This window comes from Arvicola amphibius, chromosome 15 (genome assembly GCF_903992535.2).
Source record: "Arvicola amphibius chromosome 15, mArvAmp1.2, whole genome shotgun sequence".
Lineage (NCBI taxonomy): Eukaryota > Metazoa > Chordata > Mammalia > Rodentia > Cricetidae > Arvicola > Arvicola amphibius.
The window spans coordinates 4,016,629-4,159,810 of record NC_052061.1 but is presented as its reverse complement, the minus strand read 5'-3'; the positions used below and the strand labels follow the sequence as shown (position 1 = coordinate 4,159,810).

The 143,182-nt window shown below is 44.2% G+C and overlaps 4 protein-coding genes and 2 non-coding genes across 24 annotated transcripts in view; 2 read left to right on the top strand and 4 right to left on the bottom strand.

Moving 5' to 3' along the window:
• The first annotated feature begins 4,227 nt into the window (after window positions 1-4,227).
• On the top strand, window positions 4,228-21,338 carry Ndrg4 (NDRG family member 4). 10 transcript variants are annotated; one of them, XM_038312519.1, is made up of 16 exons: window positions 4,228-4,317; window positions 7,251-7,295; window positions 13,895-14,000; window positions 14,211-14,331; window positions 14,420-14,482; window positions 14,654-14,714; window positions 16,386-16,472; window positions 16,556-16,612; window positions 16,889-16,992; window positions 17,675-17,731; window positions 17,813-17,864; window positions 18,600-18,647; window positions 18,809-18,844; window positions 18,967-19,018; window positions 20,298-20,336; window positions 21,104-21,338. In XM_038312519.1, exons 1-16 carry the CDS (start codon window positions 4,246-4,248, stop codon window positions 21,256-21,258), a joined length of 1,155 nt encoding a protein of 384 aa, XP_038168447.1. In that variant the 5' UTR covers window positions 4,228-4,245; the 3' UTR covers window positions 21,259-21,338. The 10 variants fall into 10 exon arrangements, with proteins under 10 accessions (XP_038168447.1, XP_038168448.1, XP_038168438.1 ...); XM_038312520.1 differs by lacking the exon at window positions 20,298-20,336; XM_038312514.1 differs by lacking the exons at window positions 4,228-4,317; window positions 7,251-7,295 and adding an exon at window positions 10,913-11,007 and having other exon boundaries at window positions 16,892-16,992.
• Window positions 21,339-23,864: 2,526 nt separating this feature from the next.
• On the top strand, window positions 23,865-26,945 carry Setd6 (SET domain containing 6, protein lysine methyltransferase). The gene is made up of 7 exons (XM_038312869.1): window positions 23,865-24,250; window positions 24,332-24,473; window positions 24,592-24,786; window positions 24,902-25,022; window positions 25,818-25,998; window positions 26,098-26,240; window positions 26,380-26,945. Exons 1-7 carry the CDS (start codon window positions 23,881-23,883, stop codon window positions 26,695-26,697), a joined length of 1,470 nt encoding a protein of 489 aa, XP_038168797.1. The 5' UTR covers window positions 23,865-23,880; the 3' UTR covers window positions 26,698-26,945.
• A 990-nt stretch (window positions 26,946-27,935) lies between these two features.
• Cnot1 (CCR4-NOT transcription complex subunit 1) lies at window positions 27,936-106,399 on the bottom strand. Of its 8 annotated transcripts, none has more exons than XM_038312263.2 (49): window positions 105,675-106,399; window positions 90,624-90,887; window positions 82,237-82,344; window positions 81,383-81,481; window positions 80,650-80,718; window positions 80,505-80,559; window positions 79,169-79,372; window positions 77,649-77,817; window positions 76,239-76,365; window positions 75,985-76,095; window positions 70,197-70,367; window positions 69,484-69,611; window positions 68,196-68,436; window positions 66,828-66,947; window positions 65,953-66,075; window positions 65,476-65,627; window positions 63,068-63,218; window positions 61,757-61,958; window positions 60,496-60,624; window positions 58,850-58,974; window positions 58,328-58,614; window positions 57,560-57,638; window positions 56,218-56,448; window positions 55,640-55,780; window positions 54,261-54,440; window positions 52,631-52,747; window positions 52,160-52,270; window positions 51,836-51,913; window positions 51,481-51,658; window positions 50,336-50,466; window positions 48,852-49,148; window positions 47,863-48,003; window positions 47,664-47,768; window positions 46,726-46,845; window positions 44,931-45,122; window positions 44,101-44,243; window positions 43,199-43,307; window positions 42,939-43,108; window positions 42,015-42,267; window positions 39,054-39,302; window positions 38,089-38,252; window positions 37,633-37,750; window positions 36,845-36,946; window positions 35,506-35,679; window positions 34,388-34,537; window positions 33,173-33,353; window positions 29,419-29,551; window positions 28,415-28,549; window positions 27,936-28,276 (listed from the first exon to the last, which is right to left on the bottom strand). In XM_038312263.2, exons 2-49 carry the CDS (start codon window positions 90,723-90,725, stop codon window positions 28,198-28,200), a joined length of 7,134 nt encoding a protein of 2,377 aa, XP_038168191.1. In that variant the 5' UTR covers window positions 90,726-90,887; window positions 105,675-106,399; the 3' UTR covers window positions 27,936-28,197. The 8 variants fall into 8 exon arrangements, with proteins under 8 accessions (XP_038168191.1, XP_038168188.1, XP_038168190.1 ...); XM_038312260.1 differs by having other exon boundaries at window positions 60,481-60,627; window positions 105,675-106,398; XM_038312262.1 differs by having other exon boundaries at window positions 60,496-60,627; window positions 105,675-106,398.
• LOC119802362 lies at window positions 53,105-53,241 on the bottom strand. The gene has a single exon (XR_005283381.1). It is a non-coding gene; the product is annotated as a small nucleolar RNA SNORA46 (small nucleolar RNA).
• Window positions 62,662-62,796, bottom strand: LOC119802363. The gene has a single exon (XR_005283382.1). It is a non-coding gene; the product is annotated as a small nucleolar RNA SNORA50 (small nucleolar RNA).
• Window positions 106,400-139,344: 32,945 nt separating the features above from the next.
• Window positions 139,345-143,182, bottom strand: part of Slc38a7 (solute carrier family 38 member 7) — a 16,537-nt gene continuing 12,699 nt past the window's right edge. For all 3 annotated transcript variants that reach the window (XM_038312977.1, XM_038312978.1, XM_038312976.2), the window contains one exon: window positions 139,345-141,041. In XM_038312977.1, coding sequence (XP_038168905.1) covers window positions 140,939-141,041 — 103 coding nt within the window. In that variant the 3' untranslated portion in view covers window positions 139,345-140,938. The remainder of the gene's footprint in view (window positions 141,042-143,182) is intronic.

The window sequence follows — 143,182 nt, the reverse complement described above, 5'->3', positions numbered from 1 at the left end:
TCTAGACAAAGAGGCAGGGTGATGGTGCACAGCTGGACAGGAGGCAAGGTGATGGTGCACAGCTGGACAGGAGGCCGGTTAGCTGATCTCTGTACAGGAGCACTTTCTGCAAGGAGCAGTCTCCAGGCCTTAAGTATCCTGGGGATTGGAGTGCATGTGGAGGTCAGAGGGCAATTTATAGTAGTCAGTTCTCTCCTATGGCATGGATCCTGGGGATTGAACTCGGCATCAGACTTGGCGGCTGATGCCTTTACCTGCTGAGCCACCTTGCTGGCCCTAATTTGCTGCGTTTTTAACCCCTCCTTAATCTGAGGGTTCCTTTGGCTCAGTCCCATCTTGGAGCCACATTTAAAGATGCTCACAAATGGAGCACAGTCTCGGCTTTGCCCTGAAACAGAGTCAGGAGGAAAACACGTGTCTGGATGGGCAGGGAGGACGCCCATGCTGAGCTCTGCATTAGGTTTTTTTGTGTTGGCCTCATTTTTAGGTATAGAACTTTAACACACCTAATCTCATCAGATCTCAGGGTCTAAGCAGGGTAGGGCCTGGTTAGCACTTGGATGGGAAGCAAAAGTCTCCATGACAGAGTTTTCCGTTCTTCTGTGTGGTGCTTGGGACAGCAAGTAGAGATGACCTCAGACTGGGTCCTGCACCAGAGAGCCACAGCCCAGCCCAGCATGGCCCTTATACAGCTGTTGTCTCTGCAGTCCCACCCCACCCTCTAAGTTTTCCAAGGTAAGCACAGGAGGCCCGCGACTCCTCCCCTGCGGTCTCCCTGTGAGCTGCCCACACAAAGATGGCAGACGTGGTCTTGCACTGTAGGGACCATGGCCGTGGACTAACCACTGTAAGGGCGGGGATTAGGGTGACCCCGGATCCACCAGCCTCTAGAGAATGAGCGGTCCAGAGGAAAAAGAACAGAGGGGAAAGATTTGGTGGCATCTTCAGGCCCCAGGGCTGCCTGTCACCCACCTGTGTCACTCAGGTCTCAACCAGGCGGCACCAGGAAGACAGGCAGCTGTCTCCCCCACCACCTAGCCACCGTGATGGGGGGGGAAAAATGTAGCTTTCTGATGAAGACTGTCCTCTGCTGCCCTCGGCGGGGGTAGGGGGGATGTCACTCTAGCATCTACCCGGAAGCCCCCCAGAGCAGGCCCAGCTGCCCGTTTCCTAGGGCGGAGGCAGGCCAAGTTCTCTCGTTGTCGCTCCCTACCTCTTCCCAGCTACTCCCTCATGGCAGACCATCTGTCCTTGCACTGCCCACCTCCACCCTTTTAATAGCCCTGTCCCTGGAGAGAAGGGCCTCCAGGTGGCTTCACAGCAGGTGGGGGAGGGCAGGACATCCCTGTGGCGCCCTGAATTGAATTGAGTGGGTGTTGGAGAGGCAGGTGGCTAGGAACGTCCTGATGAAGGAGGTTTCTCAAGGCGTGGGGGGGGGCTTGCCGAGCTCCCACTCGGGGGGGGGGGGGGGAATGGATGGATGAGTGTGCACACAGCTGAAAGGAAGGGAAGACAGGGCAGAGGGAGCCGAGGGGACGCCATTCTAAAAATACAGCCCATCTGCGTCTTCGTTCGCTAGTTTCCTGGGAAACCTCTGGGAACAGAAAGCTCAGCAGGGTGGCAGGGTGTGATCGTGTGTGCGTGCGTGCGTGCGGGCAGGCGGGCGGGCGAGCGGAGACCCAGGGCTTAGGGTGGCAGATCCTCCTCCTGCCTCCTGTGCTGAGGGTGAGGACGAAGGCTCAGAGCTGCCCTCTGGTCAGACATGGGTTCCATCCAGGCCTGGGACCTTTGAGTCCTGGGTCAGTCAGTCACTGGCCTTTCTGTAGGAGGAGCAAACAGGACAGGGTTCAGGAGGGGCAGCTTCTGCCCAAGCAGCTGCTAAGGACCCACTGCAGGGGGAGGCTGGAGAGAGTTCGTCCCTCCACCTCCTAGGTGACAGGGCATTAGAGGGAGAAGCGGACTAAGCACCCAGACAGGGCCTCAGTCTCCGCACCTCCCTTCCAGTCAGGGTGAAGTGTGTTAGCACAAGTAAACACTTTACGAACGGTGGAGGCCTAATAAGGGGAAAGAACTGGACTGGGTGGTGACAGTGCTCAGGAGGCAGAGGCTGACCGATCTCTGTGAGTTCAAGGCCAGCCTGGTCCACAAAGCGAGTTGCAGGACTGTTACACAGAGAAACCCCGTCTTGGAAAACAAAATAAAACTCTAAGCTAGCCTGGTCTACATAGTAGACTTGTAATGCTACAGGTCAGCCAAGGCTACATAGTGAGACTCTGTCTCAGAGATTAATTTAAGTATTTAAATTTAAATATAATTTAGATATTTTTAAAAATAGCTCCTTCCATACTTTAGAGTAGACATCCTTTTCTTCTTTTTCTTCTTGTCATATATTACATCCCTACTGCAGTTTCCCCTCTCCCCCATCTCTCCCTCCTACCTCACCTCCCCACCAGATCCACCCCCCCTGCCTCCCATCAGAAGAGAGCAGGCCTCACAGGGACATCAGCAAAAACGTGGCGTAGCAAGCTACAATAAGACCAGGCACATACCATCACATCAAGACTGGACCAGGCAACCTGGCAGAAAGAGAAGGGTTCCACAAGTTGGCAAAAGAGTCAGAGAGACAGCCCCCCCCCCTCACTGTTAGGAGTCCCACAAGAACACAAAGCTACTCAGCCATAACATATATGCAGAGGACCTAGGTCAGACTCCTGCAAGCTCCTTGGTCTCTGCAAGTCCCCATGAGTTCTGGTCAGTTAATTCTGTGGGCTATGTTCTCGTAGTGGACACCCTATCTTCAGTCCCAATCTACCCCTCCAGGAGCAATGCCTGATGAACTATTTGCTTATTATGAATATTTTGTCAGAGTTTTACTGTGTGTCTCAGCACCCCAACCCCCACCCCGCCATAGCTCACGCTCCACCATGCTCTGTCGTGGGATAATGCTTTAGTACACTGTAAAGATTTGGTAGCGGACCAGGCAGGACAGGAACTTCCCTCCCGGGGACTGTGTGACATGATGCACGGCCTTCCTGGGTCTTCTTGTGTGGGGCTGTTTGAATCTCTCCTGCATGGTAGGATTCCGAATGCTTCTGTAGCTGCTTTGTAAAAATCCCTACCTTTGTCATGCATGTGTGACGACATGCATGCAGAGACCAGAGGACACTGTGGGACTTGCTGCTGTCCTTTCACTGTGTGGGTTCTGGGAATTGAACTCAGTCGTCAAATCTGATGCCAGACACCGTTAGCTGCTGGGCCATCTCCCCAGCCCTGTTAGCTGCATTTCCCCATGATTTGAAATAATCTTAGTCAGATTACCAAAGCAACATGTGACCCTAGTGGCCCAATGATGGGCTTCTGGCTTCTTCCAGATTTTCTGTTGATGGTGACACTGGTGAGCCTAGGTACATTCTGGCTTCTGTCACTATACCCAAGTGAGAGATGGCACTGCCTCTCCTGCGAGCCCCTCGTCCTGGGTTCTCTGCATGCCTGATGTTTTTGCTGCACCCCTACACACACACACACAGAGGGCAAATGTGTACATGCTCCTTACGTGTGCCCCTCTCTTCCTCCAAAGCTCCAAAGTTTCTGTGCGGGGGCTGGAGAGAAATGGCTCAGAGGTAGGCGCACTGGCTGCTTACCCACTTGTTCTGAGTTCAATTCTCAGCATCCACATGATGGCTCACAACCATCTATAATAGAAATCTAGTGCCCTCTTCTGGCATACAGGTATACATGCAGGCAGAACATTGTATACAGAATAAATTAACCTTGGGGCGAGGGCAGTTTCTGCGTCTGTCCGAGTCACCCAGAAATCGGGGTCTGGGACTTTCTGGTGGTTGTAGGCTGAGATCTTCTGTCCTGACGCAAGTTCTATTCAAGTCCCAGGAAAGAGAGCTCTCACCTCCCTTCCTCTCCAGCTTCAGTCTACCAAAGCCTCTGCAAGGCACTTCTGACCGGTTCTTACCTCCCCACAGAACCCCTCTGCCTCACCGGAAATGCCGGGTTTAGTTTGAAACTTACAGGGATCCTCTTGTGTTGCTTAGTTTTGCAGAACACGTTTTTATTTGAAAAGAGCAAATACAATATAATATTCTTGACATAAAACAGGACTTGGGAGAGAGATCAGTTGTGATCGCCTGGGGGCAGTAGCCCTGGCCAGTGTTATCCTCACTGGGCAGCTTCAAGAACAAGGTCCAACCTCATGCCCCCTTCTTTCTAGGGCTTCTGCTCCACGACGTGACCATGGCCGGGCTGCAGGAGCTGCGATTCCCGGAAGAGAAGCCCCTACTCCGGGGCCAGGATGTGACAGAGCTGGTGAGTCGCCACTTCCAGGTCCTGGGGGCCGTGCGCCACCTTGTGGTGAAGAGGGAAATTGCGTGTTCTCCTGCAATCTTGTCTGTGGTACTAGGGAGAACTGCCCTGTGAACTCAGAGCTACCCAGCATTGACTGGTTCGTTTCTTGAGGAAGTTGCGGGCGGGATCAGCCTAAAGTGTCCATCCAGCGTTGCTGGGTATGCATCCTCCCATGTTTGCAGCTGGGAAAGGCAGGAGCCCGGTGCTTTCCACCTTCAGCTCCGTGTTTTATTTCCACCCACCTTCCAGCCTCCCGCCAGAAGGAGCAGCAAGGATTGGGATCAGGTGGCTTAGTGGGGTTCCCTGGGGGAGTCCAACCACATGAGGCCACAGCCCTGGCCCTGAACGGGGCGTCGTTGGTCATTCAACACATAACCTCCAGCCAAGCACCTACGCCTGGGTTATTTGAGGGTAGCCTGTAGGGCCGGCAGTGAGCTGCGCACTCGACAAACTCTTCATCCCAGCTTCCAGAGTATTGCCCGCCCCACCCCGCCCCCGCACCTCCTTCCTTCCCAGCCTCCTTGAACCTTGTGGGTATCTGCCGTATTTCCAGCCGCTTTCTCCGCTGGGAGACATCGGCCTGAGAACTTACAAGGCAGCCTTCCTATTTTATTCTGGCTCTGCTCAAGTGTTCCCAGGAAGCCTTTTGCTGGCCACTAGGCTGTTTCTGGCACCCCTCCACTCTGCTGTCACTCGCAGCGTGTCCCCAACCCCGAAGCACGGGTCTGTCTTGTGCCCAGGTCTCTCCAGCCTCCTGCAGCACCTCGCTGTCCCTTTCTCCTGACTCACGGTCCTCCCCACCCTGTTCCCGGCAGCCTTCCTCCTCCTTCCGCTGAACCCAGTCTCTCATTTCACGCCAGCGGCCAGAGTCTACCACTCTGGTATTTGAGATTTGTGCTTCAGACTCGTGCAGAGGCTCCAGTCCTTGAGTCAGCAAGAGGCTCTTGCTGGGTACCCGGTCACCTCTGCTTTTTCCAAAGGGGCATTTTTTAAAAAATGCCCAGTGTAGCCTCCTCGTGACTCCCAGCAGAATCCTTGAGGTGTCAGCTAGCTGTACCTTTGTCTTCAGAAGCTGCCCTTCCTCAGGCTGTGATGCTGGCAAGGTCTCTTAGCATCCTGAGTGCAGTGCCTCCCTGACATCTTCACTCTTCAAACGGTGTAGTTTGGCCTGGCGATGGTGGCGCACGCCTTTAATCCCAGCACTCAGGAGGCAGAGGCAGGCGGATCTCTGTGAGTTCTAGACCAGCCTGGTCTACCAGAGCTAGTTCCAGGACAGGCTCCAAAGCCACAGAGAAACCCTGTCTCGAAAAACAAAAAAACAAAAACCAAAAACAAAAAACAGTGTAGTTTGCCCGGTACAGACTTAGGTACAGGTATCTAGAGAGGGGTGAGTACGGCAGGCCCCCACATCCATGGTATCCACACCCAGGACCTCAGTTAGTCAGACAGAAGCAGCAAGAGAAAAATCGTCTGTACACACTTTTCTTGTCCTTGATCCCTTACCAGTGGAGTATAGCATCTACTTCCAGGACATATGCATATCTTCTAGAAGGTGTGTGTTATCGGCAGTCTAGAGCTGATTTAAATTGTATGAGAGGAGAATCATCGTTGCTGGGTAGATATAATGCCATCTTAGAGAAGCGAAGTTTGGTACCTACCGAAGGTTCTGGAACCAGTGCAGAGGCAGGGGGATGACTATATTCTTTGTGCCTTTCCACCTCTATAAGCCACTTTAGACTGGGCTTTCCATGATGTCTGCGGGGTCTGAGGAGTCCCAGGTTCCACGGGACACTGGCTGCCCCTTCTCTGGACCTCCCAGGTCTCCCCGCCCCTCGTGGACTTTCCGTTCTTCCAGACCCTCTCCTGCCCTTTGTTCTGACCTCAGACACCTCCTGTGGGTCCCAGGGGTTCATGTCGGCTCATTTTCCTGCTGTGTCTTGGTTTGTGGGCCCATCCCTCCCACGCGCCTATCTCCTGGGCCCCTGGCTTCCAGAGAGCGTATAGCACACCCTGCCATTATCTGCCTCATCCTTTCTATCAGATTTTGTTTTTAACAGAACTGCCTCCTTCTTCCCCGAGGTAATTACCTTCCCACACTTGCTTTGCAACCCTCTCACTGAGGTGCTTTGGTAACAGGCTCCATCAGTGACCAGCCCTGCCCCCTTCTGCCAGCAGCCCCCTTCCAGAGGGGTTCCAGAAGTGGCCGTCCTCCTCCCTTGATGGCTGTTGTTCCCCTAGGCTTTGGAAGAGTTAGCTGAGGCTGGCCGTGGGTTCCCAACCTCCTGTGTGTTGAATGGTTGGCCTGCGCTACTATACTCAGCTTTGGGTGTCTTCTGAGCCACATCCCCCTCATTTGTGACGTCAGATTGTTCATTTAGATTAGCCCGCGTCTGGGAACCCACCCTAGTCCAGGCTTTAGATGGCCAGATATGGTCCTTCCGTCATGACACCTGGAGTCCAGAGGCTCTATTGGAAGATGCCACTGCCAGTCTCACATAGACACAGGAAGGTTGAGAGAGTCAAGTGGGTAGTGCTGCCCGCCTTGAAAATACCTAGTGTGCACAGGCCAGGACACTGAACAGACCTCAGCTTCCCTCCCTGCCATGGAGGTGACAGTCAAGGTGCCTCTTTGCTCCTCCATGGTCCTCTACCCTTGTGTGCAGTGATCCAAAGTCAGCACCCAGAGATCCCAGTGCATTCTGCCTGTAGAGCATCCCTCAGTCTCCCCAATACCCTACGAGATAGAAATCCTTGCATTGCCCGTACCCCGACACCTTAGGTAAGCCCGTGAGCCCCTTTTGTCAGCATGAATATGGCTGGGGTCAGAAGGCCAGTCTGCTCTGGGCAGAGCCTGGGAGCTGGTCTAACTTGTCCTCCTTGTTTGCTTTCCTTAGGATAACCCTGACACCTTCCTCTCAGTTGTGGACACAGACTGGAAGGTAAGTTAAACTCAACCTCTCAAAATGCAGAGCCCATATCTGTGTGGACTCATTCCTGCTGGGCTGGATCCTAGAGGAGAGTCATAGCCTGTCTGCGTGTCCCCGTCTCTGGTGGGGAGGGAGGGCAGGCCATCTCATGGTCTAATGACTTCCCCCATTGTCCCGCAGCGCCTCCTCCACGGCTTCCCTACAGCTGCTCCCCCTACCAAGCGGCAGATCGGGAGGGGGGCGGACCCTCTGTGAACAGCACAGCTGGGAAGGAAGCAGAGGCTTCAGGCCGTGAGTGTGCAGAAGGGAGCGAGAGATGCTGTCACCTGAGTCAGCATTTTCCACCAGTGGAAGCTAGGTTGACAGTGAACTAACTCCGGTTTCCATAGCAGCTGTTGCCTGGACAACCGTGTCCTCTTTAGTTTGATGCCAAAGGTACCATGAAAATGGAACTTGCTCTTTGTTTGATTCCTTCACATGATTTTGCCCAATCGTTTCTCCCCTCTGAGACCCCGGGAACTGTGTGGTTCCAGGTCCCAGAACATGTCTAACAGCGGCTTAGGACAGAGAGGGACACAGGCTTACAGGACTCTCAGACGTGACTAGCCATCTGAGTGTAACAAACCAAGTCCCCGCCTCCTTGCTGTATGGAAGTCGCCCCCAGGCCACTTTCTTTTCTCCACCTGACTGACCTTTATTTCGGTCAGTCTGCTTGGAACAGTTTCCTGGATACAGGAGGTGGGACTCCCCGATGGCTCCTCCCCTTGAAGCAGTACAGGAGGTGGGGCTCCCCGATGGCTCCTCCCCCTGACGCATCTAGCCAGCAAGAACGAGGATCTGGGCCTGTGTTGGTCTTGGTCACGTGCCTCTTCAAGGAGGGAGGCGCTAGGCAGACCTTGCTCACGCCCACATCCCTTGAGGTCACAGGCCTCAGCTGAAAGTACAGCTCTCGGCAGCTGGGGCCAATCAGAATCCCCGAGAAGGAATGGGCTGTGGCTGCTAGTGGACCAGCCTCTTCAGAAGGGATAGCCAGAAAACAGCAGAACAGGCCCTGTCATGGAAGTCTCTGTCTGTGACAACTGAGGGTGGGGTGTGTGAGTGGACAAGCCTCGGGTAGCTGTGCACGGGGGGGGGGGGGGGGGGAAGGGACCCTGGTTCTCAACACCCTTTGCTCCGCGAAGGGCAGCGTGCTCTCCAGGACCCTTCCTATCTCCCTGGGAGTGCTTCATAGAGGCAGGTTTTGCTTGGTTTTCTTTTTTTTTAAAGAAAAACACTCACAAAGATGGCTGTTTTCTGGGCCACAGCTGGGGAGCCACCTTCATGCCCAGCTCCACGGTGGCAGGCATTGTCACTGTTTCTGGCTCTACAGGGTCAGCTGAGGGAGAAAGAAGCAAGACAGAGAAACCAGAAAGCATAAGATATCCCAGTCCTGGTCCATTCATGTTCACCCCACCGCCCAGGCTGCTCCCAACCTGCTCCAGTCTAGGTTCCCTCTAATCTCCCCCCTCCCCCTCCCCACGCTGCCCCAGCCGGCTCATTCATTCATTCACAGTGAAGCAAGTGGCTCAGAGTGCTTATAAGGGAATGGGCCAAGTGTTCGGACATCTCCCCCCACCTCCCCCACTCCCCGTGACCGTGACGAGGCACCGCCAACCATAGCACGCAGTCGCAGTAGACTGCCTGACATGACTTCTGGTGCTGTGGCTTCTAGCTGTGTGAGGCAGGGCAGCTTATCACATGTCTGAAAAGCGGGTACTGAGTGAGATAATGGAAAGCACTTAGGGTCCGGCATGGGGGGGGGGCATTCTAATGTAAGTGTCTGCTCCCCTCGATGGTCGTACCGTGGGCCTAGAATGCTGAGATGCAAAGAAGCCATGCTGCCCCTTACCTGAGTGAGAAAACAGACTCCTGGGTCTCAGGCACCCCGTCCTGTCTCTCAGGCTTCTGTGTCTCCTCAGAAGCAGAGAATTAAATACCTTGCCCCAGGATCCCGCAGACAGCTGGCTGAGCAGACCTGACTTTGGGTCTGTGGGTTTTCTAGCTAACAAGCTGAGCAGAGACAGGAAGCCCTGGAGGAGGCTGGTGTTAAGCAAGCATCTCCCTTGGGAGCGGGAGAGGGAAACCCCTCCATAGGTAGTCAGGGAGTGGGCGTGGGTCCGTCAGGGACTGCAGGGAGTGGGAGTTGGTGGCAGGACCTTTCTGCTCCCTCGAGAGGCTCATGGGTGGATTTGGGGGCCAGACCAGGACAGGAGAGCTGGGGCACTGTTCCATGTCTCTGTTTGGGAGTGGCCTGGTCAGAAGTGGCGCAGGCAAAGCTGTTGGTACCCAATACAGAGGCTGTTACTAGGAATAGTGCACGCAGCTGCTACAAAGGAGGTCACCAGGCACCTGGGCAGGGAGCGGGCCACCTTCCCCCGGGGACCCACCGGGATGCAGGGCCGTGGGCGCAGATAGGGACCGGAGGTGCTTTCCTCTACCAAGGAGACAGAATAGGGGCACCGGCACCCGCCCCCACCATGTTCCCTGTTACTTTGGTCCTCTCAGCCCCGGGGCTCCCTCCTCTGTCACCTCCCTGGCCTACTTCCTCTCCTTTACTCCCTTGTCTTCCTGCTCCTCCGTGTGCTGTGGGCCTTCAGTCAGCTTTTCTCTCTGAGCCTCGCTGTCCTGACGGATAAAACATGCACCCTGGGGTAGCTTGGATGTCCACTCCAGTGACCCTGGGGGGCTGGATTCATACCGACTGGCTTCAGAAGACAGGACTTGGCGTGAGTGCTTGTGTAGGACACAAGCATGTCAGCCTGTCCCGTCCCCCCTCCCCCCCTCCCGAGCCTTACCCTCTTGCAGGAGTGTGAGGTCGTGGAGGGCTAGGCCTACCCTATTGCTCCTCTGCTTCTTCCAGCACCCCCAGACCCCTAAACTCCACATTTGCAGGGCTGTGGGTCAGCCCTGGGCATCTGTGTTGGCAGGGTGGGAGGTGCCTAAAGGGGGGAGACACCCCAGTAGGTAGAGGAGTGGCAGACCCCAAAGCAGTGGATAAACCCAGGTGCTCCCCAAACCAGTGATGTCCTCCCCAACCAGTAACTGCTCTCAAGGTTATATCACCTAGGCTGTTGTCTTGCTGGGATGTCTGGGCCTGGGAGTCAGGTGCTCCAGACTCTGGGTCTCCCAGGACCCTTGTGCTCCCAGGGGATGGAGCCCAGAGCTGAGACGGGTCTGCAAATGCAGTTTCTCAGACCACCCCACACTGGGATGCATATCCGTCAGGCGCCTCCATGCGTGATACAGGGGCGCCTGTGTGGCCCTGGCTGCTGCTTCCCGGGAGCCACATAGAGCTGCACCTGATGGAAGGTGCCTGGGTGCTAAGCACCCTTGAGCTGCAGGGGCTGGGGACCGTCGGGGTGTTGTGTCACTAGGGCGGGAGGGGCTGAAGCAAGGCCGAGTGAGCGAGGATCTCAGAAGCCAATTGGAGCCAGGTTTGTCTCCTAACAGCCAATGTGGGAGCGAGGACTCGGAGTGAGCAAGTAGCTGCTCAGAAATCCTTCAGGGAGGAGGGACCAGCCTGGGCAGGGCCCGGGATCTGTGTATAAAATCACGGTGAGCTGTGTGCCCCGTCACAGAGCCGCAAGTCTCCCACCCAAGCTGTCCGAGTGACTCAGGCTTTTGTTTGCGTTTTCTGGTTCGGCAAATTCCCTTCCTCGGCAAGATGCCGGAGTGCTGGGATGGGGTGAGTGAGGGTCCAGGGGCGCTGCGGGATGGGCAGGGAGGATGGGGCATCCTTGTGACCTGCAGAGGATAAGGTGTCCTCCTGACCTGTCCGGTGACAGCTCTGCTCGTAAGCCTGTCTTCCTGGTCTATTCAGGCACTGGGTGGAGGGCTGGGTAAGAAGGATGGGTCCGTTGACTTCTGTTTGCTGGCTTGTGTTCTCAGCCTCATCAGTGAACTCTTGGGGTCACTTCAGCTTAGTGCGTCCCCTGTGAGCCTCTGCCATGTTCCTAGCTTCTGTCAGGGTTGTGCCTGCAGGGTCTAGCCTGGCTGCGGAGGGGAGGGGGGATCGCATGATGCTGGATAGCTGCCGCAGAACGTCACGTCTCCATGAGGAGTTGCTTGTATATCCCCAGTGCACTGCGGTGCCAGGCAGAGGAGGCAGCGGGGGTCTGGGTCTTCAGGCGCGAGTATCGCGGGAGGAGTCAAGGAGAGGCTGCCCTGCTTTATTTTACAAGGTGGGAAAGACAAGAGCATTAAGCTGTCAGGGCGTGGGGCCCCAGGACACCTCCTCTTGCTACGGGGGAGGAGCAACAGCTACCCAAGCCCAGTGCTCTTCCTCAAGGAGGGAGATGCAAGGGCAGCTTTGCCCTGCACACGTTCCATGCCCCTGCCACTCATTCTCCTTTCCGGCCTGATCCTAATCAGCCTCTACCCCGTGCAGACCTGAATTACCCAGGAAGCTGCTGAAACCAAATCCTACCACATCCCCCCCCACCACCGCCTTGGTGTGTCACAGCCCTGTTCTGACCCTCTTCCCCCCAGCCCTCAAGGTCACTGGTGTAGAGAGACAGAGCAAGAGATGTCAAAGCCCCCTCCCTTGCTGCCTGCCGCAGTGCATCCCTCTAGCTCCCACCTGGAGGTGGGGGGCTGGGCTCTGACGTCACTGAGAGCCAATGGGAGCACTCTACCCTGGGAATTGAGGGGCTGACAGTCTGCTGGGCTGTGGCCTTTGAGGCTGTTTCTCCCCCCCACTCTGGTCAGCAGCCTGAGGGGTGGGGAGGCTCAGCCTTCATCAGACCACCTGGGTCTGAATTCTCAGCCCAGGGTTGAGGAGGTAAAGAAGTTGCTGGGAGCATTCAGTCAAGGTCACTATTCCTCAAGACGAGAAATTTGGTTAGCATCAGTCCTGTGGGTCCCCATGACCTGGTCAAAGCCAGTGCTTCCCCTTCTGGGAAGTGAACCCTCCTTAGCAAGGCCTGTGCTGTGACTGATGGTATCTGCCTAGAGATAAGGACTTGCGCAGCCACATCAGGGTTGGGAAGGGCAGTGCAGACCACTTTGGTAACGAAGGCAAAAACCACTCACTATTTTGGAGAGTTCCGAGGCCCTGGGGTTCTTGCAGAGTGACATTGGACCCACCACAGCGGAGAAACAGCCCCTTTGCTGGCTGCGTGGTGCTTTTACACTGTGTCCCTCATGCCCCATCCCTTCCTTTAGAGCTGAGAGAACAGTGGAGTGACCGTCACAGGGACCCCAGAAGAGAAAAGCAGCTGGCTAGGGTGGGGGCACCCCTTGGTGGACCTCAGCCCCGCCCCTCAGAAAATGCTCTCCTTGGTGCAGAGCCACAGCCCTGAGCTGGCATCTTGTCAGCTCTGGGTTCGACCTTGAGCAAGTGGATTATCCTTTCTGGGCCCACATCTTCCTGTAGAGCAAACTGTAGAGGGTTAGGGTCCAGTGAGGAATAACTGTCACATGCCAGGCACCAGTGAGCAGGAAGCTTTTCCTGTCAAATGGATCGTGAGGGAGGACAGAGCTAGGAGGCTGTGTTGGGCTTGGGCCTAACTGAGGCCCACAGGATGATGCTCAGGCCTCCCTTCAGAGTATGAATCCCAGAGTGTAGCCAATGGCTGTGGGATTATCACCTCCTTCTGGAGACCCAGTCTGAACAGTGGGCCTCTGACGACACACCCCAAAAAGCCAGACTGCGGGAAGCTGGCTTTGTCATACACAGCTCCTTCTTCCGAAACCAGTATCCCTGTCATCAAAATGGAGTCTAGGTTCTTTCTGTCTTGAGTGTCGGTAGGAAACTTGGTACACAGTCGGAGCTCAGCCACTTGCTGTTTCTCTCCTGTTGGGGATCATAACGCCACCCCAGCTCTGGGCCACTAATGGTGGTATTGGGACCCCGGTGGTACAGGGTTAGGATGTATTCAACTCTGACCGGTGTGCTAGGAATTTCCTGATTGAGGAATCCCAGAAATGGCCTGTTTGTAAAGAGGTCAGTCGACAAGGTAGCCCCTCTAAGATTCAGGGGTGCCACCTGCAACAGCCCCCTTCTCTGGGCCATGTCTGCTTATTGCGGCTCCTGCAGAGGCTCTATGGGATGAGAGGCCACCTGCCCTGTTCAAAGTCACACAGAACCAGGTCCCCCTGAAGGACTAGTCCTGAGCAACAGAGCCAAGGGCACGGACTTGACCTGGGAGTAGGAACTGCAGAAGGTGTTGGGGGCAGACCTGGCCATGGAGATGGGTACCACAGGGCAGGGAATTTGAGGGAGCAAGAATAAGGACAGATGGGTGGATCGGGAGCAGGATATAGCTGACATAGAAAAGTTTGCTGTGGATTCTAGGTGGGGCGGCAGAGGCCATTCTGCAGGAAGGAGGCACACTGTGATTGGTAATGGGGAGGAGATTGGACTGGGTGAAGTGGAGAGAACGCTGACCTCCCAGGACCCTGTGGCAGGCTGGATGCAGAGCAGGGGCAGGGCAGGGGCAGGCTAATCTGTAGAGGGAATCAGGGAGGAGGAGGAGGTTCCACTTGTCCTCTGTGGGGTGACGCCTTGGCTAGGGGCCCTACCACCTCATTCCCCAAGAACCAGAGCTCCCAATGCCATCTGTCCCCTCTAGGAACATGACATCGAGACGCCTTATGGCCTTCTGCATGTGGTGATCCGGGGCTCTCCTAAAGGGAACCGCCCAGCCATCCTCACCTACCATGATGTGGGCCTCAATCGTAAGTGCAGCTGTGCCCTGGTCACCCTGCCTGGCCCCACCCTGAACTGCCAAACCAGTGAGGATTCCTCCCCTCCGTGCATGGTCCTGCAGATCTTGGCTCACCCTCCCCTCTGCTTGGCCTCTGGTCTGGGATTCCCCACTGGGCTCTGAAGCCCTCCCGGCCCCTGACATTATCTGTTCATGCCCACTGAGAGGTGTGTCTTTGCAGACAAGCTGTGCTTCAACACCCTCTTCAACTTTGAGGACATGCAGGAGATCACCAAACACTTTGTGGTGTGCCACGTGGATGCCCCTGGGCAGCAGGTGGGGGCGTCACAGTTCCCTCAGGGGTAGGTACCCCCCCCCACCGAGTCTCTTCCCTCTCTCCAGCCCTGTGCCCTCACTGTCCCAGGTCCTGAACTTCCACTCTGCCTGCAGGTACCAGTTCCCTTCCATGGAGCAGCTGGCCGCCATGCTGCCAAGTGTGGTACAGCACTTTGGGTGAGTCCCTCCTAGCTTCCGCCTCTGAGCTCGGGGATAGGTGTTGCCCACACTGCTGAAGATAGCCTGGCTTCAGTGAGGGGCTGAGGGTGGCAGGGGAGACCTGCTCTGACTGAGTCTCATGGGAAATGACATCCCAGCCATAGAGTGACCGGTTCTGCTCTACAACAGGTTCAAGTACGTGATTGGCATCGGAGTGGGAGCCGGAGCCTATGTGCTGGCCAAGTTCGCGGTGAGTTTCCCCACCCTCACAGAGAACCCCAGTCCAGGCCAAGAGGGTGATCCCTGGGCCCCACAGGGTTTCCCCTGCTCTTCCTCCTCCTCCTCTTCCTTCCCTTTTGCTGAAAAAAATAAAATAAAAAAATAAAAATCTTTCCCCTTTTTTCCCTCCAAGGAAATGGAAGGAAAGAAGGAAGGAGGGAGGGAGGAAGGGAGGGAAGATGGAGGGAAGGAAGGAAGGAAGGAAGGGAAGGAAGGAAAGAAGGAAGGCGGGCAGGAGGAAGGAGGGAGGGAAGAGAGAGGTGCTAGGCTTGTGGCTCCCCGATCGTGTTCGCCTTGCACGCATCAGGCTCTGGGTCCCGCCCCTAGCATTACACAACAGTAGAGGAGATGGACTGATAAGATAGCTCAGCAAATAAAGCACCTGCCCCACAAACCTGGAGACCTGAGTTCGATCCCTGGAGCCCACATAAGGGAGGAAGGAGAAAAGGGACTCCGCAGAGCTGTGACCTGCCACACATACACCAATCATAAATGAGTACTTAGAATAAATCAGGAAAAGGAGTCACCTTCCCCCCACTCACTGCTTGGGAAGACTGTCAGCCACTACTTAACCCTTCTCCAAAACCAAATTCCTTCTTAGCAACAAACCAACTTGTCACCTTGCCCACCAGCACAGGTTGTCCCCAGCGGATGAGGTACCGTGTGGACACAAATGGTCCTTTAACCCAACACTACGTTTACATTCGGGTTCTGAGGTTCAAAGAGAACTGCATTTCAGAAACAGCGGGTTGGGCGGGAAAGCCTTCATCTCTAAAGCCAGGAATTGTTTTAGGATTCAAACATTTATTGTTGAAACAGAAACAGAATTTTCACCTCTAGTTTCTGTTCCAACCCTGAGCCATTTTGCCAGCTGTAGACTAGTCCAGACCCTGCAGAGAGACCACAGGCTGTATATCTGTATGTCTGTCACCTGTTCTTCCTACACACGGGGCCAACCCTTGAATACCCCTGTCGCGGTCAGCACAGAGCTGGCTTTGGAAAGGACCATGTCTTCTCTTCTACCACAGGGTCTTCAGCCATAAAAAGCAAGGAAGGAAACATCCTGTTTTAAGATTTTAAGATGGGACCTGCAGGCTGGTTCAGCAGTTAGATGAGCTTGCCACCAAGCCTGACAGCCTGAATTTAATCTGCTGGACCCACATGATAGAAGAAGAGAACCAACTCCCACTAGGGTCTTGTTTCATATGAGAATGTGTACACACACACACACACACACACACACACCACACACAAATGAAGAAATGTAAAAAAATCTACAAGATTTAAAGATGTTTAATATTCAGTTTTGCAATACCTTCAAAAACATATTAAAAGCCCTTGCAGTATGGCTTTGTGATAGAGCATTTGCTGGGCACGTGAGGCAGAACTCTGGGTCCCATCCCCAGAACCACACGTACATACACAGTACATATACATGTTCTAGAAAGGGTAAGAAACAGCTGTAATGGATTCCGTCTAAATCAAAAGATTTTTAGGGCTGGGCAGAGAAGAGGAGCAGCGAGGCCCCCGGCATGGGAGCCCTGTGCAGACCCAGGTACCCAGCTGGCCCATCTGTGGTATCGTGAAGACTTCACCAAGCAAGAGCTTCACGACCTGCTTTCTCTTTCCCCTTTCCCTGCAGCTCATTTTCCCTGACTTGGTGGAGGGGCTGGTGCTGATGAACATTGACCCCAATGGCAAAGGCTGGATTGACTGGGCTGCCACCAAGGTGAGCACCCAAGGCCACATGGCCTGTCTGCTAGAGCAGTGAGCTGAGATGGGCCTCACCCTGGCTTTTCTCCCCTCCTGCAGCTCTCTGGCTTGACCAGCACTTTGCCAGATACGGTACTCTCTCATCTCTTCAGCCAGGTAAGGGGCGGGACAGACTGCATCTGGGGCGTCCTCCGAAGCAGGGACTATAGGCTGGGGCTCAGCCAGCTGGGACAAGTGCTGCAGGCTGAGCCAGGCTGGGTCACCCAGTACTGTGTCTGAGGTGGTCGGTGGGAAGTCTTTCCACGCCCGAGGCCCCTCCTCTGCCTTCCAGACCACTCCCACTAGGAGTGGGGCCAAGGCTGTTCTGTAGATGCCCTCTCAGAGCCCCGAGCCCCAGTCTGTATGTGCCCCCTCCCTTCCCCCCACACCCAGGAGGAGCTGGTGAACAACACAGAGCTGGTGCAGAGCTACCGGCAGCAGATCTCAAACGTGGTGAACCAGGCCAACCTGCAGCTCTTCTGGAACATGTACAACAGGTGTGGGTGTTCCCATCCCCCACGGGAGGGTGCAAGGCAGGCAGCACCATCCCCAGACTGGAGAGGAGCTGGAGTCTGGGAGCGAGGGTAGCTTCTTGCCCAGGGGCGGCCCCCTCTGAGTGGAGGGGGAGCAGAGCCGTGGACTCTTCCCCATTGCTGGCTGGAAAGGATATCAGTCACACCCTTTTGCAAAGTTTTAGTAAGGAAGCTCCTGCCGGAAGGAACCCCCACCCCACCCCGCAGTGAGGAAGAGACCATGATGCTAATATTCAGTCAAGAGTTGTCAGCCGGGCGGTGGTGGCGCACGCCTTTAATCCCAGCACTCGGGAGGCAGAGGCAGGCGGATCTCTGTGAGTTCGAGGCCAGCCTGGTCTACAAGTGCTAGGTCCAGGACAGGCTCTAAAAAAGCTGCAGAGAAACCCTGTCTTGAAAAAAAACAAAAAAAAAAAAAACAAAAAAAAGAAAAAAGAAAAAAAAAAGAGTTGTCTGTGTGGTCCTGCACGGACGCTGGAACACATACCTGGCTCACTTGGGGGTGCTGGAAAGGAGTCAGGACAAGGACAGACCAAAGGATAGGTCCCTTGTAGGCAGAGCAAGTCCGTGACTCCCAGGCTTACCAATTGGCAGTGTTAGGATCCACCTCTGGGGGATGCCTCCTTTACTTATGCCTCTCCCTCCACAGCCGCAGAGACCTTGACATTAACCGGCCTGGGACCGTGCCCAATGCCAAGACGCTCCGGTGAGTGGCTCCTGCCCTCCAGCCTGTCCCTGCCTTTGCCCCTAAGCCCAGGCCAGATGATTTTTATTCTCTGTCTCGTAGCTGCCCGGTGATGCTGGTCGTCGGGGATAATGCACCTGCTGAGGACGGGGTGGTGAGTGTGACTCCCCTGCGCAGGCGCTGGAGGTTAGAGTCTGGGGCAGATCCTAAATGATGGGGTTCTCAGGTACTCTTCTGCCACCTGGCCACACACTGGGGCCTGACTGCCGCTTTGTGCAGGTGGAGGGGCCTGGCAAGTCTAGGACCGTGCTGCCTGGTGGTCCCACCTCTCTGCTCCCCAGGGTAGCTTACCTCACTTCAGTTTAGAGCCCAAGGTCCACTTCTCCCAAAATTTGACCCATAAGTGACTCATAGACATCAATGTTCACCCTGGAGCCACCCAGGCACCCAAGATGGCGCTTGTACCTCTCCCATTGGAGCTCTGGCAACACGCTGTCTCAGGGTGGGCGTCTACGATGTTGCAAAGATACCAGACTTTCAGGGCTCATGAGGAAGGCACAAGGGCAGGGTGTGGGCTGCACTGGCCACCTTGACCCAGTGTCCCCTGCTGTCCCTTAACACTGCTCAGATCCTCTGATCCATCCTTCTAGAGTGACCCTGGCCTTCTGGTTCCAACCCTGGTCCCGTTCCTGTCCCACTTGCGGTTGTGAATGGAATTTCAGGCCCCTCAGACCAGCAGGCCTCCAGGGCGAAAGCCTGGGAAGGGAAGCCATTAGGCCTGTACCTTCCTCCCTCCCCTCCCATCCTCCTTTCCCTCCCTGCTCTGGGCACAGAACCTGCCTAAGCAGGTGGTACAGGGGCATTGCTGCAGCTGGCTCCTTGTCCCCAGGTTGAGTGCAACTCCAAACTGGACCCGACCACTACGACCTTCCTGAAGGTGAGACACCCTGCCACCACCCCAGCCCATCAGCCCTGTGGCCCAGCTGCAGGGAGGGGGCTGCTGGACAGGACAGACGGGAGCAGGATGGTGTTTGGACAGCACTGTCTATTCAGGTGTTGGGAGGGGTTCCTCAGTTCCTCCTGTTCTTTTCCTTTCAGATGGCAGATTCTGGTGGTCTTCCTCAGGTGACACAGGTAAGACCCCAGGCCCTCCTGCCACTGTATCACCCAGCCTGTCGGGGGTGGTGGTGATGGCATCCTCCCTGCTAACCCCAGGCAGCCAATCATCAGAGCCCTTTGTGTCCATCTTATTGCAGCCAGGGAAACTGACTGAGGCCTTCAAATACTTCCTGCAAGGCATGGGCTACAGTAAGTACACCTCCACCCACTCTGGGCAAGGGACTGGGACACAGTGCTGCCCATGTGCTTAGGAATCTGTGGTTGAGTGTACTCTGTCACCTGGACCCCAAAGGCTGGGCTACTCTTCCCAGACTCTGCATACATTATAAGGTGTGTGTCCCAGGCCCCCCTTCTATGCTCCGGGGGAGCCTTAGGCATTCTTCTGAGTTTGATGTCATGGCCCGTTTGGGAGAGGGCTCTTCTTCCAGCCCCTGAGAGTCCAGCACCTAGGCTAGGCTGGGTGCTGTTAGAAAAGCCTGTTTTAGATGAGTCACCCACACCCTATTGGGATTAAGACACCTCAAAAGGCTCTTTGTCACAGAAAGAGGGTTAGCGTCCTGGTGCATGGAGTCTGGGACCGGAGAACGGAAAGTAAGCCTGAGGATCCACTGGGATCAAGGGCTCTAAATCAGTTGTCTGGTCCCCATCTTTCCCAAAACATCCCCTCATATAACAGTGATAAGACCCAGGCTACACACATGTACACATGTACACACACACATACACACACACACACACACACACAGAGAGAGAGAGAGAGAGAGAGAGAGAGAGAGAGAGAGAGAGAGGAGAGAGAGAGAGAGAGAATATGAGTTTTGGCAGCTCCTGTGTGCCTCCGGGACCTCTGGTCCCCTCTTAACACACAGCTGCCGGGTGAACTGCTCTCCCTCAATCTGGTGCCCTCCACCAAAGACTTCAGCCTCTGGAGCCTGTACCTCCTTGGGACAGAAATAATAGGATAGCCCTCCACCTTGCCAGCCCCATGGGGGAAATTTCAAAAAAAGGGGGGGCACAGGTAGACAGGGAGGACTAGCCAGAATTCTAATCTAGGTTCCATGCACTCTTGGAGCTTGGCAGACATGTATAAGACCAAAAAGGAGCAACTCTTGCAGATACTAGAGTGTCTCTGGGCTTCCCAGGAGTCGGAGGGGCTTTGGAAGATTATACAACCTCCTCCCCTTTATGTACAAGACTGAGTTTTGGTAGGGTGAGGGCACCAGGTCTAGGGTGTGGCCTCCATGGGCCTTGAGTCGCAGCCTGGGCTAGAGAAGAAGGAGACCTGAGAATCCTGAGCCTGCTGTGTGGCTTCCACAAGCGGCTGTTTGAGTGGGCTCAGCCCTGCCCTGGCCCTTACTCATTTGTCTGTGTGTCTCATCTTGGCCCATCTTGATGCCTTTGGGCCGGCCCAATCTTCACCATGTTCTGTGTCTCCCCTACCCTTGCCCTCTCTGGCTGTCTTCTCTCTTAGTTGCACACTTGAAGGACCGAAGGCTGAGTGGAGGAGCAGGTAGCCCATGGCCCCTCTCCTGCTGCATGGACACCCTGCCTAGTCCCCCTCCCCCGCTCCACTGCGATGCTGCAGCCACACTGTGTCTTGCCGTGGTTTTGGAATCTTCTGTGTCCTGCTCAGTTCAAAGCCCCAGTGGATCAATCCCCTGCTCCTCTGCGGACCCTGGTCTGCAGAGAGCACCGTCCCGTATGGGAACCTGACGCTGGCTGTTCTCAAAGCAGTTGTCTTGTTTCTAGGTGGCCATGGGCTGTGGGGCTTCCAACGCTTTGGGAGTTAGAAACAGAAGCTCAGACACAGCACTAGGGTGGCCTTTGCAGGTGTCATGCCTGTCCCTGGCCCAGCCTCTAGGTGGACTGGCCTCACCTACAATAGCAGAAGCAAGATTCAGGGTAGCTTGTGGCTGTGTTCTTCACAGAAGCAGTCCTGCCTCCTACCCTGTCACTCTCTGGATAAAGGTCTAGTTGGCTGCACAGTGACTTCCTACCCAGCCCAGAGTGCCTTATCAACACCTGCTCTACTCTGGCCATAGCTCTGGGTAGCTGTTGGGACCTAGGACCCTGCTGGCTGCAGCCCCATCTGGCCTGCTCACTGTTGCTGGCCCTGCATGCCTCGGCCTGATGGAGCCAGTGCCAGCACCGTGGCTTGGGATGGGCCTCTGTGTTGTGGCAGGACTGGGTCTCACTGGCCGCTTTGCTTGCCTTGCCCTTTTCCTGCCACTGGTACCCACCCTGCCTGTCCTCAGGACCCTTTGTTTTTATCCACAGTGCCCTCAGCCAGCATGACCCGCCTTGCACGCTCACGCACCGCGTCCCTCACCAGCGCCAGCTCTGTGGATGGCAGCCGCCCACAGCCCTGCGCCCACTCAGAGAGCGGCGAGGGGATGGGCCAGGTCAACCACACCATGGAGGTATCCTGCTGAAGTCCTCGTCCTGCCCAAGACGCCTGCTTTCCTGCCCCCAGGTCCCACTGCCATCTCTGCACCGGCTCATCTTCCATTTAGTTTATTTTTGTGAGAGCGAAGGGGAGGAAATGGGGTTACTTCTCTTTTACTTAAAAAAAAAAAAGTGAGGGGATCCACCTTAGACAGTGCAGCAGGACAGTCTTGGACGGTGTGAGGGGCTTGCCGTATCCACTCCCATTTCTCTCACCATGTTCACTGGTTGTTGATATGGCTCCTGTCACCTACTTACCATGGCCCTGGGGTGGCGGCAGAATATGGGATACAGTATTGAAGAAAGAATATGGCCCATCCCCTGGGCCTGGCAGATGTGAAGACAGCGTGGGACTTGAAGATGGGTGGGTGATGAGCTCAGGCTCTGATGTGAGTGGGTGTCAGACCAATGGAGAACCCTAACCCTCAGGGGGTCCCTTTCCTAGAACCCTTGCAGCAAGCACACTTATTCTGATAGTGACAGTCATGAGGATGGAAGCCACAAGGGGGCGCTCTAAGCAGACAGCCATTTTCCTGGTGCTCTCTGGGCAGGTCAGCTATGGAGACAGAATATGGAGAACCCCCGTACTCTGTTACCCCAGGGCCAGGTCCCACCCTGAGGCAAAGGTCACTAGTCTTCTGCCCCTGGTGGCTGGTGGCAGAGGGCAAAGGTCAAGATTGCTTTGTGTGCTGTGTGTAGCCCCTGAGAACTTCATGGTGATCCTTGGGAGCCGGAAGGTACTTGAGTCTTGTAGAGATGGCTCTTGTCCTCAGATTCAACCAAGAGTGTTTGTAGCAATGCCCTGGTCAACTTGGGCCAGTGTGTCACAGACATCACTGGAGAAGTGAACTCATTAGATCTGGTCCAAGACAGAAAGATACCGCCACCTCTGCCTGCTGGAGGGGCTGGAGCGTACTTGGTCTTGGGGTGAGAGATGGGTGGGGCCCAGAGTCCACAGCTACGCTGTCTTCCTGTCCACTATCTTACCGGGTAGATTCACAGCCCAGAAAACAGAGCTTCAGCCTGGCCACTGGTTTCATCCACTGTCACCCCCAAACGGGGGAGAAAAAGAGGAGCTGTGTGTGTTGGGGGGGGGTTGTTGTGTGGGCGCTCTGAAGTAAGGACACCTACATCTGTGTATCTGTGGCACAGGCCACCCCCTTCTGTAACTGTAAGCCATTTCTAGACTGCTCTCAAGTCCAGTGGAGTGTGTTCTGTCCCCAGTTGTGTTCACTCCCGTGCTCCCTTGAGTGCTGAATGTGATTGTAAAGCTGGTAGAATTCAAATCCCTTACTGTAGACAGCACTTCAAGTATTGGACATCTCTCTGCTGTGTCCTCAAGGTATCTATAAATATCTATACATTATATATATAATATGTGTGTGTGCGTGTGTGTGCGTATCAGGCCCTCCTGTGTCTGGTTTCCCAATTGGTGATTGTCTCCTTTTTGGTCAAGATGAACTTTTAATGGAGTTCATTACTTTCCTCTCTGTAAAAAGTTAAGAGCCTAATTTTATGTATTCTGGTGGCTGATCAGCGATTTTGAGATGACAAAATGTAAAACAAACCCTTGATGATGTAGAAAATTAAGTGTGTAGAAAAAATAATAAATAAATTAAATCATATGAGTGTGGTGTTTCCTGTCATGTGGAAGGCTGGAACTGCTTGGCTGCCTAGCTGCCTTGGGCTCAAATGGGTGGAGGGTAGCTACAGTTTCTGTCTACCGTCAGTGCCTGTTAACACACATTTTGGGTGGAGTGGGAGTTGCACGGTCTCAGTCTGTTGCCCAGACTGGTCTTGAACCCGCAGAAGCCAGTCCTGCTTAAGCTTCCTAGGTGTTAGGCCACCCTGCCAAGCTTTTGTTTTCCCTTTCATGGTGATGGGAATTGAACCAGGGTGGTCACACATGGCAAGGTTCTATCTATCTATTGAGACACGATTTTACTGATCCTGACACTAGTTCTCAGGGTCACAGCTGAACAAAGAGTTTAGCCAGGAAGACCTCTTCAAAGCAAGGGCATGCCACTCTTTTGCTTGGTTTTTATTGCTTTGAGAAACAGTCTCTAGCCTAGGCTGGACAGGAACCCAGCTCAGCATCCTAAGTACTGGAATTACACTGCCAACTTCTCCATGTTCCATTGTTCATTCACCTGATTTTGACTCCTTCCAATGTATCAGTTGTTTTTAAAAAAGCAGGTAAAATTAAAGAGCCTATCATATCTATGCAGGAGATGAAAAACGAGTAAGTTAGCAACTGCTGATGTGTGTGTGTGTGTGTGTATTAGGTGTAGAAAATCTTCAGGCCACTTCAAACCCACGTGCAAACTGTCTAATCGAACACAAGTCAGAGAAATAGTTGGCTATAGCTAGCTAGTGGTCGGTCACTTCCGCGCAGCAGCCAAGACCCCAGAAAAAAAACGGATTTTGTTCCTGCACCCTGCTCTCGGGGACGCGCCCAGAACTAATGCGGAGGCAGCACAGAGCTCGCCCGTGTGCTCACGGACGCGCGGCGTTTAAGCCCGCAGCGCTGGCGCCTAGACCCGAGCCCCGCCCCGTCCGCTCGCGTCCAGCGTCGCCGGAAGCGCAGGGAAGACGCGGTGCCTCCCGGTATGGCGGCTCCGGCCAAGCGCGCGCGGGCGAGGTCGCCGGTCACCGCGGCCTCCGCAGTCCTGAGAGCCGTCCCCGCGCCCCTGCCACTCCCGAATCCCGAGCGCAGCCACGGCACTGGCTTCTCCCCGCTGGCGGCGGGACCCAGCGGGGGAGAGCCCGACGGCGATGCGGTGGCCGGCTTCCTGCGCTGGTGCGCGGGAGTGGGGCTGGAGCTGAGTCCCAAGGTGGCGGTGAGCCGGCAGGGCACGGTGGCCGGCTATGGCATGGTGGCGCGGGAGAGCGTGCAGCCGGGGGAGCTGCTGTTCGCAGTGCCGCGCTCGGTGCTTCTGTCTCCCCACACCTGTTCCATCAGCGGCCTGCTGGAGCGAGGTGGGTAAGGGGCAGAGGGTTGGTTCCGAGGCTGGCGGCCGTGTCGCGCCTGGGCGGGCGTTCACCAGGCGTCTTCTCTAGAGCGAGACACGCTGCAGAGCCTGTCGGGATGGGTGCCGCTGCTACTGGCGCTGCTCCACGAGCTGCAAGCCCCAGCCTCACCCTGGAGCCCCTACTTCGCGCTCTGGCCAGAGCTGGGGCGTTTGACGCATCCCATGTTTTGGTGAGAGTCAAGGGAAGGGCTGGGGAGAACCTGGTTCAACCATTTTGCTCAGGGCACTGGATACCTGCAGCATCAGAGGGGCAGGTTGTAAAGGGCCCTGGGTGGGTTGTCCCTACAGGCCAGAGGAGGAGCGGCTGCGCCTCCTAAAGGGTACAGGTGTCCCGGAGGCCGTGGAGAAGGACTTGGTGAACATCCGCAGCGAATACTATTCCATCGTCCTGCCCTTCATGGAGGCTCACTCCGATTTCTTCAGCCCCACTGTTCGCTCTCTGGATCTCTATCGCCAGCTTGTGGCCCTTGTAATGGCTTATAGGTTAGTGCTTAAAGCCTAGAGCCGACCCTCGTCTTTAGAACCATTACTGTTGGGGGGAAGGTGATCCAGGTCCTTCACCCAAGACCGTGCCTTAGCTGAGTTCTCTCTGCGGCAGCTTCCAAGAACCACTGGAGGAAGAGGATGATGAAAAGGAGCCCAACTCCCCCTTGATGGTGCCTGCTGCAGACATACTAAACCATATAGCCAACCACAATGCCAATCTAGAGTACTCTGCAGTGAGTGAACCCCCTTGGCCTGGTTATGTGCATTGAGTCAAATCACTGGGCTCCATTTTCCTACATTTTCACGATTGAAAATGAGTAGATGAGGTTAGCTACTCTTCTGTGTACTTTTGGCATCTAGTTACAGTAAGATGGTGTGGACACACCTTTATGGCCACCAAAAAACTGCCCACTCTGCCATGTCACCTCAGGCCCCATGGTGAGCATCGTGGAACAGCAGTAATTCAGTACTCTCAAGAGGTGGGATGTTCATGGCCAGAGGAAGCCCCCACTGTAGTGTTGATTCTGTTTGTAACATTTTAAGACACACGTGTATGTGACTAGCAATTAGCAAATGGTTTGGGCCTGGTGGCTTACACCCATAATCTTGTAAGGCTGAGGCAGGATTGAAGGCTCTGGGCCCTCATAACTTCCAGACATCTGGTGTCGGCATGTGACTTTCACTTATTCCTACTGTTCTGACATGAAGTTTAACTTCTTTTTCACTGTGTAGCCCTGGCTATCTGAAACTCAAGAGATTACTTGGTAAGCACTGGGTGTGCATCACAAGGCCTGACCTTACCATTTTTTTTTTTTTTTAAGGTAGCGAGTGACTTTTAGGTGTAGATAACTACTGAGATGCACCTGGTACGTGAAGCTGACCTGTGATATTGGTTTCACCTCCGTCTATAATGCAGGGTTTAACAGTAGACAATGGTACGCAGTCAAATAGGCTCTTCTAAGAGCGAAGTACTCTTCATAGGCTGTTGGGGGCTAAGGTGTGGCCTCAGCTTTTCCCTTTTATCCCAGGATTGTCTCCGGATGGTAGCTACTCAGCCCATTCCTAAAGGTCATGAGATTTTCAACACATATGGGCAGATGGCTAACTGGCAACTGATTCATATGTATGGCTTTGCTGAGCCCTATCCTGACAACACAGAGGACACGGCTGACATTCAGATGGTGACAGTCCGAGATGCTGCCCTGCAGGGTGCGTCTGCCCGCCCCGCCCCAGGTTCCACTGGTGCCTTTACTGACAGCATTTGGCTCACTGGAAAACGTCCTCCCGTTTTCATCCATTACTTCACAGGAACAAAGGATGAAGCTGAAAGGCAGCTCTTGTGTGAACGCTGGGATTTCCTGTGCAAACTGGAGATGGTAGGGGAAGAGGGAGCCTTTGTGATTGGTCGTGAGGAGGTGTTGACTGAAGAGGAACTAGCCACCACACTCAAGGTATAGGCTGACAGTTATGGGGTGCTGGTATTTAGAAGAGCCAAACTAAAGACCAAGGGACTCGATTTTCCTCCAGTGATGTATGTGTCGAAGCTCCCAGAGAGTAGCACATCCTAACTAAGGCCCACATTCCCTCCAGGTGCTGTGCATGCCTGCTGAGGAGTTCCAAGGCTATAAAGTCCAGGTTGGACGGGGAGAGCAAGAAAAGGAAGAGGACAGTCTGAAAATCACGAACATCCCCAAGCTCCACGTAGCATGGAGACGGCTTCTTCGAGACAGTGTTCTGTTGACCCTACAGACCTATGCCACAGACTTAAAAACTGATCAAGATTTACTTAGTAATAAGGAGGTCTATGCCAAGCTCAGCTGGCGGGAACAGCAAGCCTTACAAGTTCGCTATGGTCAAAAGATGATCTTACACCAGTTGTTGGAACTCACAAATGAGCAGCTTCCCTGAATGACCAGCAGCGAGAACCTTTTAAGCTTGTGTTTTGTTGCCTATAAAGGACAGAAATTTGGGTCTTTTGCTATTCGGACTGTAAAAGTAGCTAAAGGTAAACTAGGATTAATCCAAGGCAAGAGTTACATGTTGACATTTTAGGATTGAGATTAGCGCATTTGGGACTTGCTGCCAATTGTTAAGAATATTCTATTTTTGCTAATGTCTTCAGGTTTTTAATAAAATTTAGTATGAACTGAGCTCAACTTGGAGAAGTTCAACCTTTTGACGTCATTTCCTGTGGAGAACTGAAACATAGCAGGTGGCTCTGCTGCACTTTCAGTCTGGTTCTCGGTGTCACAAGAAGACATCCAAGCTTCACTTGGCAAGGTAAATTCTAAGTATTTGTTTCAAACACTACCTATTCATACCAAAAAGCCTCCACCTAAAGTGAATTCACTTAACTGCAGATTTTCTTGCTTCAATAATTTCTCCCTGTTGAAACAGAAAAGGCATACAAAAATTTCCTTGGGCATGGTTGTAGTAATCCCAGCCTCCAGGAAGCTGAGGCCAGAGATTGATAATTTGGTCTGCAAAGTAGTAGGGACCTTGACTCTAAAAAAAAAAATCTGTAAGTAGTAACGGGAAAATTTGATCATTCAGCAAGAAGTGATTATTTCCCGGGAGACTGGGCTATCCACTTTGTCCTCATGACTGCTATGCATGTCATGACTTCATGGTTAGGGTCTTCACACATACAAGAAAGCTGAGCTAGGGCCCAGGAACTACAAAGGCTACAAGCAGGACATGGACAACATGGACCTGTTCTTCTCAGACACTTAAAGATCCTTAAAAAACCAACTGTGTTAGTCCATCTGACCATTGTTATTAACTAAGCATGGTGACAGGGAGCCCGCCCGACGAGGGGTTGTTTCCTCTTCAGCTATGTTCTCTCTGAGGATCAAAAAGCAGGCTCAGCTTCCCTGCGAAAAGGCAAACAAATCCTGTGGACCTTCCTGTGTTCTCAGGCTGTTAAGAGTCTAGCATGCCTACACTTTTTTAACAACTTAAGTTGCTTTCCAAGCTTCACTACCTTTTATAAAGTGTTACATGAATGTAATGTTTTGCTGTTCTTTGGAATGCACAAATGTCAGAAGACTTTTGAGCTATGCTCAAGCCAAGAGCATGCCACCACAGCCTCTACTGCAAGGAACCAGTTTATGTACTTCCCGTAGACACACTTTGCACACACCCAAGAAGTTCAGACAAAAGTTTTCTCTTTCATATATTTACACAAGTTCAAAATGATATTCACAGCATCTTCTAAATTTTGGCCAAGAGTCAAAAAAAAAAAATGCATTTAAACTTTGGAACTTGCCCACCCCAGCAGTTGATGGGGCTGACACCCGAGAACCAAAGGGCTGGGAAAGTCAGGAGGAGCTGGAAGGATTCTTCAGTTTATGAACTTGGTTCACTGGAACCAAGGTCGATGCCTCTGGCAAGGAATATACAGTTCATCTAACTGGCACCAGTCCCTTCCATCACTTGCTGAGCCTGTTTCTGTCCCATGCAGCACTGTGCAACAGATTGGAATAACCTGGAAAGTGAAGACAAGTACAAATTTAGGCTATCTTACTGCACATCAGCTATAACTGCCTTTTAACTCACAGACCCAAATTAGAAGCTTTTTCCCCCTTCTGTTTCCTGCTAGGTACTTAAATAATTTAAAACTCACTTTTCAATTTCTGGGGCACAGTGTACAAACTCATGGTTCCAGAACTTAAATGCTGGGTTTTTAATCAGCTCAATGAAGGTGATAAGAAGACCCCAAGGATGCGGCCTATTTACAATCAACCGTTCCAAGAGAACCCTAAAAGGGGGATAGAAGGGTTAATACATAAACAAATTAACGACTAATACCTCCATTGCTTCTTTCTCTATTCACTTAGAATTTTTTAACAATACTATAGCATATGAGAATTTTTTAGACAATACTATAGCGTATGTAAATGGGTGGAATTCTTTCTATGTGCTGGCTTACACATTATTATACTGTGACCTGCTACTTGCAATGCTTGCTTTATTCTCACTTCATTGTTTCCTGGGGGCAAAGATTAAGGACTGAAGCCTTTGCTGCAGCTTTAGACATAATGACAAACAAAATGGTACGTTGTCATCCATGCAATAAACACAGTTTAGATGCACGAGAACTAGCATTTAGTCAGGTGAATTAAAGTTGGGTTTTGTTTTTTTTGAGACAGGGTTTCTTTGTGTAGCCCTGGCTGTTCTTTCTGAAACTTGCTCTGTAGACCAGACTGGCCTTGAACTCAGATCCACTGCCTCTGCCTCCAGAGTGCTGGGATTAAATTGTGCATCATCACACCCATCATAAATTAAGTCTTTAAGGTACCTCACTGTACTATGTACCAATTTCCAATGCTATACATATTTAAACAACAGAAAACTGAGTATGATCCTACTGCAGCTCTTCCTTAAAACCTTAAAAAAGGAAATACATACAAAGGAAGTCTGTATTATTCAAGAATCTGGATACAAATGCCACTGGATACATACTTGCCACCAAGTATGCTGCTGTCATTGTAAGCTAGTCCCTAGCACAGAAAGCAAACTGTCAATAGCAACTTATTTTGTAATCCTCCAGACATCTTTAGTGTAAGACAGCTGAACTGGGAATGTATAGAGCTCCATTCAGGGCCCTTTTAAGGCAATAAATCTCACCTTGTGATCTGTTCCTGAATTGCCTCGGTGTTCGCCTCGGCAAAAAGGTACAGCATGGTGCAGCTGAAGTAGTGAGTGTGGCTGTTTGGGTACCGCAGCTGGTTTGCGATTGCATTTAAGAAGAGATATCGGCCTAAAAAATTAAGGAATTTTGATTTAGGGTTCACTCCTGAAAGGCCAATACGGGAGACAACTGCTTCTGTTTCTGAAGGGAACTGACACATCAGGGAACTCCTCTTTAACAGCACAGATAAAAGAACTAGCATAGCCCTTGTGCAAGGATGACATCAAAATCTGTAAAGGATATTCTAATTTAGTGATTTCCTAGTGGTTCTCTGGATCCCACCATTTTTTGCTTCTGTAGGGTTTATCCAAAATACTTTCCATGTTATGAATTAGCAAAATTCTTACATACTTTTTAAAAAAATATTTACTTATTATCTATATAATATTCTGTCTGTATTTCTGCAGACCGGAAGAGGGCACCAGACCCCATTACAGATGGTTGTGAGCCACCATGTGGTTGCTGGGAATTGAACTCAGGACCTCTGGAAGAGCAGGCAGTGCTCTTAACCGCTGAGCCATCTCTCCAGCCCCATACTTGTTTTTGAAACCATCTCACTATCCAACCAGCTAAAACATTCTGTCTCATCTAGCACTTGGAAAACTGCTTTGTAGACTTGAAATAGGCACAATGAAGGAAATGTCTTCCTACAATAAAAACAGTCCTGACCTCAAAGCCTTTATCTTCAGAGTCTTGCCCCTAAAGATCCTTATACTGGTAAAATAACAGAGGATGGGGATATCAAATCCAGAATATTTCATCATGTCCAGAGAGCAATTGATCTCTTATCTGGATTTGATTATCTTGTTTGTATAGCTATCACAAGGACCCTTAAACACTTACCTAAAGAATGTAACAATATTCAATTGTTAAACTGTGCTTTTACATTCAAGTACCTTTTGAAAATAGGTAAGCAATACCAATCTATATATCAAATATAGTTATCCTTTCAAGATATGTAGCATAACAGTCCTAAAGTACATTGTAACAATGAGTGCTAATGTGGAGAATTCTCAAAAAGCTAAAAATACATCTGTCACATGGCACAAATACAAACATGACTCCTTCACATATGCCCAAACATATCCTATTCCACAGACACTGGCTCAGCCATGTCCAATGCTACTCTATTCATAACTAAGAAATGGAAACAACCTAAATGTCCTTCAACCAATGAACGAGTAATAAAAATGTACATTTACACTATGGGCTACTTTACTTATTCAGGCTGGTAATACTCCCAAGAGCCAAAGGGGGGTAAAAAAATGAACTCTGCAGGTAAATTGATGAACTAGAAATGATCTCACTGAGTTGAGCAATGACAAATCTCATGTTCTCCTCCCTTTTCCCCCTCCCTTTCTCTCCATGCTCTTAGCTCCACATCTCCAGAAGTAAGTACATATCCTGGAGCAACTGTAAAAAGCAGAAAAATAAAAAAGGACCCCTGCTGGGGATAGCATCAGTGGGGGGAGGGGGGAAGAGCGCAACAGGAGAAAAGTACAGTACAATACAAGGAAAATGAGAAAAGGGGGAAGAATAAAAGTAGGGATGTCTGGAAAAGTCATAAGGAATCACACTATTAACTATTTCTTTAAAAAAATAAACCCTATAATAGAGTCCTGACTCAGCCACAGAAGCAAGATGTGACTGCCTTGCTGAATAAGGAACCAAGCCACATGGCTAGCACAGACAAGAATAGTGGGCTAATATAAGTTATAAGAGTTAATAAGATGCCTGAGCTAATGGCCAATCATTAACTAATGTAGACTCTGTGTGATTTCTTTGGGACTTAATGATTGCGGGACCAAACAGGACAGAAAACTCAGTCAACAAATGACACCCTCATGGACAACTGCATCCACATAAAGCCTGTGAGCTTGGGAAGAATTCTAGATAAAAAAGAATAGAGTTAAGCACAGCTTATCGATAGCAGCATACTCTCAGGTAGGCTCTGTTTGCTAGAGGCAAAATGCGTCTCATTTAAGAGAGGCTTCCTGACTCAGCCTTAGCTGTAAAATCTTGCAGCTATTTTCAGAGGTCCTGACACCTAAATGGTGTTGATAAAAGCTGACTGCATGCTTTTTGGTTTTTAGCCATAACAGGAAAAAAGCCGTGTTGTTTTAAAATGCCGGCTTTCTGGGCCGTCCTGCCAGCACAAACTCTGACTTCTTTCAGGCAGGAGGTCCAGCTACAGAGCATCTGAATGTGGTCTGTAAGCAGACTGCTGCGCTTGCTTGGTGGCAGGGACCTTGAAACGCCATAGAGTTGTGGCAATAAACATGGCTACAGCCAGTACTTCCGCCATGAGGTTGGAATCTCAGAAAGGTAAGAAATAGGCTGCATCCAGTCGTCAGAGCCACAGCTTTAATCCTACCCACGCTGCTTAGCAAATTAAAGACTCGTGGTCAGAAAAAGAGATACACAGTAAAGATATATTCAAAGACAAAAAACCTTTCAATGGTTTACTGTGCGTTTAAAATATATGTAGGCCTGGGAGGAAAAAGAAAGAAAGGTTGGGTGTGGCGGCACACACCTCAATCCCAACACTTGGGAAGAGCCAGTTCCAGGACAGACTCCAAAATTACAGAGAAACCCTGCCTCGAAAACAAACAAACAAACACCTGTAATAGATACAAATCTGTGTATAAATACAGTTTAAATGAAAATTTCTCATCTGGGCTGACAAAGCTTTTAGCGCGCGCGCGCACAAACACACACACACACAACCTAAACAAAAAACTAACACCAGGCATGAGATGCCCTCGAATCACTGAGCTGAGTTATCCAAGAGACTTCCAAAACATAGGCTGCTGCTAGTGCCTTTGGATGTGTGCCCCCCCCCCCCACACACACTGCTGAAGACACCATGCATTTCAGACACGGTGCCCTGAGGTCTGAGCCTCGAACTGGCCTGGATGTCTTGTTCCTGAGGACTAGCTTTCAAAGTACTAGAAGGTACCGTGCAAGCTTCCAAATGAGGAAGGAAGCAGCAGTCCTAGCCAGCTGTGATGCCTCTGAACCACACCAGTGACCAGCATGACACAATATCTCTAAGGGTACACAGCAGGGGCATACATACCGTGGGGACAACAAACAGCTCTTCAATTGGACTTAAGAGCCACTCAACAAGGGTAACCATGCCTGGGATTAAAAAGCCAGACAAGTACCCAGGGCTAGTGAAGTCATGGGTTGTGGAGAAGAACCTACGCCACTGCCCTCAGCAGCCTAATCCCTAATTACACTCTAAATATTTGTGCTAGTTGTCCATATACCCACAGTAAATGTAGTTCTAACCCTTCATCAAGGAAACACTTTTAAAACTGCCAGAAGCAACCACAAGCAGAATGCTGAGTTGTGAAGCTCAGGTCTAATAGATATATACATCTTCAGAATACTCATACACCGCTGAGCTATCACTGCAGTCCCCGTCCTTAATTTAATCAAACAATGTAGTATGAGTCAGCATCTGCTGAAGGCTACCAAAAAGAACATATTTACTTTTACACATTTTTCCGCAATCAGGAATACCAACATATTTGCTGACATGACAAGATTTTGGGCAGTTTTTTTCACACTTTATGAAAAGAGCATTCTTTAGTGTGGCCTAAAGGAATTTTGTAGATTCTTGCAATTTTTATCTGTGGCAAAGTACAGAGAATTTGGCAACGCAAACTGGTCAGCTTCACTCACCCTCGGTGTCTAAGTCCACAGCCAGATTCTGGAAGATGTCCATGTGTGCTGAGTGGGTGATGGTGCTCATTGAAGGCGTGCTGCCCTTGTTGTGGATGTGTGCGATGGCCTGAGTCCCTACATAGAGCACCAGTGCATTGATAAGCTGAAGGTTGTAGCGATTGCCAGGCTCGTTAGATACCTAAATGGGCAAAAGAGAACAGTTTACCAAAGAACTAGAGACAGGATCTTATAAAGTAGCTCTGTCTGGGTTCCAACTAAGAGATCCACCTGCCTCTGGTTCCCAGTGCTGAGATTCAAGTGGGCACTCCTACGCCCCACAGCACTGTTTCTCAATCCATCTACGGGCTCTCTAGAAGGGATACACAGGTCTTGATATTCTTTGCGATTTAAATAAAAGAAATGTGCTCAGGATTGTGAGCTATACAAATACACAGCTGCCCTAAGAGTGATTCAACCAGGAGATGTCAGTTCCTTTAGGAAGCCAAATTACTATATCACTTTTCACATTAGAAAGCTATAAAATAGGGGCTGGAGATATGGCTCAGAGGTTAAGAGCACTGGCTGCTCTTCCAGAGGTCGAGTTCAATTCCCAGAGACCACATGGTGGCTCACAGCCATCTGTAATATCTGGTGCCCTCTTCTGGCATGTGGGTATACATAATAAACAAACAAATAAACAAATAAACAAATCTTTAAAAAAAAGAGAAAGCTATAAAATAAAACTTAACTATCCAAAACAAACACAACTTCTATTATATAACATTGGAGGAAGAAGTTGTTGCACAAGGTGCTAACACTGGAAAGTCAATTCCACTTCAAGTCACTCTATAAAGCAAATTTAACTGCAATCCCTTTATTTACGAATGTTAGCCAGGGCTTACAGGAAAGTAATGTCTTTTCCCAAGTGGTTTCATCTATAACTGGGTCAATGATAAAATATTAGTAAAGTATATAACCCCGTTAAGGTCACTCAATGAACAGGTATGACAATATTTTGGTGTGTATATGGGGATGGGTGTATTTTGGGGGGTGAAATCTTGCCACTGTAGTTCAGGCTGGCCACAAACTTGTGATCTGTCTGCCTTAGAGCCAAAGAAACAGGTGTGTATTGCCAAATTCAACAATGTTTCTAAATGAGACACACAATGTACAGTGCACACAAAGTGCCCTGTAGAGAAGACAGAGCAGAGAACTTAAGTCAAACCAATTAACCTGTAGGTTACTGCGCAGATCCGACAGAAAAGTGACAGGGGATCGAGTTTTGAGATAGGAATCCAGATCTTTTTTGAACTGAGGTGGCATCACTCCAGTGAAATTGGTGAGGATCCGAGGCGCAATGTTGATCTCACTCAGCATGTCCACCTGCCGCAAAGAGCAAGAACTGGAATCAACAAATCACCTAAGACAGAAGAGTCAGGACGGCTTTCTAAAACTGTCCATATTTGCACACAGACGGTGACTACTACACATTAGACATTTCGCATTATTAGGAAGGGGAATTAAAGAATATTTTTATGCTGTAACTTGCACTGTTCAGCACTGTCTTGACTTCAAATCAGTACAGACGGAGACTCCTCACTTACCACCAAGAACTCCAGCCACCAAAAGAAGCCCCAGTCAAATAAGAGAATGTTACATGCTTTTTAAGATGTACTTGAAAGGGGCTTAACATAGATCCAAGAGCAAATTTTAAAGGCTAGTATTTCTTTATGCAAATGGTGGTGTGATTTTTAAGTGTTCCCTTCCCTTAAACAATTTAAACACATACACAATGAAACTTGTGAGCTACAGACATTGCAAAGATTAGTTTCTTTTTCAATTATGCATTATGGGACTAGCTCAACATTTAGTCTGGGATTCAATAATTATGCCTAAATTTAATGTCAAAATTATGAGAAACAGTAACCAGAAAAATAGTATAAACCAATATTTAGGGACAATATCATGCCTATCACGATTAATAACAGAATTAGCTACCCGAACAGTATCATTACGTAAAGCACACATGCACATTGGAGAGGATTAAATAATGATTTTAAAAATAGGCTGCTTAAGAGACAAAGGGCTGAAATAGATAAAAAAAAATTTCCTTTTGGAGCTGTGAAAGATGGACCAGTGGTTAAGAGCACTGGCTGTTCGTGCAGAGGACCCGAGTTCAGTTCCCATCGCCCACATGCCAGCTCACTAGGGATCTACTACTACCTTACTCAGGCCTTTACAGACTCACACACGCACACGTTACACATAAACACACACACACACAGATCAGAACTAAAGTGGAAAGACAAAAGCAAAGCAAACCCGCCGCGTTCCATCCAGTTAAACCTTACCTTCAGGTTAGGAGTGAATGGGTCCGGGAGCCTCATATTTCTTGGGAAGGCACTCAGGATCAAATTTCTTAACTGGATACAATTAGGAGGGATCACATCACAGAACCCATAATGGTAATCACAAAGGAACTCTGGGAAATCATGCAAAAGAACTAGCAGCACTCTCAGAGTACCCTACATAAAAAGGAAAAAAAAGTTCCACACTAAGAAATCAGTATTTCTACCCATATCATGAATTTCTAACTCTGGTCAAAAATGTCAAAAGTATATGTTAGTAACATTAAAAAAAAATCTATAGGCTTTAATCAATAAATACTGTTGAGATTATAAGAATAATTACATGTAAAAGCCATGAAAAATTAGCTTTAAGACCTGGAGCCTTGAATAAAGGGCAATAACATATTCTGCACAAAAATAATACAACGATGCAGCATCTATCCCCAGAAGCTAGAAAGAGAACTGTAGAATGAACAACACCAAAGAAAGATTTTAAAAAAAAAAAAAAGAGGGGGGAGATACATCAACTGAAAAAAACTTACTGAAAAACACTTGCTGCTTAGATCAAAGCTAGCTAGTTCTTGACAAGTTTAGTAAATTTAACAATTCTGATAAATAGGTGGTAGGAACCCCTTAGAAACCCGAGATAGCCTAGCAAGTGTAAGGAGGTCCTAGGCTTGATCCCCAGTGCCATAGAAAAACAATTTTAAAAGGGTACACCGTACATGAAAATCTTATGAAATTATTAAAGACATCAGGTAGTACACGCCTTTAATTCCAGCAAAAGGGAGACAGAGTCAGGATGATCTGAGTTCTAGGCAAACCAGGGCCAAATAGTGAGGCTCGGCCTCAAGGAATAACATCTCCAGAGATATGGTTCAGCGGTTAAGAACACTTGCTGGTCTTGCAGAGGACCAAGGTTTCATTCCCAGCACCCACACGGCGGCTCATAACCACCTGTAACTCCTGTTCTAGGAGCTCCAACATCCTTTTCTGTATTCCCTGAGCACCAGACCCACAAGTGATGCATATATACATGCATGCATATCAAAGTCATATACATAAAAATGTTTAAAAGAAAAAAAGACCACTAAGGAAATAGGAGTTAAACCCCCAGTGAGATTGTACCAAATTGCTAAAATGGGGTTAGGGAGAAAAGCAGAGAAGATATATAAAAGATGGGGAACAAGCCAACTTTCCACTGAAAACCTAAACTGGTAGAGGCACTATTAATACTAGAGTACCCTTAAGTAGGGCCTCTGCATCTTGTGTTACTGTAAAAGCTTAGTTACAGCCCACATGTTTAAAAAAAAAATCCCAGTTATTTGTAAGTAAAAATTACCTTATAGAGGATTTGCATAGGTTTAGTAAGTTCCACATTTCTAAGGAAAGGCGCTAAATATTTGAATAAATCAATCAGCAGCTGTGCATACATAGGCCACCCCTAAAGAAAGAAATGTATATGAGTTGCAGTGACATTCAGAAGTTGTTCAGTTACCAAAAGGTTCCTCAGGTCATTACACTGTGGTTGGTCACCCACACTAATATCAGTAGAGAACACTGACATGACAGGACCTCTCAATTAAGTATTTAAGCTTAGTGTGGTAGGGAGCACATGTTTCATGAGCACATATTTCATCTTTTTGTGGGCATGCCATGCATGTGTCTACGTGCCATGGTTTGCATATGGAAATCATAAAACAAAAGCAAATTGATTATTTCACTTTCTGAGCCACTTTACTTTAAGACACGGTAGTTACACTTTCTTCTGGTCTGAAGAGTCAAATGAAGGTACTATAAGTAGTACTCTTTTGCCATTTAATTGCAAAATGAGAAAGTTCTCATATTAAATTATTGTTAATGCAAAGGATTAAGAGACTGACAGAGATGGTCCATAACAAAGCTAGAGAAGCAACTGGTGGTCACCAAGAAAGCCGTATGTACTCAAGTACTTGATAAGTCTCTTTACAGTCGGTGACCTGACATTTAATAATTACCAAGTAACATGCTTGAAAAACCAAAACAAACAACTACTACTACTAAGTAACTAATAGAAATCGACGTAAACAGTGCTAGTAAGCCCCCAGGTAGTTACAGGCTTCATCTGTGGGAGATAAACTGCAGCCACACCTTCTGCTGTGGCGTATGTGCCAGCATTCTTGCAATAAAGATCCGATGGGAGATCAATTCAAGCCAGGCATATACAAAGCCAGGAGCTTTGGTAGGCCTTAAGATGTGGAATGTATTGCTGAAAGAAAAATTTCAGAAGCTCAAACTTAAATATATCAAACAACATATGAATGTAGACAACATGCAAGTTACTTTACAAAAAAATAACTTGTACCTAAGCACCAAAAATTCTACCTGAGTTTGACTACTCTAAACCAAGTCCTTAAATCTTAGCAAGTGCAGCCCGTGGTGTGGGGTTCATGCCTTTAATTCCAGCTCTTGGAAGCTAGAATCAGGATAATTGGGAGTTCAAGACCACCAGCCTCAGCAGCACAGGAACTCTGGAGGACAATCTGAGCTATAAGGCCTGATGTCAAATGACAACAAATGTAAATCTCTACTAAGCCCAACACTCACCAGAAAGCTGTAAGAGTCTGGAAATTAATGGTTTCCAACACATGCTCAGGTGCATTGAGCTCCAACAGCAACATGATAAAAATCCTATGGTAGGGAAGCTGCTGAAATTCACTCTGCCGAACATCATGATCCTGCAGGAGAACTCCCACTACAATCCCGAGAACCTATACAGAACACAATTTACAACTCATTACTCACACGGATAAGCCACTTGCTGCTTTCAATTCATGATTTTTTAATTTTATCTGTTTATTATCTGTTTAGGTTGGTTTTACAAGACAGGGGTTTCTCTGTGTTACAGCCCTGGCTGTCTTGGAACATCACTGTGTAGACCAGGCTGGCCTTAAACTCAGAGACCTGTTTACCTCTGCCTCCCAAGTGATGGGATTAAAGGCGTAGGCCACCACTGCTCAACTAACTCATGATTCTTTCATCTTGTGTTCTTGGACTGAATGTAGGCCCTCACAAACTAGGTAAGTTACTTTATCACTTGAGTGCTATCTTGAGGCCGCTTTTTTTTTTTTTTTTTTTTTTAACTTTGAGACAAGGTCTAAGACACCTAAAAGCTGGCTTTGAACTTACAAGTCTCACTGTAATGCTCCTGCCTCACCCAGTCTTTCAAATACTTACAGGACTGCATCACCAGGACAGGCTTACCCTGCACTTTGAAGGAAAAAGACACATGCCATTTGAACGCAAATTTGTATTCTGGCAGAGATATTTGTTTAAATCTGTGTTTCCTCTGAATTTCATTATCATTGGACCAAAACTTCTATATTCTCCACAGATGGCACTGGTTTTTCTAAAGCTATAGAAACCAGGCCAGTAAGGGCTACACAGTGAGTACCTGTCTCAAACAACAAAGTGTGGTGGTGGTGGGAACCACACACAACGGAGCAGAAAACAAAACAAAACAAAACAAAACACCCCCACAAAACTCCAAGGATCAAGAAAGTACTCCAGACCTTATTCAGGAGATTGATCTTTGTGACAGTGTTGGTGGCCTCCCCAGAGTGCTTCACTAACAGTGCAATGAGGCGGACAAAGGCATCCAGGTTGTGATAGCACTTGGCTCGTATCATGGTGGGATTGGCAGCTGGATTGTGCTGCTGCTCTGCTTGAGCACGGTAACTGATTTCGACACACATTTCAGTACAAAGACGGAAAAACCTTGTTATGAGGTCATCAGTCTTAAGTATTCCTTGTTGGTGCATCTACAGTAGGAACAAACAACCAACACAGTGAGATCATACTCAACATCGAATTTATACATGTTAGCTTTCAAACAATCACATTATATTTATTTCCATCTCTACGTCTTACTCTGTGAAAGGATGCCATTAGAAAAATGACTCCTCTATTACTGAAGAGCCATGGCAGAGTTCCTCCCAATTTTAATGCACGGAGAAGATTGAAATTAACAAAGAGATATAATTAGCCTTGAACAATAGGGTATATACAAATAAACCAGAAAATTATATAAATAGCACTAACTTTTAAAAACTTTCAAGGTGTTAATATATTGTTCTCTCAGAAAGACTCAACTGCTTGTACATTTAACTTCCCATAAGTAACACTTCTTCTCATAGGTACCCTCCTCCTCTTATTTAACCACTGACAAAGCTTTTGAAACTCCGGCCAACTGCAGAAAAATTATTAATTTATTTAATAAATACTCAAGAATCAAGACTGTTATTTAAATGTAATGCTCTTTTATACTACTATAATTACTGGAAAAGGCCAGTTCCAGGTCAGGCAGGGCTACATAGCAACACTGTCTTTAAAAAAAGATAAAAAAAAAAAAAAAACCCAGTTTCAGCGGAAGTACATTAAAGCAGGTCATCTTGGAAAATTTAAAACTATTTAACTATCTTGATAAGCAATAAATAGGTTGAATTATGGAAACAATGTAACCAAGCCAAGATAGAAAGCCAGCAAAAATACCTTACTCCACTCTGAAATCATTTAAAATTTTGAAGGGGAAGATGATGTGCCGTGACAAAGCACGAGAAGTAGAAAAGAAAATCCCTGAAAGGTCTACTGCACTACCTGCCCGAGAGAGATGGGTAAAGCAAATAAGGCAGAGCTAGACAGAAGCCACACCCATACCAAGGAGACAAAAATGCCCATAAAATACCACACATTTGAATTTCCCCCAATGGAATAAGAAATCAAACTATAAACATAGATGACAGCCTTTCAATGGAGTTATGTTTTATAATATCCTGGATTCTTTTAGCAGAAGAAATTTACATGGCATACTTTACTAGTATCATTTATGTTGAAAGTATATCCATCCAATTCTTAACAAGTTCATCCACACTTAAATATACAGGTATTTTAAAAAGAGACCAATTAATCTTTCTTTGGCAAGACAACCAACCTTTGGTTTCAATTTGAGGAAATAGAAAAAATAGAATAGTCAAGTGTTATATCTTACTGAGCAAATATTATATCATTTTATTAAGGAAATTTTAAGATTGGTTCAAGAAAGTACTATTCCTGACAAGTTCTGTTACAGTCAGGACACTAACTCTTCCTCTTTGTTCCTCCCATCACTGAAAACAGTCATTAATGAACAAAAGCAGAATACAAATGAACCATGACTACTTTTCCCCCAGTTTATTCTGTAACTGCTTTTTAAAGATTTATTTTTACTTGTTTAATTGTGTGCCTATGGATGCTTGCTGGTGTGCACGTGTGTTCAATGGTGCAGATGTGTGCACGTGAATGCTGGTGTCTGCCAAGACCAGAGGTGTGGGTTGTCCCTGGAGCTGGATGTGTTACCCAATGTCAGCACAGGAAACTAAATCAGTCCTCTGTAAAAACAGTACAAGGTGTGTGCTCTTAGCTGCCTAGCCTTCTCTCTAGCCCACAACTACTTATTCTTGGTGTGGCGGTCTAACTAAGAATGGTCCCCATTCATTCGCTTAGTCACCAGGGAATGGCACTATTTGAGAAGGATTAAGAAGCCTGGCTTTGAAGTAGGTGTGGCCTTGTTGGAGAAAGTATATCACTGGAGGCAGGCTCTTTTTACTTACTTATTTATTTATTAGGGGCAGTGCTGCAAGACTGTGATGCTGCTCTACAGTTTCAAAAGTCTATGTCAGACCCAGTATGTCTCTTGTCTCTGTGCTTATGGATCAGGATGAAGCACTCAGCTATTGCTCCAGTGCCACATATGCCAGCATACTCCAAGTCTGAAAACTGCAAGTAAGCCCCCAATTAAATGCTTTCTTTGCTAAGAATTGCCTTGGTCATGGTGCTTCTTACGAAGACACTTGGTACACGTGATTTTTAGAAAGCAGCTCAATTTCCAACACTTTCAATTTGCATCAGATTCAATGAACATATAAACTAGAGAAAATATGATAAAAATACTCTACCACCAAATAGGGATTTATTGTATCTTGTTTTTAAAAATGTGGTAGCTAGGTGTGGTGGCACAAGCCTTTAATCCCACCCAGCACTTGGGAGGCAGAGGCAGGCAGGGCTTTATGAGTTCAAGGCCAGCCTGGTCTACAAAGAAAGTTCTGGGGCACACACCCAAAGCTATACAAAAACCCTGCCTCGAAAAAACTACACACATAGGATATTCTAAAATTTTAATGTATTGGCTCAAAATCCATCACTGGTGACTATTATATTAGTAAAATGATATTCTGTAGCTTCATTTTTCATTTTCTGACCCTCCCACCATACACTGTAGCTACGACAAATGGAATGGGATAAACAGACTAAAGAAGTAAGAATACTGAATTTACGATAGCCATCATCAGTAGTGAGGAGAAACACTCAGGCCATAACAGAGCATGGTGGTGATGTATTTGCTTGCATGAGTATAGAGGTAATTCTGACCACAGGTATACAATACTGAACTTTAATATTGGAATTATCACACCCTACTTATGTTGAATAAAAAGCACCTTTCTTTCCAAAAGCTCTACCTGTCCAACAAACGCAGAGAAAGCTTTGGTACTGTCACGGCCAGCTGCTGCTGAATGGTAGAGATTCACCCATTCCCTCAGAAGATACTCTGCCTTCTCCCTCAGGCCAGGAGGGTCATCATATTCTGAGGCTTGAGAGATCCCAGAATGCATCATAAAGTTAGGGCCTCCGTGAGCACGATCAATCATTGCTTCATAGTTGGATCGCACTACTTCCATCAGCTGGGGCAATCTAGTATGATAAATTCACAGTGAAAATCAGTTAACCCACCCTTTTTTTTATTTTATAGATACACAACTGGACCATTTATCAGAACTTGGGAAAATCAAGTAGGCTAGGTTGGCTGGTCAATGAGCCCTAAAATCTGCTTATCCCTGCCTCCACAGTGCTGAATTACCAGCGTGCACAACTGTACCCAGTCTTGTGTCATGCACATTCCTGTGTGTGTACATGAATCCATGTGCACATGCTTGTGGAGGCCAGAGGACAACCTTGGGTATTATTTCTACAAAATTTGTCCATGTTGTTTTGGTGATAAAGTTTCTCACTAGGACCTGGAGCTTCCTAAATCACCTGTCCCTAGTCCAGCACTGGTATTCCAAGTGTGCATCAATATACTTGGTTTTAAGAGTGGGAGCATCCAAGGACTGGACTTAGATCTTCCTACAAGCATTTCACTAAACAGAGCCAGTGCTCAAACCAGGTTTCTGGTGCCAACTCATCAGTCATTGTATGCACAGAAGGCAGTTGACTAAGCATTCACACTTTCAGGATAGCATTAGGCCTAACTAAAATTATGTTTTAGGCGAAACAGTCACAAAATAATGTAAGTGTGTACGTTAATTTCTAAAGCGCTTAGAGACTGCTGAGTGCACAAGGAAAGCAAAGCATTCCACCCTTACCCTTCTGGAGCATTGCCCCTGGAATGAGCGTTAATCCTCATTAGGGTTTCAATGGTATGGAACAGATCTGCCTCCGTAATATGGGCAACACTCCTTTCGTCCACCAGCAGAATTTTTACCAATTGCATAGCAAATGCCACGGCCATGTAGTTTAAGCCATTCTCCATTGACTGGCAACACAGCAAAAATGGGAGAGAGATAATTAAAATAAAAGCACCCCCTAAATCCTTTAGTTCACTCAAGTCAAATTCCTTCCATACCTGAGCTAGATGAAGATCATACTGCTGCATGTTAACCAAATGATTTCGAATTAACAACTCCACAGCCTCCACATTATATTTATATTCATCTCGACATTCAATTAGGCACCTAGAAAAAGACAGTCTGTTAGCCATATTAACCACATTAGCAATGTGTTCTACACAAAGGTATCTAAAGAGACAACTGCAAAAACCAAACAAAAAAGATCACAAAGCAGACAAACAAAAACCAACCAACTAACAACACAAAACAGTATCAAGCTTTAAAACAGTAAGCAGGCTAGGGATAATGAAGCATAATCTAGGCTTAGCATATACAAGGTTCTCAGCAAACTGTCCAGCCAGCAGAAAGATCATTGGAAATGTTAACAGTCCAGGCTTTGCTTTCACATTGAGAAGTAGGAGAGACTTCATTCAAGACATTAAAATATTTACCACGATTGCTACTGTGAAATCTTGAAAACAAATGAACTAAAATGTATTCCTGAAAAGCACCTGCTGGAACCACTCAACAGTTCTTACCCCTTAAGAATCAAAAATTCAAAGCCCCATTTATTGTGCAGGCAAAAGAAAGATATCTAGAAATAAATAGGCTATGTATATCAAAAGCTAGCCCATGGCGTTTTAGAGATTCAGTGGTTTAGAATACTTTTTGTTCTTGCAAAAGACCCAGGTTTAATTTTCAGCACCCACATGGTGGCTCAGAATCATTCTTCACGCCAATTTCAGGGACTTCAGTTGTCCTCTTCTGTCCCCTGCAGGCACCCAGCACACAGAGCACACATACAAGCATGTAATACATTATGTATGCAAGGAAAATATTCATGTACATTAAATAAAATTTAAAACCCAAAGTAATTATAAAACTAGCCAGTAATGACTAGTTTTCTAAGGTTACTCACCTTGTGATCTGTTTGTTGCACCATGGAGATCCATATGCCCTGCCATCCTGCAAAGCTTTTAGTACCAAGAGATGACATTCCCTGTATCGCAGCAGCAGGTCAGCATCAGCACCACTTGTGGCATCTAATAAACCCTCTACAGCCTATGAACAATAGAAAGTATTCACAACTATGGAAAATACAGGACTCAGACCAAGTATGCAAGCTGGAAATCAAACACAAGCAACTACGTAACTTCTGAAGCTTAAAACTCTTATCTTCACTCTCAACTTTCGTCTAGTTTAAACTTAACATTATTTGCTGTCTTAAGTCTCTATGCAGTCAAAAGGCAAGGGCCAGCCAGGCAGTGGTAATGCATGTCTTTAATCCCAGCATTTGGGAGGCAGAGGTAGGCAGATTTCAGTAAGTTTGAGGACAGCCTACTCTACAAAGCGAGTTCCAGGACAGCCAGGACTACACAGAGAAACACTATCTGAAGAAAGGGGTTGGGGTGGAGTGGGGGGGTGGAGTGGGTGTCAAGGGCTTCCCAATTTAATCTGCCCATTCCTCAGACACTTGCATCAATTTACTTACTAAATCAAAAGATATGTTCTTTATATAATTGTATCCATTCATCTTATTTCCAAAATATTACCATATGGAAAAGATGACCCATCTAGCTACTTCTAACTGCCATAACTACATTCTACAGCAAGGGGATAGGGTGGGGGAAGTGTCAACAAAACTTGGTTTGTATTAATTTTTAAAACTCAATTCCAAGTATATAGATTTAGATACAGGTCAGAGTCTATAAACCTAGTTCCTTCTATAAGCAATAGCTCAAAACCAACCTTCTGAAGTAATCCAAGAGCAGCTATCGCATCTCGAGAATTCCGAGACAACACTACAACCTCCAAAAGACTTCGTAGAGCTTGCGCTTGAGGATTCATGGCCAGAGTTGGTGGAATGGCATGTAGGTGCTGCTCCAGTTCTGTAATACACTTATCATAAATCTGAGCTACATCATCTGTTGCCCAAGCTTGCTGTTTTAGAAAAAGAAATAACCAGAGATAAGGAAAAAAAAAATAGGGTTGTTCATTCACTGGCATAATGTACTAATGAAATAGAAGTCTGTCCTTGGCATATTTCTCCAGCTTATTTTTTTATTCAAATTATAAGCTCTCTTCCATAGCCCCCAACATAATAAATGATCACAGAGTATAATATCAATAATGCAAAAGACTGAACACAGCACAGTACATGTGTCATCCAGGAAGCCTTCTGCAACTCAGAAGTCTTCCAAGTTATAGAGTATGATTGGACAGAGTAAAAGTCCAGCATCACTTCTGTGTTTTCCTTTTTTTCACCTTTCACAACAGTGTTTCTCTCTGTAGCCCTGGCACTCCTGGAACTAGCTCGGTAGACCAGACTGGCCTCTAACTTAAGAGATTCGCCTTCCTTTGCTTCCAGAGTGCTGAGATTTAAAGTGTGGGTCACCATGCCCAGCTATGTGTTCTTCCTATTAAAAACATACCACTGGCCTGAAAACGTAGTGTAACCATAAAGACCTGAGTGCAAATCTTCAGAACCCTGTCAAGATGGGTGTGATGCCTCTCCCCTACTTGACTCTAGGGAGAGGGAATAACTGTTCTTTAGGGGTGTAGCTGATATTAAATTGCCTGATCCAGTAAAAACCCTACCCTACCCATACCCATGCAAGCATGCAAGTTGCCCTACTTAAATTCACTGGGTTATTTATTTGTGAGTGTATGGAGGCCAGAGAATAATTTGTGGCAATCAGTTTCATCCTTCCTGGGGAAAATACAAGTTTTCAGGCTTGTCAGCAAATGCCCCATTACACCACTGAGTCATTTCTCTGGCCCATGGGAAGGCTTTTCAAGATAAGTAAATAGAAAGGGGTATAAAAGTGGGGAGAATGGGAGGATATTCGGGTCCAGAGAAACTAAAGGAGAATAAATGACGGCACAAGAAAGGTAAATATGCTCAAAATACACACATGTATGAAAAATGAATAAATCTTAAAATTGTTTAAAAAGACAGAGCCTTCACAAAATACATGCTCAGTAAAGGCACTTTATCATTCTTTCTAAAAAAGAAAACTACCAAAAGCAAAGAGGGCAACAGGTCACAACTTCTCAATCATGGAAGTTTTTCTTATATTCTCAACTTCTGTTAAATCTCTTGCACAATTTCAGAAACTCTACCTTCAAATAAAAGTAGGTATAAATTAAAGAAACAAACACATACTCTGAGCCGGGCGGTGGTGGCGTATGCCTTTAATCCCAGCACTCGGAGAGGCAGAGGCTGGCAGGTCTCTGTGAGTTCGAGGCCAGGACAGGCCCCAAAGCTAGAGAAACCCTGAATCGTAAAACAAAAACAAACAAACAAAAAAAAACAAAACAAAAATTAAAAAAAGAGAGCTACTCTGAGCTAAATAGTACAGTTAAGCTAATGCCAGCACATCATACAATGCCTACATACCATGCTGATTTAACAATCATCACCTATAACTCAATGGCTTCCATTCCCCTATACCCAATAACAAGCTCCCAAGCAGAAAATGATGCATTATTTAATTATATTTCATAACACAAACACTTAAATTAATCCAAGTGAGGTATTTACCTTCATGGGCTGAGCTAAAAATCCTGTAGGCTGACTTAAGTCGTTTGTCGGTAAGAAGCCAGGCACATTTCGTGCAAACTCTTCATAAACGGCTAGCTGCTTTGGGTCCACACCGCCAACCTTAAAAGAAGAAAGCCTTTTTTTTGGTGAAATTTCCTTTACAATCAAAAGAAACTTTTTTTTTTTTTTTTTAATTTTGAGGTGGAGAGGTTGAGAAAGGGCCTCTTTATGTAGTACCAGAACTCACTATGTAGACTAGGCTGGTCTCAAATGAAGAGATACTCCTCCTTCTGCTGGGATTAAAGGCATGAGCCACCAAGCCCAGCTGAAATTTACTTTTGGGAAATAGAAAGTTTGCATTAGGATTCTGATAGAATCCTTTAATATAGCATATGCCAGCATGCATGCCCATATGTTTTCTCATTTTCCTGGTAGTCACTGTTATTAAGAACTTTTTCACTAGAGCCTCAAGTGTTGGTACAGCTATAATCCCAGCACTCAAGAAGCAGAGATAGATGATTACAAGTCTGAGACAGTCTGGACTATATATGAAAGCCCTGCCTCACAAAAATCACTAAGAAATGCTTCAGAAAGAGAATGTTGTACATTCTCCCTTGATGTTGTTTGTATTAGACCCTCACCATCAAGTTGGGATCAACGTGGAGCTACCAATAAAAGTATATCAGAAAATATTAAAAAGCAAGTTGGCAAACAAGAGCTAACAAGTACATGAACTTTTGATACCAACAATAAGCAACTCTGGGGATGGGAAGAATTTCCATACCTGCTCTAGGACATTTTAAAATGAAATGGTACTAGAGATGCTTTCTTCAGAAGCAGTATTTAGACACACTCCCCTAGTCCTGACAAGGCACTCATGCAACAGTAACACACAGAAAGCAAAGGTGAAGCAAGGAGAAAAGAGCCTTAATTCTCACTTTCAGCCTGATTTGCTCCGGCATCCGTTCCGCTTGATACGTTAATACAACAGGATCACAGTATCTGCGTCCTTCTTGCCGAGCATGTTTTCTCAGCTCAAATTCCTACAAATAAAAAAAGTCACTGAGGTTCTTGTTATAAGACACTTCCTCAAATTGAAAGAAACCACAACTTTAAAGATGAATGCTAAACACTTACAGTTGCCAATCTCTTGTCCATCTCAGGGCCTGCTTTCTCCACTGCAGTTTTCTGAATAAAACAGCAAGCTAATTCACAATTGTCCTGAGCTAACTGAGCAGCAGCCTGGTCCATCATTTCCCTTTGTTGTGGGGATGCAGTCTATTGAGAACATAAAAGAAGAAGTTATCATACAATGCACAGTAAGAAATGCAGTACAGTCAACGGGTCATTCCAAGTATATACTACTTATATACCAGCCACTACTCACAAATATTTGTAATTTATTCACCTCTGAGATGAAAATACTTTTAAACATTTTATCAATTTGTGGTAAACATACTGAACAATGATTAACAGTAAAGAAACAAGAATTTCTAAATCTGATACCTGAGACTCAAAAGAGTGACCTGAAGACACAATGTGTGGTGACTACACATACAAAGTAATTTTAAATCACTTTATAATGCTCTAATCAAACTACTAGAATTAAATTCACCCGTGACAGAATTTAGATTGTTTACTGTTTGTTAAAAAATGTTCAGCCCAAGCATGGTGGTAATGCCTTTGATGCCCCCTCTGAGGAGGCAGAAGCAGATGGACCTCTATAAATTTGAGGCCAGCCTGGACTCTATACATAAACTTCAGGACAGCCAACGTTGTATATGATTATGACCCTGTTCAAACAAAGACTCTTCTCTTCTTTAGGAAAATTGAGTATCTACTAAACACTGCTGAGCACACAACTATGTACAAAAAAGTAAATGTGATCCTTTGCCTTAACACAACTTAAGAATCTAAAGACACCAGGAGCTGAAGTAGCCATCAGTGCTAAAGTGTGCCTTAACACAAAAAAAGGTTATGGATTCCAACAAGGAAAGAGGAAAAAAATTTATATTTAAAAAAAGAGAGAGGTTATTTTAGGATAAAGTAGTAACAGTGGGTGCACACAGGCAAAAACTCTGGTGAACAAGTAATGAATTTTATAGTACATAAATTGATCCACTTACACGAAGGGCTGAGGCAAAACTGTTTTTTAGGTTGGTAGATATGCTCATCAGTAAAGGCTCCCTGCAAGTAATCATAGCCATTCCAGCTGTCAAGTTCCGCATCATGTGATGAGCTGCTATTCGCATTCTGGATTCCTCAGAATCCAGGGCAAAATCCTTTCTGACTATCTGTTCACAAGTAGTCATGGCAATCTTAATTGACCGATCTACCACAGGATGAACAAGCTCCTGGACAGCCCGTTCAATTGCTTGCCGCACACACTGCTTCAACTGTGGATGAGCCTGAAACAAAGGTATCTGGAGGGAGAGAAAGAAAGGCACAAATCATGTCATCAGCGTATTTAAATAAGACAGCCAGATATTGAACTCTGGTATTCTCTCAATACTACAGAAACTACAGCGTTCACTTAAAACTAGCAAAACCTCAGGAAAAAATTATGTCTAAACTAATTGTTAAAAGGGCAATTCCTCATCAGTTTACGGTGGTGCACATCTTTAATCCCCACATTCAGGAGGCAGAGGCAGGTCTACAAAGCGAATTCCAGGACAACCACCACAATTTCAGAGAGAAACCCTGTCTCCAAAAACAACCAAACAACAAAAAGCAAATACTCAGGAGCCAGAGAAGATGGCTTATTGGTTAAGAGCACTTGCTTTTCTTGCAGATGCCCCAGGATTTGGTTCCCAGAACTCACATGGCAGCTTCATTGCTGTGAATGATCTCTAATTCCAGTTCCAGGGGATCTAGTGTCCCCTTCTTGCCTCCTCAGGCATACATGTGACTCATATAATACATGCAAGCAAAACACTGATACACATAAAATAAAAATAAACGTTGAAGACTTTGGCTTGGAAATTCTATATACAAACTGCAGTCTGCCAAAAGAAATGGCTTAATACCAGACCAAAGTGACATGATAATGAAAGCAAATAATAAAGAATACTAAAGCATAAATTAAGAATCCCCTGACCTAGGTGTAGATTATCCAAAATTTGATTTTATTGCTAGTATATTAAATCATTGTGGGGTAGGATAAGAGTAACAAATAGGAATGTCAATCAAAGACAATTTTTACATGCAAAGGGATCTTCCTTGTTATATACATTATAGAGCATGCACACATACACAGGGTTTCTTTGTGTAGCCCTGGCTGTCCTGGAACGTGCTCTATAAACAAGGCTGGCAGATTTGCCTGCCTGTGTCTGAAGTGCTGGAATTAAAGACATTTGACAGGGGAAAAAAAAGACCAAAAAACAAACAAACAAAACAACCAGTCGGTGAAGAGCAAAGGCCCAGTGGTTAAGCACGTGCTGTTCTTGTGGAGGACCAGAAATCGATTACAGAACCAATATAATAGCTCATATCTGTAACTCCAGTTTCAGATCTGATGCACACATACACATGCATGTAAAACAATCACACATATAATAAATCAATGTTTTAAACAAAGAAAAGAAGGAAGGAGAAATCAATTTTTACTTACTGTAGGGTTTAGAGTAATGTGTGGAGCCAGGCCTGCCAGAGAATAGACATTGATGTCGTGGTAGCTGTACTGTGGCTGTGGTGGAACTGTGGCTGTACAGGTAGTACTGGTAGCTGGTGTTGTAGAAGTTGCTAGATGTAAAGATAAGAATGCACATTTGTTGACCATACACAAAAATTAACTGGCCATTATGTGGATCTTGTATACTTCAACTAACTAGGGTAGACTCTTGAGAAGGGGGCACCTAAGGTCACATCTCCCCCATTCTGAAAAATTCTGTTACTACATGAACTATGAGCCAAGTATATAAATGTCCACCAGTGGCAATATTGCATAGCACAGAAACTTTTTTATCCCGTTCCCCCCCCCCCCCCAACTTTGTTTGAGACAGGGTTTCTCTGTGTAACAGCTCTAGCTGTCCTGGAACTCACAGGGCTCCACCTGCCTCTACCTCCCAAGTGGTGGGATTAAATGTGTTTTAAGGGTAAATCTATAAGAGCCATGGGTACCTGTCTTCAACCTAGCCTTTACCAGACTCACTTGGAATTTGTCAAACGCCAGGAGTTGGGGGTGGGAGTGCGGAATGCTACAGAGTGGTGGCTGGTATATTTTACCAATACCTCACTGTTGAACATAACTACATTCAACACAAACATGTTTACTTGACTGGGTCCCAGGCTGGGTGAGAACTAAGTATGTAGCTTAGGTTGGTATCGAACTTACAACCTCCTGGCTTTAGCTCCTCAAGGGCTAAGATTATAGGCCTGCATCCCTAAACCCAGTCCTGATTGTCTTGATAGAGGTAAAATAATGTTCTCCTAGCGGGTGTACATGATCTGACAAATCTTAGCCTTTAAGGAACAATACAGGCTATTGTGTTATTCAAGTATTTCTGATACTTAAAACAATGTAGAAGATAAACTAGTCTGGTTATGATACAAGGACAATTAATTGACTCATTTGCTTAAGAATATCTTAAGAGATGAGAGAAATCTGATTAGCTGTTACTCTCACTTGATAATTAGAAGATTCACCAAAAGGCAAACAAAATTTTATACAAGGTGGGATAGTTAATGGCTTGCTTATGTAGAAATGTACCATTTGAGAAGATTCTGATTGACAAAAGGCTAGACTTCTGTACTCACTTGTCGTCGTGATGGCAGGAAGCTCTTCCGGCTGTTTGACGTCTTTCTTTGGAGCAGAGAGTTGTTCATCTAAGTTTTTCAGGCGGTCTTTATCTTTCAGTAGGTTTCCAGGTTTGAGCTCATTGATGTCTAATGCAAGGTTCTTACACAGCACCTCAATCTCAAACTTCAAGTTTAACTGCGTAATTCCAGTATTTGATTAGAATTTTGGAGAGAAAATCTAAGTTTTATTCATAAAATATACCACCTTCAATCCAATGGTACAATACCCACTGCCCCCCTTCAACATGTCTTTACTGCAAAGTTTAATCATCTTAAGACAGAGAATTCTCCAAGATGAGGCAACAATTTTTACCTTTAAGTCATGCTCTTGGTGTAGCTCAGCCAATACATTCATAATTGCCATTGTCCAGGGGTTTGGTGGCCTAAAAACCTAAAGAAAAGTTAGAGTATTAAGCTAGCTCTAAATCAAACCATTATTTAGTATTATTTCAACATTTTCATGACCATGACAAAACACCTACAAAATATTCCAGAAAAAAACCAAAGGTTCTGTTTTAGAATTTCACCTAACTTTATAAATACCTAAGATCAGCTAAGACAGACTTATGAGCAAAAGAACAAACCTACAATCTCTTAGGAACTGTTAACGACCTCTCGGAATTCAGCATTTACTCACCAGACTGCGAATGCTGGACTCCAGAACCTTGGCAACGAAGGGCACCACATAAAGCAGCTCTTGCTGTCCTTTAACGTAAGCCTCGAGCAGCAAAGATTTCACATCCAAGTCCTAAAATTTTAAAAGAAAATTTCTGAGAATTTGAGAATCTGCCCAGAAACCCTCGGGGAAAATAATAATAAAATAAAAACCAACAACAACCAAACAAAAACAAAACAAAACAAAAAAGGCATCTCACTAAGCTCATCTCTCAAAATATAATCAATACGTTATCATTGCCTGAGAAAAAGAAGGGGGTGCAAGCACACCTCACTGGCTTTTCCATATCCTAAACAAGCCCAAGAGACCATGGACATAGAATTAAGAATTCTAACATGGTCAAAGTCAGAAAGGGGGAAAAAAAAAGCCCAGTGATAATTAAAACACTTCTTCCAGTCAACTTTTACACATATATATCCATCTTAAACTCACCGTGTGCAAAATGGGTTTATTTTTAGCTAATGTGATCATTCCTAGCCAATGCCCCAAGTTCTTCAGCAAAGAACGATCTGAGAAATTAGCCGCAGCTTTATCAGAGGTCAGCAGCACCTATAATAGTATAGGATTTATAAAAATAAGAATAAGCTTTATGAAAGAAATTCCGCATTTTGTATCTGAGAATTCCATTCTTTTCTAAAAGTCAGCTACCAATTCTGAGAATATACCCAAAGTATATCTATCATATTGATATTATCTTACTATCTTTATTACCAAACCTTTGAAAATGTTTTAAGGAGCTCAATAGGTGGAATACTAATCTAGCTTGTGCAAGACATTTAGGTTGGAATTCTGTCAACACAGAGTAAGTAAACAAATAAATAGTTATTATTAAAATTTGTCTCAAGAGTATATGAAAACTTCCAAGATAACAGTAATCCTTACTATAAGATAGTTAAAAACTGAACACAATGTTCCTTAACTCCATATAGCACCAGCAAAATGGCACAAGTCAGCTGTGCCAACAAGGAGTCAGGAATTACTTTTGCACTACAGCGTAACCAAGAATGGGGAAAATTCCCATCCATAGGTTTAAACATAGTGCTACTTCCTAAGCCAGACCCAAGTTACTCAGCAGTGGATGATCTCAGCTCTATCTTGTTTACACTGTTTCTTGAAAAAGTTTCGTATTCAAACATAAATGATGGCTTAGAAATGAAACAGTTGAATTTTATACAACAAGTATAGTAAGAGCTTGACCTTATGCTGCAAAGAATCCCAGAACCAAAGCTATTTCACAAATAGGTCTGGGATCTAGATAGCTAACACTTGGCCAGCAGAATGGTTTTCTTAAAGACTATTTCTAGTTCTTAAAAACCAAGATGGAAGCTGGGCGGTGGTGGCGCACGCCTTTAATCCCAGCACCCTGGGAGGCAGAGGCAGGTGGATCTCTGTGAGTTCGAGGCCAGCCGGGTCTACAAGAGCTAGTTCCAGGACAGGCTCCAAAACTACAGAGAAACCCTGTCTCGAAAAAACAAACAAACAAACAAAAAAAACAAAAACAAACAAACAAAAAACCCAAGATGGAGAACTCAGAACATGTTATACCCCATCTCCAAAGAAATGAGGGAGAGTGGCTGTGCACAACAACGTCACCCAGACGGTACGCCACAAATATACTGAATAGTTACATATATAACAGAAAGTAAAATACTGAAGCCATACGTGAAAAGAAAACCAATTCTAAGAGGTGATCACACTTAAGCAATATACAAGGTTAAAAGATTAAATTTTTGGACCAGCTAGATGACGCAAGTTAAAGTGTTAGCCACCAAATTAGATATTCTGGTATTTGATAGTCTATGTTTGAGCCCCAAGACCCACATTATAGAGAACCACCTCCTGAAAGCTGTCCTCTAAGCACACTTGTGCTTAAGTGCATGAACACATGTGCAAATGTAATTTTAAAAAAGTTTATACAACCCAGTAGTTAAACATCTTAAAATCTGTAGAACACTCCATGGGTACCTAACATATTTTAAAAAGACAAAAAGAACAAATTATCGAAGTTCTACCTGCTAAAATCAACTTAAAGCAAATTAAAGGATATATTAAAAACTCTTACTTTAATGTTTCTGTAGGTCTCATTCAGAACCATCTTGTTAAATTCTGGATTCTTCAATGTGTCAAGAAAGTTGGAATACAGGCTATGAAAGTTTGGCTCAATACTGACTCTTTTCATAACTAGATACTGGGAAACCCAAGGCATAAACTCTTCCTTCACTGTTTCTTTAAGCTCTTCAACCTAGCCAATCAACAAGAAACAGGCAATAAAGAATTAGTACAAATAGAAAAACAGATACAACAAAGCCTGGGTTCTATGAATCACACCATACAGCATCCAGCTCCATATAAACTCTAGCGCAATACTTGTCCACTAAACTCTTGTATGATACTGAACTACTAAGCTGGGTCTCTCCCCATTATTTTGACAAGTACACCTCTGATTCACAAGTGCAGGTACATACACCCTAGAGTATTAAACTTCCTTTTTTTTTCCCCTCAAGGCATGGTCTATGTAGCTTGAAACTCACAATGTAGGTCTCAAACTCACAGAAATCCCCCTGCCTCTCTTTGACTATGTTCTACCTAAAACCTTAAAGTCTTAAAGACTGCCATTTAAAATTACTATCTTAATTTTTGCTCTCAGAAAGCAAGCAATGCTCCTTATGCTTTTCAGAGCTCTACCTCACAGTACTTACTAGGTCCAGTTAAGACTTAAAACAGTTTCTGGAAGAAGATAAAACTTTCCATCAAGGTTGGGCATGGTGGTGCAGAGGAAGAAGACAGAATTTAGAGGTCATCATGGTTAACACAGTGAGCTCTAGTTGGCCAAGACTACTTAATGAAACCTAGTCTCAAACAAAAACCTGCCATCAAAAATAAAATAAATAATACTTTCCTTCTCAGGAAAGAATGACATTACTGCAAAACAAAATATCTGAAATGGATATATTGTTTAATTCCTAAAAAAAAAATACCCTTTTCCCCCTCTTTTTTAAAGACATGCGCCACCACACCCAGTTAAAATCATACCTTTTAAACTGAGTTTGTTCACTTTTGTTTTTAGACAGGCTCTCTATCACCATAATAGGAAAACCTAGTCTTAAACTCCTTGTGTTTATGTAATTGTCTCACTTCGCTTCCTCAGCTTGGACTGCAGACTCATACCACATATCTGACTTATTAAACTAATTAGGGTATTTTTTTAAAAATCCCTCTTAGGACATACATGATCAAATCTACATGGGAAGTAGAAAAAGTCAAGATCTCCTGAGTAAATTGGGAGCATGGGATCATGGGAGAGAGTAGAAGGGGAGGGAAGAGGAAGGAAGGGGAGCAGAGAAAAATGTACAGCTCAACAATCAATAAAATAGAAAAAAAATCCCTCTATCCATCAAGGAAAAGGAGAGGGCATTTCATAAGCTATTATCTCATGCTTACCTTCTGGGTCATATTTGACTGTGAGAGGTTGTTGAAGATAAAAGCAATTTTCTCTTGAATATTTTCTGGGGGCTCTACAATCCTCTCAGTTTGATCTGTAGCCACAAGCAATGTATCTATATTTGTTGTATTTATAGAAGGCTAGAAGTAATAAAATACATTAGATTAAAATAGTTGAGCTGTTTCATTGGGGAAAAAAAAATCACAGAAAATAGAAAGGCTGGCTGGCTAGATAGCTTAGAGGAGAAAAGCACTTGCCTCTAAGTCCAAAGGCCTGACCTTAATGCCTGGGACCCACATGCCAGAAGGGGAGAAATGACTCTAAGTCCTCTGACTTCCACATATACATCACAGCACCAAACACACAAAAAATAACAAACTATAAAAGTAATGAAACACTTTTTAAAAAAGATTATAGACTCCATTAGCATGAAAAACACATATGGTATAACTACATTGGTAAGACAGTTAAATCCATTATTAAAATATTACATAGTGATCTCTGGGGAATACAAGGAGAAATGCTGGTCTTTATGCTTACATAATGTACAGACCTGGAAAAGACAAGACCTACTTACTGGCACATCTTTCTTAAAGCTGACTCCCGTTGGCTTGGTGACTGTAACCGTTTTAGCAACAGTGGTTGTTGTTGAGGTGGTTACCATTGTGTTAACCTGACCCGCAAGAGGAGCTTTTGCTGGAACCTGGGCCTGAGCCTGGGCCTGAGCCAGTGCAATACTTCCAGGGGTCGTGATAGAGCCCTGCATCTTCACAGGAGGATCTCGAGACTGCTGTCCGTACTCGATATACTATGTGGGTACAGAGGGAAACATACAGAAGCTTTTTAATAGAAACGGGGGGGGGGGGGGGGTTGTTTCATTCATATCATCATCATCATCATCATCATCATCATCATCTGGAGACAAGAGTTTCTCTACATAACAACCCTGGCTGTCGGGAAATCACTCTGTAGACGAGGTTAGTTAGCATCGAACTCAAGAGATCCACCTGCCCCCAAGTGCTAGGATTAAAGAGGTATGCCACCTCCGCCCAGCTGATATGAATAATTTGTCTTATATGTCCTCGACTTATGAAAGGATAAGAATAATTTTAAAGTTCTCTTATAGTCTATGTCCCTTATTCCTTGCCCTATACTGACAACAATATACAAGTGGATACCGTGAACTCCTGTTAAGATAAAATATTAGTATGACAAAGTGCTTTAAAGTAAACTAGCAAAACAACTTATAAAATAGTCTCAGGGCACTGGAGAGATGTCTCAGTGGTTAAGAGTAATGGTTCTACTAGAGTACCCAGTAACCAGACATATATGCAGGCAAACAGCAATGCACACAAAAAATGGTAGTAGTAAAAATAAATGATTTAAAAAAGTAGTCTTCGGGGCTAGAGAGATGGCTCAGAGGTTGAGAGCATTGCCTGCTCTTCCAAGGTCCTGAATTCAATTCCCAGCAACCTCATGGTGGCTCACAACCATCTGTAATGAGGTCTGGTGCCCTCTTCTGGCCTGTAGGCATACATGCAGACAAAATATTGTATACATAATAAGTATTTTTTTAAAAAAGTAGTCTTCGATATCTGTAAATAAAATTCCTTAAAGCCTTAAAAATTCGAAATTTACATGAAGCTTCTTTCTTATTGAACACTGGCTTAAAACATACTACAGTGTGCTGTTTGTCACCAAGGACCTGCCTTTCACTTACAAAAGCATATATAAATAAGAAAGAGGAGAAACGAACAAGTTATCCTTCACCTCCATACAGGCATGAAAAGTGCATGTCCACACACACACACACAATAATAATGAAAAATTATTTTAAAAAACCCTTAATCTTAATAGCATTTCTCACACACCTCCAAACAGATCTGCCCAGCTGGCTGCAGTGCGGACGAAGCACTCACCTCCTGCAGATGGTGTGGAAACTGCATGAAGTGACTGATAGAAGCCAAGTGCTGACAGTACTGAGGATAGTCCTTCAATCTGGAGGGAGAACGTTCATTCAGCAGTTCATGTAAGAACAGAAAGAAATGGATTTTTACTTGTTTTTATCCTAGATATTACTATGTGAAATCATTTCCCCACTGTCAAGACTGTCAGGAAGCCCAACAGGCAGTAATAGTGCATGTATACAACCGCGGAACTTAGCAGTAGGAGGAAAAGTTTAAAGCCAACCTAGTTGTGTCTCAAAAAGGGAAACAACAAACAAATAGAACCATTAGTAACAAAGAGATGAACACCACAATAGAGGGAAGTGGAAGAAGGCAGTCATGACCATCACTCCACATCAGAAAATAGCACTGCCCAGGTGTGGTCACACAGGCCAGTAATTCTAGTACTTGGGGCAGTGAGGAAAGAGAATTGTGATTTCCAGGCCAGAATAATATACATAAGACAGATCCAAACAAATATTTTTTAAAGTGATGTAAAAAGTAATATAAGATAAATAGTCATTACTTTTATTTTTAAAGGATCATATTTTACTACCCCCTCAAAAAATAGACTGGGGGTACAGCTCAGTATACACTTAATGTAGAAAAGTATGTATGTAATACAGACTAGTTATTGCTCCACAGTGAAGATACTACCCAGAACTAGGAAAGTTGAAAATGGAAGATTCAAGTTTCAGATAAGGGTTGGGGAAGAAGAAAGAAGTCAAGCTATATACTCACCTATTTTTAAATCTATCTAGTGCAGCAATACCAAAATAATACATTTTTGATCCAAAAGGCTTCCGTAAGGCTTCAAGAACATATCGCAGGGCCAGACCCAATGCCATGTAAGTGACCAGTCCTTTTTCAATTATGCCACCAAACAGGCAGGCTGTAATGTGTAATTCTTTATCAGGGTACTGGGGGAAAAACCGATATTCTTCGAACAAGTTCCTTAGCATACAGTTAAATACTTCTCGCTCCCTTTTTATAGTAGAGTCTTTAAATCTCTGTAGCATTTCTAGTACCTAGAAAAGCAAGATAAACACAAAACAAACATTATCAAGAGTCTTCCCATTATATCTTAATGGCAGACTTGCTAAGTACTTACCAAGAAAAAAACAGAGTTTAAGACAAACATTAAAACTTCGTAAGTTAAACAGAAATACTACAACACTTTAAGTGAATTTCTAAAAATCTTGAAAGGGCACACTTACTTCCAGTTTATGAAAACACGAGTAATTACAAATCCCAGACACTCACCTCATCAACGGACATGGTTGGATGTGGTGGGTGATTATATATTCGCTGGAAATAGCTGTTTGCTTCATCATCTATCTCTTTACTGAAGTGCTGATTGGCCTCTGGCCACACCTGAGACAAGTCGGCTGTTGGGGGGAGGGGGGTGGGGAAAGGCTATCAGTATACATATGTAAGTCTTTCTTTAATTCCCCAAGAGAGCTAGAGACTAATACGGTCCTAACTTGGGGGGAGGAAGGGAGACTGAAGGAAGTTATCTACTGATTGATTTTACTAATAGACAAGAAAGACTTCTAAATAAATTACTTTACTCAGTTCTACTACAGTATTTTCTAAGTCAGACTGCAGTAAAAAGTTCATGAGACTACATACAACTCCTAACATATTTACCATTAACACAGCCCTGCCCACTCACAGTGAGCAAATCTTTACTAATTTAATAAAAACAGGATTTAACACAGAGCATGACATATAAACACAAAGCATGCCACGAAACAGTATCATTCAGACAAGCCTTTCACACTAACTCTCGGGTTGGTTTGTGCTATTAGTAAATTAATGTTATTTGAAGACAAAGTCTCAACTATGTGCCTCGGGCAGCCTTGGACCTTCATATGGATCTCTCTGGCTGGCCTTTCACTCAGAGATCCAACTGCCTCTGCTGGAATTAACGGCCTGCACCACCAACACCTGGTCCGTTTTCTTTTTCTTTCCGAAAACTTATTTTGTTTGTATGGATGTTTTGTCTGCAAGTATGCACAAAGATGCCTTGGAACTAGAGTTATATACACTTGGGAGCTGCCACATGGGTGCTGGGAATTGAACCTAGGTCCTCTGAGAATACCCAGTGCTCTTAACCACCTTTTTTTTTTTTTTTTTTTTTTTTTTTTTTTGAGAAAAAAAATTTAGAACTAATGTGAATACAGTAAGTAAGCCAGGGTAGCTAGAACTTCCTTCTGGTGCAGGAATTACATGTGTATACCACCATGCTAGCTCTACCAATTCTTCTATTACAAATATTTAGTTCCAGTAATAAGACAGACTTATGAGTTATTGAACTATGGTGATGGAAAATATTACTAAGGAAGTGGGCCTTAAAAATTGGTCTTAAATTTGATCGTATGTATTACACAGTGATATTTATGAGGTAAATAAAATTAAATATACTAAGAAGTTAATATGTAATTTACTTCATAACTTTGAGTAACTGAAATAGAAATCTGAAATTTCCTTGGCTGTTCCTCTATTCATTCTGCTCCTGACTTCTTTCCCCAACTTGAGAAAGGGTTTCTCTAAATAGCTCTGGGTGGCCTGGAATTCACTATGTAGACCAATGTGGCTCCAACTCAGCAAGCCACCTTCCTTAAATGCTGGGAATTAAAGGCAAGTGACACCACCTCTTATTAACTATCATTTTGTTTTGGCAATCCAGAGTACAGAGCGATAGCTCTAGTTTTTTATTTGATTAATTCAAATTTGTGTATTCCCACAGGTCTAAGGACACACCATCTGATCATGACTCTATTGTGAACATGAAAGTACATTTTTTTTCTACATAGTTCTAAGGACAACACACAGAAATGTTTTACATGTATCAGTCACACTCCACAATCACAGACAACACTACCACTTACAAGGTTTCATCTTACTCTGCTGGAATGTAGGCTGGTTGAGTCCAGAGGTGCCCAGTTTCCTCTGTACAAAAGGGTCGTTGTTCACTGCAGGAAGTCCAAGGGCCCCAGTTCCTATACCAGTCAGGCTTCCTGTGCCAAGACCACCTACTAGAGAGAAGGAAGGCAGCCAGAAGTTCAGTTAGTACTTTCTGTTCTTTGCTTCAGAGAAAAATTAACTTATTGTGTGCATACGACATGTGCACATCCATGTGTGCCACGACACAAGCACAGAGGTGAGAGGGCAAACTATAGAATTGTTTCTCTCCTTCCACCTGTACATGGGATCAAAGGATCAAACTCACATCTCCAGGCTCTCGGGGCCAAGAGCCTGTTCCACTGATCCATTTCACAGGCCACACCATTTACAATAATAATAAGTGTGTACGTTTAAAGCATTCTCTCTCAAAAAACATATACAAACTCAAGACTACAATGATTAAAATTAAAGAATTTCACAGAACCATTTCACAGCTAGCTAGATTTCTCTAATTATTGCCCTGAACTCTAATGCCAAAACTAAGCAAAGAACAAGTAAAACCACCAAGTTTAACAGTTACATCTTTGCTAGGACCAGTGGTTTTATTTTAAGTAAATGAATCATCAGGTCTAGAACCATCCAGCAGCAGTAATTACATCATTTATTCATGACACATCACTCCTTCAGTTTTGATGTCCTAACTTACAGCCTGCACAAGAGAAATAACTATGTATAAGGAGAAAAATAAAAACTTTACTTCAATGTAAAATTACAAATCAGTAATACTGAGAAGGAATTTAAAAGATACACCAGTATTTAAAAGATACACCAGTATTTTCTATGTAGATATAATACAAATATGGCAGAACAAAAGTCTGAATTTGTTATGTACAGTCTTTTCTACCTCTGTGATTCTTAAGGCTGAATTCAAACCATTACCATGTGACTGGTCCACTACTAAATCCCTAGCACCAATAAAATCACATTAAAATGTAACAAGTAACTAAGTGAGCACCATGGTACATGTACTATCATTTGGTAACAAAAAAGTCTTCTCATACTAGCTCAACAGAATTTACTACCGTAAAATTGTAACAGTATGTTTCCTTCTCCCCAACTCGAGATGTTGACATAAAGCGTTCACATTTTTGCTTAAAGTATACCCTTCTTTTCCCAGTCACTCCAAACCTTCTAGCACTCACTAACGAGGGCATAACTAAAACTGAACAAAGAATTCCACCATACCCAACTTTCCCTTACCTGGAAGTTGTGATGAAAGTCCTCCGATACCACTGAATGCTGTTGTTTGATTTGGGGTTGAAAGAGGTGGAAATGCTTTTGCTGGTGACTGAGGGGTACTGAACGCAGAACCCAAATTTGGAGGAAAACCTTGCATACTCTGCGTGTGAGGAGCAGCTGAACCACCTATACTAAGAGATGCCATTCCACCAAGAGGGTCAATCTAAAGAAAAAGATAACCATGTATTACAAATGTTTTGAGGAAAGGCAGAAATGGCACAAATGTAGTTAATTCTTAGTAATACCTCTTTATACTCTTAAGCATGGTAACACCCACACAATTATAATAAACCATACCAAGTCTGCTAGTCATTTTTCATACTAGATAAGTATGGGTTTAAAGAGTTAAGCCCTGCCATAAAGTACCAGAGCCACAGGAGGAGACTATAAAACTTACAAGGCAACTGTCCTCCCTATTGTTTGACTAATTTACTTTTATTAATAGCATTGGCCAGATATTACATTATTAAATCAAATCTAATTTCAACCTGTTGTTTCACTTACAACACAATAAAAGTATTAGAAATTATCTTTCCGTTTAAAAACATTATCAGAATTTATAATTTTTAAGGTCAAAAAACATCACCTCTGATTTTTAAAAGAAGCAACAAAACCAAGATGTAGGATTCAGAGACTGTTTTTTAAAAAATCTAGTAAGTACACTCCAAGTATCTTAGTTGTGGCACCACTTCACACGTTCATGAGTATGGGAAATGACAAGCAAGTATCTCTCTAAAGTAGACACTGAAGAGTCACTAAGTGCCTTTCCTTCCTTAAACCCCAATCTGTCACTCAGTGCATCTGAAACAGAAGTGGAATATGTTGCTCCCAAAGAGAATGGGGTGGACGATGTCAGGGAGTAACTTAAATGTACCTTGTTTTTAAAAGAGCAGTTCAGTTGAGAGCTGAAGAGCCCAGTTATAACAAGTCGTTATGCTCTAGTACTGTTGCTTGGCCCGTGAAGCTACAAACAAGACACATCAGATTCAAAGGCAGTGCTTATTTTCTCAAGAGTGTAATTCTAACTTTAAAAAGAAACCCTCTTCATTTACCTAAATAAATGGTTTTATATCTTTCCTCTCAGTTATGTTCTATTTGATTATTAAAGTCTACTCTCAGTTATAATGCCTATGGAAGAATCGCCTTTAAAATACACTACACATGCAGCTATCTAAAGTATAATAAATTCAAGTTGCTACTGAAGATGCAGAAGTTTGTGGTCTATTCTGAGCCTATGAACAAATAAAGACAAGAACTGTAGCATTTAGTTACCTGAACAGGAGAAATGGCATCTAAGCTGCTAGCACTAGGAGGTCGACCTTTTGACATGACTCCAGGTGGTGGCTGTCTGGCCTTATTCATTACATTACTGCAATTGGCTACCATGGTGAGGATGGTCTCTGATAACTCCTGAGAAACACTCCTACAAGGAGAAGAAAAATGTAATAGATGCTTGTCATTTCTAAAGATATCAATCTGATCATCAAATAAGATATTCTGGAATAATGGCTACAACTGTACCTCACCCCTTGCATCTGCTATTTACCACCAGAATTTTCTGAACCCTGAGTTATCTTTAAAACTTTTGGTAAACCGGGCGGTGGTGGCGCACGCCTTTAATCCCAGCACTCGGGAGGCAGAGGCAGACGGATCTCAGTGAGTTTGAGACCAGCCTGGTCTACAAGAGCTAGCTCCAGGACAGGCTCTAAAGCTGCAGAGAAACCCTGTCTCCAAAAAAACAAAAAACAAAAAACAAAAAAAAAAAAACAACTTTTGGTAAAAACTGTACTTGAACAAAGACATGTTTTATTAGTAGAATGAGAATTAGAGAATAGGAGCAGCACACAAAGTGGCACATGCCAATAATCTCAGCCATCAGGATGCGCAAACAGAAATACTGCTTAAATCTGGGAGTTTAGGACTAGCCCAGCTTGTTTCTTTAAAACGACAGCAATAATAAACACCAGTACTCAGAAAACTTAGGAAGCACTTATCAGTTCAATGAACTCAACAGTTCTAGACAAATACAGCAACAACTACAAAAAAAAAAACCCGACATAAAATTTCTGTTAAATACTAGTGAACATAACTCAACAGCATGCTGAACACACATACACACACACACACACAGAGAGAGAGAGAGAGAGAGAGAAAGAGAGAGAGAGAAAGAGAGAGAGAGAATTATTATGTGAGATTTTAATAGTAATAAGATACAAGGTCTGACCTCCAAAATCTAACATAAGATCACATACCAAAAGAATAAAAAGAAAAAAGAAAATTCACATGATAATCTTAGCAAATAGCACAAAGTACTTTGACAAAACCCTTTCACAATAACCACCCCACTCAAAACAGAACTGGAAGCTTGGCTAACAACTGTAATCACCAGACTCAGGAGGCTGAGGCAAGGTTACTTTAGTGGTTAAAGTCCAACCTTGTGAATGAGTTCAAGGCCAGTCTGTGCAACATAGTGAGACTTATCTCAAATGACAAAGAGAAGAAAAAAATCCAGGGAATTCAACTTGAAAAAGGAAACCTATGAAAACCCACAGGTGTCAACATGGTAAAGTACTTAACACTTTGCCCAAAATCGAAACGAGGCAATGCTCCATTCCCATTATATAAGACAAGAGTAGGAAGTAAAAAAATATCCAGATTAGAAAATCAGAAAGTCAGTCAGCTAGTGGTGGCAGGAGACAGAGACAGGCAGATGTTCTGTAAGTTCAAAGCCAGCCTGGTCTGTATAGTGAGCTCCAGAACAGCAGGGCTACATAAAGAAACCCTATTTCAAAAAATAAATAAATGAATGAATGAATACAAGAAAATCAGAAAGTCGCCTATATTTGTACTTATAGATAACACACTTTCATAAAATACCCAGCAATAAATTTAACAAGGGGGCTAAGTGAGATGGCACCTGCTACCAAGCCAAGCCCAATGGCTGAGTTTGATCCACAGAACTACACGGTGGGAGGAAAGGACTGACTCCATAAACTGTTCTCTGACCTCCACCCCTTTGCACACGGGTGCACTTACACAATGAGATGTACACACACAAGACAAACTTTTAATGAAATTGTTTTAATCAGCAAAAAAGGACAAGTTTTGTATACTGAAAATACCATAGAACAAAATAGTTAAAGAACTATAATACATAGACATCCCAGTTCCTAGAAGTCTGAATTTTATTAGGATGGCAATTTACCTATGAAACTATTTTCTACAAAATCTTATATCATTTGTTTTAAGAGGCCTACAAGGCCTGATTATGAGCTGAAGATGAAACACACTCATTGTGAACCCAGAGCTCCCTTGCAATCTGCAATATACAGAAATTCAAGAAAATTCAAAAAGAAAATTAGAAGGCTCTTAATTACTCAATTTCAACATATACTAAAAGGATGGTCTAAGGCAGTATGACATAGCAATAAGGAGTCATATATGTATTTCAAGACAGAATTAAGAATCCATTAAAACAAAACACAACTTTTTTTGAGAAGACAAGCTAAGAAATTATATTTTCATTCAGCAGTGTTGCTAACACATACTGTTAATTCTGTAGCAACTTGGGACTAAAAACCAACAGATTTCCTCTTCCTTTTATTCCTGACTGTTGGAATTATGGGCATGTACCACCCCAAGCCGGGCACAATAGTCATTTCCAACTATATTCTTCTTACCCTGCACAAGCCTGTAGACAAGCCAACATTGTTGCTAGAGTTTCAGCAGGAAGTTGAGCACTTTTCGGTTGATCTTTCTCTGGGGCAAGTCCACCCAAAATAGAAGGGCACCTTCTCTTTAAAAAAGTCATGCATGCCTGAATAAAAGGCTCCTAAAAAAAAAAAAGAAAAGAAAAAAGAAAATGCTTCAGTGTATTTTACATTTAGCTTAAATACTTTCAAACTGAAGAACTAAATAATGTAACTAAGATCTACAATAAATGACAGTAAAATAAGATTTTAGATGTATCTTAAAAGGGGCCTTCTTGGGAAAGGGATGTGGCTCAGAGGTAAAGCAATGGCCTAGCATGCACCAGGTCCTGTGTTAAACATCTTTTCCTTTTTTTTTTTTTTTGTTTGTTTGAAAAAAAATCTATTTCTTTAGACATTTTAGCCACCAAATTTTTAAAGAATGAGCAATTCCTGCTTACTGCTTACCCCATGTTCTCTTATTTTATCTGTTAGCCACTTGTCAAGTTTGAGGTATTCACGACGTGAAGCAAGTGCAGCAAGGTCAATAACAAAGGCAAATGGAGTGCCATTTAGCAGCATTGACAAGGCCTAAAGCAGAACATTTACAAAGTCAAGTAATAACCATTGCTTTGTACTATTTTCTACTTCCTGTTTTTAATACATGAATCTACTAAAAAAAAAAATCTATTTCCTTCATCAGTTTTTTTTTTTGGAAGGATGTACTCTATTTAGAATCAAGGCCCCTTTTTAAAGATCAACTCATGACCACTAACTACTTGGTTCTTTTTCAATTAACAATATCAAGAGCGAAGTAAGAAAGTAAATAATGACCCTTTCCCATTTTCTTATCATCTACATGCAAGTTTAACATAACCTAAGCACCAATTACATCACTTTTTATAATAACACAGGATAAAAGATGATTGGCAGAAGATTCTAACAAATTTGCTAGGACTGAAATAATTCTGCTTTCTACAAAATTTTAACTCACCGATTACTCATGACTGAAGCTCAATCATCACTTCCTTTAAAACAGTCTTGCAAGGCTGGTTACACAGCTTTATGGTAGTTTGCCTACCTATCTAATCCCTGATTAAGTCAATTCTGAACACCACGAAGATAAAGAAAGAAACCAGCCTTTATCTGAGTCACACCAACCAAAAATAAACACTGTGCTTATCTAAAACTATTCTTTTCGTTGCCTTTCAATGTACAAAGCAAAATTCTAAATCTTAATTCAAATATGCTAGTTACATGTATAATATTCCTAACACATGTACATTATATTAAAATATATTAATCATTAGTAAATAGCTGCTGTTGTATTCCTCTGAAGTCACCTTCAAGTCCTGGGCCACGTCAAGTATTCGAGACAATTTGGCCTGATCATATTGTTCCCCTCTCATGTACCATTCTGCCATTGCATGCATTATAAGTTGGCGAATTGATGGAGACTGTCCCTTAAAAAAAAAAAAGAGGGGAAAGTTAAATGGCAACCCTGCCAGCCATTTGATAAGGATTATTACAAATGCCTAGCTAATTTTCCATGTTCTACTTTAAAAATATCACTACAGAGGTTCAGCTCAGGCTTAAGCACTATGTAATTACAGTAACATTCTTTACACTTTCCCAAACCTAGTCAACTAGCGTGCATGTGTGCGTGGGGGGAGTGTAAGAGCATAAGGAGATAGTTACTTGGCAAGTATAGTCTATAAATTTTGGGGTTAAGGGATAGAGAAATAGGTAAAAGTGCTTGCTTTGTAAGCATGAGGACGCAAGTTCGGATCCCAGGAATTGCATGACTATAACCCTGCAATGTAAAGTAGAAACAGGAAGCTTGCTGGGCTTGCTAGCTACCAGCAGAGCTCTAGGTTGAAGGGAGAGAAAGACAAAGTAGGATAGGAGAGTCTAACTCTGAATGCATGCAAAAATACACACATACCACAATCACACCAAAAGCAGACAGATAAAAATAATACCATTAAAGCTATCTTTGGGGTGAAGAATACAGCTAAACTGCTAAAGTGCTTCCTTAGCACAATCAAAGCCCTGGGTTTAATTTCTAACACCACAGAAGCCAGGGATCCTAAGTTGAAAGTTATCTTGTTACATAGTGATTTCCAGTTGAACTGCCTGGGACACATTTAACTCTTGACTCAAAAAAAATAAATAAAAATAAAACAACCAAAAGACTCATTTGTGACTTTTCTAATTGATTGTTGACAGCAACATCAGGAGCTTTTGTTTTCATAGCAAGCATGTAAGTTCTTCACCGAGGAAATGTGAAATGTGTCACAGCATGTATCAAGTTTTATGGATGCTGAATTTGAAAATCTAATACCCTTGCTCTCTGGTACTTTTATAAAACTGACAATAGGATCCTAAAAAATAAAACCTGCTTGATGACAATAAATCTTTCTAACGGAACACAGAGATTTGTTATTCTCATGTGATGTTTAAATTTATTAATATATGAATTTTGCCTGCATGCCTGGTGGTATCAGAGGTCAGAAAAAGACTTTTGGCTTCCCCAGAACTGGAGTCACGGTCACAGATGGTTGTAAGCAGCCATGTGGATGCTGGGACCTGCATCTGCAAGAGCAGCACTCTTTATCTGCTAAGTCATCACTCCAGACTTGAAACACCGAGGTTTTTAAAGGATGGCAAAAAATGCAATGGAGAACTGATAAGCAAATTAGTTGTCTTACCTGCCCATGCCATGCATAGTGCAAAATAATGGCAGAGTTAGGATGGTTTCCAAGGAAAATTGGCATCAAAGTAGAGATGAGTTCATGGCGTAAGGTGTGCCAGGAGGTGTTGATCTGTAGTAAGGCCAATACCAGCATGTCCGGACAGTGTTTGATAGGGAAGCTGAAGAGTTGTTTCACTTGCTCATATTGCCCAACCTCTGCAAGCCTCAGCAGAGATTCAATCAAATCTAAGCTTTTCCTAATGAGAATGAAAGAAAAAAGATGCTTAGCAATCAATGAAAATATTTTTTTAAAAAAAAAATGCTTTTTTTCTTGGGTGCTAGGCACAGAAATCATGTCCTTATAAGCACTTTACCACCGAGTCATATCTCTAGCCTTCAAATTCACTCCAAATTAAGATATCAGCTATAGAATAAAACTACATTTATCACAGTCCTTCCATGCCTTGGTATTAGAGAATATTCTTAAGAGACTGCTATAGATTTTAAAAACTGCTCACATGCTGCTGGGGTTATAGAGAAGAAAGCACTTGCCCAGAATGTTTTAAAGCCCTTCATTTCATGAACATTGTATGTGCTGGAGGGAGGGGAACCTGCGGCTATGCCTACAGATTAATTAAAAAAGAAATGCACATCAACAATTCATGATTGATTTGCTTAATAATAAAACCTCATTACCAAGAATTTTATGACTGGGATGAAAAGGCAAATGTGATTTTATAATAGTTAAAGTGCATAAAACTAAGTAGAATATGGTTGGCTTTAATCTTATCTAAAAATCTAACTCTACATTTAGTCCTTGAAGAAAAGGATAAGGTTATAAATAACATGGAATGGCCTAAAATGAGTTTATACAGAATGCGGCTGGCATTCTGTCCCCAAAATGCTAAAAAGACACTTTTTGGGCCAATTATACCTAAATATAGAAAATTTATCAGATCTCACAAAAACAAAAATTTAACTAGGGACAATGTAATAAAGAAGAAGTTTTATTCATCGACATTCTCTTTTAAAAATTTTTATTAAATCACCTCATTAAAAATAAAAATTTTCAGGCTGGAGAGATGGCTCAGAGGTTTAAGAGGACTAGTTGCTCTTTCAGAGGTCAATCCCCAGTACCCACATGGTGGGTGACTCACAACCATCTATAGTGAGATTGAGGCCCTCCTATGGAATGCAGGCAGAATACGTAATAAATAAAAATAAAATTCCCTTTAAGTACATTAACAGTATTATATTGCTTGGTCATTAAGAGCTTTGTATTTCTAGAGTTCGGGAGTATTCACCATGTGGCAATTTCTCGATTGTCATCCTCTGGTGGCGCTTTCAAAATGTCAGTAGCAACAGTATGACAGGGGTAGTCAGCAAAGCAAAAGACCTCTGGGTTTATCAGGGAATGCTGGATGAAGGAGAGCTGCAACAAAACGACAAAGACCTTATTTTCATAAAAAATTAGGAATGCTACAAATATATGAGCCACTTATACGAGGCTAATCAAGGTTGTTAGATAATTAAAGTTAAAAAAAAAAAAAACCAAAAGAAACACTTGCCCTTCATGAACAAGATAAGTCAGAAGGGGGCAAGTCAAAAGATGGTCTAGAGATAAATACATTCAAACTGGAAGAGCTTGACTGCTGCACCTCAGAGAACTCTGATCAGTTATAAAACTGTGAAAACAGGGCCGGGCGGCGGTGGCGCACGCCTTTAATCCCAGCACTCGGGAGGCAGAGGCAGGCGGATCTCTGTGAGTTCGAGACCAGCCTGGTCTACAAGAGCTAGTTCCAGGACAGGCTCCAAAGCCACAGAGAAACCTTGTCTCGAAAAACCAAAAAAAAAAAAAAAAAAAAAAAAACTGTGAAAACAGAAATATAACCTGATGGCAAACAACAATTTCCTTAGCTAACCAAAATAAATTAACTAGAATATTACAACCAATGGATAAACTGGCCTAATAAAAGAAGTAATTATTATTTCTTCACTACCTAAGCATCATTCTTACCTGGCCTTCTGCATGTTTCCAAGGCCTATAAATGAAATCCACTGGAAACACTTCCATGCCCAGGCCCCTCTGAATACCATAAACCACGTTATGAAGCCCTTTGCTGTCACGAATTTGAAATCCAGGATGGTCCAGTTCATAAGTTACTTCCTTGAAATTCAAACTCGGGTTCTAAAAAGATGAAAACATTTCAAAATTAAAGACACAAATATGGGCAAAGACAAAAATATCTGAAAATCTAGGTATTCTATTTAACATATTCACAAATACCAAAGTTTTTTAGCAGTTTCAACAAGCATCTATCTTAACAAGGTTTTTTTCATTTTGTTTTAATTTTTTCCAGATTGGGTCTTACTTTGTAAAAGTTTCAACCCTGGCCAGCCTAGAATTTACTATACTTCAGGCTGGCCTTGAACTAAAGAGAAATCAGCCTGAAGTGTTGGAACTAAAGGTGGATACAACCACAGCCCGTTCCTTATAAGGTTTGAATGAATAGACATGAAAAAACCTAGGTATAACAGTTTAATATTAATGATGCAGTATCTGCATCTAAATTAAAATATAATGAAAAAGTAAACACCACAGACACATTTCTTGTAAGGCTGCTAATTTCTCAAGGATAGCCTTCCTGCATTATGGATACCACTGCATTATGCATGTATTTGAAATTCAGTGTTAAGCCGGGCGGTGGTGGCGCACGGCTTTAATCCCAGCAGAGGCAGAGGCAGGCGGATCTCTGTGAGTTCGAGACTAGCCTGGTCTACAAGAACTAGCTCCAGGACAGGCTCTAAAGCTGCAGAGAAACCCTGTCTCGAACCCCCCCCCAAAAAGAAATTCAGTGTTATTACAAGTCTACATGAATAAAAATAAACAAGATATTAAGAATGACCTGGGAAGCTGGGCATTGGTGGTGCAAGCCTTTAATTCCAGCACTCAAGTGAAATCTGTGAGTTCCAGGCCACCCTGGTCTACAAGAGCGAGTTCCAGGACAGGCTCCAAAGCTACAAAGAAACCCTGTCTTAAAAATAAAAAGAAAAACAAAACAAAAAGAAATGGGTATGGCCCGGGGGGGCGGGGGGTGGCTCATGCCTTTAATCCTAGCACTTGGGAGGCAGAGGCAGGCAGATCTCTATGAGTCTGAGGCCAGCCTGGTCTACAAGAGCTAGTTCTAAGGACAGGCTCTAGAAACTACAGGGAAACCCTGTCTCAAAAAAATCCCCGCCCCCCCAAAAGAGCTGGGTATGGCAGCACATGTTTACATTTACATTCTCAGTCTTCAGTAGGCTAACCCAAGAAGACCAGGAGTTTCTATTCAGCCTGTGCTACACAGTGAGACCAGACCCTGTCTCAAAAATAATACCCCTTAAAAAAGTCAACGCTATAATGCACTGAAATATATTTATTTGTGGAGCTGGAGGTTCAATCTAGGGCTTCCTTTATGTTAGGTATGTATTCTATCACTTATTTTTACCAATCCTATTAAAGTTCTTTTAAAAGTTTTAAGATTTTTGTTTTCTGTGTATTTCGTTTGGCTGTATGTGTATATACTTTGTTTATGTACATGTGTATATCCAGTTCCCATCAAGGTCAGAAGAGGGCATCAGATACTCTTGAACTGGAGTTACAGACAGTTGTGAGCCATTACATGAATGCTGAAAACCAAATGCAGGTCCTCCAAAAAAGCAGCAAGTGCTCTTAACCTCTAAGCCATCTCTCCTGCTCCCTTTTAAAATAAAACAGCCTCCATATATGCCCTTTATAATGTGGGATTTCCCCTCTCTATTCTGTGAATGTTTTATTACCATTGGTTAATAAAGAAGCTCCTCTGGCCTATCGCAGGGCAGAATGGAGTCAGGCAGTAAATCCAAGCAGAGATAGAGGAGGAAAGAAGGCAGAGGCCATGTAGCCGCCCAAGAAGCAAGAGGTAACAAACCACGAACCTCATGGTAAAATATAAAATAATACAAATGGGTTAATTTAAGATGTAAGAGTTAGTTAATAAGAAGTCTGAGCTAAAAAGCCAAACAGTGCTGTAATTAATATAGTTTCTGTGTGATTATTCAGGTCTGGGTAGCCAGGAAATAAGAGTCCTCTCCATTTACATCTTTAGGAAGTCTTAACAAGCCAGGTGAGCCTGGTGTGCTGGTGTTCATCTGTATAATCCCAACACTCTGGAGGCAAAAGCAAGCCACCACTCTCACTTCTTTATAGGACCAGCCTGGTCTTTATAAGAAGTTCCAGGCTAGCCAGTGCTACACATTGAGAAACCCTGTCTTTTCATTAAAAAGGAAACAACAAAAACATACTGTAATAATAAATAATACACTTATAACCTGGGCCTTTTCAGTTAAATTCCCAGTCCCTTGAGCTACACTGTTTTTTGCCTTTTCTTTGCAGTGCTAATGATCCAACCAGGTGCCTTGCTTCTCTTATACAAGTGCTCTACCACTAACCTATACCACAGGGATACTTTTTTTTCACACTGCAATTTTACTATGTTTAGGTAAACAAATACAGCTCATTGTATCACAGCTATCTACCACACTCAGGACAGTAACATACTGCACATTAGTTGGTGTAAGAGGACAAGTATTCAGTAGTGGACTACTCCTCCTAGATTAGTGTTAATATACACTATTCTGATTGCACAGTTACAAATTATTACAAAATTATTACAAAATATTCTCAGAATAGTCCTTGTTTAGCATCATAGCTGTACTGCTAAGAAATGTAACAAAGGTTCAGGTAGGAGGAATTCAAGTTTCAGGCCATTATGGGCAAAGTAAAAGTTTTAAAAAATAAAAAGCAACAACAAAATACCGTATAAGACACCATCTCAAAAACAAAGAAAGTAAGAAACAAGTAATAAAACCCAACAAGGAAGTAGAACAGTGGTTCTCACCAGTGGGTTGTGAGTCCTTGGGGAAAGGGGGTCAAGCGTCCCTTTCACAGGAGTTGCCTAAGACCATTGGTAAACAGGTATTTGCATTATGATACAATAACAAAATACAGTTATGAAGTAGCACTGAAGACAGTTTCACAGTTGAAAGTCACCACAACATGAAGAACTGTATTAAAGGATAGAATCATTAGGAAGGTTGAAAAAAAAAAAAAAATCACTGGACTAAAATATCTCAGTTGCAAATTAAAATTCTAAGTACGGGATGCTTCTGTACACTGTAAATATGTATTGTTCCCATTGGGTAATAATAAAAGCTGTTTGACCAATAGGTAGGACAGGGTTAGGCAAAACAATCAAAGAACTCAGAGAAATGGTGGAGTCTAGAGAGACTCAAGTAGCTAGCTGCACAACAAACAACAAGCCAGCAGACCAGTAAAAGCCAGTCAAGTGACAATACACAGGTTAATTTAAATGTAAGAGCTAGTTAGTAATAAGCTTGAACTATAGGCCAAACAGTCTGCAATTAAGTTTCTGTGTGACTATTTGGGACTATGCAGTGGGGTCACAAAAAAATCTTCCTCCACTTACAAGTTATGCCTAGAACTCGTATTTGAAAAAGAACAAAGCTGGGCATGACTTTAAACCCAGCACTTCAAAGGCAGGTGGACCCTGTCGGAAACAACACAAAGCATAACACATCTGTAATCTCAGTGCTGAGGAAACAGTCCCTAGAGTACAATGACCCGGTAACCTAGCCAACTTGATGAACTCCAGGTACAACTAGAGACCATCTCAAAAAAAAAAATATGGGGAAAGGCAAGGAAAATGGCTCAGGAGGTAAGCCATTTGGGACCTGAGTTTGAAACCCCAGAACCAATGATGTTACAATGTAGGCACTACTGTAATCCCACTGCTCCTCCAGCAAAAGGAAAAGCATAGTTAAAAGAATTCCTAGAAATACGAGCTAACCAGACTGGAATAGGCAATAGCAAAACACAAAATTCTGAGACTCTGCTTCAGACAAGATGAAAAGCAACATAGAATAGCAGGTTGTCTTTTGAATTTCATGTACAAATCACACACACACACACACACACACACAGGTGAAGAGTGATTTAGGAAGACAAACCCTGGCTACCAAACTGACACCCACATACCTATCAACATGCAAAACCCAAGACATTGGCTTTGATCCCTGAAGCTATTAGAAAATAAATAAAGCAAAACCCATTAATTCTGTTAATAGTGAAGTTATGAGAGAACACAAGGGTTCTCTGCAACTAGGTCTTGGTAGTAAGTTGTAAACATATGTCTAACATGCATTGAGGTCTTAGACTCAATTTCAAGGACCCACCGAAAAGTCTATTCAGATCTTGCCAGGGTTGGTGGTACATATCTGTGGTTCCACCACTCAGGAGGTAGAGGATTTGAGTTCAATGCCATCCTGTGCTACACAGCACCAAAATAGAGGATTTTGGTTTGTTTTTTCCTGCTGTGCTGAGACTGAACACAGCAGTCAACATGCTAGACAAGCATTTTACCATTGAGCCACATTTCCATTTCATGTAAGAAGCTATAAAAACTACTACTATCTGGTTCAGTTTTTTCAAGGTAGTCTTGACAAAAATGACATAGCTGGCTTGCCTGGAATTTGAAAAGTAGATGAGGTAGGCTTCCACCTATATAATAATATTCCTGCCTTTGTCTCACAGGCATGCATCACCACTCCAAGACTAAGTAGTTTTAAAATTACTTTTATTTTATGTGCATTGCTGTTTTGCCTGTATGTGTTTGTGGGAGGGGGTCAGATACCATGGAACTGGAGTCAAAACCTGGATCCTCTGCAAGAGCAGGCAGTAAGCACAACTGCTGAGCCTTCTCTCCAGACCTGTAATTCTTATATTTTTTCTTTGACATTTTATCAAGATATTACATTTGAATTTACTATTCTCCGGGTGTATAAATTTTATAAATTATCTTAAGTCATAACCAGCTTGGCCTTATGTTTTACTTAAGCACGCCATATTTCATCCAGGTGTTTTCTTTATATGGAGGGTCAATTTGTTTCTGAATAAACAAAAAATAAAGATCAATGTGTAATAAAGATATATTTTAGCTGTACATAGCAAAATCAGGTCTGTCTTCTCAACAACTCTTCAGTTATTACTTTGCAACTTGACCAAAGAATACACTTAACAATTCACCACTTTGCCAGGCAGTAGTGTGCAAGCCTTTAATCCCAGCATTTGGGAGGCAGAGGCAGGTGGATCTCTGTGAGTTTGAGGCCAGCATAGTCTACAAATCAAGTTCCAGGACAGCCAGAGCTGCTACACAGAGAAATCCTGTCTTGAAAAAAAAAAAAAAAAAAATCAAATCCAAATTCACCATTTTAGCTCAGAACTGTAAAACAGGAAAGACAAAAGATGATTTACTTGTTCAGTCTCAAGAACCCTGAGTTCAATATCTAGCCCCTCCAAATAAACTGGACATGATAGCATGCATCAGTAAACACAGGATGGGTTAGGGGTGGGCACAACACAACAATAGAGGGTCTATAGATTCAGTGAGCTACTCTTTCAAAGTAAGATGAAAGCTGACAGAGGAAGAAGGCACCCAAGGCCACCCTCTGCCCCCCACACACATGCACGTACACACAACGGGTAAGTGACAATTCCTAATGGAGGGGCAGAGGCTTGAATTTCATTATGAACTGTTTAATGTATAGATTTATCATGAATGCCTCATTCTGTTTTGAACCAATAAGTGGAGATATTACAAAACATTGCTGGTCTTATTCAGTTGGCCACAGAACTTATAAAACAAACAGCAAAAATCTTGAGTACATAATGTTAATATGAATACAATGCCTGGATCACATGTACTCACCAGTTCTTTAAGAACATCAATCAAAACCTCTACATTCCACGTGTGTGCCTGTGCGCCTTCACTTTTATCTTTCCCGTCACTCCAGATCCCACTGCCAGGAGCAGAGATGCTCTGCAAAAGTAAAACCACAATTAAGCAAATCCAACTAACAGATGTTTTCATCTCATGTTGAGATCAGTCAATCATACTGTAATTCAATAAACAGAATAGAACAAAATTTTAAATCTTTTGGTATAACAGTTAAGACAACAAACCTGTAATGGAATACCGTCTGTTAATCCTGAATGAGTTCGAGCCATCATTCCCAAAACCCTGGCAACCTGGGCAGCTGTGACCTCCCGAACACCAAACTGCATGATTATATTGCGACATTCTTCAATACTGAAACAAAAATAATACTTTAAAAAAAATGCTTACTTCCATCTCATACGCCAAAACTAAAAAATAAATGAGCTGTAGTATGAAATACTTAACTATAGGGAAATTAATGTTTTGTGTTACTTTTATGCAACTAGAAACAAAAATCACTAGCTTAAAAAAGTTATCCCTAGTAGGGCAGTAGTGGCACAACGCCTTTAATCCCAGGACCCAGGAGGTAGAGGTAGGTGATCTCTGAATTCAAGGCTAGTCTGGTCTAGAATGAGTTCCAGGACTACCAGCAATACACAGAGGAAACTGTCTTGAAAACTAAAAGTTTTTTAAATTAAAAAAAATATGATGTTGGATTCCCACTGTATGCTGTGAATGTTTTATTACCATTGGTTAATGAATGAAGCTGTTTTGGCCAATGGCTTAGCAGAGCAAACCCAGTTGGGAAATCCAAACTGAGATATAGAGAGAAAGTAGGCAGAGTCAAAGGGATGCCATGTAGCTGTAGAAGGAAATACATCAGCCAGAACCTTTCCTGGTAAGCCACAGCATCGTGGTGATACAGATTAATAAAAACGGGTTAATTCAAGATGTAAGAGGTAGCAAGAAATATGCCTGGCAGAACAGTTTTGTAATTAATATAATTTCTGTGAGATTATTCAGGTCTGGGTTGCCGGAAAACGAGCGAGCAATTTCCGCTTACAATAGTACTTTCAATTCTTAGTATAAATCAGCTTCATTTTTTAAATTATACTGTGTAAAATTAAACATGTGTATGAGTGTGTGTGTGTGTGTGTGCGCGCGCGTGTGTGTCATTTGTTCAGACACCAGAGGACAACTTGGATGGAATCTGTTCTCTCCTTCCATCAAATCCTTCCAGAGACTGAAATCAGGCCATCAAGCTCAGCAACACCAGCTGAGCTCTCTTACCAGTACCAAAAGCAAGCTAATCACACCCTCAAAGGTGAATCTGATTAATATTTAAACCTTGAAAATGTATCCTATCCTCTTCATGTTGCTTCTAGAAGTTTAATTCAAAATAGCAAAGTGAGTGCATATGCTAAAATATCACTTACTGAACTAAAAATTTGGTTCCTAAAGGAACTGGTAGGGATGATTAAGTCACAAGCTCAAGCCCTAGAATATTTATAGCTGAAAACAACACACCAGACTAGTGTGTATAAGATTAAAATTCAGAAGCAACAATCCTGACGCACATGGCAACAATTTTGTATACTTCTTTTCAATAATCATGCTTAATAACAACTACAATTTTGTCATGTCTTCCTACCAACCTTGCACAAAAGCCATAGCCTACTTCTTGCATGAAATCAGCCAGAGAGCTCTCCATCATGGTTTTAGCTACCCCTCCAGAGTCAGGCAAGATCCTGTCCATTAGAATGTCCCGTTTTTCAGGGTATAAAAGTGGTGCAAGCACCACAGGACAACGTTCTTGGGGAAAATCTGAAAAAAGAAATGGAGTAAGACAACAGTATAAACAACTTTCAACTTTCAGTATAAACAACTGAAAGACAACAACCTAGAGAGTAAAGATGCAGCACATTAAGAGTTGCCTAGCAGCCAGGCAATGGTGGCGCACGCCTTTAATCCCAGTACTTGGGGGCAAAGGCAGGCGGATGTCTGTGAGTTCAAGGCCAGTCTGGTCCACAGAAAGCTTCAGGACAACCAAGACTGTTTCACAGAAAAACCCTGTCTCGAAAAACAAAAGACAAAAAAGAGGAGTCTTATAGCATGCCTGAGGCCCTGGGTTCAATGCCCAGCAACATATAAAGGTACATCTCTCCTGTTATAGATCTAAAATCCCTTCAAACCCAATTCTTCTGCAAACTCATATTCAAAATCAAGTAGTTTTATGGCTGGGTGTGGTCATGCACATATTTAATCCCAGTTAAGTGTGCTGGAAGACAGCCAGGACAACATAAAATGACTGGTATAAAATAAAATTAAATTTTCCCAAGGTATGATCTCAATACAAGCCTAGATTTTGAATTCTTTGGGATCACAAAACAACTGTTCATGTGTATACTTTTTTTAACTTTTTATGTACAGATTCCAGCACATGTCTATCAATTCAGACTAAATGCTAAATTTTATAGCAAAATTCCCATATAAGGGGCAGAATTCATTACAGAAGAACAAAAAAGAATGCACTAGAAACAAAGTTTTTGTGACTGAAAGTTGATGCAGCTTAAACTACACAAACAACAAGAAGTAAAGAAGAGTCACATTTCTCTTTTATGAAGATAAGAGGATGGGGATTTATTTATTGACCTTGAAAGCAAATTATTAAGTAAATATAAGTATTATCAAAAATGGCCAACCTAGTTGGACGTAGGGTCAAATACTTCTGATCCCGGCACTCAAGAGGCAGAGGCAGGCAGATCTCTTGAGTTCCAAGCCAGCCTGGCCTACAAAGTGAGTTCCAGGACAGCCAGGGCTACACAAAAAAAGCCCGTGTTCGAAGGAAAAAAAAGGCCAACCTTTCAAATTAATGACAGCTAGATACCATAACGTACCCTAGTTTCCTTCCCTAGAGTGGGAAAAGGCTGCAGAGAAATATGCCTCATCTTAGCTGTGACCGAACTTATATTTAAAAAAAAAAAATCACAGATGAAATTAGGTTCACTTTATACTTACTCTTTCAAAAGTTCTATTACAATTTTTATACTTAAAAATGATATTATAGTCGTTTGTTATAAAAGACTAAAAATAAGAACAGGAAATCATCTTCACTTATATTCCAACATGCTTTTTTATTACAGTTTGTGACCACCTGTGATAGGCTATGACTTACCTCTGCGCAGTGTCTTAAGAAAAGCGTCTATTTGCTCCTGTCCAACTCCAAAGGCTCCCTTCTGCCCAAAGAGGAGATGGGAGAGTAGGAGATGTAGGACCTCTATTGCTATATCTTGGAAGCCACCTTCTTGATTTCCACTGACGTCTGCGTCTATGTAAGAACGCAGAAGATCTGGAAGCTTCTGTTTTATAAACTGGGCAGCTAAAAGTCAAATAAGCCAAGTTACTATTACACCATAATAGGAATAAATAAATAAATGAAGTGTTCGTGCGATCACCCCGTGTTCATCACCACACATTTTTCCTCTCGTGCTGTCACACAGCTCTGTCTGAGAGGTATACTCAGACAATGGCTGCTGAAAGGAAGAAAATGTTCACAAGATGAAGGTTCTGGTCAGGTGTGGTGGTGCACACCTCTAATCCCAGCAGGCAGGTGGAGCTCTGTAAGTTTGAGGCCAGCCTGGTCTATAGAGTGAGTTCTAGTACAGTCAGGGCTATTATACAGAGAAACCTTGTCTCAACCACGCCCCCCCCCCCCCCCCCCCCCCCCCCCCCGCCGAAAGATGAAAAGTTCTGAAATTAGTTTTACAATGATGTGAACGCAACTAATACTGCAGAATTCTATGTTAAAAAGCCAGGGGTGGTGCCAGGTATGGTGGTGCATGCCTTCAAACCCAACATTCATGAGGCAGAGACAGGTGATCAGCCTGGTCTACACCCAGGTAGTTACAGGACAGCAGAGCTCCAGGCATCATAGCACACGGCTGCAATCTCAGCACTTAGGAACTTTGTGAGTTTGAGGCCATCCTGGGCTATACAAGCACAAGTTTGTCTTAAAAACAAGGGGACTGAAAGATGGCTCAGTGGTTAAAAGCACTGGATATTCTTGTAGAGGACCCAGGTTCAATTCCCATGACCTCCATGGGCACCAGATATGCAGGCAAAGCATTGATGTAAACAAAACAAATAAAAATCTTATAGTTAAAAAAACAAAAACAAGAGCTGGAGAGAGAACAGTTGAAAGCACTTGTTACTCTTGCAGAGGACCCAGGTTTAGTCCCCACCATGCATGTTGCATCTCACAATGAGGTCTGACACTTTTTTCTGGCCTCCTCAAGCACCAGATATACATGATCCACTTACACACACGTAAAACACTCATACATGCATAAATATAAATTTAAAACAATAAAAAACTACTTAACACTGGGGGGAAGCTCAGAGGTAGCGATTTTGTCTACTATGTCCAAAACCTGGATTTGATCCTAATATCAAATTAGTATGAATTTAAAAAGCACCCAAGAAAACCTTATACTCAGTATAAAATAACTTACCAAAACCCCTGAGATCTGAACTAGAAGAATTCAAAAGGGCAAGACCAAAGATTACCTGAAACAAGAAGGAGTGTATTATTAACAAGAGTCAAATGGCTTTTAACTTTCATTTCTGCCTACATCTCTTTCCTCAAAAAACACTTACCTCTTGTACTTTACTTAACTTGAGAACTTTACTCAGCTGGGCAAATAAATGGGGTGCAGGCTTTAGACTCTGAAACATAAAATTTTTTTAAGATTTAACTTTTTAAAAGAAGGATGTAATTTAACCAAGTTTTAAAAGTATTAATTCATCCAATCATGGTGCAATATACACATGACATAATAAGCAACACACTATATTCTAGAGCTGTAGCCCGACAAACTTAAACCTTTGAGTCATCTGGTTTAGTAAGATTCCATTTGCTACCAAGCATCTATCTTGATTCTCTCAGAAAAGTTACAAAAGTCAATCCTTCAAATTTTAAGATATGGCACTGTTTGTTTTTGTTTGTTTGTTTTTAAGTGCAGATGTGGTAGCTCACACCTTTAATCCCAATACTCCTAAACCACAGTAGGTGGCTCAATGTGAGTTCAAAGCAGCCTAGTCTACACAGTGACTTCCAGGACAGCTAAGGCTACACAGAGACCAGGTCTTGAAAGGACAAAGCAAAATGAACACCAAAACCCCGGAAGTAAAGATATGGAGTCATTTTAAATAACTCAGTATTGTTGCATATTCAAACTGGTGTGGTGCTTCATGTCTACAACAGCCCAGCGCGCTAAAAGATTGAGACAGAAGAATGACCAGAAGAATTACACATACACAGAAAGACCCTGCCACAAAAATGAAGGGAGAGATATATATTATCACAATATTGAGATAAAATTATACTAACCTTCTGGTAGTGCAATGGATTATCAATGGCATATGACAATGTCGAGATAAAATTTGGCTTTGTAATCAGCGAGGCACACTCCTGAATCAGAAACTGTGTCTTCAAAAAGATAAAAATAAAAATAAACTTCTATTAGCTTCTATTAGCATTAACCATCATCTCACATAAAGAAAGGAAAAGAGAACCTACGAACATTAGATGCTGAATAGTTTTTACTATCAAAATTAGCTCTTTATTCCTGGGTGGTGGTGGCGCACACCTTTGATCCCAGCACTCGAGAACAGAGGCAGCACAGAGGCAGGTAGATCTCTGAGAGTTCGAAGTTAGCCTGCTGTACAGAGTGAGTTTTTGGGTCACTCACGACTATTACACAAAGAAGTCCTGCCTTGAAGAAAAAATAAAACAAAACAAAAGAAATCTGCTGTTTAAAAATCCACTTAACTATATAAAATGTACCAGCAACAAGTATTAAACCAAAATGTACACATTAGAGTCCATTAGTAAGTCACAACACTATCATAATTAACTCTGACAAGACTGAAAACCAAGCCAAAGACATCTCATTCAGAACATGAGATATTCTATCTGCCTTGTCAAGTAGGTCCTCCCCAATTCCTGCTTCCTTCATCAGGCAGATCCAGCAGCAGCTCCATAACCCTAAAGTAGACTGTCTTCAGTATGTAGCCAGGCAGAAAAGAGAAGTATAGGAAAGAATCCCCAATACCTCTTAGCTACCTTTGTAAGATTATGTTCTGGACATTATCCTGTACATAGTGTTCATAAATTATGCCCAAAACTGCAAATTTACAAAGTGATTGGGGATAATAAACATAAACTCTTAAATCCCCAAATACCTGATGGAAATCTTTGCCACTGCTTTTACCATCGCCACTGAAATCCACATGTGAAAATAGACAGCGTAATAAATGCCTGTCTGCCTCAGGACCGTGCCGATTCACAATCTGAAACACAAAAATATAAGTTTAAAGGAAGATTTGGAAAAAAAATAAGGACTAGGGATATAGTTCAATGCTAGCACTTGTCTAGCACGCATGAACACTTTGGATCTCATAAATAGAAACAGTTCTAGGAAAATAAGTCCCTGGGTAAATTCACCTTATAGCAGCAACAGTTACAGGAAATACTGTTGAGCATGGTGGCAAAGGCCTAATAAATCCTAGCTCTTGGGATTCAAAGAATGGAAGGTCAGGACTTCAAGGCCAGCCTCAAGCTACAGAGAGAAAGTTTAACCAGTTTGGGTGGCAGAAGACCCTGTTCACAAAAACAAAAGCAAATTATTGGAGCCACTCAAGTAGAAGTACCTGTATGCAATGATTACTTTTAAATTTATTCATTTTGAATTGGCTAAAAGAACGCAAACCTACGAACAATTAACACACGTAACTTGGCATGGTGGTCCACATTCACACCAAAAATATGTAAAGTTTATTTACTAAATGACATTAACTTGGGGTTTTCTATTTAGCAGTTTTATAGCAAACACTTCACAACTCAAATTTCCTTTAGCAACCAATTCTTGACAAACCTTACACTCACAACAGCCAGATCTAAATGAATCTGCAGACAACTTGATAGCTCTATCAAACTTCAGTGCTTTAAATGCTGACCTTGAACTTTCCCAGATTCTTGTTTCTTTAATTTCCAATGGCTGTACCTGCTACCTCTAACTGGAAGAGTTCAGGCAAGCCTGTTCTCTTCTAACTACCTTGTCTAAAAGAGCGGCCTCCCTACCTCCATTACCTCTTATTTGTCTTTGCTTTTCTCCACAGCATTTACTCTCACTTAACAATTCCCCAAGTAGCAGGAGATCAGGGAATTTGTATAGCCTAGAAAGGAGCCTAGCAAACATTGTGGGTAAATAGTTACATTTGTTAAATGCTGATATTAAGATATCAAAAATACTCCAGGAAGGAACTACTGGCAGTTGATGGCTAAGAGATGAATAGTTACTCTCCATTGGGGAGTGGCCACTCACGCCCTAGTGCCGTGGTTCTCAACCTTCCTAATGCTGCGGCCTTTTATTTCAGTTCATGTTGTGGTGAACCCCAACCATAAAATTTTCATTGCTACTTCATAACTGGAATTTTGCTAATGTTAAGAATCATGATATATTTTTTTTTTTTTTTGGAAATGAGGGCTACCAAAAGGGTCACAACACAAAAGCTGAGGACTATTGCCCTAGTAGATAGCCACACTAATTGGACTCTGAAAGTTATTAATAACAACTACTACAAACAAACCAAATGTTTATGATTCTGGGAAGAAGATGGGGTAGGGAGACTAAGGGCAGTTAGACAGAGGTAGTGGTGGGTGGAAATGATCGATATACATTATATACGTGAAATTAAAAGAATAAAAAATACTATTTAAGTGCTGGAGAGACAGCTTAGCAGTTAAGAGCACACACTGCTTTTAGAGGACCAAGTTCTCTTACCAGCACCCACACCGAGTAAGCTCACACTGCATGTAACTCCAGCTTGAGGGATCTGACATTTTCATCTGGCCCCATAGGTCCATATACACAAACATGTAAATATAAATCTTTAATATATGGTGTATATATTAAAGACATTAAAAATAAATCAAACATAGTGGCATATGTCTTTAATTCCAGTAACTAGAAAGGCAGATGCAGAAAAGGTGAAAATTTAAAACCATTCGCAGGGACATAGCAAGATTAAGGCCAATGAAGACTACATAAGACTCTGCCTAAAACAATAAAAGAGCACACCAATTTATAAACCAATATCAAAGGGTCAGACATGAAAATACATGCAAGTATATACAGATTGAGCAGCTGTATTTCAGAAATGTTATGTATACACATATACGTACATATATGTATGTTTCAATTAACGCGAGAAAGAGAACATGAATTTGAAAGAGAGCAAGGAATGGTATTTTTGGGAGGGTTTGGAAGGGGAAATATTAGGGGAAAATTATATTAAAAAATAATAAAATTAATAATAAAATTAACTTCAAAAAAGGCATTTCAGCTAGGCAGTGGTGGCGCAGGCCTTTAATCCCGGCACACCTTTAATCCCAGGAGAGGCTGGCAGATCTCTGTGAGTTCAAGGCCAGCCTGGTCTACAAGAGCTAGTTCCAGGACAGGCTCCAAAGCCACAGAGAAACCCTGTCTCAAAAAAAAAAAAAAAAAAAAAAAAGAATAAAAAAAAAAGAATACTCAAAAAGGCATTACAAACATCTGGGTATGGTGTATATGCTTGTATTGTAATGCCAGCACCAGGAAGCTGAAGCAGGAGGACTTCAAGTTCTGGGCACCATGGGCTACAAAATTTATTATAAAATTTAAAAACAAGCTGGCTGTGGTTGCACACATCTTAAATCCCAGCACTCAGCAGGCAGAAGCAGGTGAATCCAAGGCCAGCTTGATCTAGAGTAAGTTGCAGGACAGACAGAGCTACTGAGAGAAATCCAGTATCAAAATAACAATAGACACAATATTGGTACTTGTTTACATTACCACAAATAGATGAAATTATGTATGAAATCTGCTCTAAATAGGGCAAACAGGCTGACTGAAAACAGATTATGTCTTGAAATAAAGTTAGAGGATTGATAAGTGTAGGTTTCTTGTGTTATACTTTATCCTTCAAATTAGATGAAGTTGGAAGAGTGTTGAGTTCAAAACCACTCTGTCACAAAATACCCCCAGACCTAAATAAATGGAGACAGATGGATGGATGGATGAATGAATAACGCTAATATTTTTAAAATGACCATAAATCAGCATTTTTAAAAGAGAAACCAAGCAATTTCAGTGTGAGGCTTGCAGGGGTGGTGGCTATGGAGGCCATACTGAATGAGCTGTGATGGCTCTAAAGAATTTTGAAAGAAAACTTCAGTTCAGTTTCCAAGAGCACACAGTTTCACTATGCCTGGTGCCTGGTGTGAAGCAAATACACTGACATACACAAAGGCATCATGCTGCATGTCTTCTACTTTGGTGGTGGGCAACTACCAGCACAATGCTAACCACAACCTTTGAGCAGCGTCTCCCTTGGGGTCACATATCAAATATCCTGCGTATCAGACATTTACATTAAGATTTATAACTACAGCAAAATTATAGCTATGAAGTAGCAACAAAATAATTTTATGGTTGGGGAGGTCACCACAACATAAGGAACTGTATAATAAAGGGTTGCAACATTAGGAAGGTTGAGAATCACTGCTCTAAAGTATGTGTGCAAGGACTACTGCAGACTGAGCCCCAGAACACTGGGAATAGAGCACGAAGGTCATTGCATCCACAAATCTCAGAGAAACCAGGAATGTTTCTCTAATACAGACTTATCTTTCCAATGAAAAAAACGAAAAATCTGTTCTTCCATTCAGAAAGCTGAGAACTGGACAAGATTAACAGCCTAGTGATCTGTGGTTATCTGTTTGGGCCAGGCCAACAATCTCTTACAATCAAGACCTGAGGTGGCTAGCAATCTATCTAAAAGATCCTGGTAGCCAAAGGCTCCCCGAAGCTTCCACAACCAGGACCAGAATTGGCTAATAATCCAAATAACCTCTAGTGCTATGTGTATGACAGAGACCAGGCCAGACCTTTAGGCTTTTTAGGCTAGTACATGCAGTGTGTCTCTAAACTCATCTTCTTGAAGGAAATGACGTGTACTGAGTTCAGTTTCAGTGTAATTATGCTTCTTTGTGCAATGGGGATTGTATTACACCAGAAGACATTTTCCAAATTATACTGGATTTAAATACATGGGGAATAAATCGCCTGTTATTAGACTCCCAGAAGTCTGATCCAGGATGACTAGTCAATCTGCACTGTTTTCTTATCTCTTCAACGCGTTTGCTTCCCTGTATGACAGCTGCAGGGCTTGCCCACCTCAGAACAGGCAGAGAAGGGAAATATCTCACTGACAAGGCCTTGAAGACGGATTAGTAGTCAAGGCCATTCTAGCTGAAGTGGCCCTGGGTGTGGCGGGGATGGCCGGTCCCATCAAACTAGCTGTCTTCAAGTACAAATCCTGAAGGCAGTCTCATCTGTTCTCCGTGCCAGCACCTGAGGTGGAGGCGGAAAGAGATGGGGGATGGGACAACACAATACTGGAACAGGGCTGTCTGTCCATCTTTACCTTTACTTTCCTTCATTTGATGTCTGCCTCTGCCTGAGAGCTGGGATTAAAGGCATGTGCCACCACCTCCCAGCATCAAATGAAGTAATTTCTACATTTTATCTTCAAGTTTAATTACTAGACCTAGACATGGTGACATACGCCAGTAATCCAAGTTAAATGCCTACACAGAAAAGCTTCATCTAAAAAACACAAAATTATTAAATAATTTACTCATGCAGAGCTGAGGAAATGGATCAGCAGTTAAGAGTACATACTGCTCTTACAGAGGACTTGGGTTCAGTTCCCAGCACCCACATCACAGTTCACAACCATTTGTAACTCCAGTTCCAGGGGATTTGATTTCCTCTTCTGGCCTCAATGGGCTTCTGCACGCACATGGTACACATAAAACTCAATAATTTATTCTTTCTTGCATCATAGATCTAACCACATAACTAAATGTCAGGCATTGGAGGAAGATATTCTTAGACCTCAAGAACTTATAAGGAAAAATGAGTAAGCAAATTCTAGTACAACCAGATCATGTAGGGCAGCGCTGGTGTCACAGGTTCTCACTTCTAATGTCTAGTAGCCAACAACTGGCTTCTCCAGGATTTGCCTGAGTTGTAGAATTTCAATACCTAAGAACATACCATGCTGGGGCAGCCTTCATCCACAGCAGGGATATACAACATGGTCTAGCCCTTTTGAGCCCAGAGTGGTACTCTTCTGATATGACTTTGAAGTTAACATACAATGTTAACCTCATTGTTAACATTACATGTATGTATTAATTTATCTGGTTTCTCAGAGAGTTTCTTTGTGTATCTTTAGCTGTCCTCGAACTCATCTGTCTGCCTGTAGATGTACTTATTTGGTTTTTCAAGTCAAGATTTTCTTTGTGTATCCTTGGCTGTCCTGGAACTCAATCTGTAGAACAGGCTGTCCTCAAACACACAGAGATCCACCTGCCTCTGCCTCCTGAGTTCTGGAATTAAAGGTGCGCACCACCAATGCCTAGCATTAACGCAGGTTTTACTGGAGCTGAACCACAGTTCCTCAGCCAGACTGTAGGTTCTCAGTCTCACCCCATCCTAACCTGCAGAGCTGACACATTAGTACCTGCTTCCAGGAAATACAACCTCAACCTGTATCACAGGCCCAGTTTAAGAAGGCGAGAATAAGAGATCCATACAAGGTTTGTAGAGTAGGCACCATGGGTACACATGCATAACCAATTTGAGGCTACAATGAGTCTGTCTCAAGAAACAAAACAGTCGCGTGATGGTGGCGCACACCATTAATCCCAGCACTCAGGAGGCAGAGACAGGCGGATCTTTGTGAGTTTGAGGCCAGCCTGGTCTACAAGAGCTAGTTCTAGGACAGGCCCCAAAGCTACAGAGAAAAACCAAACCCAACTAAACCAAACAAAAACCAAGCAGGGACTGGAGAAATGACTCAGCAACTGAAAGCATTGTATATTCTAGCAGAGGATCCAGGTTCAATTCCCAGCACCCACAGTAGCTAACATCCATCTATAACTCAAGTTCCAAGATTTTCTATGACCTTTTTTAGCCTCCATATGCCCCAGGAATGCACACAGTACAGAAATACAAGCAGGAAAAATTCTCACATAAATAAAATATTTTACAAATTAAAAGTGTGCCAGATGTGGTGGTGCACACCTTTAATCCCAGCACGCAAGAGACAGAGACAGACAGATCTGTGTGAGTTTGAAGCCAGTCTGGTCTACAAAGTGAGTTCCAGGACAACCAGGGCTGTTACACAGAAAAAACCCTGTCTCGAAACAAACAAAACTTTTTTAAAGAGGCAAGATGGTTCAGTGCACACCTTTAGTCTCAGCACTTAGGAGGTAGATATGAATTCAAGGCCAGCCTGCAGAGTGGGTTCCAGAGCAGCCAGAACTACACAGAGAAACTCTACCTTGAAAAACAAACAAAAAAAGGATGGCTCAGTGGGTAAGGATGGTCCCTTAACACCAGTTCTGGGGTGGGGGGTGATGCTCTTCTCTGGCCTCCCAAGGCACTAGGTAAGAACAAGGCATACATATATGCTATAGGCAAAACAATCATAAATAAAATTTTGCTTGACATGGTGGCACACACCTTAAATGCCACAGAGGTGGCAGTTCAAGGCCAGCCTGATCTGTGAAGGAGTTCAGGCCAGCCAGAGTTACATGGTGAAACCCTGTCCCAAAAATGGAGAAAAAGGAGAAGAAAGGGTATCATTTAAAAAGGCTAACATATTCCTCTCCATCTCCTATATATGCAGATATACTGTCTTTTAAAAGATAGTTAAGAAAGATAACAACTTAATACCCACTGCCCGTGGGTAGAATAGGCAAGCTAACCAATCAGTTCATGTATTACACATTTTTTAAGAATTAAGCAAACCTACAATTGTTGCACACATACCCCAAAATAAAAGACCAAAACTAAATACCAATACGTAAATCCTTTCTTAGATTTGGCTAAGAAAATCAGGTATATATTTCACTTATGTTAGCTACCTATGAATCAAAATCAACTACAATTAGAGAAAGGAGAGAATTAAATGTGGTTTAATTTGGTTTGGTTTGAGACAAGGTTACAGGATGCTCAGGCTGGCTTCAAGTTCATAGTAATCTTTTTGCTTCAATATTTAGCAATTCTGCTTCAATCTCCAAATGGGACTATACCACACTCAGCTACTTTTCATAGATTGAATGACATACTAACACATGTAAAATATACACTATAGAAAGCAAGGATTTAAGATTTGGTTATCTTTTTCTTTTTTTAATGTCCGTGTCTGTGAACAATAGAAGGACACTGGATCGTCTGGAACTGGAGTCATGGGAAGTTGTAAGCCACCCAAGGCAGATGCAGGAAGCCAAATTCCAGTCCTCTGAAAGAGCAACAGCAGGTGCTCCTAACTACAAAGCCATCTCTCCAGTAGTGTGGGGGGATGATGATGATTTAACAGGTAATTGTCCAAAGATGTAAAAGTCAATACATGGAACACAAATGTTCAGCATCTTTACTTGTGGATCAAAAATATTTCATACCCAACAAGATGGTTAAATGCTAAAAGACAACAGTTACTGAACTTGTGACCTCATTCATGCTAAGCAAGAACTCGACCAGAGCACCTTATACTTTCAGGGCAATTTCAACTTTTTTTTTTTTTTTTTTTTTTTTTTTTTTTTTTTTTGGAGACAGGGTTTCCCTGTAGTTTCTAGAGCCTGTCCTGGAACTAGCTCTTGTAGACCAGGCTGGCCTCGAACTCAGAGATCCACCTGCCTCTGCCTCCAGAGTGCTGGGATTAAAGGCGTGCGCCACCACAATTTCAACCTTTTATGTGTGCTGTGTGCATGTATGTGTTAGCATGTGGGAACATGTACCATTACAGATACATGAGCGTAAGAGTGCCTACGAAGTCCCAAGGCTGACATCAGATGTCTTCCTTCATCACACTCCACTTTACAGACTGAGGGAGGACCTGTGGTTAAACAGAGTTCATCACTTATGGCTAATATGGCTAGTCTTCATTGCCCTGGGATTCTGTCTCTCCTTCCAGTGTGCTGAGGTTATAAGTAGGCTGCCAAACTTTCTCAACTTTTATGTGGGTTTAAGGAATCCTACTGCCCATCCTCACATTCAATACACAGTAAACACTTTTCTCTAAGCCATTCATCTTAAAGCTGAAGTGGAAAAAAAAGATAGAATTAGACCAAATCAAGTCAGATCATGTTTCTTTTATGCTATTGTTGTTTGTTTTTTGAGACAGGGTCTCTTTATGTAGCTATATCAGGCCAAGAACTTGGTAGGTAGACCAGATTGGCCTTAAGCACAGAGATCTATCCACCCCGCCTGCTTCTCAAGTGCTGGGCTAACGGCATGTCACTACCCCTGGCTTCATGTTCATTTACAAGTAGAAAAATAAAGGATAAAGAAAATACTCATAGACTGGTATAAGGTCTGTTACGTACTATTATTAGTAAAGCAAAATAAAATGAAGGAGCAAAGTAACCTCTCACACAACATCGTCACATAAATTGCCAATCAACTGGCTATTTGTTTTTGCTTCAATGGTATTTACATACTGAATAAAATACTTACATGCTGTATTTCCTGCTGGCTGGCTCGGTAGTTTTTCTTGGTTAAATTGTCCACCAGGTAGCTGATTTGAGACAAGGCCAGCGAGAGCGAGTCAAGATTCATTGCTGGTTGGGGCGGAAGCAGGCGGCCGAGCCCGGCGCAAAATCACCATTATTCCCCTTTAGTCACCTCAGAGGCAGGTTAATGCTTTCTTTGTAATTAGGCTATCTCTGTTATCTGTATAATATCTTCAGTTCTTCTTTACTCTGTTCTGAAACATGGCACCTGTTTAAAAATAAAATTTCAGAATTCAGTTGGTGGGGAAGGCCAAGTAATTTTCAACTTTCATCTCTCATTATTTAAAATGCTATTAAAGACACTTTAAAAAATATTATGTCTCCTCTACCACTGCAGATTTTATTTAAAATGCCAAGCTTTTAAATTAAAGACTCTTCCAAGAGTTTAAATTTAATAACACAACCTGAAGCTTTAGAGATGTCCATTTTATCAATTTCAATTAACGTCAGAACCAACAGGAGCAGACTTGGTTAAAATTTGGGTTTGACACTAGGCCTCACTGAGCCTATTGGCTGAGATCAGGTGTAAATTAGGGTCTAGGTAAACTCACCGCCACTTTCAGCTCCTCTCTCCAGAGTATCCCTGGTTCCTAAGGCTCCATTTATTCACTATTTCCACACTACTGCTTCAGAATCAGATAGTTTGATGTTAAAGTTGTACTTCAGGGTGTATACTGTAGGTATTTAAATGGTTAACTGAAAGTCAAGTAAGAACTCCAGAAGCCAAAGCTGAAAGTGATCACAAGATAATTTAGACTGGAGAGATGACTCAGTGGTTAAGAGAACTGACTGCTCTTTCAGAGGTCCCGAGTTCAATTCCCAGCAACCACATGGCGGCTCACAACAACCTGTAATGAGATCTGGTGCCATCTTTTGGCCTGCAAGGACACATGCAGACAGAACACTGTATATATAATAAATAAATCTTTTAAAAAAAAATAATTTAGACCCTCAGGAGGCAGAAGGATCTCTGTGATTTCAAGGCCAGCCTGGTCTATATATTGAGTTCCAGGCCAGCATAGGCTATTCTACATAGTGAGTGAATCTGTATCCAAAAAAATAAATAAATAAAAATAATAGTTTAGAAAAGAAAACCCAAAACTGTAGTAAAGCTAAAATGACAAGCTGTTCATTAGTTTATTCCCAACCATTCTAGTCAGCTAACAGAAACAAATACCAAAGCACACCCTTTTCTCCATTAGAAATTTAAAACTTTTGTCATTTAAAGCATAAATTAAGGTAATTTTGCTTTTTACAAGATTTATTTACACGCATGCCTGTGGAGGCCAGAAAAAGCAACAGGAACTCTTAAACTGGAATTATGTAGCCTCATTTGGTAATTGGAGACAAAACTCAACTCTTCTACAAGAGCAGTAAGTGCTTTTAACCATGGAGCCATCTTTCCAGACCCAACTTCATGAACATTAAACCTTTATCTTTTAATTTCTTCATGGTAATCAAGTGTTTATCGCACCAATAATCTTGAACCTTGATGAAGACTATATTCCTACTAAGTGGTACATATGCCTCTAAATCCTAAAGCAGGAAAATCAGTTCAAGATTATCCTTGGCTATGAGCTCAAGGCCAACGTGGCTGGCCTACATTTGAGACCTTGTCTCAAAAAAAGCAAGACTATTTTCATTGCCCCAAAGTTTAAAAAAAATATATAGATTTTATCAGTAGAAATAATTTTCTTTTTGGGGGGGTCTTTAAGATAGGGTTTCTTTGTAGCTTTGATGCCTGTCCTGGAACTCCCCCTGTAGACCAGGCTGACTTTGAATTCACAAGTGATGGGATTGTAAGGGCTTGTGCCACCACTGACCAGCAGCAGAAATAACTTTTTTTAAAAAAAAAAATATTTTATTTATTTATTTATTTATTATGTATACAACATTCCTTCCATGTATGCTTGCATGCCAGAAGAGGGCACCAGATCTCATTATAGATGGCTGTGAGCCACCATGTGGTTGCTGGGAATTGAACTCAGGACCTCTGGAAGAACAGTCAGTGCTCTTAACCTCTGAGCCATCTCTCCAGCCCCCAGAAATAACTTTTAAGAACAGAAAATGGCTTAGTGTCTATAACTTAGTGTCTATAACTACAACTTCAGGATTCTGTTGCTAGCCCTCTTCTAGCTTCTGCAGGGGCTGCCATGTGTTAAGAGTTAGTTCTCTCTCTCTCTCTCTCTCTCTCTCCCTCCCTCCCTCCCTCCCTCCCTCCCTCTCCCTCTCCACACACACACAAACACACACACACAAATCTTTTTAAAAATCAGCAGATATGAAGTACGAATATCTCTGTGAGCTCTATACCTGGTCTACAGACCATGTAGACACCATGTGGGTGTCTGAAATTGAACCCAGGTCTTGTGGAAGAGCAGCCCAGTGCTCTTAAGCACTGAACCATCTCTCCAGACACCACATAATTTTTCAAATCAGTTTTTAAATTATTTCTGCAAAATATCATCAGCCAAAATGATATTAAAAGCATATTTTACATTAATAGTATTGACAGAAAATTACAAATATCTGGGTTGTGTGTTTAGGTATTTACCACTGATAGAATACTTGTCAGCATGTATGTGGCCCTGGAGTCTAGCCCTAGCTCCATAAAACACTACCAACCACAACTCTCACGTATCCCTCACCTCCCACGTCCTAGAGTGAATCAATGTGATCCATGTCCCCTAAAACAAAACTAACCACTCCTCCCTCCAAGATGATGGTTTACTTTTTATTCTGATGATCCCACATAATTTTTCTTTGAGCTCCTTACTAGCTTTTGGTCTAACATAAGAGACCTCAGCCTTCTCTATTTTTTTAGTCTACTTCAGTCTATGATTTTAAAAACCGTCTACAACATTAACTCTCCAATTCCACCTCCAGCTCAAGCCTCTCTTATGGTGTCCAGATTTTTATTACATTTCCTGATAGCCAACATACAGTATGTTTTTAAAAAGCAAAAACTGCGTTCGCGCTCTCCCCTGTTAAAAGAAAAAAAAAAGGAAAAAAAAAGCAAAAACAAAAACAAAACTGGTCTTCCCACTCACTTTTGTTTACATGCTTGCAAAGTCTTCCCAATCTCAACAGATACTATTGTCTTTTATTCATACCAATATCTTAAACTCCCCACTCCCTACACCATGTGCTCCTCCTACCATACTTAAATCTGATAATCTAAAGATCATTTTGTCTCTTACCGGAATTACTATGATAGATTTCTAACCTCTCAGATCCTATCTACTTGTCTTCTCTGTAGTCTATTATCAATATAAACAGAGAGAAAAGTTTTGTGTGGGTGTGTGTGGAAGTCAGGGGTGAAGTCAAGATGTCTTGCTCTATCTTCTGGGGTGGGGGATGCTTGGGAGTCTCTCACAGAACCTGGAATCTCTGCAAAATCTGCTGGCCAGCAAGCCTCTCTCTCAGGCCTATCTGTTTCCACTCAACTATGGGGGTAGATCAGATGTCTAGCTTGGGAATCCACTCGGGACACCATGCTTATACAGGAGCACCCTGCCCACTAAGTCATCTTCTAAGCCCTAAAAACTTGAAAAAATAAGAACATGAAAAACTTTAAATGTTACCCTGTGCCAAGTGTGGTGGCACATACCTCAAACCCAAAAAAATCAGAGGCTTTTTCTTTGCCTTGTAATTTTTTTAATTTATCTTTATTTTATGCTTGAATGTTTTGCCTACTTGTATGCCTGGGTACCACATGTGAGCAATGCCCCTGGAGGCTAAAAGTGTCAGATCCCCTGAACTGGAGTTACAGGGAGCTGGGAACTGAAGCCAGGCACTTAGGAATCTTAATCACTGAGCCACCTTTCCATCACTACTGTAAAGAAAAAATTAGGTGAACAGAGCTCCCTACTCTCATTCCACTATAGTTTTTCCCTTTTCAGCTGATTTTTCTTTTTATTGAACTATATATATTTTTCTCCACTCCCCTCCCTTTCTCCCTCCTCCCATAATCCCCACTCTCTCAATTTACTCAGGAGATCTTGTCTTTTTCTACTTCTCATGTAGATTAGATTCATGTGTGTCTCTCTGAGGGTCCTCTTTGTTGTCTAGGTTCTCTGGGATTGTGAATTGTAGGCTGGTTTTTCTTTGCTTTATGTCTAAAAGTCACTTATGAGTGAGTATATATATTTGTCTTTCTGGGCTGGGTTACCTCACTCAATATGATGTTTTCTAGATCCATCCATTTGCCTTCAGCTGATTTTTCTTGAAAAAAATATTTTGATCATATTCTTTATCTTCCCATCTCCTTCAAACTCCTTCCCACTTAGTACTCAACCTCTCAAAAAAAAACTAACAAAAATATTAGTTAATACAAAACAAGAAGTACATAAGAAAATATGGAATGGATTTTGTGTTGGCCAACAGTATATGCCCAAGAATGTGGTTGATATAGTGACATTCCCTGTAGAAAACCTATTTCCCCTTTCCAAGTAGTTATTGACTGCAAACAACTTGTTTAGGGGTGGGACTGTGTGTGGACTTCCCATTCTCCCTGATGAGATTTTGTTTGATTTGAACCTGTATGTATTTGTATGTATGCCTTATCCCTGCGGTCATTCCATGTGTGTTATTTTTGAGACAGAATCTCCCAATGTTGTAGCCCTATCTGTCCTTGAATTCTCTAGTGCGCCTACCACTGAGCCTCAAGTGCTAGGACCTCAGATGGATACCACTACTTTGCCTAAATTATCTCAAGATTACTAAATTTCTAGCCCAGTATAATGGCACATGCCTATGACCCATCTCTCAGGAGTTTGAGGCTAGATTAAAATTTCAAAGTCAGTCTAGACCCTAGCAAATAACAAAAATCAAGACTGCCAAATAATTTTCTAGTATAGTAACTTCATGTAACTGGTAGAACAGGATCATTCTGTTTTTATACCCAGCATCTGATTACTTACTTACACAGATGACTGAAATGTTTTAACAATTTCATTTGAAAACCAAGCCTTGGGAGGCTCAGCAGGTAAAACACCTCCTGCTGACAACCCGAGTTCACTCCCTGGAACAGAGAGGAGAAGAAAAAAAAAACAACTCCTGAAGGCTGTCCTCCCACAAACACAGAGATGTTTAAAAAATAAACAAAACAAAGTCTTAAGAATATGCGCCTCCCGGAGAACCTAACTTCAATTCCCAGCACTGCCATCAGACAGCTCACAGCTCTCTGTAATTTCAGCCCTAGGGGGAATCTGACACCTCTGACCTCTACAGGCACCTGCACAGAAGCCAGTGCCCCACACACCTTACTCCACAAAATCCAGTTCCAGAGGGCCCTACATCTTCTGACTTGAAGGTGCCAGGCACATACATGCAAGCAAAACATTCATACAAATAAGAAATACATCTTTAAAAAGGAAAACAATGTATTTATACAACACAATAAAAATGATAAAATCCATTTTTTTAAAAAGGTCAGAAAACAACTACTTCTTAAACAAGTCTCAACTCTTCCTTAAAACAAATGTATGAATCCTTCCAAACCCCACAGAAGTTGTTGAGTGTACCACCAGAATAGTTACGGTGGAAATACCTACCCACAGGAAACCAAGAATGGAAATATTCTGACACTAACATTAAAACCATCCCAGTCACACTATACTCGTTCTCCTTCACCTCTCAATGTGACAATGCTCCACAGGGCAAAATGAAAGCACTGACAACTTGTCATGACCACACTTCTAGAGCAGGGGCTCTCAACCTGGGGGTCACAACCCCTTTGCGAAATATTTACATCACAATTCTCAACAGTAGCAAAATTAGTTATGAAGTAGTAATGAAATAATTTTATGACTGGGGTCACCACATGAGGAACTGTATTAGGAAAGTTAAGAACCACTGTTCTAGAGGCTAAGCATTAAGTATGAGGGTACATAGGCAGACTCTCAAAATAAATATACCGTCAAAAAGAAAGGGCACTAACATGTCACAGCAATATACCACAAATTTATTTAAAAGTAATACATTTAAATATATTTATTTAAATGTGACTCATTTGAATATATTTATAAATTTACAAATATATTTAAGTATATTTATACTTGTAAATATATCTAATTAAATATTAAAGATAAGGCTATTTGTGGTGGGTTGGAAATACAGCTCAGTGGTAGAGTGCTTGTCTAGCCCACACAAGGCCCTAGGTTTGGTTCCCAGTAATACACACACACACACACACACACACACACCTGACCCCCCCCCCAAAAAAAAACAAGTATGTTATAAAAAGCAAAATAGTAACCACAGGGGCCAAAATTCATATAAACACATTTGGGGTATTTCTCCAATAACAGAACAAATAAAAGAAATTTCCATTGGTGTAAAGATTATCTGCAGTCCACAGAACTTTCTCAAAAAGGCAAATAACCACTTAATGTCATTTTCTCATCAACACCCGCTTTATGTCCTGTAGAAGGAAAAAGCTTAGGAAAGAACACTGACATTTTCACTGGAGAACACCAGCCAATAGAAGATGTGAGCCGGCGGTGGTGGTGCACACCTTTAATCCCAGCAGTTGGAAGGTAGAGGCAGACAGACCTGAGTTCAAGGCCAGCCTGGTCTACAAGACCTAGTTCCAGGACAGCTAAAGATATACAGGAAATTTTGTCTTGAAAAACAGGGTAGGGTGCTGGCAAGATGGCTCAGCAGTTAAGAAATGCCTGCTCTGCCAAAGGTCCTGAGTTCAATTCCCAGCAACCACATGGTGGCTCACAACCATCTGCAATGAGGTCTGGGTGGCCTCTTCTGGCCTGCAGGCATACAGGCAAACAGAACACTGTACACATATAAATAATCTTTTTAAAAAAAGGCACTGGGGGCTGGAGAGATGGCTCAAAGGTTAAAAGCATTGCCTGCTCTTCCAAAGGTCCTGAATTCTATTCCCAGCAACCGCATGGTGGCTCACAACCATCTGTAATGGGGTCTAGTGCCCTCTTCTGGCCCGCAGGTATACACACAGACAGAATATTGTATACATAATAAATAAATAAATATTTTTTAAAAGTCACTGGAAGATGCATTACTATTAAGAAAAGAAAAAAATCGGTATACTCAGACATATCTAGAGCATAACAATGGGTTCATGCACTTTATCTGTACCTCTCCTATCCCAGCTAAAAAGCAAAATTAGTAACTGAAAAGGCATAAACCACATGCACCACAGAAACATTGGCCTTTAAAGATAGTAGATCCAGCACTGCTCCTGAACTCACATATCCTAGGCTCATTTACAACGTATAATCCACGCACAGCTCATCGCCTCAAGTAGTTGGGATTAAAGCCATATATCATATTCAGTTCCAAAAAATTAATAATCTAGTCAGATAAAATGCCTCAGCAGGCAAAAGCACTTGCCACGTAGCCTAACTACCTGAGTTCGATCCATGTGCAATGAGAGAATAGACTTTCTTAGGTGGTCCTCTGACCTCCATGGTGCATGCACAAGCGCGCGCACCCACACACCCACCCACACACACAATCTCATGCACATGCACGCGTGCGTGCATACACACACACACACACACACACACACACACACACACAAGCAATCTTTAATTATGTTTTCGAGCCTGTAACATGGCTCAGTAAGTACTTGCCACCAAGCATGAAGACCTAAATTAAACTGAGACCCACATGGTAAAGAGACCCAATTCCCATGTGCTATCTCTGATCACAAGGACACTAGGGCTGGCAGAGGGCCCCCCCCTTAAATAAGTTAAAAATTGTTTTGAATGTTTAAAAATTCTATTCTTGGTCTTAGAAACGCCCAATGTCCGAAATGCCTTTAGAAAGGCTGGGAAGACAGCTCAGCGTTCAAATGTACTTGCTTCTCTCAAAAGGATCAAAGTTCAGTCCCCATGTTAAGTGCCTCAAAACCACCTTCAAGTCCAGCTCTAGGAATCCTACACCTCTGGCCTCTGTGGGCCAGCACACACGCACGCATACACGCACACCCCTCTTAAAAGGGGTAGGCTGGAAAGATGGCTCAGCGGCTGAGAGCACTGAATGCTCTTCCAGAGGACCCAAGTTCAATTCCCAGTACCCACAAGACAGCTAACAACTTTGTAACTCAAACATCTGACACCCTCACACAAATGTACACATAGGAAAAACACCAATGCACACAAAATAAAACAGCAAATAAATTATATTTTTTTAAAAAAACAGGGCTGGCAGCACTCGGGAGGCAGAGGCAGGCGGATCTCTGAGTTCGAGGCCAGCCTGGTCTACAAGAGCTAGTTCCAGGACAGGCTCTAGAAACTATAGGGAAACCCTGTCTCAAAAAACCAAAAAGAAAAAAAAAAAAAAAAAACCAGGGCTGGAAAAATGACTATGTGGGTAAACTTGCTGGGTAAGCATTAGGACCTAAGTTTAAAATCCTAGAACGCACGTAAAGCTGGACATGGTAGTAGGTGTCTATAATCCCACTGATCCTACAGCAAAATGGGAGGCAGAAGCCAGGAAAATCCCCTGCAGCCCCAAGACCAGCTAGGCTGGCATAGCGTAACAATGAACAAAGAGACCCTGTCTCAAAGTGAAAGGAAGGACTGACACCCACTGTTCTTCCCTGACCTACATTACCTTCAAGTGCACACACACACATACGTAGACAGACATACATTCTCTGTCTCTCCCTCCCTCCCAGACCCAGGATGCCACACTTCTCTCGGGCTGTTGGGAAGATAGCAGACATTCGGAACAAGTGTGCTTACCAAAAGCAGCTCGTGTTCTTTCAAAACAAAAGGGCCTTGCTAGGAGAAACTGGCTCCTTCAGTACAACAAAAATACTGGTCTAAGCTTCAAGATGCCCTTTCACTGGAACTGAGGGACCAGCCTGTGGGGTGTGGCAATCAATACGAAGATGCAGAGAACCACTGTCATCCACCAGGACTACATCAACTACATCTGAAACTACAATTCAAAAAGTGCCACAAGAACATGTCTGTGCACCTGTCTCTATGCTTCAAGAATATGCAGACAGGAGGCTGGAGGGAGCTCAGTGGGTAAGCACACTGGCTGCTCTTCCAGAGGACCTTGAGTTTTATTCCCAGCACCCACATGGCAGCTCTCAACTGATTAACTCCAGTTGTGGCGATCTGATGCCTCCAAAGACACCAGACCCACGTGGTGCACAAACATACATATAGGCAAAACACCCACACACAGATATAAATACCACATCGCTTTTTGTTTAAGAGCATGTAGGTAGGTGGTGTCATCACTATGGGCAAATGCGGACCCGAGTAACGTAATGCATTTCAATCTGTTCAAGGCTGCTGGCATTAAGAAGCAATTCTAAACAGCTAGGTGTGAGGGCACACACCTTTAATTCCAAAAGGGTGGCAAAGGTAGAGGGATTTCTCTGAACTCAAGGCCAGCCTGATCTGTAAAGTTCCAGGAGAAAGCCAGAGCTACAAAGAGAAGAAACCCTGTCTCAAAAAAACAGGAAGCGGGGAGGGGGAAGCAGCAACAGCAACAATCCTGTAAAATCCTGTAAATTCTTAAGACTAAGATTAACTCCCCAAAATTACCTCCCTCCCTCCCTCCCTCAAAAGCAATGATCCAAGGGCATTCTTCCTTTGGAACCCCTCCCACCCTCAAGAGTTCTTAACACCTTAGAAGTGAACTAGGCACAGTGAAATATGCCTTTAATCAAAGCACTCAAAAGGCAAAGGCACGTGGATATCTACCTGGTCTACATAAACTTCAAGCCAGGCAGAGATATATGATGAATATCTAAACACTCCCCACCCCCAAATGGGGAGAGGGGTGCGATGGGACGTGGTAGTGCAGACCCGCACCCATATGCCCAGGCAGCCTAAGGCAGTAAGGTCCCAGAGTCCCCAAGTCCCAGTCCAGGAGAGGAAAAAATCACAGGACTACTCCAACAATGAAAAGGAAGGGGGCAGAAGGAAAGCTGAGACTGGCTGGAGATGGCAGTGGTTAAGGTTAAGAGTACGTACTGCTCCAACAGAGGTCGCCTGCTGGGTTCCCAACACCACCCACACCTAGCAACTCACCTACTCCAGCTCCATGGGATCTAATCCTTCTAGTCATACACATACATACATGCAGGCAAAACCACTTAAAATTATAATATTAAAAACAAAAAATAAGACAGTGTTGTGTTAAATACTTGGAAGGCAGAGGCAGAAAAGTCATTGCAATTTAGATCAGCATGGTTCACATCACAAATTTCAAGTTAGCCATAGCTAAGTTCTGTCTCAACACAGAAAATGCACATAGTAGGCTGGGTATGATAGTTCAATTGTTAAAAGGTGTTTCCCACCTACACATGATGACTTTGAGTTTGAATCTCCAGACCCTTCATTAAAACACAGGAATTGTGGCGCTGGTCATTGGTGGAGATAGGAGAATCCCAAAAGTTCCTGGGCCACCTAGCCTGGCATATGCAGTGGGAAACCAACAAAGACTGTCAAACAAGGTGGAAAATAAGGCCCCACACGAGGTTTCCCGCTGACATCACTCATGCCAAGCCTGCATTCATTCACGCACACAATGTATGCAGTGCCTTTCATGGTACACGGCCATTCCTCAGCATTTCATGTAATAGGTGATCACGCCCCCCCCCCCAAAAGTTTCACACCTGTGTTTGAGATAGTCCCTCAGGTTGGACTACAACTCAAGATATATTACTGTCTCAGCCTCCCTGGTGACTGGATTACAGACATATACCATCACAAACAACTTTCTACTACAGTTTATTATTTCATTCATGCAAAGTTTAGGAACTGTATTTTAACAAGTATAACAAAATTAAGCCACATCATCAAAGTTGGGTTTCCCAAAATGAAAGACTGAAACGCTGTTTTGTTTTCGTTTTTCCAAGACAGGACCTTACTATGAACACCAGGCTGGCCTTGAACTCATGATTCTCCTACCTTGGCTTGAAATGGAATTATTGTTATTGTATCTGTGTATAACTCAAGCAAACATATGAAGATCAATGGACAACACTGTGGAGTTTTCTCCTTTCAGGGTCCTGAAAGACATTTCTTAATTAAATCTGTCCTGTTCTACTCTTCCAGAGGCAGCTTTTACATTTGTAAATCTTAACACAGGAAGGGTTTCAGATTAATGACTACCTTCTCAAAGAACACTTTTCAAAAGAATGACTCTTTATTTGCTTTACTGTAGTCCCCCAAATCTATAAAAATTAACATGAAAAACATGATGCACAGTGCAGGAGCTCATTTTGGTCCAGAGTGATGACCAGCACCTTTATCTCAGCTCCTGAGAGTCGGTTCACTGTGGTTCACTATGTAGAGGCAGGTGTGGTCTACATAGCGAGTTCCAAGTCAGCCAGTGCTGGACATAGGCTGTCTCAAGAAAAAAAAAAAAAAAAAAAAAAAAAAAAAACTGTGAGCCAAAAAACATGGGCCAGTAAGAAGGCTCAAGGGGAAAGTCTTTTCACCATCCCTGATAACCTGAGTTCAAGCTTCAGGACCCGCCAAGTGACAAAAACTGACTCCTACAAGTCAGTCATCTTCTGGCTTTCAAACCTGCATGTACATACATACACATAAATATAATAAAAACTATGAGCCAACAAAAAAGCACTATTGGGCTTTCTCCACACAAAATCTTAACAATATTCATTCTAGTACCATGCCCCAGACCATAAAACAAAAACAACCTCATTCGGATGTCACTTTGAAACAGAAAATTTATTCAGGGTCATTTAAAATATGCTTCAACTAATTTCGTTCCCTTTCAGACAGGATCACATGCACCAAAGCTAACTTGAGTTTAAGTTGGCCTTGACCTGATCCTCCTGCTTGAGCCTCAGGTAGGAGCCTGAGTCACTAGGTCCAGCTTTCCAGCTAATTCTTTCCTGTAAGTGCAAAGTTTTGTTCTTGGGTCTCAGTGGTTAAGCGCATATACTGCTCTTGCAGAGAACCCAGGTTCAATTCCCAGCACCTATGTGGGACCACTCATAACTGCTCCTAGTAACTCCAGTTCCAGGGACTCCAACGCCCTTTTCTAGCCTCATCAGGAACCCGAATGTACATGGTGCACAGACAAGAAGGCACATTTACACATAAAATTTTAAAATTTTGTTTTGCTTTTATTAAAAATATTATCCAAAGAGAAGTGATGGCACACACACATCCCAAAAGGGCAAGTGGTATATCTCAGGGGTAGAGCATTTGCCTAGTATGCTAATGTCTTGTGTACAAGCCCCAACACCACATACACAGTGAGTGACACCAAAGCTTTTCAAAAAGGCAGATACTATTTTGTATTAACTTAAGAAGTGTCATATGGGGGCAAATGCAATGCATCAATGGGTAAAGCACTTGCCACCAAGTCTGACAACCTGCATTCTGTCCTTGGTACCCAAATAGTAAAAAGAGACAACTCTTGAAAGTTGTCCAACCTATACATACACACATAAATACATATATACACACACGCATACACACACACAAATATATATACACGAGTACTGTGGCATGCACTCAATCATACAAATATGAACACACACTACAATTATTTTTTAAAGAAACCTAACTTTAGATAATATGGTGATGAATCTGTGATTATCTATAATCCTATGGTGCTGTAATCCTGTCAGTAAACTGAGGCAGGAGGATTCTGACCTGAACTACAACAGCAATACTGTCTCAAAACAAACAAGATGCTGGAGAGACAGCTCAACAAACCAAGGAAACACTTGCTGCCCTTGCAGAGGTCCTAATTACCAGGACCAACATGGTGGCTAAACCCACACATAACCCAGTTCCAAAGGATGCAATGCCCTCTTCTGACACCAGGCACACATGGTGCACATACATACGAGCAAAACATACATAAAAGTCTGAACTTTCAAAACTGACAGAAAATAAATAAAGCCAACTTCTAAGATTACAATCTTTAAGGGCTTCAAAATGGTTCAGCGGGTAAAGCATTTGCCACACCAGCCTGAAGACCTCACCCTTGATATTCACGCAAGAATGAGAATACTGACTCTTCCTACAGGGTTTCTCTGTGGAACCCTAGCTGCTCTGGAAATCGCTCTGTGGACAACACTGGCCTCTGCCTGGTCTGGGAGTAAAATACATCTATTTTTTTCCTCTGACCTCAACACCTGAGCTGTGGCACAAGAATTTGAAATTCACCCACGTACACACATACAACAAATAAAATTTTTTAAAAATTTTAATATTGGGCTTTAAAAAAATACTTCCAGGTATTCATTAGGGGTTCCTAAGCCCCACCCCTTGATTATCCTCCCTGGTTTTTGTTGTTCTTTGAGAAAGGTTTTGAGATTCAGCCTTGGCTGTTGACAAAAGAAACTGCTGAGGTCTTCATCCCTGCCTCTGTAGCACGGGGATTACAAGCAAGCCAGTACCACCACACCCGGCTAAAGGTCAGTATGGTTTTGGGCCTCACTTCTAGACTTGTTTCCACCATATAGGTGAAAAAGGAACAAATTCCTAAGTCCCTCTCCCTGCAGAAGACCCTTCACTAACTAGCACACTACCATTCAAGTGCAGGCATTGCTTGCTACTCTCAAGTCCAGCTACCATCACATCAGTCTGTTTTCCTGCAGACAAGATAATAATGTGGTGTCCTCCGCATCACTCAAAAGGATACCATTTACACTTCCGCCATTTTCACACATGTATCCCTACTCCTTTTCAGAGAAGTCATGAGGAAAATGTATGGCATTTTTTTTATAAAAAGCGGTATTTTTTTTTTACTTAATGAGTGTTTGAAAAAATTTCCATTGTAATCACAGAGGATCGAGCTGCAACGAAACATGTAAGGAAAACACAACATGTAGGGGAACTCACGTACTATTACTCAAGTTTTGAAGAGGGGGGGAAATAGGCTCTTTACTAAAACCCCAAAGACAGGCGACATCTGGGACTAGAGCTCACTGGTTCAAGGCTTGCCTGGATTAAATGCCCACGGAAGGAGGGAGTGTGACATTTGATGGGATGACTTCAGAGGGTCGTTTACCTCTCATGAAGTCTTATTTTACTAACAACACCTTCAAAGGCACTTTTTAAACCTACGAAGCACACGCCTGCAAGTAATGTCTGTGAGCACAGGTGGGTGAACTCTCAGAGCCGGTAGCATGGCCAAAAGGTACTTGTGTTCAGCCTTAGGTTTTAAAAGCTCTCCGAGCCCTGCACCAACTTCAAGACCTACGAGAGCTCGGCTCACTAGTGGGCACTTGCCAGGGGGGAGGCTGGGGGTGGAGGGCCGGGCAAGCAGGAATGCCACGACTACCGACCCCACGGGTAGCGAGGAGACCAAGTGGGGGACCAGCTTGGTTACAAAAGTGCAAGCGTCGGGGCGCGCGAGTGCAACAAAAAAAACCTGTGGCGAGAAGTAACACGGAAGTGCTCGCTCCCGCCCGCCCCTCCCACCGCCGGGCAGCCGAAAGCGGGGGGCTTGACAACGTGTTGGGGGCGGCGGAGGGGAGGGAGTCCCCGGAAAGCGCTCGAGTCGGCAACAACTCCGAAGCCGTCCCCGCCCGCCGGGGACCTAGGCCGCGGGGGCGCCTGCGCCCACCGCCCCCCCCCCATCCGGGAGCCCCGGAGAAAGGGGCAGTTGAGGAGCTCGAGCGCTCCGACCAGGACGCAGCCTGCACGCGCTGAGCTGAGCCGAGGGCCTGGGACCCGAACTGCCGCCCCCGCCGCCATCCTCGAAGCCTCCAGGCCCCGGGCCGAGCCGCTCCGGGGCTCGCCCGCGCCCGGCGCTCCGCTTCCAAGAACCTTGGCGCCGGGCTTCCCCGCGGGGAACGAAGGCTCCGCGAGCGGGGCCGGGTCCGTCCTCTCCCGTCTCGCCCCCCGCCGCTCCCTCCCGGCTGCCCCCTCGGTCCCGACGCTCCGGGAAACGCTTCCAATGGTCCGGGTCCACCCCCGGCACCGCTCCCGCCCGCACCCGCGTCCCGAGGTTGACACTGCCAGCCCCCGCCACTCGCAACTCCACCCCGCCTCACCTCAGACGGCTCCGGCAGCGCTGGACACAGGAAACTCCTGGGTCCTCGACTCCGGCTCTCCTCGACCCCCCTCTTCGGTTAACTCCGCTTGTTTCTCGACAAAATGGCGCCCGAGGTCGCGCGCTCACGTCGCGGCCTTTCCCCTCCCCGTTCCCATTTCTTCATTCGCTGCCCGCCGGTGGAGGGATGGCCCAGGCGCCAGCCAATGGCCGCACGCCGTCCGCGAGGCCTGCCCAATCAATGCCAGGTACCCGCGGATTTAAACCAATCACAACACTATCACTCGCAGAAGTCAAGGAAGAAACCAGGGCTCCTGCTAGCAACTACCAATCCAGACTCCTATTTCGCGGGCTTAGGCCAATGGCTGCTCGCTGGCCTTAAGGGACCGGGTCCGAGTCCGGGCGCCTGCGCACCAGGTGCGAGCCAATGAGTAGACGTTGGGAACTTCGATTTGGAGCTCCGGACATCTGCCTGCGAGCTGCTCGGCCTATGGGAACTGGCTGCTCACTGCATCCGACAAACAATAAACACGGAAGCAAGCCCGCAACGCATTGCCACCCTGAGCACAAACTAACTTAAAAAGAGAGGGTGATGCACCCCTCGTCCACTTTCCTTCGTCCTTCGAAAGGCCACGGTCCGAGAGGGTGCGCGGGTTCTCAGCGGAAACACTGTCCACCCCCGGAATCTCTTTAGCAAGGAGCACCAGCCATCGGAGAGCACCAGACTCGGGCCCAAGTGAAGGAGCTATGCATTCTGGGTTATGTAGTTGCACGCCCCGCCCATTCCTGTCGCAAAAGTAACGTGATTGTGTCCATCACTGGCTGCGCCCTAGAGGAGCAATGCATGCTGGAGAATGTAGTCTTCCCGGATGCCCACCTAGTCTTCGCTAGTTTAAAGTTTCTTTTCCTGTTCTGTCTGTGGAAGCAGGGTCGTTGTGCAGAGATGTAGAAACTGAAATTTCTCTCCGGTTCCTGGATGTGTTCGAGGATGCTTTTGCTTCTTGGGCAAAAGACTGTTATGCATAGTGCCCTCCTGTCTTGTAGGATTTTTTTTTTTTTGGTTTGGGTTTTGAGAAAAGGTCTCTTTCAGTTAGCCCAGCTGTAGTCCAGACTGGCCTGGAACACACTGTATAGCATAAGTTGACCTTGAGCTCCAAGCGTATCCTCGGAGGTCAGAAGATGGTGTCAGATCCTCTGGAAGGGGATTTACAGACGGTTGTGAGCCACGTTGTGGGTGCTGAGAATCAAACCTGGGTCCTCTGGAAGAGTAGCCAGTGCTTGTAATCTCAGCCATCTTTCCTGCTTGTAGATTTTAAGAAAAGTGAGTGTTCGGCTGCATATATGTATATATGTTCCCCCTGTGAGTGTGTGCCTGGTACCCAGGAAGGCGTTGGATCCCCGGGGACTGGGATGAGAGCTATAGCGATAAGGTTGAAAGATGTCCCGTGAGTGCTAGGAGCCCACCCCTGCTCCTCTGCAGAAACAGCAAGTGCTCGAACATTGAGCCGTCTCTCCAACCTCCGTTTTGAACTTTTTATCCTTGTTTTATTTGTGTGATCTAGCAATTTGGCCGTTGTTTTGTTTTGTGGATTTCATTTTCTTTTGTTGTTTGTTAAAGGGGAAAGACTGACAATGACGAACATAATGGTATATGCCTGTTGTTACAGCACTCAAGAGGCTGAAGATCAAGAGTTCGGTGGGGGGGGGGCATCCTGAATTATATAATGAAAGGCTTGTGGGGTGTACGGTGGGGAAGAGCCATACAATTTAATTACCTAAGGCCAACTTGGTAATTCTACAGCCAGTTGTCGCTTATAGCATAGATTCAGCCCATACTGAAGGTAAGTTGAAAAAAATTTGAATTGCTTTTCCCTGTTTCAGCCCATCTTTACCAAGATGATGGGTTGATGATTTAAAACAAGGCTCCTACGGGAGATGCTTCAGCCCACTACCCATCTCTCTGCTGTACCAATGTCACTACTAGAATCTGACAGCCATGGAGACTGAGCCAAGATTTTTCACAATACCCTGGAGATCAAAGTCCCTTGACTGTGTGTCTAGGCTGGGTGGCTGCTATCTTTACTAGAAAACCGGGAAGACCTTCATAAAGGATCTACTAAGTGTCGCCTTCTAACTCAGCAATTCCGAAAGCTTGCTTTCAAATGTATTTTAGAACAGGATGTCTTAGCCAGCAGATAAACTCACCTGCTCCCTTCTCAGCCTTCTTCCTATTCTTCCGGCTCCAGTTATTATGCATCCCAGGTTCTGGAGGAATCTTACAAAACTTTCACAAAATATCCTGAAGATAAAGTAAAATAGAACAAAAATTTTGTGTTAAAAGTAAAGTTTTATTTTTTTAATTCCAGCACTCATGAGGCAGAGGCAGGCAGATTTCAGTGAGTTCAAGGCCAGCCTGGTCTACAGAGTGAGTTCCAGAACAGCCAGGGCTACACAGTAAGACCCTGTAGGGGAGAGGGCCATAAAGTTAGGAGAAAGGCTAGGAAGTGGGATGAATATAATCAAAATTCATTAAATACATGTACAAAAAATTCTCAAGTAATTGCAATATTGTGTTTCAAAAACAAAAACAAAACCTCTGAAACATTCAGAAACCCACTTCCTACTGGGCTATAGCACTAACTTCCTGTGTTATGTTTCCCTCCCCAGACAGGATTCAACACAGAGCCTCACGTGTGCCAGTCAAGTGCTCTGGCCCATGTTTTGTTTTGTCTGCTTCATACAGAGCTGCAGTATGTTGCCCAGGATGAACTCAGTGTCTTATTTCTGCCTCAGCTCCCCAAGCGCTGGGAATCCAGGCACAAGGCACCACACTGCAACTGGGTGGTATACTTGCCAACCTAGATCTGTACCACTAAGCTCAACCACCAGCCCTGGTTTTGTTTTTAATCGGCCAACTTCTCCTAAAGGGTTCAGTGCAAGCTCATCCACTCCTTGGGTCCCAGTGAGGTAGGGGCTGAGTTATTCACCGCACTTTCTGGGTCACAAAACACGCTTGAACTAGAGCTCCTGCCTGTACGCAAGCAGTGGCAAACTGAAGCTTGATTTTTGTTTCCTGATTTCTAAAAAAACCAAAAAAAAAAAAAAAACCAGGTTGTTTCAGAGCTGAGGACTGAACCCATGGGCCTTGCTTCCTAGTCATGCACTCTACCCCTCAGCGAAATCCTCAACCTCTTTAAATAATGTTTTAAAGACTTTTCTTGTGTTCGTGAGTGTTGTACCTGCATGTGTGGATGTGTAGCATCCCATGCCTGGTGCCCACAGATGAAGAAGAGGGCTCTTGGGAGCACAAGAAGAAGGTGTGAAGTACCACCACCCAGAACTGGATGGTGCAGGGAACTGTGAGGGTGCGGGGAACCCAGGTCTCTCCAAAAGCAGCAAGTCTCTTACCTGCTCAGTCATCTCTCCAAGCCGTTTGTTTGTTTGTTTCGTTTTGTTTTAATATAGTCTCTCATTCTTGCTGGCAAGTCTACTCCCTCACTGGCATTAAAGCCTACTTCTTTGGCATTCCAGCGCATGTTTGTATGTATGGCCGTGTGTGTGTGTGTGTGTGTGTGTGTGTGTGTGTGTGTGTATCACCTATCAGTCTGTTCCTCTAGAGAACTCTGACTAACAGAGATAGTAAGTTCTAGTTGGCAGTGGAAGGTAACAGGTTCACCCAGGTAAAGATGTCCAGTGGTTCACATTGAGCTGAAGCTCCAAGAGATTTTAGAAACCGGGGACAGCATTACTGATGGCTAAGGGAGCTGCTGCCTTAGAGGAGGTGGCAACGAGCTGAAACCAGAACCAGGAAAAAGATTCCCCTGAACTCTTGGCTAGAGCTGGAAGAGGAGCAACTCAACTTTAGGGGAAAGGCTAGGAGCATTTGGAGGGTTGCAGTCTTTGTGAGCAGTCAAGCAAGGAAGAAATGGGCAAGGTCTTCGGGCTGTCACAGTGGCCTTGGAGAAAGCTGTTTCCATGGTAAAAAGGGCCAACAGCCAGGGCTAAGTGAGTCCATGAAAATGGACAATAGCAACTGATAGAGGAAGGAGGCAGGAGGCATTCCAGAGAGACCTACATGTGTGTAAATGCTGTCGAGTTCCTTTGGAAAGAACTCATTTTTGCATGAGGTCTTGGGTTCGGTTCCCCTCGCGCGTTTGTAGGCGCTGGGAGGAACTCAGCTTTAGATAACTGGAGGATCCTCCTCTTGACGTTTCTTCGCTGGTGTAGAATGCTTTGGGAGTGGGTATCCATTCGGAGCACACCAAATTCCAGCTGTAAGACCACTGTCAGAATAAAAGGCTGTGGCATTTCACCCTATTAACATTAACTGTCAACTTGACACAGCCTAGAGTCCCCTGAGAAGGGAGTCTCAACTGAGGGATTGCCCACATCAGATTGAAGGGATGTCTGTGGGAGGGTCACCTGATTGTTAACGAAGAGTCCGCTGCACCACACCATTCCCTGGGCAGGTGGTCCTGGGCTCTATGAGAGAACTACTTAAGCATGAGCTTGTGAGCCAGCTTATTAAGCAGCATCCCCCACAGTTCCTGCTGTAATCCTTTGACTGTGAGTTCCTTGGTTACAGATAAACCTATGTGGAATAGCAAGCAGGCCTACCTGCAAGTTCCTGCTTGAATTCTTGCCCTAACTGTCCTCGGTATTAACTGTGATCTAGAAGTACCAGTCACATAAATCTTTCCTAAGTTGCTTTTGGTCAGAGCATTTTATCACAGCAACAGAAAGGAAACTAGAACACATCCTTATCCTGGTTCCCTAGCAAGACTTCCCCAGAACTTATACTCCCCCTCCTCTGGGAGCACAGGGCCTCTAAACACCTGTCTCCTCCAAGAAATTGCAAGCCTGGTCGGCATCTTCCTGCAAACAAGAGCCCAGAGGTCATGCTGCAGCACTCCTGGCAAAAGGGGCCTCTTGTACTGCCAGCCCAAGGCAAGGAAAGAGACCCATCTGAGGATGGCATTGCCTACTGTGAACACAGGAAAACTGGTAATCCTGGGATCGCTTTTTCAATCCTGCCTTCCAATTAGTCAAAAGCACCTCCTTGATTGAGCCTACCCCCACTCCCATGGTCACAACTGCCCAGCCCTCTCTGTGGATCTGAAGACCCTCACTTCCATCTTCTCTCCAACTGAGCATGTGTCTCTCTCTCCTTAAACTTCTTTTTTTTTTTTTTTTGGTTTTTCGAGACAGGGTTTCCCTGCAGTTTCTAGAGCCTGTCCTGGAACTAGCTCTTGTAGACCAGGCTGGCCTCGAACTCAGAGATCCACCTGCCTCTGCCTCCCGAGTGCTGGGATTAAAGGCGTGCGCCACCACCGCCCGGCTCTCTCTCCTTAAACTTCTTAAACCTTGTGCCATAGTGCCTGACTCATCTTCAAATTCAAAGTCATTTTAAAACTCTATTTGGTGTGTGGGTGTGTACGTCCAAGTCTGAGGACAACTTTCTGTCATTGGACCTCTCCTTCCACCTTGTTGAGGAGGAAACTCTCGTGTTTCTGCCACTCTGCATACCCAGAGCTATAATTCCAGGCCCAGGAGTTCCCACGTGATCCTCCCGCCTTTGCTGTCTCTCATTCCAGATGTGAGTCACTTCAGCAGCGTTCTGTGTGTTCCGAGGATTAAACTCATGTTGTCTTGCTTGCCTGGCAAGAACTTTTACACACTGAGCTGCCATGAACTGCTCCCCCAACACATACTTTTTCTTCTTCTGAGACCCGGCCTCATCAAGTTTTCCCTGGCTCATCTTGAACTCACATTTTAGTCCAGCCAGCCCGGCTTTATACTTGGACTGCCTTACCTCAGCTCCTGGAGTAGGTGGGACAAGACTGTATCACAGGCCTGGCTTCCATTTCTTGCTTCAGCAAACGTTTGAGTGTTTACTCTCTGTCTAGACACTGTTCAGTTGCTGGAATTATGGCCAGGAACAAGCTTCCTTGCCTTATTCTGTATCTCACTCCCTGCTGTGTCTGCCCTACATCTCTTCCATGACAATTCCTTGGTCCCGTAGAAACACAAAGAGGCAACCCGGCTGCCATACCTTTATCAGTGGCTACTCAGAACTTAAACTCACACCTTCAGTTCCCAGGCAGAGGGATATTCTGATATACAGAGGGCCTTCCTCCACGTTCTTTATCTGAACCATATGTGCCTAGCAGTGACACAGCTGTATTCAAGAATCTCAGGGATGGGACCATAAGGAGCCTCTAAGTAGAAAGTGTACTAAGAGGTTGAGAGGTTCAAAGCTACGAACATTCCTTCCCTACATCCAAATATTCTATGTCCGGCCCCCATTCCTAACTTGGGGACTCCCATAGAGATGCTTCTGTTGAACCTCATATTCCCTTTCCATGCCATATGTCCCAAATCTGTGATCTCCTCATGAAGACCGACTCCTTGCTCCTTACTAATATGCAACATCTCCTCTGTAAGAGAGAATTGGCCCAGGTTCTAGCACCCAAGGACTCTTGCTCTGATTCCCTTGGAAACAAGTTGGTACCAGCTATGAACTATATTCTAGGAGTTTGTATGTATGTGTGTGTGGTTTATTTTTGCAGTGCTGGGTGTAAGCATTGCAGCTCGGATGGAAAGGTATCCTGGCAGTTGGGAGTCAAGGAAAACCATGTAACAGCTTACAGCTCTGCTCCAGGAAAAGGTTTCCCCAACTCTGCCCCAGCAAGGAAGGGTTTTCCCCAACAAGATTGTTACAGTTTTTCTCCACGGACTTTGACTGATGCAAAGGTATCTTTATAGGCATTTTCTAGTATTCTTATGATTTTCTCTGGGTACCTGTAGAACCTCATTGTTTCCCAAAGTCCTTTCCTCCAAATGCTATCCAATGCCTTCCTGAAGTCGATGTAACAGACATATAAGTCTTTTCCAAATTCTTCATGTTTTTCTGCCAGTTGCCTCAAGGTGATGATCTGATCAATTGTGCTCCTGTTAGCTCTGAATCCACACTTGGCCTCTGCTAGGATTTTTTTCTGTTCTGCCCTTGATCCTTTGCAGTATAATGGAAGAGATCTTGCTACTATGACAAACTAATACCCCTGTAATTTGAGCAGTCCAGCTTGTCCTTATTCTGTATAGGAATTATGACTGAGTGCTTCCATTCCATGGGAATTACTTCATGTTCCCATATCTCTCTGAAGAGTCTGAGTAGCACCTCGGCCCCTGAGCCTATTGTAGCCTCCTCCAGCTCCTCCACCGTGATGTCATCCACTCCCAGGCCCTTCCTGCATTTTGCTCTCTCGATAGCTTACTCTGTTAATATTTCCTCATTGTCCCTGGTGTTTGAGGGGCAGCCGAATGGTTTCTCATTGTAGTCTTATGTTGACAGCATTAGGGTCATTGTAAAGGGTATATACTATATAAACAAGGTATATGCAAAGAGATCAAAGAGGCTAGACTCCATAATAAAACACGTCTTTTCTACGAAGCTATCAGATGGATAACTGCCAGATATGCTCCTCAGAGTAAAGCGATTAAAGATGGGCAAAGTCATTTACTAATAGAACCAGGGAAGTAAAGCAAAGATGGAGACAGTACTTTGACACACACACACCTTCCCATAGCCCTATTTATTTATTTGGATGTGTGTAAAATATGGGTATGTGTGTTTGTGCATATGTGCAGGTGTCCTCTCTACTTTCATGCTGCACACACTCACTCACGTGCAAACCTAGTTTTGACATATGAAGGACAGCATGCAATGCATCTCTCTGAGTTTGCCTTATTTCATCTAACATAATGATCTCCACCCAGAGTCAGTCATTGTCTTCTGGATGTCACAATTTAATTCTTCTTTACAGGTGAATAAAGTTCCTTTATACACGAACAAAAATCTCGCTCTGTGTATGAATCCTTTACTGGCTCATCTGTTGATGGATACCTGGGCTGACATTATCTTGACCACTGTGTAAAATGCAGCAATAAACACAGATGTGCAAGTCTCTCTGGTATTCTGACATAGACTCCTTGGGCTGGCATGGTACCACATGCCTTTAATCCCAGCTCTCAAGAGGCAGGAGCAGGTGGATCTCTGCTAGTTTGAGGCCAACCTGATCTACATGGTGAATTCTAGGACAACCAGGACTATATAGGAAGACCCTGTCTCCAATAAACAAACATTTATTGGCCATCTGTATTTCTTCCTTTAAGAATTGTCTCTTCATTGGTCCTTTTATTGACTGTACAGTTTCTTTTTTGATAGACTTATGTATATGTATTTTATGTATATGAGTGCCCTATTTGCATGTATCCTGTGTGACAGAAGAGGACATCAGGTAGAAAATCAGATCCATTATAGATGGTTGGGAGCCATCATGCGGTTGCCAGGAATAGAACTCAGAACCTCTGAAAGAGCTCTTAACCGCCAAGTCATCTCTCCAGCTCCCCGGAAGTTTTAATTCTAGTATTTAATTTCTGGAGTTCTTTATAAGTTCTAGATATTAATCTCCTTTCAGATATATAGTTGGCAAAGAGTTTTTTCCCTTTCGGTCTGTTCATTCTGCTGACTGTTTCCTGTGCTGAAAAAAAAAGCTTTAATTTCATGCAATCCAGTTCAGCAATTCCTAGGCTTATTCCATGAGATTTGGAGTCTTTTTCAGAAAGTTCTTGCATATGCCTGTATCTTTTGGTGATGTGGTTGACCAGTGAGTTTAATTAGAATTACTTGGAAGGGCATTTGAATGGCATCGGTAAAGTTATTTACAGACACCTGAGCAACTTATCAGGATCAGTCAGGACTATACCACTGAAATATAATGTGTGTGTGTGATAATATATATGTAATACATGACATAATATAATTATATATGTAATATAATATCACTGAAGAAAATGAGAAAATGTCTTTTCCTCCCCCAGCAACTATTAGCTGCTTATGGATCCTCAGGAAAGGGGTAAGGCCTTGTTAGTCCCTCACCCTTAGCAACTGTGGCACTAATTAAAAGGATGAGAAGGAAGTGTGTCACTGAGGGTGAACTTTGAAGTAAAGCCCATGCCAGCCCCAGGTGCTCTTCCCTGCCTGTGGATCAGGATGTAGCACTTGGCTACAGCTCCAGTGCCATGCTCCCTGCGGTGATGATAATGGACTAAACCTCTGAAACTGTAAGCCAGGCCCCAGTTAAATGCTTTCTTTTAAAGAATTGCCAGCTAGGCAATAGTGACACATGCCTTTAACCTTAGCACTTTGGAGGCAGAAGCAGGCGGATCTCTGTGAGTTCAAGGCCAGCAGAGTGAGTTTCAGGACAACCAGAGCTGTTGCACAGAAAAACACTGTCTTGAAAAAAAAAACAAAAACAAAAACAAAACAAAAAATACAGACAGTGGTAGCTCATGCCTTTAATCCTAGCACTCAGGAGGCAGAGGCAGGCAGATCTCTATGAGTCTGAGGCTAGCCTGGTCTACAAGAGCTAGTAGATCAGGCTCCAAAGCTACAGAGAAGCCTGTCTCGAAAAACAAAACAAAAACAAAAGCAAAAAAAAATCAATTCACCCTACTCATTCTAAAAATAGAATCAGCTGGACTACAAAACAAACTCCAGGACAGCCACAGGAAAACTGTTATCATGCCCAGATCCACAAAGTCCCCCCAAAACCAAGAAGGAAACCAAGTCCCGTATGTAAAAGCAAAGAGCCTTTATTTTATACAAGTTTGCAAACTCAGTCTCTCCAGTGTATTGGAATAAACGGAGAGCTCAGTTAGAGTTGAGTTTTTATAATAGCAAAGGTGGGGTGAGGAATTTCTAAGGTTCAGGACCCCTGATTGGCTGACTTTTGTCTAGGGGTGTCCTGGTGAGTGTGTGTAGATCCTATCTACAATGGTTGGAACTTTAGGCATTTCCTTTGGAAGGTCTGTTCTTGGGTGCTCTGGTAATCTCAGTTTGAGGTCCTTCCTGCAACCAGGTATTGCCTCAGGGTAAACTAGTGAGACTCAGGCCTCCATTAAGTTTATCAAGATCCTACATTGGCAGGTGATGATGGTTGGGAGTTAAGAACTTCCTTTGGGGGATGGAGAGATGGCTCAGCGGTTAAGAGCATTGTCTGCTCTTCCAAAGGTCCTGAGTTCAATTCCCAGCAACCACATGGTGGCTCACAATCATCTGAAGTGAGATCTGATACAAACAGAATATTGTATACATAATAAAATATAAAAAAAGAACTTCCTTTGGGTGGTCTGATCCTATTAAGCTTATCACAGCTGGTTTCTATAGAAACCTTGTCTCAAAACACCAAAAATAAGTAAGTAGTGCATATCTGTAATCTTAACATTTGGGAACCTAAGACAAGACAGAGGCCAGCCTGGGCTGCTAGAACTAAGTCCAGAGTCAGAAGGAGGAGGCCACCACTTAGCTGAAGGCTGAAGATGAAACTGTACTCTTAGTCAAGAGGGTGTGTAGCTCACAAAAGCAAAGGAGCAAGCACTCCTGGCAGGAAGTGCTTTTTATTCCAGTGCGGCAGGTCACTGTGTCTTTTCCCGATTCCCTCCCCTCCCCCCCCCAGCTTCACAATCATTTGTGATCGGCAGGTTTTTAAAAAGAAACGAAGGAAAGCAGGAGGGAATCAGCCGCTTCATTCACCAAAGTCAGGAAAATGCAGCAGGGCTTATGTGGAAGCAAAAATTTTTACCTGGTGGGGTGCAGTAAGAGGGTTGCATTGAAGTCTTTTTTTGTTGTTTTTTTGTTTGTTTGTTTGTTTGTTTGTTTTTCGAGACAGGGTTTCCCTGTAGTTTCTAGAGCCTGTCCTGGAACTAGCTCTTGTAGACCAGACTGGCCTTGAACACCACCGCCCGGCAGCGCATTGAAGTCTTGTATGACGGCGAGGGAGATAAAAAACAACTTTATTTGTTGTAAACACAAATTTTACAGTGTTTGATAGAAAAGACTAATATTTAATATTTCTTACAGGTCCACATCAAAACATGCTACTTTATAACAAGAGAAAAACAAAACAAACACAATGGGACTGGAGAGGAAGCTTGGTGGCACTGGCTTCTTCTCTAGAGGTCCCAGGTTCCCTTCCCAGTACCCATATAGTGGGTTACAACTGTATGTAACTCCAGTTCCAGAGATCCTCACCCTCTTCTAGCTCCTATAGGCACCAGGTATGAAGGTCATGCAGAGACATACATAAGGTAAAGCACCCATATACATAAAATAAAATCTGAAAATTACCTTATATAACAAAACACTCATCCCAACCACATACACACACATAAAAACTACCTAATTGCTATCTGAGAATAGCGGTGAATACCTTTAATCTCAGCACTCAGGAGGCAGAGGCAGGCAGATCTCTGTGAGTCCAAGACCAACAAGCTCCAGAACAGCCAGAGCTACGCAGAGAAACCCTCTCAATACAAACAAACAAAACCCATAACAACAAAACAACAACCAAAAATACTAAACTAAGCTAATCACATAATGCTGAATTTTGCAGGAATCTCCTCTCTCTCTCCCTCTCTCTCTCTCTCTCTCCCTCCCTCCCTCCCTCCCTCCCTCCCTCCCTCCCTCCCTCCCCCCCCCTCTCTCTCTCCATCTTTCTTCCCCCTCTCCTTCTCCTGCCCTTTCCTAAAACAGGATCTTATAATCTAGGCTAACCTCAACTTTGCTAGGTAGCTGAAGATGACCTTGAATGTTTGATGCTCCTGTGTCAACCTTAAGTGCAGGAATACAGGGACATGGAAACACAGCCACACCTGGTTTATGCTATGCTGGGTACAGAGCCCAGGGCATCCAGCATGATAGGCTCTACCAACTGAGCCTCACTGTCAGCCCGGAATCCCTTTTGTAATGAAACCAATGTCAGTTCAAGGAGCTTCTAGACAGATTCCTGGTCATTAGGATTCAGACGTGCACAGTATGGGGGTGGGAGAGAGGAGGTCCATGACAGATAGAGGAGTTGGGGACATCCTATCTCTCTTGGCAGAGCCAATGTTCTCTCTGACAAGGAACAAAGACTGTAACCCTCCCTCCCTCCCTGTTGGACCCAGGCTTTTGACTGAAGCATAGTGGGAGTGCCTAGGGCTGGGGAGGCTACTTCTCCTCTGTGCTTCCCTTTCTCAGTATATCACTGAGATTAGTGCCCCCCTACTTCCCCTAGACATTCTTCCTCTCCTTCCCATCCCTTCTCTTCCTACATAGAAAACTAAAACTGACACTAAAACCAGCCTATTATGCTACCATGTTTCTAATAGTATTAAAAATTGCTAAGATACAACTAAAAAGCCCTCTGAGGAGTTCAGAACGGCCCAGTAGGTGAAGAACCTGCTGCGCAAGTGCAAGTATAAGGACCTGCATTTGGATCCTCCTCTAGACACACTTCAAGACTAGGTGTGACGGCATCTATAACTCCAGTGCGGGGGGGTGGGAGGTGCATGGAGAGGAAACAGGAATGTCCCCCAAGGATCCCCGAGTTTACAAGCCAGCCAGTCTACTCATCAGTGGGGTTTGGGTTCATTGAGAAACCTGTCTAAAATAATAAGGTGGAGAGTGACAGAGGAAGATGCAGGACATTGACCTCTGCCTTCCACTTGAACATATGCAAGCACCTGTTCAGAGTTTGAAAGTACGGCCTCAGCCTTTAATCCCCGCACTCGGGAGGCAGAGGCAGGTGGATCTCTGAGTTCAAGGCCAACCTGGTCTACAAGAGCTAGTTCCAGGACAGGCTCTAGAAACTACAGGGAAACCCTGTCTCGAAAAACAAAAACAAAAACAAAACAACAAAAAAAGAAAGTTTGGCCCACACTCTTAAACTAGAGATACTGAGAAGGAAGGGCCAGACACCTCCCTACTTTTCCTGTCTTCTGTCCTTTGAGGGTTGGTTCCTGCTCGGGTTTCCTAACTGTCTTCTCTCTCTCAGTTCACACTCGTAGGCCGCTTTCTCCACATCTCTCAGTTCACACTGTTAGACCGTACATCGCACGGCCTCTTCATCTGCTTTTCCAGTTTCTTTTGCATCCAGGGTTTGAAAACGAAGATAGCCGTGAAAGAGGCAGCTGTTTAAGTAGCTTTTTTGTTGTTGGTGGTGGTGGTTTGTCTGTTTGCTTTTGGTTTTGTGGTAAAGAGCAAGAGGAAGGAACAAGAAACTAAGTTGAGCAGTAAAAACCCTTCACACACACGCACACACAGCTACTGCTTGTGGTGGGAGCTTTTATACAAGGTGTTTTTGTTCTGCACCATTGTTTTGGAACCTCTACTCCAAAGAGAAGAATACAGTGAGTTTTCTTAAAGTGAACTTAACTTCTGAAAGCATAGTGATTTCTGCATGCATCTGGATTCTGGGATCCCATTTCTTAGTGCTCACTCAGGAACACTACGGAAAACACCTTTTGATTTCATATAATGAGTTGTATCATGGTCCCATTATAACCTCATAAATGTGTCATTCGTCATTTTTTTTCTTTTTTCTTTTTTTTTTTTTTTTTTTTTTTTTTTTTTTTTTTCGAGACAGGGTTTCTCTGTGACTTTGGAGCCTGTCCTGGAACTAGCTCTTGTAGATCAGGCTGGCCTCGAACTCACAGAGATCCGCCTGCCTCTGCCTCCCGAGTGCTGGGATTAAAGGCGTGCGCCACCACCACCCGGCCCGGGGAAAGTCTGCTCTTATCTCAAGTAGAAAAATAGATTGCTCTTTAATCCCAGCACTCGGGAGGCAGAGGCAGGCGGATCTCTGTGAGTTCGAGGCCAGCCTGGTCTACAAGAGCTAGTTCCAGGACAGGCTCTACAAAAGCTGCAGAGAAACCCTGTCTCGAAAAACCAAAAAAAAAAAAAAAAAAAAGAAAAGAAAAGAAAAATAGATTGCTTTGAGTTCTGTGTAGTTTCAGACATTTAAAAAGCTAGAATTTGTTGCTAAAGTTCTTTGGGAAATGATGCCTCTGGACTGGATGTTGATGATGCCACTACCACTCTCTCTGCCTATGTACACAACCAAGTTCGCGTAGATCCCGAACAGAGTTAGGAAAGCTGAACTGATATTTGTCATCTTCATTTAAAAATTAGTATATTGGGGCTGGAGAGTTGGCTCAGTGGTTAAGAGCACTGGCTGCTCTTCCAGAAGACCGGGGTTCAATTCCTGGCACCCACATGGCGACTCACAACTGTCTGTAACTCCAGTTCCAGGGGATCTGACCCCTTTACACCAATGCACATAAAACAAAAGTTAAATAAATTATAAAAACAACAAGCAGCTGGGCAGTCAGGGCACATACCTTTAATCCCAGAACTTGGAAGGCAGAGTCAGGTGGATCTTAGTGAGCTCAGTGAGTTTGAGGCTAGCCTGGTCTACAAAGCAAGTTCCAGGACAGCCAGGTACTTCTATACAAGCCTAGTGGCCTGTACTCCGGGAACCTGTCTAAGGATGGAAGGAGAGAATCCTCCACAAAAACTGACCTCTGACCTCCACATGCGTGCTGTGGCATGTGAACACCCTCCCCCCACATATCAAATGCACACAATATTAATAAATAAAGTAGGGACTGAAGGGATGGCTCAGAAGTAACAGCACTTGCTGCTCTTCCAGAGGAGCTGAGTTCTGCTCCCAGCACCCACATCCAATGACTCACAACTGCCTCTAACTCTGGCATACATATCTTTGTTGTTGTTGTTGTTGTTGTTTCAGTACAGTTTTTCTCTCAGTAGCCCTGGCTGCCGTGGAAGTCTCTCTGTAGAGCAGGCTGGCCTTGAACTCACAGACTTCCTCCTACCTCTGCCTCCTGAGGGCTGGGATTAAAGGCAGGCATGTATCACCACGCCTGGCCTGCCTTTACTTCTTAGGTCATACAGTGTTCTTGTTTGTTTTAATTTGTGTATAATATTTCTATCGTTTATCTTATGTAAATGTTATCTCGGATTCAGAGAGTGGAAAAAGAAATCCAAGCTGGAATGGCGGCTATTGTGTTTGACAATATAATCCAAGAACCTTTTCCTGTATGGCTTGACCAACTGGTCTCCTCTCCTGGAGACAGTTTAGCAACTTACTCAGCCCCATCTATACCAGCTCCCAGGAATGAACGTTTCTGACACAGTGGACATGAAATGACATTTGGCTTCTTCATGCACAGATGTGATGCTTGGCCAACAGGGGAACTGAAGGCTGGCGGGGGAGGGGAGCCACACAGCCGTTAAATATTTTACAAGGCTGATTGACTGATAGTGGATCTAGAACGTTATAGGCTAGGAGCCAGGATACCTCGGGCTGTCTTGACCTTCTCTTGCTGTTTATCTTCCACCTCTGTGGGTGACCCAATACTCAGGTGACGGTTATTAAATCCCTTTGGAATGTACAAACACTTCTCTAGATTCCACCAGCCCAAAGGCTAACAATGTTGTCAGATAACATCGGAGACCTACTGCAGAGATTTCCCGGCTTTGCGGAAATCTACCTCTCTGATGTTCTGATTAATGTATTTGAAAAGTGCCTTGATGTATAGTTTTCATGAAACTGTTAGCACATTGGAACACGGTGTTTGTGATGACCTGCATCCGTGGTCTTGGAACATCATCATTCAAATTTGGCTCCAGAATAAACTATCTTTTTCCCTTGGAGTTGAGAGCTGTTTCTTTCTTTTAAGATTTATTTGATGTATGTGTGCATGTGTGTGTGTGTGTGTGTGTGTGTGTGTGTGTCCATGAAGGGGAGAAGAGGGTGTCAAACACCCTGAGGCTAGAATTGCAATTGCGAGCTGCCAGAGGTGGATGCTGGGTACTGAACTCGGGTCCTCTGGAAGAGCAGTAAGTGCTCTTAATGGCTGAGTCATTTCCATAGCCCTTGAATTCCTTTTGGATTAATCTATTAACAGCTTTTTGGAGAGCCTGATATGTACCCTGCTATGTGACCTCAAACCTGTGATTCTCCTGCCTCAGACTCCTAAGTCCCTTGGGTGGCAAGGCATGTGCCACAATACAGACTTTTTTTTCCTCCCCAGCACAAACATTCATGTTCACTTCAATTCATAAATGTATTGTTTCAGCTGAAGAGGTTTGTAAGCAATATTGCAAAGTTTTAATTTTAAAAAGAAAACATTTTAAAAATGTATTTTATTTTATCTGGATGAGTGCTTAGCCTTCACGTATGTCTTTGGCAATGCTCCCAATAATTAAGGGACCACAGACCAAATATTAGGGCAGTGGCTGTCCTCCTCTTCATGATAAGAGTCACTTGAATCTTTTTTTTTTTTTTTTGATTTATTTATTTATTATGTATACAACTTTCTGCCTCGATGTATGCCCGCACGCCAGAGAAGGGCGCCAGATCTCAGTACAGATGGTTATGAGCCACCATGTGGTTGCTGGGAATTGAACTCAGGACCTCTGGAAGAGCAGCCAGTGCTCTTAACCTCTGAGCCATCTCTCCAGCCCCCGAGTCACTTGAATCTTGACTAAATTTAAAGTGAAGTACACCAACAGTAACTTTTCCTTCAAAGCTTAAAAATCTTTTTTGAGACAAGGTTTCTCTGTAGTTTTGGAGCCTGTCTTGGAACTAGCTCTTGTACACCAGGCTGGCCTCGACCTCACAGAGATCCGCCTCCCGAGTGCTGGGATTAAAGGCCTGAACCACCACCACCTGGCTCAAAGCTTAAAATTCTTAACCTTTGAACAGGGGCCAGCAGACCATCCTGTCCCATGATCCGGAAACAGCCAGCTGCATCGGACTGTATTTTCCCTGCGTTTAAGAGGAGTCTGGGGGCTGGAGAGATGGCTTAGTGGGTAAGAGCGCTAACTGCTCTTCCAGAGGACCCAGGTTCAATTCCCAGCACCCATAAAGTTTTATTTAAAAAAAATAAAATAAAATAAAAAGAGGAGTCTGACTTTGTTTTCTGGTGTTCTCACTGAGGACTTACACTGCCCGCATTCTCAAAGCTGGTGTCTTGCTGGCTTTCAGCTACATGGTGGGTGGAGGCAGAGGTGTCTGCAGGACCATTAGTGCAGAACTTCAACTAGAGCCACAGAGCTGAGTTGTCACCTGCTGTACCCTCCCACTGTACAGCAAGGACTCTTTAGTCTCAGATAAGGAAAAAGAAGGAAAGAGACCTGCCTGAGGTTACATAGCAAACAGGTGTTTAGACTAACAGAGTGGTTCTTTTCTTAGCGCGTGCATGCTTCTAAGGGCAGACAAGCGGCAAGCAGGGCAGCGAAGGAAGGCTCATGCGTCTTGGGGATTGGTCTGGAGACATTCCTGTCTTCTTCACTACACTGTGTGAAGTTATGTTTATCCACAGCTGGTGGATAGAATCCTTGAAGTCTCACAGCAGCCCTGCCTGGAATTCAAAAAAGTAGCAAGGCTCAGCCAAACTAGAGTGTCAGTTCTTTTGAAACGGAGCCAGGCATGGTGGCACATGCCTTTGATCCCAGCAATGGGGAGGCATGTGGATATCTGTGAGTTGGCGGCCAACCTGGTCTACATAGTGAGCTCCAGGCCAGCCAGGGCTACAAAGTGATACACACACACTCTCTCTCTCACACAATACATGCCAAGTGCGCGCGCACGCGCACACACACGGAAGGAAGGAAGGAAGGAAGGAAGGAAGGAAGGAAGGAAGGAAGGAAGGAAGGAACAAGGAAGGAAGGAAGGAAGGAAGGAAGGAAAGAGGAAAATGAAAGAGGTAGCTGGAGATGTAGTTCCTAACATGTGCTATGCCCTGGCTCCAACCTCCAGCACAAGAAAATAAACAAGGAAGGAGATGTTAAGAGTGTAGCTTGGTGGTAAAGTGCTTGTGGAGCATTATAGGCTCAGTTCCAGCCCTAGCAAGAAAGAGCATATGTGAGAGAGAGAGAGAGAGAGAGAGAGAGAGAGAGAGAGAGAGAGAGAGAGAATGCACAAGAGGCTGGATTACGCATCAGAGTGCCTCACCTTGGCAGGTAGGTAGGGCGATGTGTTCTGGCAGCCACTTATGCTGTGCACACGCCCTGGGTCAAACCTAACGCCCGGCGTTTTCCCACGCTGAGTTCCCTTAACTTACCCAGGCAGCTTATCAGATTTTTTTTTCCTCTTTGCAGATGTAGAAATTTGGGGTGTAAAGTGCTTTTCCTGGAGCTTACGAAATGCCTTTGGAGCTCAGGGATCAGGGGAGATATGCATGAAAGTGTCCCATGGTGCAAGTGCATAGTGAGTGCTTTGGACAGGTCAGTGATGTAAGATGCCACAGACCGGAAATGGCAAAGCTCAGGCTCAAATTCAAACCTGTCCAATTCATGCTCTCTAGCCTATATGTATACTATATTTATATTATAATTGTAAATTTTTTTTCTGCAAAAAAAGCTAGGCTGGTCAGATGCCTCAACAGGTCTAAGTGGATGATCTTGCCAAGGCTAACCTTCCAGTTTCCCATTCCCGTTGCTGGCATTTTCACATCCCGAGATGAACAAGAATAACCTCCGTTGTTATTCAACGCCGTTGCTGTCCAGCTGTTCTCAAGGACACTGTGTTTTTGTTTTACTCCCGGGCTGCTTACTGTTCATTTTCCTCCCTGTAACAGAGGTAAAGGAGCCCATCCCAAGCCCAGACAAAGGCCTGGAAGAACATTTTTTGAGACAGACTTGTTTGGGTCTGAAGTGGGGAGGCCAACCCCACTGGAGAGCCAGCTTCCCCGTGAGTTCAAACAACACAGGACGATGTCCCAATATAATGGACACCATAGTTTATCCATCCTAACACTCAGGAAGCTGGAGCAGGAAAGTCACCCCCCATGTAAGACCAGTCTAGGCTGCACAGCGAGTTGTTAGCCAGCTTGGGCCTCAGAGTAAGATCTTATTAGTCCACGAAGCAATTTCTTAGGCATGTTCTCACTCTGGCCACCACCTGCACCTTCTCTGTCCTGAAGCCTGGACAGGAGATTGACACGGAATAGGTGTTTGTGGAGGAATGAAAGACGAGCAAGGAGGGAGGGAGGGAAGAAGAAAAGACCAAAGGCTTACCCCCCAAGGCAAGAATCTCTGCCAGACCTTACTTAAGTCAATGTGATTCAGTTCTATTCCTGAAATGCTTTTTCATCAAGAAGAAGAGATTTCTAATACATTTGGGAATGATTAATTTTAGGGCTAGGAACATAGCTTAGTTGCTAAAGTGCTTGCCTAGCAACCATGAATCCCTGGATTCGATCCCCAGCACTGCATAAACCAGGTATGGTGTTGTACACCTGCAGCCACGGGACCTGGGAGGTAGAGTCAACGTGATAAGAAGTTCAAGGCCAGTGCCGGGCGGTGGTGGCGCACGCCTTTAATCCCAGCACTCGGGAGGCAGAGGCAGGCGGATCTCTGTGAGTTTGAGACCAGCCTGGTTTACAGGAGCTAGTTCCAGGACAGGCTCTAAAACTGCAGAGAAACCCTGCCTCGAAAAACAAAAAGAAGAAGAAGAAGAAGAAGAAGAAGAAGAAGAAGAAGAAGAAGAAGAAGAAGAAGAAGAAGAAGAAGAAGTTCAAGGCCAACGTCATTTTTGGCTTCTTAATGAGTTTGAGGCAAGCCAGCCTGGCATACATGAGACCTTGCCCCCCCCCCAAAAAATCATTGATTTTAAACATGATACATTATTTTTTCAGACATGGAAATATTAGTGTTACTATGTTACTAAGACAGATCTAAGCTACTTACCACTCAAAATTCAATATCAGGGACCCAAGCGTCAGTAAGAAAGAGATTTATTCATGGGCTCATAAAAGCTGAGTCTTGGGACTGAAGAGATGACTCAGTGGTTAAGAGGACTAGCTGCTGCTTTTTCAGAGGACCCAGGTTCAATTCCTGGCACCTACATTGGTGTGAAGGTATCAGTTCCAGGGGATCTGATACCTTCACACCAATGCACAAAACTAAAGTTAAATTTAAAAAAGAAGCTGAGTCTACTGGCTTCCAAGATCCATCTTGGGAGCTTGGAGACACAAAGCACTTGGACAGTCAGGGAAAGTAGGGGCAGAGTGGGAGGACCTTGCTGAGCAGGCCTTTGTTACCCAGGACACAACCACTTTCCTCTTTCCTTTTCTCTGACCACTCCAGAATCTTCTCTCCCTCGCCACCCTCCCTTCCTTTCACTTGTTTATTCATTTAGGATTTTTTTAACATATGTATATTTATTTATTCGATTGTTGTTTATGGGAGAGGGGCACATGTATGCCATAGTGTACATGTGGATGTCAGAGGACCACCTGTAGAAGTGGAGCTAGCCCGAACCTAGAAGACAGGCTATGTGTGCTGCAGAGGGCAGAGCCGAAGAAATGACCCAAGTCCTTTGGAGGAGCTCAGAAGATCCTAAGTGAATCCCAGATAATTGGACATTTATTAGAAGCCTCCATAAAACTCTAAACGTAAAAGGCTAGAGTTTGTATTATCAAACACCTGGAGGGTTATGGACCAAGAGAAGACTTGGAAGCTACAGTCTTGTCACGTGCAAATCTTGATCTGTATCTTTTGCTTTCTGCTTTAAAATTAACCAGCGGATGTAAGTAAAATGTTTCTGAGTTCCCCTAACAACACTGTAGCAATTTCACTCCATTCTAAGAAGGGCGCTCTAGTTAACACTTGGTGCTTCAGAGGCACAGACACAAAACCCTGGGGCTTCCATTTGGTCCTGGAAGTGGGGGGCCAGGTTGGATAGAGCCTCTGGGATCTAATGCTACTACTTTCCAGTTGATAAGGGCAGAACTGAACTGAATTAAAGTACACCCAATTAATGCCCACCATGGAACTAAATGCTTACTCAGAATCAGTATGAATGAGGAAACTCCCACACAGCTGGTATCAGCATGAAAGTAGAGAAGGAAGAAACGGTTTCTTCCCTACAATCTCAGAACAGGTGAGGAGATTAACACATTAATTGGGTATTCAGTTAAGCTGAACAGTCACCGAATTGTGGTTATTTGAGGTTCAGAACCTAGCATTAACCATAAAAACACAAGCCAGAAGATTGCCTTCTACTGAATATTGGCTCCCTAGAGGCCTGGCTCAAAAGAAAGTCCAAGCTTGCTTCTCTTTGGGCCACTGTTAATCCTGAGCAGCCAGGAAAGAGAAAAAGATGTTGGGAGCCCATAACTGCCAAAGCTCCCACAGAAGCTGAGAGACCCATCTGTCTCACAGCCCCAGCTTATGTTTCGGGTCAGTCCTATGACCTTTCTTGGCCTGAGCCCTGGAGAGAAGTTGGTGGGACAGCTGGCTCTGGCACTGGCCTCTGTTCATCTAGGGGCATTTCAGAGCCCCAGGGCTGATGCCAGTTGCAGGGGAGGAAGGAGTGAGCTACAATTGGTTGATTTGGTTTAAGTTTAATTGCAGGGCTCCAAAATCCCAGTGTTCGCAAGAACCAAGCAGGGCGTATTTCCTGGGGAAAGCTTCTGGGTTGGAACCGTAGTGCCTGGAGAGCCATAGTCTGTCCGGCTTTTGGTGGTGATTTCTACAAGGACTGAGGATCCCTTGCCAGGTACCCAAATTTCTCAAGGAAGCCAGGCAGCTAGTTTTCTGCATCATTGTTCTTAGTTGTTCTTTGCTTGGTTATTTTTTGTCTCTTGCTTTGTTTGTTTTGTTGTGTTGAGCCAGGGTCTCACTATGTATGCAGCCTGGGCTGTCCTGGAACTCTCACTGTGTAGACCAGGCTGGTCTCAAACTCACAGAGATCTGCCTGCCTCTGTCTCCCAAGTGCTGGAATTAAAGGTATGTGCCATCATGTCTGGCTTGGTTTTTGCTTTTTTTCTAAAAGTCATGCTGTATAGCCCAAGATGGGTTTGAACTTGTGATCCTTTTGCCTCAGCCTCCCATGAGCAGGGATTACTGGCATGTGTCACTATTTGCCTTTTTTTTTTTTTTTGATTTTCACTTTTTGATTCATACAGGTCTCACTCTATAGGCCAAGCTGACCAAAACTTGGACTCAGGAGGCCCTAGGCAATGGTTTTTTTTTTTTTCATTTTTTAATGCTTCTTTATCTTCCACCCCTCCCCACATTTTCCTTCTTAGTTGCTCTTCTCAAGATGCAAGTGTGGGGACACTTCTTGCAAGGCATGTGATAAGGAACTGGAAGCAGACACTGAGGATGACAGAATCTGTCAGACGTGGGAGGGACATCATAAGTTCCAATGCAGCCACTGACAGCAGGGGCCAAGGGACAGAGTAATCCCTTTAGTAACAATGTGTCAGGCTCTTTCTTGCCTTTCAATGACTGTCCTGCCCTGTTGTTCCCTAATTATATCTTTCTTACAGTTCTGAAGGGAAGTTTGCTAGATCCCATGGGCACCACAGCTGCCTAGTTTCATGAAAAGCACTGGCTTCTGGAATGTGGGCTGCGTGCATCTTATCGCCTTCCCGTAGACTGGCAAGAGTTGCAGCCCAGAGGATCTAAAGAAAACACAGAGGATCAAAGTGTCTGTGCTGATTAACAAGGCTCAAGTCTGGTTTTTGTTTTGGTCAGCATTTCTGGCTAGTGCCCTTCCAGGTGTGACCTTGTCCTGTAACTTGGGACTAGGGAGTGCTCAGGAAGGGAGGTTCGGTTCCGTGTATCCCTAGCTAACTTCAGTGGGCAGCTAATCTCTAAAAGATAGACTTCAGTGGACAGCTAATCCTTGGGAGATAGAGTGACGAGAAACTTCTGAGAAGCAGGTCCCGACAGGGGTGGGAGGAGTGTTTGTGTTTCCACAAGGAACCAAGAAATTTCACCATCTTATTTCATTGGTGAGGGACCTTCCCAGGGTCATGGAGGTCAGTGCTAAAGCTGGGAGCTAGGGCTCTGTCCGGAAAGAACTTTGGTCCCAGCGGTAAAATTAGAGGAAGATTTGTTGCAAAGATTGGAGGTTCCTTTTGTGGAAGTGTCTGGCAGTGGGGGTGTGGACTGCTTCTCTGTAGCCTTCCTTCATGGAAACACCATTCCGTTCCCACAGGATTCTCAATTGCCTGCTCTGTATGGCACCGGCTCAGTTCTTGGGATTATCTTAGAACACTTTAGGATCTCTCTCTCTCTCTCTCTCTCTCTCTCTCTCTCTCTCTCTCTCTCTCTCTATCTCTCTCTCTCTGTGTCTGTCTCTCTCTGTCTCTGTCTCTCTCTCTGTCTCTGTCTCTGTCTCTCTCTCTGTCTCTGTCTCTCTCTCTCTCTATCTCTCTCTCTCTCTGTGTCTGTCTCTCTCTGTGTCTGTCTCTCTCTCTGTCTCTCTCTGTCTCTGTCTCTCTGTCTCTGTCTGTCTCTCTCTCTCTCTTTCTCTCTCTCTCTCTCTCTCTCTCTCTCTCTCTCTCTCTCGCGCGCGCGCGCGCGCGCGCGCGAACCCAGTATATCATGGTGTAGGCTAAGGACGCACTCCCCCACCGATCTAATTCTCTTCTCCCTGCTCCTCACTTCTCCACACATTTCATTTTATTCTTCTTGTTGGGTGTTTTGCCTGTGCGCAAGCCTGTGCACCACATGCGGGTGCGCTAGCCTGTGCACCACATGCGGGCCTGACGCCTAGGGAAGCCAATAGAGAGATTAGATCCCCTGTCACTTGTAGGTGGAGACTGAGCAATCACTTTCTGGCTGCCCAGGTCCAAATAATCACACAGAAACTATATTAATTACAACACTGCTTGGCCGATAGCTTAGGTGTATCCATAGCTACCTCTTACATCTTAAATTAACCCATTTCTTTTATTTTATATTGTACCACGAGGCTCGTGGTTTGTTGCCTCTTGCTTCTTGGGCAACTACATGGCATCTGCCTCCTTTGATAACTACATGATGTCTCATTGACTCTGCCTACTCCTATATCTATATCTATATCTATATCTATATCCATATCATCTATATCTATATCATCTATATCTATATTTATATCTATCTATATATCTATATCATCTATATCTATATCTATACCTACCTATATCATCTATATCTATCTCATCTATATCTATATCTATATCTTTTCCAGCCTGGCTATATTCTTCCCTGCTATAGGCCAAAACAGCTTCTTTATTAACCAATGGCAATAAATCATATTCACAGTATACAGAGGGGAATCCCACATCAGGAACTGAGGTTACAGATGATAATGAGGAATAGAAGAGGATGGATTTTATGCTGGGCTGTCAAGGATAGACGGCATCTACTCTCTGCTGTGATTTCTCTGAAAATTTGTTCCCTGACAAATTTCTTTCTTTCTTCTTTTTCTCTAGACAGTCTAGACAGGATTTCTCTCTTTCTTTCTTTCCTTTTTTTTTTTTTTTTGATTGTAGAGACAGGGTTTCTCTGTAGTTTTGGAACTTGTCCTGGAACTAGCTCTTGTAGACCAGGCTGGCCTCGAACTCACAGCAGTCCGCCTGCCTCTGCCTCCTGAGTGCTAGGATTAAAGGCTTGCGCCACCACCGCCCTGCTAGACACGGGTTTCTCTATGTAACCATGGCTGTCCTGGAAATCCCTCTGTAGACCAGGCTGGCCTCAAACTCACAGAGATCTGCCTATCTCTGTGTCCCAAATGCTGGCATTAAAGTATGTGCCACCATTGCCCAGCTTGAATTACTATTTTTTGAGGAGAGGATACTCAGTCTCTCTCTGTCCCCAGCCCCTGGGGTGATCATCTGGGACGTGTGAGGAGAAAGCCTGTGAGAGAACATGAACATTTGAACCACAGGTCTGAAGGTGTAGCTGCTGGACTTCCAACCACTGCTGGCAACCTTGTGGTAATCCACTTTCAGATGCCTTTTATTCTAAGACTATTCCATTAGGAGGCAGGAGTGATGGCTTAGCAGTTAAGAGCACTGGCTGCTCTTCCAGAGGACCCAGGTTCAATTCCCAGCACCCACATGGCAGTTCACAGCTGTCTGTAACTCCCCAGTTCCAGAGAATCTGACACCCTCACACAGACATACATGCAGGCAAAACACCAATGCACATAAAATAAAATAAAATAACGTTGGGTTAGATCAGGTTCTCAGGAGTGTTTTCAGGAGGGGAAAAAAGAAGTAAAGGAGAAAGGAAAGCAAAGTGCACAAGAAATGGTTTCCAGGTGAGGAGATAGCTTTGTACAGGCTGCGCGTGCCTTGGAACTTCACAAGGCCCCACCTCAAAGGGCATGCCACTGTTTGTCTGTGTCCAGGCTCCCTCCACTCTCAACTTCTGTCAGTCATTCAGCCGAGTTAGATCCAGCTGGTTCTAGTTCCAGAAAGAATAAGGTTCCTGGGGGGGAAAAAAGATTCATTGGAGAAGTGTCTCTCTGAACTTGAGATCTGAAAGAAATACCTCATCATGGCTCTGTGACATGAGGAAAGGCTCATATCATTCACATAAAAGACTTTGCCTAGCTGGACAGTGGTGGCACATGCCTTTAATTCCAGCTCTCTGACAAAGAAGCAAAAAAAAATATCAAATGGAAAAAAGAAAGCATATTTAACAAGTGGTGCTGGCATAACTGGATATCAACATGTAGAAGAATGAAAATAGATCCATATCTATCACCATGCACAAAACTCAAGTCCAAATGGATCAAAGACCTCAACATAAAGCCAGCCACACTGAACCTTATAGAAGAGAAAGAGGGAAGTACACTTGAACGCATTGGCACAGGGAACCACTTCCTAAATATAACCCCAGCAGCACAGACACTGAGAGAAACAATTAATAAATGGGACCTTTTGAAACTGAAAAGCTTCTATAAAGCAAAGGACACAGTCAACAAGACAAAACGACAGCCTACAGAATGGGAAAAGATCTTCACTAACCCCACGTCAGACAGAGGTCTGATCTTCAAAACATGCAAAGGACTCAAGAAATTGGACACCAAAAGAACACATAATCCAATTTAAAAAAAATGGAGTACAGCCGGGAGGTGGCGGCATATGCCTTTAATCCCAGTACTTGGGAAGTACTTGGGAAGCAGAGGCAGGTGGATCTCTGTGAGTTTGAGGCCGGCCTGGTCTACAAGACAGGCTCCAAAAGCTACATGGAGAAACCCTGTCTCAAAACAACAACAACAAAACAAAAACAAAAACAAAAACAAAAAACAACCCCCCCCCAAAAAAAGGAGTACAGACCTAAACAGAGAACTTTCTCAACAGAGGAATCTAAAATGGCTAAAAGACACTTAAGAAAATGTTCAACATCCTTAGTCATCAGAGAAATGCAAATCAAAACAACTGAGATTCCATCTTACACCTGTAAGAATGGCCAAGATCAAAAACACTGATGACAACTTATACTGGAAAGGTTGTGGGGGAAAGGGAACACTTCTGCATTGCTGGTGGGAATACAAGCTGGTACAACTCCTTTGAATGTCAGTGTGGCGATTTCTCAGAAAATTAGGAAACAACCTTTCTCAAGACCCAGTAATACCACTTTTGGGTATGTACCCAAAGGGTGCTCAATCGTGCCACAAGGACATGTGCTCAACTATGTTCATAGCAGCTTTGTTTGTTGTAGCCAGAACCTGGAAACAACCTAACTGCCCCTCGACCAAAGAATGGATAAGGAAAATGTGGTATATTTACACAATGGAGTACTACACAGTAGAAAAAAATAACAACACCTTGAATTTTGCAGGAAAATGGATGGAGCTAGAAAACATCATATTGAGTGAGGTAATCCAGACACAGAAAGACAATTATCACATGTACTCACTCATAGGTGGTTTTTAAACATAAAGCAAAGAAAGCCAGCTTACAAACCACAATTCCAGAGAACTTAGACAACAATGAGGACACTAAGAGAGACTTACATAGATCTAATCTACATGGGAAGTAGAAAGTAGAAAAAAGACAAGATCTCCTGAGTAAATTGGGAGCATGGGGACCTTGGGGGAGGGCTGAAGAAGGGAAGGGAGAGGCAGGGAGGGGAGCAGATAAAAAAAATGTAAAGCTCAATAAATATTAATTTAAAAAAAAATCCCAGCTCTCAGGTGGCAAAGGCCGGCAGATCTCTGTGAGTTCCAGGCTAGCCTCGTCTACAAAGTGAGTTCCAGGTCAGCCAGGACTGTTACACACAGAAATCTTGTCTCAAAAAAAAAAAAAAGAGAGAGAGAGTTCACATCCTGATCTTAGAGAACTGGGAATGACCTGAGATTTTGAAACCTCAAAGCCCATCCCCAGTGACACACTTGCTCCAACAAGGCCACACCCTCTAATCCTTCCTATCTTAGTGTTTTTATTGCTGTGAACAGACACCATGACCACGGCAACTCTTATAAAGAAAACATTTAATTGGGAGTGACTTGCTTATAGTTTCAGAGGTTCAGTTCATTATCATCATGAAAGGGAGCAGGCAGACGTGGTGCTGGAGCCGAGAGTGCTACCTAAATCTTGCAGGCAACAGAAAATCGACTGGGGGAAGAAATAGAGACCTCAAACCCTGCCCCTACAGTAACACATTTCTGCCAACAAGGCCACATCTCCTAATACAGCATCATTCTCTTTGGGGGCCATTTTCTTTCAAACCATGCTTCCCAAACAGTTCCACCAACTGGAACTAAGTATTCATACGTATGAGCCTATGGGGCCACTCTCTTTCATTCACCACGGCCAACGGTGACTAAGTTGTCCGCTGTCTGCGAAGCCGCTGTCTCGGAGGTGGGACATTTACAGAAAGAAGTCATTCTCCTTCCTTGAGCCCAACTCCTGCTTTAGCTTCAAACAGTTGTCTGTGACATTAGAAAAGGCTCATACGACTCACAGAAGAGACTTGGCCTAGCTGGGCGGTGGTGGTGCATGCCTTCTATCCCAATCCCAGCTCTCGGGTGGCAGAGGCAGACAGATCTTCTTAATGTCTGAGGCTTTCTCTCCACTTTCCCTAGGAGGAGGCGTATTGGAGGATGGGGCCTCTCGTACCTCCCTTTCTCTGTCCTCTATTCGTACTCTGCTTTGCACTTCCTCTCTAGCTCTGTCACATCCAATGATTATTTTTTGGTTTCTATTTTCTTTCTTATTGACTAAGAGGCCCAGAGCCCCCCAAGTCCTTTCCTTTCACTGCCTTTGTATGTGTATAGGCATGCAACCTATCAAATGTGTACTTGTGTGAGGAGCCAGAGGGCAGCATCAAGTGTCTTCCTCAGTGGCTCTCCGCCTTGTATTTTGCACTAGGGTCTCTCATGGAACCGGATGTTCACTGGCTAGACTGGCTGGTTAGCAAGCTCCAAAATTTTCCTGCCCCTGCATCCCCTGTGCTAAATCATAGACACACGCAAGTATACCTGCTATTACAGGGATGCTGGGGATTTGAACTCAGGCACCTCACGCTTGCACACGGGTACTTTACCCACTAAGCCATCTCCGCAGTCTCTTGTCTTCTTTGAAAGGAGGGAAATGGATGGAAAGGACAGAAATTATGGGGAGGAGGTAGGAAGCACAACGACAAAGAAGAAACCCCGAGCTAGATGAGGGTGGGGGCTAAGAAGAAGAATAAAGGAGCCGGGTATAATGGTACAAGCCTTTAGTCTCAGCACCCAGCAAGCAGGGGCAGGAGGATTTTTATGAGTTCAAGGAAAGGCTGATCTACCTAGTAGATCAACAACCACACAGGAGGAAAGGGAATAGGACAAAGGTGATTTTTAAAAATGGTACTAAGCAGCCATCGAGGGTACCGGAGAGATAGCTCAGCAGTTAAGAACATTGGCTGCTTTTCCAGAGGACCTGGGTTTGAGTCACAGAACCCACATGGTGGCTCATAACCATCTGCAATTCCAGTTCCAGGAGACCCAACACCCTCTTCTGACCTCCAGTGACACTAGGCATGCACGGGTGAATGGACATTTATGCAGGCAAACTACCCATAAACATAAACTAAAAAAATCGAGGCAGGTGTGGTGGTCAGTTTCTGGGGCTCAGTTCTCTCCTTCCATCATGTGAATCCCAAGAATCCAACTCAGGTCGTCAGCCTTGGTAGCAAGCCCCTGTACCTGCTGAGCCATCTCATCAGCCCTAATAAAAACTCTTTCTGAAGAAGCTTCAGCTTCTACCCACTCCCCTGATACCACACACTTAGCAGAAAAAGGAAACTTTTTTCTTTATTCCCAATGTGTAGAATATCTGTTATCTCAGTCCTTAGAAGACTTAGGTGGGAGGAGTGAAAATTACAGGCCAGGCTGGATTCCCTACATACACCCTCTCTGGACAAATAAAAAGCACACAAGTCCTTTGTTGTCTCTTTACCATTTTTAGCTTTTCTTCTTCAATGATTATTGGGACAAGAGCGATGGCTCAGTGATTAAGAGCACTGGATGTTCTTGCAGAGGACTCCTTCAGTTCCCATTACCCACATGATGGCTCATAGCCATCCATCAATCTAGCTCCAGGGGTTCTGACCCCTCTCCTGACCTCTGTGGCCACCAGACACACATGTGGTGCACGTGCATTCACACAGATGAAACCCTCATACACATAAGAATAAAAATAAATCTCTTTTTTTCTTGAGACAGGGTTTATCTGTGTAGCTCTGGCTGTCCTGGAACTTGTTCTATTAAACCAGGCTGGCCTCGAACTCACAAAGATTTGTCTGCCTCTGCCTTCTAAGTGCTGGGATTAAAGGTGTGCACCACTGTGCCTGACAATAAATCCTTTTTAAAAATAATAATTACTTTTTGAGATGGGTCTTCCTATATAGCCCAGGCTAGCCTTGAATTTGCAATTATCCTGCCTTAGTGTGCCAGTACTGGGATTACAGACATACACCACTGTGCCTGGATTATTATAATTTTAATTTTGGGGTGTTATTCATTATTTTGTTCACTTTAAAAGCATTTTTATTTTAGTTTATGATTGTAATAACTTCTTCATTACTCTGTGTATTAGTGATAGGTGCTCATCCTCTCTGTCTGTCTCTGTCTTTGTCTCTGTCTCTCTGTCTCTCTCTCTGTATACCTTGCTTTCAATTTATTTGTAGTTGAAGCCATCACTGTAGGCCATTGGGTAGGGACTCATTTTTCACACTAGGATATCAAGGCCTTCTTTTTGGGTTCGTTTGGCTTCCCTATCGCCTAGCTCCTGTATGGGTTTATAACCTGGTTTGCCAGCTTTTCAGAGCTGCAAAGGAGAGAGAGACAGAGAGAGACCGAGACAGAAACAGAGACAGAGACAGAGACAGAGACAGACAGAGGTAAGGCCAGTTCAGGAATGGGATTCCATCCCATCCTGCTTTGGGCTCCTGGTTTGGGCCTTTGGGTTCTTCCTGTCACCACCCTCTGTAAACCTCAGGAGCCACATGCAGATCCTAGATTGTGCATGGAATAAGAATGAATGAATTTAGAACCTGGGTGCACTGCCTAGAAGCAGGGCCTGAGGTGGGAGTTCTTGTGAACTTGACTTACTGGGGGTGGGGGGAAAGCCAGGCAAGGCAGTGAAGAGCATGCTTTCGGCCAGGTGTGATGCCATAGGACTGCTATCCCAGCACTTGGAAGACTTGGGACCAAGGTCAGGGTCAACCTGGGCTGCAGCATAAGATCCTCGAAACCCCAAAACCAAACAAAAACAAAATCCTGCTCTCAGCGGAGCCTTGAGATGACAGTCTGTCTTGCATTGAGTCCGGGGCTAGGGTGGTGGCCTGGGGGCTCCCCTCAGCCAGTCAGTTTGTGCCTGTATCCTCGAGAAAGAAACTGAGACATTACACCTACACGATTAGAATTGTTTATTAGTCTGACTTCCACATAAGACTGGAGGCTGTGGCTTCAAGGTTGGCCCTGCCCTAGTATAAGGATGTCCCTTACTTAGATGTACCAAACTCCAGTGACTCAGAGATTTGGAGTCTCCTCTGGGGAGTGCCAGCTCTCCAACGCCATCAACAGAAATTACGCAAAGGGCGAAACCTCTATCTTCTGAGAGGGAAACTGCAGTTGCAGAGAAACACCCAACATGGTACCTATCTGCCAGGCACTCTACATTAATTAGTCTCTCTTAGATTTCCATGTCTTACGTATAAGGTGGTGCTACTATCTCCTCACATTGCTCAACAAAAGGAGGCTCAGAGTAGTGAACCAAGTCCCTGAGTTCTTTTTTTTTGTTTGTTTGTTTTTCGAGACAGGGTTTCTCTGTAGCTTTGGAACCTGTCCTGGAACTAGCTCTTGTAGTCCAGGCTGGCCTCAAACTCACAGAGATCTGCCTGCCTCTGTCACCCTAGTGCTGGGATTAAAGGCATGCAGCACCACCGCCTGGCTTAGTCCCTGAGTTCTGGCAGGGTAGGAGGCATCTTTGGGAATCAACCCACGTCTGAAGTCAAAGATGGCTCCAATCACCAGGCTCTCTGTCGCTCAGTGTTGTCAAGAGCAGAAGCATTGCTTAATGGAGTGTTAGACATGGGCACCACCTCAGACCTGCTGAAGCAGAACAACAGCCTAGCGATCCGAGGTGGCTCTTCACTTATGACTTGTTTGCATGTTAGAGTGTGAGAAACCCCAGTCCAAGAGGCAGTGGAGTACCCACCATGCATTTCCTGGGATAAATACGAAAGAATGTGGCCTACTTTTCTTCTTTTTCCTTCCTTTCTTTCTTCTGTCTCTCCCTTCCTTCTGCCCTTCCTCCCTTCTATCTTTCTGTCTTGCAAGGGCTCTACAGATGCAGGCCATCCCCAGCCCTCAGGCACCGGCTTTATGACTCAGCTTTACCCTGAGAGTTGTGCAGGATGAGGTCCAGTGACTAGTGTCCTTTTAGATAAACCGACCTGGAGAGGTGAGGACCTTGCCCGTCCCCTAGCCAGAGGCACTGACCACTCGATGTGGATTGGCTGAGAGATCTAAGAGGGTTCAGAGATCTGATGTGTGTGCCTGAATGGGGACTGTGAGTCCCTGGCTTGCCCTGTGGTGTCAGAGGTCATCGTTCTGGCTGAGAGTGTTCTCTGGTCCCCTTGTTGACTTATACATGATAGAAACGCTGTCTGGGTCCATCGACATGACCTGATGCAACCCCAGCTAACTAGTTAACTTCTCTCGTCTGGTTTTCTCTTCAGTTGCACCATATGGAGCTGATGCAATAAAGCATTAGCAAAATGTGAGTCCTACAGGTGCTTGCTCTCCACGCAGCTGCTGAGCACCTGGCTCCTGTGAGTCAGGCACCAGGCTGAACGCCTGATCCATGAGAAGACGCTGCACCTGTTGCCATGGAGCTTACGGTTGTCACGGGAAGGCATTGATCGAGTGCTTAATGGCGTGGCACATAAGATGGGAAAGTTCCAGTATGAGGCATGGATGGTGAGATGAGCTTGCGAGGTATGAATGTTACCTCCCCCCACCCCCCCACCCCCGGGAGTGCGGATGAGAACGAAACACCATTCTCTAGTACGTGGTCCTTCCGGTCAAGATAGCCGTTAAGGCCAAGAGCTGTTCTGCCGCCCTGACCCATTTGAAGAGCTTCCTCTTTGGCGGTTGAGTTCCCTCCCTTATTTGAGTATTTCTGAGCACAGAGGGAGTAGTGGGAACATGGTGTCTAGACTAATCCTAAAGGGGAGCCAGAGATGCACCACCTTGGCCACTCTCCCACACCTAGGCAAGGCTCACCTACACTAATCACGTCTTAGTTCTTTAAGCTGCATTTTCTCTCACTTCAGGACCTCCACTCCGGAGTGTTCACTGCTTGGAAAGTTCTCCCCCCTCTACTTAGCTAATCCCTACTCAAGAGTAAGGGGCCAGATCAAACATCACCTTCTCCAGCAAGCCCCCCTGGACTCCTCAGACAGGTCCTAAGGCCTCTGCTGTAATTTGGACGCCAGAATGTCCCTGCAAAGCCCTCCGGTTAAAGATTTCTTCTCCATCTTGTGATATGAGGTGGAAAGTTTGGTCACGGGGTATGCCTCTCAAGAGCAAAGGAGGACTCTAGACCTTGCCTGGTTAGTTTTTCAGGCAGGGTTCTCTGTTTTAAGGCTGGAGATCTTTCTTCTCCCCCAGGCACTTAAGTGCCTAAAATTACAAGTGTGCAACAATTGTTTTTTATTCCTTCTTAAACCACATGCTCCTGCGATGGCATATTTTGCCATCCAGACCCAAAGCACACAAGGCCAAAAACCAAAATAAACTTCCCCTCTCTTAAGTGTATGATCTCAAGCAGTTTGTTCCACTGACAGAATGTTTTATACTGATCAATCAAACTTTCCATTTTCTTTTTCTATTTGATTTTCGAGACAGGGTTTCTCTGTGAAACAGCCCTGTCTAGGGGCTGAAAAGATGGCTCAGCAGTTAAGGGCACTGACTGCTTTCCCAAAGGATCTAGGTTCAAATCCTAGCACCTATATGACAGCTAACAACTGTCTATAGCTCCAAGATCTCAAACTTAGTTGTGGGCATAACACCAATGCACATAAAAGTAAATAAATTAAAAGCAAAACAGTACTGGGTGTTCTGGATGTAGCTCTGTAGACCAGGCTGGCCTTAAAACTCACGGAGATACTCCTGCCTCTGCCTCACAAGTGCTGGGATTAAACTTGTGAGCCACCACTATGTGGCTCAAACACTTCCTCCTTGTGACTTCCACGTTGGGTGCCATCAGATCTGTATGACTGCTCAGCAAAGGGAGAGTTTGAGTTAGGACAGAAGTAGGGCACAGAGAAGACACTCCCCAGGCAGTGGGGAAAGATTCAGGGGAGGAAGCAGAGAGGGAGGTATCCATAACCTTCTATGGACTCTTGCTTGGCAAGAGAGCCCACTGGTCCCATTCCTGATTGCAGACAGTCGACTGTCATCTACAACGTCCCACCCCAGGTCTCCTTCCTGCCATTCATGCCTTGGACTCTGTTCCAAGCACAAAATAAAAGAGACAACAGGTCAACAGGGTAGGCCCCTTTATTAACCATCCCCACTTCCCCAGCAAGACACTGGAAGAGGACAAGGGAGAGGAAGGGTCCTGAGGTCAAAGCTGAAGCTGGATTCTAGTCAACTGTCTCAGCTGGCCTGTCTCTATGTCATGCCCCAGGTTTACCCCCTGCCCAATCCCCGGAAAGCAGCACTTGGAACCCGAGGGAAAACAGCCACCATGGGACCAGAGAGGATGGGTACCAGGAATGGATAGGAAAAGAGCAATTCAGCTAGTCTGGATGCTGAGCTTCTGCCGCCTCTACTGAACTGACCTGAGTTGGGGCGGGGGGGGGGGCTGCCTCGAAGGCCCCCTTTCACTTCTAAGATAGTTATTTTAGGCAGAATAGATGGAGAAAATTATGTGGAGATCAGTTTTGTACCTGGACTTATAAAAGCAGGGGTAGGCAAGAGGTTAAGGTCCTCAAAATACAGTGTCTGGTACGACCTCACCTGGGGCAGCTATGACTCAGAGGGATTCCCAGGCACTGAGGCCAGAACTGACAGATGTGTGGAGCTGGGCAAGCTGACATGGCAGGGTTTGCTGCCATCCCTACCCTGCCAAATACCAAAACCCATCCATGAATAAAAGAGAAGAGATAGGGTAGGGGGTGAGGGATGGGTGGGGTGTGGGAATGGAAGGAAGCATCAAGATGGAGATAGTACAAGAAATGTCCAGGGTCCCCAGTCTAAGTTCTTTCTGGGTTCTTGGGTTAGGTTTAGCTGGGGAAGGGAGAGGACCAGTTTGGAGGAGCGAAGAAATGGTGCTGGGACTTCACCCAAGACCTTAGGCAGCCTGGCCTGGAAGGAAGGTCCAGAAGTCCCAAGCCTGTGGACCCACCCAGAGCCTCTGAAAAGACAACAGACCCTCTGTCCATGTGGGAAGCTAAAACGGAGGAGTGCTCGCAGCACCACGGCAATGGCAGCCCCTAGCCCAGAGGCAGGCAGGCACCATTTGTAAACATTTGACTTAGTGATGTCTAGGGACATAGGAGGATACCCAATCTGGACCCATTAGGTTTGGATAAAGTCAGGGTAGGGACCCTAAAGACTTGGGAGGCTACCAGAGACTCACGGGGAGGCCCACAGGGGAATGGATAATTATACGATATCAGCGTCTCCTTTGGAATTTGCCAGGTCCCAGCAGAAGCCATCACTGGCTTCTAAGAGACACAGGCAGGCACTAAACCCCGAGGTACTGAGCACAGTCCTGACAAGTTCTGTGAAAGACGCCAGCCCTATGTATACAATCTTGTTTTTTTTCCCCAGAGGAAGTCAGCATGGTCTCTCTCTTCTGGGATTCACTGAGTCTGCATTCTCAGGTCCCAAAGGTTTGAAGCTCCTATGATGTGAGACCTCCTGCCACCATCCATTGACAATGCCAAGGTTGGGGAGCAGGAAGGCAGCTGGGCGGGAGCCGCCCACAGATTTGCAGTTGATTCTGTCCCATGACTGTCCCTGGAGAAATGCGTCCAGACGTCACCAGCTGGAAGAGGATGCGGGACTTGGGGTAGCTCCACAGCTCTGAGAGATGTCTCTTGGTCACACGTTCACTGAGAGGCAGTGTTCAAGCCAAGAGGTCCACAAAGATGGCATTGGCTGTGGTTTGGCCAAAGATGAAGGCTCCCAGGGTGACCAGAAGGACTCCATAAATGACAAGTGCCCACCAGCTGTAGAGCAGAGGACAAGACAAAGTTCCAGTCATTTTTTTCATGTCTCTGCAGACTCTTATCTATAACACTTAATAGAATCAGTCACCCCACTTCTGTAGGCAGAATACCTCAGGCTTCCCATGAACTTCCCCATACAAAGCTTTGCGACCCTAGTTCACAGTTAAGGAGACCAAGACCTAGATGGACTAATGCTTAAGGCAGGACGACGGCAGAATGTGAGTCTTCCGATGGGAAGACACTGAGGAAGAAACAGGTGACAGGAAATGAGATGTTGCGTTCAAAATAACATTAACAACAACAACAACAACAAAAAAGCAGAAGGCAGGGGGCTGAGAGAGGGCTCAGTGGTTAAGGTCACACAGTGTTCTTCTAGGGGATCCACATCAGGAGGCTCACAACTACTGTAGCTCCAGCTCCAGGGAGACCGGGATTGGATACCTCTAGCCTCTGTGGACACATGTACACATGCACACGAGAGAGAATTTTAAATAAAAAAGAAAGAAAGAAAAAAAAGCAGAAGGCAGACATCTATAACCACATGTAACAAAAATGCTAGGGAGCCGGGCGGTGGTGGCGCACGCCTTTAATCCCAGCACTCGGGAGGCAGAGGTAGGCGGATCTCTGTGAGTTCGACACCAGCCTGGTCTACAAGAGCTAGTTCCAGGATAGGCTTCAAAGCTACAGAGAAACCCTGTCTCGAAAAAACAAAAAAAAAAAAAAAAAAAACAAAAAACAAAAAAAAAAACCCCAAAAATGCTAGGGGGTCATCACTGGCATTGAGATGAAGAGTAATTTTTATTTTTTCCTTTTTTAAATTGATATTTATTGAGCTCTACATTTTTCTCTGCTCCCCTCCCTGCCTCTCCCCTTGCCCGCTTCGGTCCTCCCCCAAGGTCCCCATGCTCCCAATTTACTCAGGAGATCTTGTCTTCTTCTACTTTTTACTTCCCATGTAGATTATATCTATGTAAGTCTCTCTTAGTGTGCGCACTGTTGTCTAAGTTCTCTGGGATTGTGGTTTGTAGGCTGGCTTTCTTTGCTTTATGTTTAAAAACCACCTATAAGTGAGTACATAATTTTTATTTTTTTAAAGATATGTTTGTTTTTACTTTATTTATTTATTTATTTATTCCCTGAGACAGGGTTTCTCTGTGTAACAGCCCTAGCTGTCCTGGAACTCACTCTGTAGATCAAGGCTAGTCTTGAAACTCACAGAGATCTGCCTGTCTCTGTTTCCAGAGTGCTGGTATTATAGGCATGCACCACCACTGCCCGCTATTGTTTTTTAATTTATAATAAATAACTTTCTGTTTTGTGTTTTTAGGCAAGGTCTTACAGTATAATCCTGGCTGGCCAGAACTCATTGTCTTTCTGTCTCAGCCTCCCAAGTACTGAAATACGAATATTGCCATGGGATAAATTCATTTGCTCTTCCTTCCTTTCTCCCACCCCCCCCCCTTTTCCTCTTTCTCTATCCTTCCCTGCCCCCATCTCTCTCCCTGTCATGGCAGAGACTGAACCCAGGGCTTATATATTGTAGGCAAGGCACTATCATATTAACTATTTTCCCTGTCCCCGGAATAATTTTTTTAAAGCATGAAACCTTTTATCAACTATTATTCAGAGAAACAGCTTTTCCTTCACCAGATGACTCCTGGTGGTGTTAAGGGTTTGAATCAAGGTCCCACTCTGAAGTCCAGACTGGCCTTACACTCATGGCAATTTTCCAGCCTCAAATAACAAAATCACATACAAACCCCTGTGTATACTGCTCAGCTCTGTGTCATCACACACATACATGCACAGAAACAGTTTAGGTCACAGTCCATAGGGAAAAACACGTTTTAGGAGAGGGGTAAAGTGGGCTGTGAGAGAAAGACTTACCCCACCTATTTTGGATGAGACATTATATTTTCATTATATAGCCCATGCTAGGCTGAAATCATGTAGCCCAGGCTGGTTTTGAACTCTAGAAATATTCCTGTGTCAGACTTCCAGGTACTGGGGTCAGGAGTATGCCTGGCGTGGGACTCTCACTTTTTCTTCTAAAGCCTTTCAGTAGTACATAAATTGTTTTTTTGTTTTTCTGAGACAGGGTTTCTCTATGTAACTGTCCTGGCTGTCCTGGAACTCTCTCT

Excerpts from the sequence above, each read along its gene's own strand:
- Cnot1 (XM_038312260.1), bottom strand. The coding sequence starts at position 90,725 with ATGAATCTTGACTCGCTCTCGCTGGCCTTGTCTCAAATCAGCTACCTG. Across the intron at positions 61,959-63,067 it reads ATGCCATTTCTCCTGTTCAG|ATTGACCCTCTTGGTGGAAT; the intron begins GTAACTAAATGC and ends CTTTTTCTTTAG. Across the intron at positions 55,781-56,217 it reads GCTTTAAGAAAGATGTGCCA|CCTTCTATAAATACAACAAA; the intron begins GTAAGTAGGTCT and ends TATTACTTCTAG.
- Setd6 (XM_038312869.1), top strand. The coding sequence starts at position 23,881 with ATGGCGGCTCCGGCCAAGCGCGCGCGGGCGAGGTCGCCGGTCACCGCG. Across the intron at positions 25,023-25,817 it reads CCAATCTAGAGTACTCTGCA|GATTGTCTCCGGATGGTAGC; the intron begins GTGAGTGAACCC and ends CTTTTATCCCAG. Across the intron at positions 25,999-26,097 it reads CCGAGATGCTGCCCTGCAGG|GAACAAAGGATGAAGCTGAA; the intron begins GTGCGTCTGCCC and ends ATTACTTCACAG.
- Ndrg4 (XM_038312519.1), top strand. The coding sequence starts at position 4,246 with ATGGCCGGGCTGCAGGAGCTGCGATTCCCGGAAGAGAAGCCCCTACTC. Across the intron at positions 14,715-16,385 it reads ATGTGCTGGCCAAGTTCGCG|CTCATTTTCCCTGACTTGGT; the intron begins GTGAGTTTCCCC and ends CTTTCCCTGCAG. Across the intron at positions 18,845-18,966 it reads GTCTTCCTCAGGTGACACAG|CCAGGGAAACTGACTGAGGC; the intron begins GTAAGACCCCAG and ends ATCTTATTGCAG.